Here is a 144,179-nt window from a genome sequence, read left to right as displayed (position 1 = left end):
TAAAATAACACCCCATAAATGAATACAAGACGATGGTGGTCAGGCATTGTGGTTTTCATCAGAGCTATGGAGGGGGTGGATGTATGGCACAGAAGGTGTTGAGTTTGTCTCTGCATAAAGCAATATTATCAACAGGACTGAAGGGACTGATCAGAAGTGTATAAAATCAAATATCATCCTCCATGGTCGATATCCAAGTTTTTATCATTTTGTTACAAAAAGCATATGGTTTGATTAGATCAGGGAAGTGTTATAGATGGTGATCTGTTATTGTTCAGCTAGATGCATGAACCTTTATTTTCATTCTGCTATTCCATGAATGTTGATTGTTCTAGAGAATTAATACCATGTATCCTTAATTTATACTCCCTCCCCCCTCCCAAACAGGGAAAGAAAATTATGATGATAATAAAAGAAGAAAAAAATTAAAATCAATGAATGAATATATATATTTTTCAATAAGTAACCTGCATTTTTCACACCATGCTAATTTCTATGCTATTTTATTTGTATATTCTGTATTGGTGTTAGTATGTGAAAAGCTGAAAAAGCTCAAATTCATCCTTAAAAATCTCAAAAGTGAGACTGTAGATTTTAAAAATATTTCAGCATACAACTTAGAAATATTTTATTGACTTCAAACAAAGTGAGGATGAATCAGAATCAATTTGAATATTCTTTATCCTTTAGATCAGGGTTCCGTTTCATAGATACTTGTTATAATTTCAAATACAGAATATATATAACAAATGTACCATCAGCCAATCATATTGAAGGATTTCGCTAGTTTTTAACGGTTTTTCCAAATTTGAAACGGGCCCCAGAATACATTCCTGGATCAGTAAAAGCCATCATTGAGTGTGAAATCAAGTAATGGTGAATGACTTTATAATCTATCACACCAAAAATTAGTGTTAAAATGGGAGGATGAACGGGTGGGAGAGAGAAAGGTAATGGAGTTATAAGATCTCGGAACAAGATAGACAGGTTATGGTTAGACAGAATAGCATTACCGACAAGTTCAATTGAATTTAGACGCTGCGATCAATACAGCGGTTTGCAAGCTTCACGATTCCCCAAGTTGCGATTACGACAGCCCGCGACCCCCTCGGGCGCGATATGGCTGCCGATCGTTTCGTTTGGCTTTTCACCGAGATGGATCGGTTGCGGAGGTCCTGGGACAAATTATCGGGGGCTAACTTAGCTGGCTTGACCTCGCTCAAGGGGGTGGGGATTCATGCACCCTGTCTGGCGGCCAGCCTCGTGTTAGCTTAGCTGTAGCTGCCCCACGAAAAAACATTTCCCCATCGTGTAAATGGCCGGGCGTTATTTTCTTTCCTTGAACAAGTCCTTTGGTTAACTTTTCATGAATTGCTCTCCTGGAAGAAAGAAGAGGTGGAATAGCTAACCCATGAAAGGGTGGCTTTGTCAATAATCGGATAGGGTCCAGTACGCCCGCCCGCCAGCCAGTCCGGCTGGACCACTTGCTGCCGGGAGGAGGGTGTAGACATTTTGTCCCGTGATTGTTCTTTATTTGTCAAGAACTTGTAGAAGCACCAAAAAAAACTAGCCCCTGTGCCTATTGTTTACCCTCTGAAATTTGAAACGTACTTTTATGAAAGGAAAAGGGCACCGAGTGGATGAATATTCCAAGAGTTGTTGGATTTATGATCTTTGAATGGAGCTGTTTATTCGGCGCACCAAGGTTATGATTCTGGAGGGATTTTATTAGAGCAAGATATAGCGATATGAAATGGCAGAGAGGGGCATTTGTAGTACTAAATTCTCATTTGATTGGCACTTGACTCGCACTTAAACAGGACTTCAATTTATGAAAAGGGCCATCGTGATCACAATGAATTAGTCATTTAGTATTTTGACCGGAATTATTGTTGCTCTTCAGATACACATTCATGGCAGAGCTCAAATTACTTTTGAATGAGAAGGCAATTGCTATTCATCAATAGAAACCATTTTCATGGAATTCTGACATAATCGAAGAAGCAAAACTACCCTTTGTTAAAAAAGAGAGGAGAAAGAAAGTATAAAAAGCCAATTAGCTCATTTTAAGCAAGCAGCAAAGCACTTTAATATACAAATTAATCTTTCATCAAATCTTTGTGAGCATATATATGCCATTCAATTAAATTGCCATAGAAAACAAGCCATAAAATGCAATTTATGTCCCTCGCAATTTCCCCAATAAAATGATTAAGAGCTAGAAAACAAGAACTTTCTATCATGCACTACTACATGTTTATACATAGTCCTTGATTGTAGCTTGTTTCCAGTTTCATTTTTATATCTAAATTTAGTCGTTTTAATTTTCCAATTAATGGTCAAATCTTTTTTCTAGAGTCCAATCGCTATTCTAAGTAGAATCTGCCTAATCATATCTTCTTTGAAAATACATTGGTCATTTCAAATAATTTCAAATTAAAAGAAGTAAATGGCAACAAAAAAACTCTACTAGCCTACATGCGAGGCTATAGGAAGCTTGGCTCGCTATCCATATAACCTTGTTGAAATCTGTTATCATATCCTTCTAAAGGATTATCAAGAATAAAAATCACTAAATACCGGGATTTGGGAATGATATAGAAGCAGAGACCTCAGAAAGTGCAATGTTACAGTCACAGACATAAAGATATCCACAATAATATTGATTATAAATGGCGTATATTCTCAGACTATCCGTAATTTCACTGAAATTTGTGTAATGATAATAATGAAATGATAGTAATGATAATCATTAAAAAAAATAGTATTATTAAAAGAAAAGATATTTTTACAAATGATTTTTTCCTTTAAAAAAGTAGGTTGTTCTTGGATTTTTGATCATGAATGAAAAGATAACTGAAGATCATTCGATATCATGAGTTATATGAAAATAGTTTAGCCTCTTTTTCTCTAATCATAAATTTATTCTTTATTTACATGGAATGTCACTAATGGTCAAGCAGACCCTTTAAAACATGACACAAAACACAATCTTTGGAATTATTACTGGGAGCAGCATTTGGTCATCATCAAACACCACAATGTTTGTATTCATTTGCATTTGCTCTATGTGGCACTGCACAGTAGTTTGGCTCGCTGTAGATTATCCAAATCAAGTTCCTGTGCTGAGACCAAGACCTTGTATCAGGCCAAGGCTTCTGCGTTTTATTGAGGGTCATTGCTTGGTCCTCTCAGGACTAAATGACAGATTTCAAGGGGAATAGGACCATTTCAATTCGGAGCGGAATTTGACATGATCAATAAAGAAGAAAATCATGACATTAAATACTTGGCTATTGAAGGCAGAAGGGTGCATTCTTACTCAACGTTTTGGACCAGAATAGTCATTTAAAAATAATCTTAGTTTAAAAATGTTGCACCCTTTCTCATTTAGTCCTATGTGTGTTAAGATTAAAGTATCTGACTGTAATAACATAAATCTGATAGGCCTAGTGTTTGATTTCACTATGAAATGTCTTGTCACTGATCAAATTGCTCTTGACCAATCAGCTACAAGTATTTCAGTAGCTTATAAATATGTAACCCATGTCAGTGAAAATTACTGAAATAGCATAATGAAATAGATAACTCAAGAACATTCTATTCCTATTTGAGAGAGTGAAGTGAACTAGCTGAATTGGATATGAATATGACTTCATTGTCTCTATAATTTGAAATTCACCCAGTGAAATATGATTTTTGTGCCTCATCATGGGGTAAAAAATGTGTGTAGAATTACTTATTACAATATAATGTGAATCAATACTCGGCCATTTTACTAGTCCTATTTAACTTGAAAGCGATAAAGTCTAGTTCCACCTGCGCAAAGTTTCACAGTCTTATGACAATAACTAGAACAAGTGGAACATTACGCTTCCAAGGGTGTTTTCTATGCTTGGTCAGCGAAGAGTTGATTTTGTTCAGAATTTCATTGACATTTTGTAAGGAGACCATTGTCGATGTCCAATCTTGCATCGCAGCAATCTCTCCATTGTTTAAGATTCAACTATTTGAAGGTGGCATTCAGCAAAAATGTCAAATTCTTACCCGAGAATAAAGAAAGAAATTGGAGAATAAATAGTGAAAATGTGAAAGCATATTGTGATACTATCTGGAATTTACAGTTTAGGTTGTCAGTGTAATGGGAATGATTTGAGGGTAACAAGCAGATGTTCAGGTTTAGAATTTGAACTTTCATGAATTGAAAAATGTATACTTTTTTCTATGTTTGCATTCTACACATCGTGTAGATACAATCATATAGAAACATATTCCAAGAAATTGATGATTTTAATTCCCTAAAGTAGTTTTTGAAATAACATATGAACCCATAGGCCATTAACCCCTGGAAAGTGGTGGTCAGTGTCCCAAACCTATAGGAACTGCCGATTGCAGTAGTCAGCGGGTTAACTTTTTAATCAAATAGTAGGGGTAATGTTAAAGCTTGGCAAAGTAAAAACTGCAATTCCTTATTATTATCACTGTTATGATTGTGTGTGTGAATGTTTTTGCTGAGACACAAGTAAACAAAATATTTACTCAAAAAGATAGCACCGTGTCTTGTAAGATATTTGGTTGTTGAACATGTAGGAATGTTTTAAAGGATATCCTTTTTAACCAGAAGTAATTCATGAAATCCAAGTCCTTTATTTCCTTCCTCGTTATCTCTTAAAACTTCCTTATCCTCTTCACATCATTTCCTCTCCAAGCAATAATTTTATTGATAATGCATCGCTTTCATCGACTTTCTGTTTGAATATTAATTACAGGAAGTTGTTTGCAGTCCTATTAGGGGAAAACATGAAGAAAACTCAAGGCAGACACTATTAGGGGAAAGTTTAGAAATTTGTAATTAATAATATTCATTTTCATGAATGTTGGCAAGATTTTTTGTTTATTTAAAATGAAATATTTGTCAACTCTCCAAAGTGAGCATAGAAGCTGTAATAATTCTCCCTTTGAATAAAACGAGCTTGAGAAGGTATAAACTTAAGATTCACTAATTACTTGGCATTTTTAATGATGAATAATTTGGCTTGAAACATGTATGATGCTTATAGGCATATTCACATCGCCACAAAGGAGAGGGTTTGAAAAGAAACATTTTTTTTACTTGCAAAATCTACAAATCTATGAGATCAGATGTATTTTTATAATCTCATAATACTTAGCCTACAAATCATCATGATTTTTACAGTATTTTTTGAAATTTATTTGCTATTGAGAAACCAAATTTTTTTTTTTTTCCTAAAAATATTAAACTGTACTGGAAATGTATGTAATGTCACAAGAAATTACTCCTTAGTGATCTCACTCCATTACTTAGGTATGTATCCATAGATTAATTCACTAATGTACTTTTCATAGCCACTAAAAAGCTTAACTTTAAATGCATTTATTGTTTCTGTCCAAAGATAGAAATCCCCATAGAGCTTCATGAAAACAATGAATAGATTTCATATCGCACAATGATGACACTAGTTAAAGACCTAACATTTAAAGGGGAATCCAGCCTTGGCCATAGAATGTTGTGTTGGGAAGGAGAAAAATAAATTAAACAGAATGGTGAAAGCTTGAAAGAAATCGGACAAGCAATAAGAAAGTTATAGCTGCGTTAAAATTAAGATCACTAATAGTATGTAGATTTCAAATTGGCAACTGGGTAAGTAAATTATGACAAGGGGCAAGGACAACTTTCCCATAGGCCATGTACTTTATTATCAGGGATTTGTGGTTTTCTCCTAAGTACCCATTCCCCTGGGGCAGTAATCTAAATATAACCCAGGTAGTATATTTTTTAATGTCCTCATGAATGAAAAATATAATTTGAAATAAAACTTTTGGGAAAAATGACATTTTAGCCATAATATGTATTAGAGTACGTGGAAGAGTAGTCCTTGCCTTACATCACTATGACATCCCATATGCGGCCAATTTGAAGTCTCCATGAGCATAGTGATTACCAATATTTACAACTTTTAAAAATTCATAACTTTCTTGTTGTTTGTCCAATATTGTTCAAACTTCCACCTATCAATTTGTCTGATTTTTCTTTTTCTTATAAAAACAAGTTTTTATTTGGGTTGGATTTCCCTTTAAAGGTAAAAGAAGGTAATTGCAGCAAACGGTTATTTCATGAGAAAGTCTTTGAAATCAAGGTTAATTACCACCATATTATCATAGATCTAGATAAGGTACATTGAAATCAACTCATCTTTGTGAAATCATGAAATCTTAGCTGAAAACCAATAATTCTGATGATCACTAACACAAAAAGGCGTATGTGGGAAAATGTATTAATATTGATTGGAAAAATACCAGACATTTTATGAAATTCTGTGCTTATTTTGCTCCTTTCCCAGCAATTACATATTTTTCCAGAGCCAATTGGCATATATTTACAAACACTTGGGTGGCCATTTTATTGGATTCTGTTCAAACTCATTTTGAGATCATTACCACAACTGGTATTTATCTTTAATTCTACATTTTTTGTGCAATTTCTATCATTCATTGCTCATAAAAGCGAGGTTCTTGACCCTGTTTTGAGGGGAAGCATCTACTTCCTCCCTGTGCATTCTGATGTGATCTGATGGTATACTACTCCTTTCTCAGAAATTTGGATTTTGGATCGTGATACTGAAACTTGCAGCATATTCAATCCCATTCAGTATAATTCATTCAGCCCCAGCTATGTTTATGTTATTGGAGACAAAATAAGGGTTTACTTTGTCGGGTAGGAAATATAATCCTTTTTTTACAAAAGAAAAATCCAAACATATTTACCCTCTGATAATTGCATTATTGGCAGAGGCTTTTTTCATGTGGACGGTATAGATTTTTAATATTGCTGTGAATTATATTTCGGCTACATGTTTGACTTTGTTTGCTTGACAAATTGAATGATGTAGAATTGAAGTATTCAGATGTGATCATGAATCAATTAGTAATTAAGTGGTGGACTATTAGTGTGATAAATGATGACATCTTCTGTTTGTAGACCAGTGTTCGACATGTAGCCCTTTTTCACAGAACCCATCCCTAGTCAATCTTCTCTGATAACTATACAAATCGTTGTTATCAAATCATGCATTTACACTTAAAATGTTCAAGTGAAATGACCCAGGATGACAGAATAATTCACAACAATACATGACTTCAGACTTCCTGTATGGTGCCACTATTTCTCTCATGGGCTTCGACCATTGCCTGAGATGAGGTCATGGCTCAATGTCATGATTGGCCCCCCTCAAAGTGCCAAACTAGCAGCCGATTTCCATGAAATTCTTGGAAATCGGTCTTAAAGGGAAAGTAGAGTTATGGTCTGGAGAACTGTGAAAGCGATTGAGTTGAAATGGTATGAATTTGTTGATTTTTTCCCATAATAACGTTTTTGTTTTTAATTGCCTCACACTTATGCACTTTATTCAAAATCAGACAACACAAACTTCAAATGACAAACTTGAATTTGAAAAAGGTAGGCATTCGTAAAAAGAGAAAAGACCATCCCCCTTTGTGCTATACCCCCATTATCAATGTGCTTGTGATTCCGAATGCCCAAGTTCCTATTGGAAACATGTCAAACAATCTTTCAGAAAGATTTTTAGAGATTGCCTTGTTCTTTTTGCCAAAGAATATTTATTTATTTACGATGACACAAAACTGAAACATTTGCACAAGTGGCAATTTGAGAGATTTGTATACATTTCATGTTGGATCAAATTCCAATTTATATTGATTAATAGTGTTGGACAAGGGTATATCGTGAAAATTAGTGAGATGATTATGGGTTAATTTTTAGTTTCAATCATCTTTTGTTATTAAGAGGGTTGCCATTGTAGTAAGAAATCTGATCATGAAGCCATTAGTTCTAGCTGTCAGAAGTGATTTCCTCTCCCTGTTTTGAGGTGTCTAGGCTACAGCTCGAAGTAGGCTTACTTTGGGAAATTAAGCCGGGCAAGGCACAATACATGTATTTCAATTATACCTCTTTCATTTCAGAAGCGATAATGGGTTTTTCTTTTTTCCCTTCATATTTTTGAGATCTGACTTACTTAATTTAGACCAATTTTGCTTCTTTTAGGTTTATTTGACCCAATGTGAGAATCAGATGAAGAACAGATGCATTCTTACAAAATAATTTGTATCAATTTTAACTACCTGCAAGTATGCTACAATTGACTGTTTATAAAGTGCATATTCATAGGCATGATTGGTTCATGAAAGGCCATATGATCAGCGCATTTTCTTGGAGGTTTTTGTGATAGGCTCTGATCAGTTGCTTTTGTCTTGACACTTTGTTCACTACAAAAGTGAAAACTTTCTTCAACAACATTCAAGCAAGCAAAGTAAGTACATATATCATCAATATCAGACAAAGTCCCTTGTTTGTCGCCTTCCCAAGAGGCATGGTGATTAGCGGAGGAAGCGATGTTTTTTCAAGAAGGTGATTCCCACCTCTCCTCCAAAAAAAAAATGCTGCTTGAGAATGTCCCACCTCAATACAACTTGAATGAAGGAATTAATGTAAACACACCAGTTGGACAAATAAAGCTGTTGTTGATTTTCACGAAAATCGTTTGGGCTTGGACCCTCTTAGAGGGCTTCTTGAAAAGCTTAATCAAGCAAGTGTAGAAATACAAAGGACCAGAATTTCTGAAGTAAGTCTTATTGTCTGCATCGTGCGCCCTATAAAGCACTCCCCTCTTCATCTCACTCACATGGACTATTATCCATTTTCGTTGAATGTCTCTCATTAAATGCCTTTTTGTTGAATGTCTCAATAGCCCCCTACTCAGGGACGTTAGTCAGGTGTGTGCGTATGCGCGACCGATCGGCGATCTTAAGTGGATCTGCCGTGGCAGGGAGAGGTCATTGGCGGTCAGCGGAACGCCGCTGTTTGATTCCCCGGCCGAGGTGATCCCGGGACCCCATGAATAACCATGGTTGGGAGCGTGTTGTCAGTTTGTGCAAGCCCGACTCCCCATTTGTCGGATTGTTTGTACGGCTGTTAGGAATTTGAATCTCTTATTTCTCTCTTTACCCTCCTCCGTCCCTCTCCCTCTCCTCTTTTTGCTGGTTGTGAAGCATTTGAGGATAAAAAAACTGAAGTTATTCTGATAGCATGAGGCACTGGCTTGGGATATTATCTGAATTTCATCTCTGTAAATCTATTTCGTATAGTCATCACCCCTCTTTTTCTGCTGTGTGGCATAAGAAGTAACGTTTAAATTATCATTACTTTCAGTTCTATAAAGTGAAGTATGGCATTAGCAATCAATGTCAATTTACCAATTAGGAATTAGCCAATTAAGAATCAATATCCTTAATTATAATGTTTGAAGTTCACCTCTATAACTCCATTTCATATCTATTTCATATCTGCCAAGTGGTTGTATTAAATAGGAATATATACCTATATTGGGGAAAAGAAATTTGTCATTTTAACCTGTGTGTTCCTATATATTTCTGTGAAATTTCAGGGAAATTTTTGAATTATTTATTCCTATTTCTTGGCTGTCAGGCTTTGACAGGTATGTATCTTTAACTAATCATAAATAATTCACTTTTCTGTTGTGTAATGATAATAATAAAAGCTGGATTTATAAAGTGCTTTTTCGTGAGGATACAAAGCGCTGCTATTATTACCCCGGCTTTAGCTCGAGCTACCGTCACCGGCGCTCAGTGCATTCAAGAAAATAATCCTGCCGGTAGCACAGAAAATAGTGTTTAAATTATTATTATTTTAAGTTATTCGGAGCTAAGTATGTAATTATCATTTATTTTCAATATACCAACGAAGTATTAAACAATTAAGAATTGTTATCCCATTTTTGGTGATAGTGGTGTAAGAATGACTGAAGACATTTCTTACTATTTTATTTTCCTACAATTCCCCCCATATCATCTTGTATTGCAAAGTCAAGACATGTTAAAATGATTCCTCCGGGGTTGTAAACTGCATGCTTTATAGAGGCCCTTCAAACAGGATCCAATTGAAATCAGTCTATTTGTTACACCAGATTATGTATAGGTCCTCTCTATAAATTTGCAAATCAAATTAAAGTATATTGCTCTGCATCCAATTTCTTGGTATTGATTTTGCATTTGATCATGTTCTCTCCACGCAATAACATCTCAATCTCAACCACTGAGCTTAAACTAGAACACAGAAGTGATATTGTCCTGTCAATTTTATTGTTATTTCAAATCTCAATGAATTCAATATTCCCAATCGATATCTGCAGTAAATTTTGGCAGCATCCTTGCTCCTGTCTCTCAGCGCGAACAAGCAAACAAAGATGCTCCTAAGATTTGTTGATACCTGTTGGACAAGGGTTTTGTTCTCCCCAATCAATAACTCACACAAAACCCCTAAGTTCAAAGTGGTCCCTACACTGTCAACAGGTTTGCAGGCATTGGAGCGTTTCTAAAGAAGAATAAAAATGAGTTTCCATTGTTTCTTCTTGACTCAAGGTGATTACTGAAGTCTATCCCTCACACCTGTGTGGTTTCCCAGCAGACACAATGGCGTGCTCTAAGATAGATTGTCCAATCCTTAAGGTCCAGAAGACCCAACAATGGACTTCTCATTAACATTGGCTTAATGCTTTGGTCTAGTCAGTAAGGTTGTGTAACTGAATTATAATCATGTACACTACTTAATACTTTTTGGTAGAAGTGCTTGAAGAACTAGTTGGATCTTCGGTATGATGCAGGAAATTTTAAATCGTTGGAGATTTTTTTTTTTTTTCAATCTTGTCATTTTTATGAGTACTGAAGTGTAGAATTTCAACATTTGTACCTACCATACTCTATGCAAGACTGAGAAATTCCATATCAGATATTTTGGCTGGAATTTACATTTTTTCTTTGTAAAATGCATCAATGTTTGTACTTCAAAGAATGCTTTCTTAGTATTTCCATGAATAGGGCTTGTATGTAAATTCTATAAAAATATTTTTCATAATGCGAAACTTTCTCTAACTAAATATAAACTAAGTGGTACATGTGACTTATACCATGAAGATATAATGTAGAAAAGTCTTGCAGTTTATATAGATAATGTTGTCTTAATGTATAATCTCATATTCCAAACCCTAAACCATGAATGTGAGACTTATTTTCTATCTTCTCTACTTGAAGTATTGCAACAATCTACATACATGTAGGTCTCTTATAACATGACTTTCATGTGCTTTTCTTTCTGAGCACATATTGGTCCTTTCCTAGATGCTTGGGACATGCCAAGAAATACTAGCAACATGTGTTATATCCTGGGATTGCCTGAGGTAGGCTTGGGAAGGAATAGATAGAAGTGTGCCAACATTTTGGTCAAAGAGGTCACGGTATAATTTCTATACCGGAGACTGATATTGGAACATACCATATCATTCAACATCCTTAAAGGAGAATGAAACCCTTGAAACCAGCTGAATCCATATCAAAGAGAAAAATCAAAGAAACATATTGTTGAAAGTTTGAGGAAGATTGAATTAATAATAAGAAAGTTATGAGCATTTGAATATTGAGATCACTAGTGCCATGTAGATCCTCTCATCGGCAATGCGACCAAGATCTGTGATATCACACACGTACAACTCCCTCATTACTTTAGTACTTATTCCACGTATATTCTCACTTTTATAGAGTCTATCACAAGGTGAGGTGTTCTCTTTATGAGATGACAAGTACAGAGGTTTCACAACATTATATCATTGATGAATCGTTTGTCATATGATTAGAATGAACAAAAAGAGATGTTTTGGGGTATATTTTCAGTGTCCAAATGGGAGAGTTGTACGTGTGTGACATCATAGATCTTGGTCGCATTGCCAATGGGAGGATCTCCATAGCATTAGTGATCTCGACATTCAAATGCTCATAACTCTTTTATTGCTAGTCCTATTTAACTCAAAGTTTTGTTGATCTTATTCTTTGATTTTTCTGCTTTCACAAAAGCTAACTTGCTCCAAGAGTTTCATTCTCCTTTAATCCTGAAATATGCAGCATGTGAGGGCTGTTCTGTTTCAGTCATTTGATTTCACCGTTTAACCCTTGATTTCCCTGTTCTTTCATCAAAACTTGTACCTTTTTCTAGTTGTGACACCCCACAGGTGGGAGGGTGAAAGTGTCTGCAGTTGTCTCTGCTACATTTGTTCTTCCTAATCTGTCCCAGGAGTAGCCTTCAAACCATTTTTCTTCAGACCATGTTTGATCCAGTAACAGCTTGCTGGCTGTCTCTGTGCGAGCCGTGGCCGGTGTATCTGCTGCGTGGTTGCCAGGGGTAACCAGATCTACTGGCGCTGGGAAAATCCCCTGACTCATGAAGAGGAACAAAGGCAACGTGCCTGAACCCTTCTTAACTTGTCATATCTTTTTAAACCAAATGATCGTCTTTTGGAGTTTGTTTAAGGGAAATGCTTTTGAGATTTGTTGAGAAAGCTGACAAACCAGTTCCTTTAAACCCCATTGTGGTTTGGTTACTAGAGCAATTATTGTCAATGTCAATTGCTCTTGATTGGGATCTGTGGAGAGACCTGTTTGTAGGGATCATGACTTTTCATACCATATCTACAATGTTCACTTTAGATCATGGCACCGTGCCATACCATATAGTTGCAAAAGATATCATTAATCACATGCATGAATACTTAATAATATCTTCAAATGGGATTATGAATAGATTTTGAAAAAACAAAACAAGGGGAGATAGTGGTAAAAGTGATGGATCACAGTAGAATGTGTTGTATGCATCATGCTGAAAGAGAAATCAAGTAGACGCTTAGAGCAAAATCAGAGGATACAGATTATACTTGTAAAGGAAACTCCAATAAGAAATATCACTTGTGTCCAGGCATGTTCCATTGGTGCAGAGTGGAACCCAGGCTCATGCCAAATAGAATGTAATCAATCGTCAAGTAAGATGTCACCAATCTCGCTCTCGCCCTGCCAAAACGGATCTCTTTTCCTGCCAGATGAACTTGCCAGCACAGTCTTATTGATTTTCCTTTAAGTCCACTCGGTAGAGCGAGCATTTCGACACCCACAAAATGCCGATAATGGTCAGATCATTGAGAGGCAAGGTGCCGCAAAGCTAGATTTGTGGTCAGTCCACTCAGGTAGTTTGCTCCACGTGCCGTGCCACAACAGGAGTTGTTAAGACATATACAGTCCGACCTCTCTTATCCGGCCTCCCCTTATCCGGATCTCTCTATTATCCGGACGCACACTTGCCGAGATTTTTTTTCAATTCAATTTTATTAGTACGTGAGGAAATGAGATTGCAATCTAAACTCAATCCTATACGCAAACTCACTTTGATTAAATATATTTTCCAGTGTAGTCTACCTAAAACAACATTATTTTTCATGAAAATATCTCACCCAAATCACCAAAAGAATTTAGGCAGGATAATTTTCCAGTAAATCGGGGTGCAGTGTAAACATTTCATCACGTTCTCTTGTTGTTTCCCCGGGAAAAACAACACATGTTCGCTAGCTAATGCTCGGCCTCAATACGGACAGCGCCATCTATCATGTTTGAGCCTACAGTCAGTATAACAATGGCTGACATTGCGAAGCTGCGATAGCGGCCGCGATGATCTAATTGTAAAACTTACTTTCATCGAGTCATTCATTCTCTCTCTTTCGAGGTATGCTCGATTTATACCTCAATCATTTTAGCAGGTAAATTATCCAACAGTTTTGGCCATCGTTCGATTTCATTTCCGTAAAAATTACCGCCTATAATTTGCACTGACACTGCAGTGAATACATGTCTGTACCGTACGCCCGGCCCACAACAATAGATAACGTGTAGCTACCGCCGCGTTGCGGGGATCGAGGCCGCAGCTTGCGTGTATTTAATATTGGGTCTCCCAGATCCGGATAAATCCCTTATCCGGATTGGTGCTGGTCCCAATGTGTCCGGATAAGAGAGGTCGGACTGTATAGAAGACCACATTGTTGGTATTTGAGGGATAGGTGGTGGAAGTGGGAGGGATTGTTTCTGCCTATATGCTTCTCTCTCCAGAGTGTGGCGTAGACACAGCAAGGACAGACACCCTGAAGAGATATCATCTCTGGTTGAGTCAGGTAGCAAACCTCAAGTTCAGTACAACTAGCTACCTATAGCCTAGGCCTACCAGTCGAATACCGGGAGATTGGTTCTTCTGGCACCAAACTCCAAAATACATATAATTCTACCATTCTAGGCATTGCTGATATTACAAAACAGTCATTAGTTTACCTGAAATATAGACATAATGACCATCAAATGCAGAAAATTGTTATTGGTAATAGAGCTGAAATGGTTCAAGTCCGAAGTTGTCATGGATAAGACCTTTTCCCTCTCGTCTGAGCCCGACGGAAGGTGTGAAACCAGTATACAGACATTCTTAATCATCAAGGAAGATGATCGCTTTGGTAGACGATGGAAGACAAATAGAAATTTGTCAGTGGTTCATTCAATTAGTCCCACACTATGCTTTTCAATGCTGTAAGTGCTACCAGTAGGCATGTATTATTCATGTGTCATCCAGCTACCACTGCTGGTGTAAGTTGCCAGGAAATCTAATAGATACATAGTACCTTAATCCCTCTGCACTTCTTAGGCAAGATTAGCCTAATCTCCTGTGGTATCTAATGGATTCTTTGGCAAGGATAAGGAGGCTTAGAGGATTAGCCTAGCGTGCCAATGAGGATTTTCAAGTTAAATTTGATATTTTTGTACTACTTCATATTGTATTTGAGAGCATTGAGCGAATTGTATATGATCCGGTTGGTTTGGGGTGGGATATTGAGAACTAGTGAAAGTCTGGTACTGTTTCAGCATGGTTTCAGTATCTTTGGTCAGAAGTGATGTATCATTGGCATTGGTTTCACATGTAGGCCTACCACAGCTTCATCAACAATGAACTTCAGAATGAACAGGATAGTTTTATATAGGAAGGAGCCATAGATTTTTTTTTAATGCATCAATTGGAAAACAGAATGCTTCTTAATTGTTCAGAAAATGTTTTTTTTTAAACATCATTCTTGATTAGAATGTTTTACCATACAGAAAAGATAATGTTAGTATCAGTGTATTGTGACAATACATTGATACTATTTATCTTTTCTGAAGTCAGAGAGATGGTAATAATTCATATGCTCTCATGTATCTCAAAGGACATGCAGGCTGAATCGTAGTATTACTAATGTTGTCATTCATATCTAGGAATTCACCTTATAAAGAAAATACATATTCCAGAAATTTGCATGATCAAACAGAACGGTTTGTGGTACATGCATTTTCTTTCATAATTTTGGAAATTTGAATCCTTATGCATAGGAATAATTGACATACTCAGTGATCAATAATGGGTTACTTTCTAGCTCAAAGAGAGGGGAGGGGGGATAGGATAAGAGAAGGGGAGGGGTTTGAAGAGGGGGTAAAATGAAGGAATCTGTACTCCCCATTAGCAGGTTGTTGCACTAGATGGCGAAGCACTAATCTCCTTGCCAAATATTTTCTCTGCTCGAAATAACCCTCATGTTGGCTCAATTTCTGTCAGCAATCGCAGATAAATATCACCCATTCAAAAAGATCAAGTTTGTAGAGCTTAATAGGGTGATAACAGACAAATCAGAACTTTTATTGTTGTTGTTACTTTGTTGTAATACTTTGTTTGAACTTGACAAGGAGTAGCAGTCCTCTATTCAACAATGATTAGAATCGCAGATGAGGGATAGATGTGAGTTATAACACGTATTCAGGAACTATTTCCACCCCTCTGCATATCCGCTTGAGATTGGTGTTGTATTATATAGAAGAAATGACCATCAAACATTTAAAATACTGGCTTGTGTCCAAATGACACTTTACTCAAGGAGTTACCTTGCTTTACCCATGTCATAATGTTTATCTCCGTTTCGGAATTTCCATGTTATGTTGTTTACCATGGAGACACATGTATATTTCTTGAACAGAAGCATGCATTCTTTCATGTGTAAAACCAATACAAATTGGAGGAAAGATTGTAAAGTAAACAGTGGTATATCTTGGATTGCTGCCAATATTATGAGGATGTTTAGATTTCTTTCAATCCGTTTCATTTCATCAAACTGCATATTGTGCAGTCCAAGGTGTTGCAAAACTATTGTACAGTTGCTGTGTTTATGAACTAAATGTTTCATCATCTCTCTCTCTCTCTCTTAATATCTTATCTTTGAAGCTCGTTTCCAAATTGTCTCATTAATCCTATATCTTCCAATTACTTTAGGTATTTCAAGTTTCATTACATTATGTTGTAATTTACTAGAGGTGTACTGTTATAACCTCCTTGGTATGTACTATATATAACCCCATAGTCTTACTACGCACCCATACACTACGGAGTACCTACCCTTACAGAGTGCAAAATTCTTTGAAAAGGGAAGTTTGCTTTAGAGTTTCAATCACAAATCCAAACACCAAGGTCCATCTCAAAATCAACAGAAGCCACAATAGTGGGCCCAAGTTTTAGAGCAGTCACCCTTCAACCTACTTCAAGAAATTAGTTTGTAGATTGATTGGTGAGATAAGATGGGGATGGGATATTGATGAGGAGTCTTACTTTGTTTGGACTTTGTTGGAAGGATAACATTGGGTGTAAACAATCCTTTTGATGCATTTTTTATGAATGGGGAACGGGTTGACTTAAACTGATAATCTTGTAGCCTATTTTAGGTGTATGGGTTTTCAGAATGAGACCTTATTGAAATCATTTGAGGCTTCACCCTGGCTTCACCTTACTCCCCCCCCCCCCCCTTTCCAATATCCCCACAATTTGCATCCATTCAAAATTTGCTGCTAAAAACAATTTTTTGCAAAACAGAAAGCATTCAAGATTTTCGGTTTAATTTCTGTAACTACTATTTACCAGCAATTAATCCTCTACATGCCTTCTACCTTAAGCGTGAATGAAAATTGCTGGATAATGCTCAAGGACCTATATGTCGCACGGAAGCAACAAAACATTGAATACATTACAAAAGCATTTAGTGAACAAGTAAAAATGCATTAGTCAGTGATACATTTTCTTTGTGATATGTATCTTTAGATAATGATAATGAACAGGTAAAAAATATATTAGTCAATGATATATTTCACTTAATGATATACTAGTATATATATATTTTAATGTTTTATAATAATTTGTTATTAATCTTTACAGGACCGAAACCCAAGGACCAGGAGTCCCGTCTGATGCCCCCTCCCATCATCAACACCGGCCACCCCCATCCATTTGGTGAGATCAACCCCCATCATCCAAACCACCATATTGGAAGACAGCAGTCCTTCCAGAACCAGAGCCGCATGCCTAGGTCTTACCCTCTTAGTCCAACTTCGGGATCATATGGTAGGTTACCAAGTTTCCTAACGTAATCTTTAAAAGAGATGTACATTGTAGTCAAGGTCGGCCTCAAGACCACATTTTTGCCAGCCTTGACCTTGGCTGCAGGACACGTCACATGTACAAAATGTATAGGAGGGGGTTTCCAACACTTCTATATATTGCAACACAAAATGGAGAAACCAATATCTTTATAAGGGCACAACTCATATGCAATGCCAATGAGAGGGACGTTGACACCAGTTGAAAGGGCACCCACGGCCATGACCCATGATAGTCTTGGATTAACTTAAGGGCGCGTCATGGTCTATTTGTTCTGAATTTCACCTTTCAAACAGAGGGTCGTGGCCTCGAATCCTAGCCATGGCGTGTTTTCCTTCAGCAAGAAATTTATCCACACTGTGCTGCACTCGACCCAGGTGAGGTGAACGGGTACCCGGCAGGATTATTTCCTTTAATGCACTGAGCGCCGGTGATGGTAACTCGAGCTAAAGCCGGGGTAATAAAAGCACCGCTTTTATCCTCAGGCAAAAAGCGCTTTATAAATCCAGCTATTATTATTATCACTGAACCCATGTCTTATGCAGATTTTGTAGAAGTGTGTACTAAATTTTGTGCCTAATATTGTATGCCGAGAAATTATTAATAATGATGAATGCAAGCATGTTCATAATTGAACCTTTTTCAAGTTTACACCGGCAAAGTTATATCCATTTAACACATAAAAACTGCATAAATCATGATTTCAGATTGGTCAATTCTGAGTAGAATCTAGAAGCTGTATAGGCTGGTGGCTCATCCCTACACTGTATAAACGCTTGGGTTTTAAAACTGACGCCATGCTATTGGCTTTCATAGAGGACCACACATGTTAAACTTACACCCTAGAGATTGAACATAGCACCAGTAGTAAAGAGTGTTAAAGTAACAACCGAAGGTGTTGTAATAACATGCATAGATGTTGAACTAAACACCAATACTTAACACTGGTGTAAAATGACGGGTGCTGTCCTCAATGTCAGCACCAAAGTTTTTGCTGTGTATATAAACTTATTCATTATATGCAATGGGTTAAGATATTCATCCATTCCGAGCTGGAGGCTTTTAACTGCTTTTAACCCTTGACTACTGAATTTTCACATTCTAATAGGTTCAGTGTGGAGTCCACCACGTCGCCAATGACTTGAAACTCTTTCCTATCATCGCACAGTCAAAATTCCCCTCGTCGATATCCTCACTTCGGTTTAGAATAGAACTGATTTATCAACTTATTTCATGAATAAAAAAATAATTCAGAACTAAATATTTTGGTCTTGGGGCAGTAGAATTATTTTTTATGATTATGATTGATTCCATGAACACAGTGGGAGAACACCCCTGAACAAATGCAGTGTTTTCAAAGAGAATTTATTTATTTTTCTAGATATTATTAAAAAACACAGGTAAAATGATAATACTGACAGCATTAATAATGTTAATTATTAGTCTTGTGATATTCTGTATGAACGGAAGTGGACACATGAACTGTAAAACGATCATCAATGTTGAAAACTGAAAGACATTAAAATTATCAATCTACCGTATTCATTAATTATCTCCATATGCAAATTGTGGATACTGGATGATCTACTTGATTAGGATTCATTATGTGTGTTTTATAGTAGGGTGTTAGAAAAGAGGTCTCTGGTTTGGGATTTAACAGAGGAATGGGGGAAAATGTGAACACCAACTGAAAGTGAGGGTATACCATGGGAGTGCTTAGCTTGGAGCACTTTTTAGGATGATGATGAAGAGGAGAGAGAGGATGAGAGAGAAAGAGATGAAAAGAGAGGAAGAGGGAGACAGAGGAAGAGATAGATGGAAAGAGAAGGAAAGAGAGAGGGAGAGAGAGAGAGGATATGGAAAGGGGGAAATGTTAGTGCACTAACATGAATCTGCACTCATGTACTGATTATGCAGAGGAAGGTCCCGGCAAAGATGAACGCACGGTCATTGACACTCGAGGGGGGAATGTACACGGATTGCGATGCTTTTGCTTCGATTTTTTTTGACAAAAAAAATCTTATTTTTGGCTGTTTTCTGGAGAAAGGAGAGGGGAAGGACCAGTGACCATGTCTTGAAGGATGGAAGTATGATTTGTTTTGTAATGGATCCTTTGTTTTTGTTTTGATATGATGATGAAGGAATATGTAATAAAGACTAGAGGGGTGCGAAGTAACGCTTGGATGCGCGGTTTGGGGACATTCGCGCTCAAGTTGCACTTACATAAAAAGTGCAGACAAAATTAAAGAAGTTGAAGTTGGAGATTGGTATGATGTTATGGAGAGGGATACATTAATGTGATTAGATAAGGGGAGAGATAAAGAGGATAGATAGCGAGGATACATGATGCTTACATTATACAGGGATGGTTTATGTGATGAAGGCAGCTTTAGAAGGGCAGTAAAAAAAGAATTGGAACTGGTGAGTCATTTTCGGAGCTCTTCATGATGTATTCCTTGAAAGTAGAAAATAATGTTAAAGTACTGGTAGTTTCATTAGTTATTTCCCCCAATGATCAAGAGAAGTACTTGAGGCTTCTGTTTTGAGATCAGTCAATTTCATTGCAAGTAAATAGGCCTTTTGCTTTGGGTTGCTTTATCCCAGTACACCTGGTGGTTTTCACCAAATATAAGAAAATACATTTGAGACACCATGGTCTTTTTAGTTGTGGTCTTTCTTAAAGGAAGACGCGAGAATATCACTCTGAAAACACAACAACAATGAGACGAAATATGATTAAGAATGGATTTCACATGGATGTAGATGGAGGAAGTATAGCGAGACATTGCGAAGCCATTGTTTCTCTTGTCTATTGCCGAAAGCAAAAATCAATTCGACTGTGGAACATAAGCGCTGAAGCCAGGCACAGTCCTGCCTTTGATTAGTCCCGGAGAATCTACTGTCTGTGGTCAGTAAATTTCATTTTGTTTTGATTTTTCCACACCACCATCCTTTCTTCGATCAATCGTTGGACTTTGAACCAATTACACAAGACAATGCTGCGCTGTTGTCTCCACGGTTTCCAATGACAATGTTTCCATTTCATCTGTTTTTCTTTTCCGGCTTTTTCTTTCCCGATCGAGCCGGTATTCGTTTCCTTTCCGCTCAAACATCCTATCGGCTGGGTGTTTTTCTTCGTCGGAACAGATGCAGAAATTGAGAAGAACATGAGAATCGGTCGAGGCAGTGGCGGTGGCTTTAATGCAACTAAATGTCAACGCTGTCTGCTACACGTGTGGAGGTGGTGCTGATATCGTTACAAAGCTGCGACCCACTTCTTTCCCAATTCCCTTCGGTAGTGCATATCCCCTGGATCCTTTAGTATTTAGTTTTAAGGGGTTTCACAGGAAAGAGACTTTGTTGAGATATTTCTGCTGATGCCAAACTAACACCCTTAATGTAAATATAATATCAAATACAAGTATTTTTAAATAATAAGCTGGGCTTTGATACTCAATTCCTGGAACTAGATTATTTTTAATGTTAATAGTACATATCTCTTTACCCTGAAATAGAATTTACTTTTAATGTAAAATTGCACTTTAATCACCCCATCCCCAGTTCCAGTAGTAGTGCATATCTTTTTTTCTGAAATATTTCCTCTTTGGAATCTAACTTCTAAAGTTATACAAAGAAAATAAAAGGAAAAATTAATTTTCTGACATTTAAGGATACTCGTTAATGGTTCTAGGGGATTTTAATTAATCCATTCCCTGTATAACCTAGTCAATATGAAGGAATGGAAAATTCAAGTGGTCAGTCAGTTAATACTAGAGGCACATGTACTGCTAGTTTTCAAAATAATTTATAGAGACATAATTTTCATGGGGTGGGTTAAGGGTTGAGGATGAGTTTAAACAGCTTTACAGAAATAACATCTTAGGAGATGACAAAACAAACTAGGTTACTCATCCCTGAAATGATCAAGGGAATATCATTTCTTAGCTATATTCCTTGGCCACGCCCATTATGAAACCTATTTTTGCACCTGATAATTTTGGCACCCTTCCTCATAAGAAAGCATGAAAAGTGGGTTAGGAGCTGTCAGGGAGAGTTAAGTCTTTCTGGTTCAAGATAAGGTTACATATGTCGGGTACGTAACCACACTATGACTGGTCACTAGGCGGAGGCAGAGGGGATCGTGAAGGCAGGAGTTCAGACCGTTTAATTGATTGGCAAATGTCCAGGAAATTCAACTAGTATTATGTGCTCGCTACTGTTTTTTAACTTGGCGTGTTTTCAGGATAGAGTATTTATAATAAGACTAAACAGGTTCATGTCCTTTCTGCTCTGCCCCTTTAAATTACTTTTTATTTTATTTTTTTTGTTAGTTGAATAATGTATGATAATGCATCTCTGAAGTCTTTAAGAAGATTGTGGTGGAGAAATATTCTGAATCTTATTTATCTTCATAGAAAGTCAGTCTGAGGGGATGCAATCATTTTCATGTGTGTTATCAAGTGACATTTCTGTGAGACATCCGTTGAAAGACGACACCTTCCTTTCCAATGTGAATTTGAGCCCTGATTAGCATCCTCCATGATAAACGACATGTCCAACTCAAGGATCCCATCGCATGGGGACTGAGAAAAAATATGGCCATGTCCACCCCCTCCATCGCATCTACATTTTCATGAGTCCCCTGCTTCTCCTTCTAATGGCCGAAGCTGTATCCCATGACGCTCTTGGCATAAATCACTCGAGGTGGCTGTGTACCCCCCCTCTCCCTCCATCCAGTCACCGTCATGAATCCCCCGGTTGTACAAAAGCCGCCCCTGTCCATTTAGGCATTGAGGACCGGGTTCACATGAGAGCCGTACATCTTCCAGTGAGTGCGAGGGCACCGGAGCGTACCGTCTCCGCAGGCCAATTTGCCGGGCGCTTGCCTACCCTTTGCCCCTACCCTCGGAGTGGCAACAAGCGGGTAATTTCTTGTTCTTTTGTTGGTCCGCGTGGCTCCCGTTCGTCGCGGCTGAAGAGGCAGAGAGGAGATTGGCCCCAAACCCTCTCGTTTTCCAGCGAGCACCCTCCGCTGTTTCTTTCGCCTCATTGCACAGTAACATACACCCCAGTATTACCCCTCCACCTTCCCTCGCACCCTCACCTTTCTCCCCATACAAAGCAACCGGAAATGGGCCTCTGTAGGTCCCTTCTTTCACACAAAATCTTCATAATTAATGAAGCTTCCAGGGACATTCTCATTGTAAGTGTTTGCCGTTTGGTGCGAGTAGAGGTCCTTTTTTTCTAATTCATAATTGTGATTATTTTTATTGATACCATTTCACTGCCAGACTCCTTTTCACCTCTCAGACATCTGGAGCACAATTTCTATCACTATTAGAGGGGGGAGGGGAGGGGGACAAATATAATTGCTCACATGGCAGGATGCATTTTACAATTATGGACAGGATATATTCATCATTCTTAGACCAGTGTAAAGAATGGCAGGTCGGAATGGTTATTGAATGAACTTTTTTTTTTTTACTTCTGATTAATAGACTCAATCACCTATTGTGTCATTATTGAAGTGCACTTTTTGTGTCATTTCCTGTTTATGGATTTTAAACCCTTTTTACCCACATAAAACTATTGTGCTCTGAATATCAAAATGTCTTGGAAACATGATAGATTGCCATTTTGAAAGACTGTTTTTGCTTCATTTTCAGATCAATAACATTACAATAAGCGGTCATATCCAACCCGTAGCCTATTTCCTTTGTTTTTGACTTGCAGACTTCCTCTCTTCCAAGATATCAATGAACATGTCGTGACAGAACTCCAAAATAGATTTGCCCATATAAATGCTTGTTTGGGGTACAAATCCAACATGAAAACATTTCAATATGCAAAGAAAACATATTAATCTGGGTCTTGTTCATCCTCTGCATCTTCCTGTTTGTTATTGCATTGGTTTATCATTTGCTTAGTCCAATGTTGAAGGTCTGGGCTTTGAAAATCAGCCATACTCACAGGAAAGGGAGTTAACATTATTTGTAGAAGAAATGATGATTTCAAGTCAATTCATTAGTATGATAATCATGATGATTATACGATGAGATATGACTGCAAGAGAGGATGCTGTCATTTCAATGGTAGAAGGGTGCTATATCAATATTTTAATACAGGGTAAATGTCCTTATGAATTTGAAAGTGATAATGTTGATTTTGAAGAAAAGAACCAGGGTCACGTTACATGAAGCATAGTGATTGAACGTGGGGGCTGATTCTATGATTGATTGCATTGCTTATTGTGTATGATCAATCATAAAAATCAACCCCACCGTCATTCACTAAGTTTCATGTAACCGGGTCCAGCTCAGCCTTCTTTCACTCTCAATTAAAACAAAATCATCGCCGGCTTCAGACTTCAAACGTATCTCCAGAAAGTGCATTCTATATATTTCCATGCAAAATCTTAACTGTTTCAAGCACTTTCTCATGTTATCTGATGATTGCACTTTTTTTAAAGTGCAAAATACTTTGATTTCATCTTTCTCTGATTCCTTCTCTCGATGCAAGTACATGCTTGGTATTATTATAGTACATTGACTCGACTCCTGCCTTTTTACTTTCTAGAAGCAAGCAGCAATTAAAGAACGTTCACCATGGAAAGGCAATGAAGCGTGGTGCTAAAGCCAGTGATATGCTCAGTTCAACTCCATATCATATAATCATCTGTTCAGAAGCACAAGGCCGTTAATTGTCGGATAGAGTATGATTTAATGCCTTTCTTGTTCTGAAAGATACGATATGATTAATGGCACTTCTTTCATTGATTATAAGCAACACTTTACATTAGTGTTCTATGTGTATGCCTTTGGTGTGTAGTTGACTTGTTGAGGAGGAACACATCATTTCACCATGTTATATCATTACAAGTCCCATGTACTTTTATCGGTAGCCTTGTTTAACCTCCCTGTAAGTTATCACATTTCATTAGCCTAATTATAAAGAAATGCCATTAAATTTAATGACAGTTTTATCTGTTTTGTTGACAATTCTTAGGAAGTATTAAAATGATTATGTAGCACAATGTAGATTTTCAACTTGTGGTTGATTAATTGTAAGTTTTGTTATTCATTTTGGTAAATTTACTTCGGAAATGCACTTGAATTCATGGGATGTCATAAAGGTGATATAAGCTGTATACATATTTTTAATTATTATGCAAAATGCATGATCTTTGAAGAGCATTTTAATTTAAGTGGGGTAATAATAACATGATACTTGATTTGTGAAGTAAGCCATGGATGTGTTTTATTTCATAATATTTTACTCATTATAGCATGTGACTTTCAATTGAATGAAGTAATGAGAGCTGATTGATGATATGAAGGGAGTAAAAAAAAAATTATACTTAATAGTGAGCTGGTAATTTTACCAGTCCTAGGCCTATGAGAGCCTCCATGTGTGTCAATAATCAATAATTCATATTGCCAAGTGTTTTTGTGGTTCATAATATTATGAAGATTGTGAACATGCAATTTCTACCTGTTTTTACTGTCAGATATAGTTGCTCTACAGATTTTTACTTAAATATCATTGTTAGTGTACATCAAGATTGACATTGCTAATTGTTTGTACAATACAGGCTATAATTGGTGGGCAAGGAAAGGATATTGTTTTCCATACCTCGCCAAACAAATTTTAACAAAAAAAATGTTTAGTTGCTTTATATTATTATAAGTTGCAAGAGTTACCCCAAATACAATCTGATTAATTAGTTAAACCTTTATGGTTTCTATAGATTAGATTTGGTAGGGTTTTTTGCTGTTGTATATTTTACCTCAATTGGCCTATAGGAAGTAAATGACTTCAATGTTTATTGTATCCCTGATCATTGGCAGTTTTGAATAAGCCATTTCTATTGGATTCTTGCCCACTTTTAATTGTTTCAGGTGTGTACTTTTTTTTACATTAAAATGTTTGGAAACCAAAACTGTAATTTCAACAAGCTCTGCATCGAAACAATATGGTTCCAGTATCTACCAGGTCACCAAAATATTTGACAAAATAAGTCGTTAATTCATATGAATTGCCTCAGAGATGACTAATTACTATTTTCAAAGGCGTGATTAACTCCTCTGCCATCTTTTATGATGTTGTTCAGTAAAGTGCGGGAGGACCTTTCGGTTGTTTCTTGGTCATCCTGCACGCAGCTTAGGTAGTATTGTTCATGTGAAGTGAACTTCAGTATAATCCCTTGAAATCCAGGGTCAAGGTTGTTGCTCATTGGTGGGCAAATGTCTATGTCTTGATCAGTGAGTATTGTTGAAGCTTGACAAGAAGATGCGGCCATCTCAGAGTTGTTCTGGTTTAAATTTATGCATAAGACTGATACATCGAGTCACCATTTGGGTATCCTAACCTAACAACTTGTGAATCGCAAGTGTGTGGACATGAGCCATGGAACATCCATGTTTATTTATTTTATTTTTTTAATTTAGTTAGTAGTAGTATCAAATTTGCACCTGCTTGTTTTGTTTTATGATGAAGGAGAATGGGATGGGGCATCGATAGTTCTGTTTAATCCTTTGACAAGCCTCATTCTATATGAAATCTTGATACGTTTGGGTTCGAGCCATGGTATGCTCGGATCAGCTATGCCTTTGAAGCCTGAAAGAATGCTGACTTGCTGCTTCCATAAAACCCTTGTTGGTCATGACCCCATGGATGGATGTGAATCTATGGAGTGTGAAACGATAGGTGATTAGAACAACCCTTGGATTTGTCACCTTGATAATGGTGTATTAAATGAGAGGTGTTCCTTCGGGAATGCTTGATGATTGTCTTTGACTACTGTAGGTCAAGATCAGGGGACGGTGACGATGACAGAAATGCTTTCACAAGAAGGGCTGCTGCCATCATAAAAGGGTTCTTTAACCTTCGACTCATACTACCATCCCTGGTTAATAGATTAACCTTGCATTGGAAGGCAACCTTGGCAGAGGGTGGGCTGGGAGAATGGCAAAAAGAATTGCTGGAAGTCAGACTCAATTGCTCGCCCATCATTGTGATAGCCCTTTGCTAATGAACCATTTGCGTCATTTCATTTGCAATAATGTGCCCGTTGACTGATGTTTTGTTAGACTGGATGAACCCTTTGGATCCGACCCGGTAGTTCTTGGGATTGATAGGCGAATGGGTGGCTGGCAGGATGATCAGGTGTACTGATTCGATTCTCACCAAGGGTGAATTAACAGAAGGATAGTATGGGTTTCTAGCCCATCCGCAGAAAACATTGAAGGGGAAGAGAGAGCAAGGGAAATAGACAAAGAGAGTACAAAACGGACAGAGCAAGACATGAATAGAGTTAGAGACAAACAAACATACAGAAAGAGACGGGACGGGATAGGAGAAAGGAAGGGAAGGGGTGGAGCCAGAGACAGAAGTAAAGATGAAGACGTAAAAAGAAATAGAGATTAACAGAGATAGACAAAGAAATACTGCCAAATCACATTAAAGAATCTGTTTTGTTGTTGGAGTATCAGTTCGTATTCTATGTAACTGATTATAGAGATGAATGTAAGAACAGAAAGACACTGTTGGTCGAAAGAAAAATATCTTTCTTTTTAATTGTTATCTTTGCAATCTCATCTTCATATCTCTGGTGTGATATGGTACTGAGGTGCTCAATTACTTGTGGCACGCAATCAGACAAAAATAACATCACCACCACAAACTCCTTCGAATATGCAGGTACATGGAAGCGCATGTGTGCATTGTTGTTTTAGTGCGTGTAAATGATATTATATAGAACTGAATTGTACAGCTGCTGGGCCTAACTTTTGTTTTGTTGCATGATTTATGGGCATTTTATGGTGAGCCTCTTCCAACCAATTACAAGTTTAGCTTCTCTCAATTATCCATCTCACCGTGCTGATGATATTAAAAATCCCTCTCTTTTATTTAAATTGTTAAGCTTTGATATTATTTGAATAGTGTTTTGTTGCTTCTCAGCATGCCACAAAACCACTTCCAAATTGATTCATTTCTTTTCAGGGTTGTGGCATTTGAAAGAGTTGTACGAAGAGCTCAATTACCTTCTTAAAAATTTGCCTATATTTAAAAGGGTTTTATGAAGAATATTGTTGATTTGTATGATGTATCTAAAAACTGTTATAGGAACATGAAAAAAAACACTGAAGTATAGCAGATTATCAATTTTAGCTTACAGACCCAGCCAAAAAATAAACATCAAGCAAATAAGCATATTAACATAGATTTTTGTGTGTGTGTTATTCCAGATGAACAATAAATATTGAATTATCTAGATAATCAGGATGGGATGATAACCGCTTCACATCTGGTCACTAAGTTTCATGAGTTGCCACATTATTTTTTTGCGGCTCAATAGCGAAACAAAATTAATTTGTAATCAGCTCTAATTGTTATTTATTATTATAATTATTATAAGTGTATGAGCCAAGTGAGCTTATTATATTTAAATTTGAGTAAACAGGTTTGCTCCATGTATGTGGTGGGTATAAGGACAGATTTATGTGTAGAGAATTGCATTACAACTTGTCTCAGAGTATACGAGTTTGTATCATGGTAGCTTCAAACCGGCGATATGTCAGGCATGCAAATCTAGTGATTATAATATTTGATGATATATCACCCTCAAAACCCCCCCCCCCCCTCCACAGGAGAGATGCTCGATTGTGTAGAGGATTTAGGGAGGGGTATTTAAGTGAAATAAAAGAGAGAGAAGCTCTATCTTCTCTTGGTATTGGGTATCAGTGTTCTTATTTTCTTTCTTTTCCCACAAGTGCTGTTTACCTGTCTCCCAACTAGACATCGGCTATCGGATATCTCCCCAACTTTAATGAGTGATTCAATCGAATGCATAATGGAAAGTAATTGGAACCCGCCGTCCACCATTACAAAAATGCTCCAGAAGTAAAGGGAAGAATAGAAAAGAAGAGGCTTGCATAATGTCTTCTTATGTGACTCAAGTTTCATCTCAGTCTTAGAGAGGGACCGTATAGGCCTTCAGAGTGCATTCCCACTTTCTCTTTACCTTTGAATAGTTGGTTCATACCAGGAGATATGCCTCCTGTTGTTTAGTTCTCTTGTTTCTCTTTCTGTGGTGTTGATGCGGTGTAACTCGACACGTTTCTAAACGTATCTTCTGGAGAGTACAAACATAGCTGCAGCCACAATATACCCTCCTTGAATGTTTTCAACGGCATTTCCCCCAATTTTCTGTTTGGAGTGCCTTTGCGTCTCAAATTTAGCATTTCGTACTAATTAGTTTGTTGTGAAGTCATGTCCAAACTTCCCGATAGTTGGACTTTAGATTTTAAAAAGCCTTTTTTGACATAGGCCTACGGCTCGTGTTGCATTTATAGATGTTCAGTTTGGATATTCCACATTTTAAAACACCCCTACAACACTATTAGAAATGAAATGTGAGGTTCAGATCTTGTTGATGGCATTAAGACATGCATTCTCTAATAGGTATTTCTAATTTGATTTGAGAAATTATATAGTTGATGACAAACATAATTTTTGTTGTCTTAGAGAAGTATCATACTTTATATAAATATATAGGGCCTGTAATTGTTGATTACTAGAGTTTGTTTTTAAATAATGGTCAACAAGTTTGCCAAAACTCCTCTCCTAGCTCCCAAATGAACAAAGAAATATAAGGTTATTGTGGTCAAACCACTAGTCTATATTAAGGCATACATTTTGTTCGTACATGAATTTATGATCTGATAATAAACATTTGAATTACCTTAATTGCAAATACAGACATTTTGACGACATACAAGCCTCGGTTTGTACGTGGCTGTTACTGTTAGTCCAGATTTTAATGTTATTGTGATTTATTCGGTGAAATAACAAACTAAAAATTGCTGTTGAAGAGGATCATTAATGGAAGTTAATGACTATTTGTTAAAACAACCTAGAACAAAATCACTGTATGGAAATGTTAAGATACCTTCATGCATTGCTTTTCTTAGATATCCATTGAGCTTTTTTCTTCTTCTACTTCAAAGATCCAATATTCTCTGATCGATCGTCCAGAGCAAAACCATGAAATTGCCAAAATATATCGCTCGTTTAAACAGACCAAATCATGATGGAATTAGGATGTTTGGGGAAATCTGTCGGTAAAATGAGAAAGGCATATGAGTGTGTGTACTAAACGGCTAATCAATATTACTTGAAGATTGTGGTGGGATTTCATTGATTTTAGCCGGTCAGTGACACACAATTAAAGAAATACATTTCTCTCTCTCACAGAGCGATTCTTTTACCGTCCCGACGAATAGGCAAGTCCAATTTCTTCACGGTATTATCCAGGCCTGGTATTAGCAAATAATTTCATTTTGTCTTCTTTTATTGCATCAGTTCTCTTTTTTTTTTTCTTTTTTTTTTACATTAGTCTCATATTTAGTCATGGAAAATCTTATATTGATTTCAGTGTTTTAAATGTGATGGATGTATTTCAAAATCAACAGTTTCTTATTTTTCTGATATTTACAAAGGTTTTTTTTTCCATATAAAGTTTACTTCTCAATCATAAAGTGATTTATTTGTTGCAAGGAAAATAAACTTTTGAATGGTAATCTTCATTTGCATCATGAATACCCATTAATGTCAATATTTAGAGGGAATAGGTTGTGATTTTGTGCAATGACTGAGTTGGTAACTTGGTAGTCTGCAGGCACAGACCCTGATTGAAACATTGATCAACAAGTGGGTCTTCACACAGAAGACTAGCACATATAAAACTTGGTGTTTCATTGATCAGGCCAGAGCAGAGGGCCTTCATTACACAAGTCATCGTAGGTTGTGCATCCAGGCCTTTATCTCGAGTGAGGGGTTTTGTACAGCAGACTGGTAACTTGGTATGACCATGGATGTAGACTAGGAGTGTGTCCATGGTTTGACCTTGTCCTGGCTGAGGACAAGTAGTGGGTGTCCCTTGGCTTGTGTTAATTGTGTGGGCCAACCAGACAGGATCTGTGACCCTGAAGGTTGGGGGAAGGGATGTGTCTGGTGGTTGGTCCCAAGGGAAGGGTCATTAAAGGTGATGGTATATATATATATATATAGGGGTGGTGTGTGGAGAGGTGACCGTCTGACCATGGACCTACTATGATCTGACCTACTTATTAGATTCTTGGGGCTGGATGAAGTAGGAAATTAAAGATGACACTTTGGTCTTACTTTCCCACCACAATTGTTTGTGAAGTCTTTTGTGGCAATTAAGGCTACTCACACCAAGTGGAACCTAAATGCTGTTAATGATAAATAGCTTCTTCACTCCTAAATGGATTCAATTAAAAGAATTGTATGTAACTGATAATAACTGATAAATGACTATGTTACATCAAGCTCTTTAATCAGGGAATTGTTAGCAAGAGCCCACTTTGCTCATGATCAAGAGCAGGGCCTACTGATAGTGATAACTGTATATTTACATTAATGAATCACTGATAAACCAATATGTCCACAGTCATTGACTTGAATCCTCTTTGCTGCAAGATTTGGTAATGTATTCACATTCCCTGTGTAAGCAAGTTTGAACTATTAAGAAATACAGTAGAATAAGAGTTATAAGCATATTAAGTGACTGCTGTTATGTGTTATTGGTGGTAGATGTTCTATGTTGATATTTTCTTCCAAAAGCGTTAAGAACATGAAACACTGTTCGACTTGTACAATTCAATTAAATGTTTGATGCAGATGACATGAGTAGCAATTCTAGCACCTTGGAAATTAAAATATATAGTTTTCTTTCTACCAGCATGTTGCCACTGCACTGGGATCTAAACGTTATAGTGCAGTGCACTGTTCCCACACAATGCACTTCCAGCTGGTAGCAGTTCTGTCACTCACGCACCTCATGAATAATTCATGAAGCCCCTCATTTACATGCTGATTGACAGTTGGGTCCTACCACTTCCACGTTTGTGGGTGGAAGCCGAGTTGACGGGACTTCCATGTGACTGAATATGGGGTAATAGGAAGTGTTTTTGTGCAGATTTTCTAATTGTATCATCAGCATCTACACTTCAAGGTCATCAGACAATCAATTTGGATATAGACAGTTATCTTGGAAAGAAGTCCCGTGACTTTTTTAAATGCCTTGTTTTTTTGCTCCTACCTGGTCTGCTTCCTTCCGCTCCCCTCCGGATGTGAGTGATAATGGAGCAATCCACGCATGACTGGCTGTCACATGCAGCAGTTGTCCTTAGACACACACAGGGTGACTATATACACACACACACACACACTGGGTTCTATTGTAATCGAATCCTAAGGATTTCGGTGTTTGAGTGAGTGTGTGAGAGGGCGATGAGGCAATCCGTAAGTTTTCCAAGAAACCATGCAGTCATGACACTGGTATGCTAGGGTCAATAGCACACAGGAAGGAAAATGGGTAGGATAATAGACTCTTGAGTCCTTTCCTTTTGAAAGGAGTGAAGACATTGTAGTGAGAGGGGTATTCAGGAAAACGCTTCCCTTTAACTCTGCAAAGGTTGATGGGTCATTGATTCCCTGAACTGAGGGTGACATGAATGTATCTGATTAGATCATCACTATGATCATCTAAACCCAATGACTCCTGGATTGTCCATTCCCATATGCCTTCAGAATACAGATATCGTTTAGATCCACACAGCCAAAGGGTTCAACATCCATTCATTCTTCAAGTTCAAAGAGAATATAATCAGAACCAAATCGATGCTACCATCATGCGTATTATAATAAAGCAATTACTACTAATATGATAGACCATTAGTAATATACTGACCTACATAAATTTACAAAGAAAATTCATCCCTGTTACAGAACTACATTTATTTCATTAAAAAAAAAAATCCTTTAACAATTGGAAATCAATTTACAAACACGAGTCCTCCAGAAATACACTCTCAAAGGAGTTTCCATTCTTTTTTTAATTCTGTGAAAAGTGATGATTTTTCAGTGGTGGTCAATATGAGGAGGATGCGGGTAATGAGGATATCATTTCCAGTTGACGTGCTCTTGTGAAAGTGACAGGAAACCATTTCGTCCACTCTTGTTTGGGAAATTCCAAATGAAGAAAAATTTTCACTTTCATAAGGATAAAAGATTTGACCTTTATAAAGTTAAAATCTCATTTAGTGACAGATTTTAACTTAATATTCAGAAATTCATAATATATTCCCTTTCAATTTCCCTATTTCCTTCATTTTTTGTATGTTGTGGAACTTTAAAAAAAATTATATTGGCATACAGATTTGGGGAGGGGCTTGCAGGTGCTTGCCCCCCCCCCCCCATACAAGGACGATTAATGTGATCATTCAGCTTTGAGTTAGACTGCATTATTGAACATAAGCACTGTATTACCTAAAATACACAAACCAATTAACAAAATAAATTCTTCGACATACATTAGAATTGATCCATATAACCTTGTTACACGGTAATACACAAACCAATTAACAAAATTAATTCTTCTACATATATTAAAATTGATCCATATAACCTTTGCTCGTGAAAGGATTAGGAAATATATTAATTTCATCTATATCCTTACCTAAACTCAATCACCCTCATGTATATCATAAATGATAACAGAGTGGAGGTTGTGTAGGCCTTTGTCTTCTCTCAACTAAATGTCTAAAACAGGAAGGCAATGGTTTTGAATGATTTTTGTTTTATTTCAACAAGGAACTTTAGGTTGGGGAAACCCCGTCACTGCACTGGTGTATAGTGTGACCTTTCCTCTTTTCTTTCACTCTTCGATGATTGCAAAATCAATAAAGGAAGCTTTAATTTCAAAGCAATCCAGGATAAGATTGGTACCATGCGCTGACGTCCCTGCCGTATTATGAAATATTTCCAAATGGTTGCATATTTCTGCTCAGAAGGTAGACTACGTCCTTGCCATGCTGTGCAAGAGTATAGAGGGTTGTGGAGTAATTACAAGTGTTTGGTATATTTGAGAAATCCATAATCCTTGTATGTAATTAATTTCTTTTGGTGATGAATGCAATATGTGGAGTTACAAGAAAATACATGCGTTTTCATGATGATTAATACATACAAGTATTTGTCCAATTGCATGTGAAACTCAACTTGATAAAAAGCACTTGATAAGTATAATGCAGGATTATTACCTTTCAATTGAACTGACGAACGCCTATGTTGTTTCCATTTGCTTACAAAGGGGACATTGTGTAGGAGATTGCGTAGCAACTCACACTGCAAGCTATGATTCATTTGCTTTGGCAGTAGGGAATATGGGCAGAGGAGAATAGGAGGGAGAGAAGGAATAAGAGAGAAAGGGAGAAAGACTGAAAGAGAAGGGTTGATAGAGAGTAGATAGAGAGAGGGGGTAGAAGGAGAGAATCACAGAGAGAGGAGGGAGGGGGATAGGAAGGGGGTAAGACAGAGTCTTGGAGGGGGAGGGGGTGGTAGAAAGAGAGAAACTCAGAGAGAAGGGATAGGAAGGAGGAACAGAGTTTCAGAGAGAAGGGGGATAGAAAGAGAACACAGAGAAGGGGAGAGAAAAAGAAAGCGAGAGAGAGAAAGACACAAAGAGGGAAAGAGTGACAGAGGGGGTACGCAGCGAAAGACAGAGGGGTGTGTAGAAAAGTAAAGACAAAGAGAGAGAGACAGGTAGAGACAGAGAAAAAGACAGAAAGAGAGAGAGAGGGTGACAGAGTCATGGAGAGAAGAAGAGAAGGGGGAGGATAAGAGTTGAACTTTTGGCTGACCTCTCTAATGACTCATGTTGGGTATGAGACATGGACCATGAAATATCAGCTGTTAACATGACTATGAGCTTCATCCCAACTATTAGTGTCATTAACATGACTCTCTGATACCTTGGGAAAATAGTTTCAGGTTCTGAAGTGCATTTCTAATGAGCATTTAATTACAATTAATTAGTATATTAATAGACATTTAAGTATGCTTTATTAATTGAAGGAGTGTTTGAAGCATGAGGGCCAAGATATATATTTGGTAGCTTAATGTGGCATTTATAACAAGTTTTGTTCAGTGAGATGCTGAAAAATGCTTAATAGACTTAAGTATGTTTTGATAGGCAATCATGCTTACTCTTTGCTAGTTCATATTGATCAGTGATATTAACCGACCTCCGTTTCTTGTCTTTTTATTTTTCTTACTACAGATAACATCCAGCACCAAGGCCAAGCTTCAAAGCCATGGTCCTACTACAACCCTTACCCAACAACAGTAGCGCAACCGTCAGATTCCTCAATACTAACACCCCAGATCAAGACTGAACCATCAGACCTTGCGTTGCTAGGTCAGCAGAACTCAACCCTCCAACAATACCCCAAGCCCGACAGCATCTACCCCACCTCGATAACCAGGGCCAGTGAGGTCCAGGATCCCCGGTTTGTTTACCCATCCGCTCCAGCCGTCAGCTCCACCTCCTACACACCTTCGTCCATGTCTGTGCTATCATCCGGAGGTGATTCACCCCGCACCATCTTGCCAATGACACCCAATCCGTTTCCTTTGTCCTCTCAAGATATCTTCTCCAGCTCCACCACAACGCCCGTCACGCTGACGTCGCCACCCTACCTGCCAAACTCGCCCCCGTATCACCTGTACCCCCACCTGTACATGTCATCGCCGTCGTCGCAAACCTACTACGACGGCTCCCACATACCCATGCTGCCGTCGGCGAGACCGGACGAGAAGCAGGAGATCAAACAGGACCACAGACCGCGGGACGTCGGAGGGGAAACCATCTCGCAAATTCCCCACCCGTCGGCTGAAATGTCGCTGACGGTGGCTCTGAACTACGGCAGCCATCCTCAAAGTCAGATCGAACTGAACACGGCCAGGACAATGGGACAGAGTATGGGTATGCAGAATAGCGGGGTCTCTCTGATGCAGCAGCATCGAAACAACAGTCCTGTAACTAACATATCACCCATGCAACAAGGTATGGGACAGATGAATATTAACACCACCGTCGGACACTTACCTACTGTAGATGATTCGAGAAAAGAGGACGTCTGGCGGCCATACTGAATCCTTGGTGGTCATGGATATATATTTTAGACTATGTGAAGGACTTTATCGAGTCTATTTAATAGACCGTTTAAATTAGCGTATTCCCAGCGACACTGCTACCTATGTATTGATGAACATGCAAAAGCGATGCAAAGTGGATCCGCGGTGATGTTCATAATTGATATGAAGTATAAGCCTGCGGTTTCCAGTCGTATCGTATGATATTATCTTTGACTGACTGGAACAACAACCACCCTCCTTAAAAGTTTTATATTCATTATTTCAATGCCATTCCATTCCATGTAGTCCCATGCACTCGTTTTTGTGTGTGTGAGTGAGCTGTAACATAATCGCTTCACATCATCATCATCATCATTCTCAGATAAAACAGAGGATATATAAGAGTGTACATAGTGATTTTTATGTACTATATAGTTAACAAGTGTGAGACAAGGGCATGGTTAATATTGCAAGATTCATGTAAGATAACAATTATCAGTCTGCAATGCAGTTTATTCAACCTCTTTTAAAAAGTATATTACATGTGTTCAATGATGCAGACGCTGTCGTTTTAGAGCTTTAATGATCACCCCCTTTGACATCGAATGGAAGGTTCCATCTAAAAGAAGAATACTCATTGTAAATTTTTGTCACAGATATTATGAATGAACCTCACCTTCGTGTAAATACAGATACAAAGTTTTCTTTTTGTCTTCAACTTGTAAAAAGAAATGATGAAATGTGTGTTTTTTATGATTGTCATATGTTACAGCAATGTTATCAAATACTTTGTGCAATGAGTGATGTTGAGATGGTTCTCAACTCTTCATAGAGTTGATAATGTATTTTTTTTTAAAGGAAATGGAACATATTTTGAATTTGTAAAAAATAATATGTGAATAAATCGATGATGAATCTCCTAAATATGATAAGTTTTATGCTAATCAGCATTGTTAGTAAATGAAATATGTCCCTGGATATTTGAAGTACATTTGGAGTTGCATGAAGTGAAAATAACAGGCTTTCCATCAAGAAAATAGTTGATGAGAACATTGAAATTTAGATAATTTATTTTGAAGCAGAAGGACATTAAATCACATGCTTGAACACATAACTAATGCCTTTATGGCTCTAAAGGAATAGAATGTTTAATTGATGGTTTGTGGGAGGGGCGCATCATTGATTTTGAGAGCATGGTTTGATTATTGCAGTATGTTTGAAGTTTCAACTCAAGTTTTATTTTTTGGTTATTTCCTTCCTTTTAATTGAGGGGATTTTTCAGGGTTTTCATCTCAAAAAAAGACTCTCTGCATGAGACAACTGAATGGTGGTTTTTAACTCAAAATGCGTGGCTATGTCAGATTGAATGGTGTTTAAAGAGATAAGTACTGGCATAAGGTTGTTGAAGTGTTCATCAGATATTCTGCAGTTTCTTGGTCTATAATCTGGGCAGACAATAAAAAAATCCATGATATTCATGTCAAGATATCTGTAGTACTGTTGATTAATTTTATATGCCAATATACAAATGTGACAAACATTTTCTTTTGAAATAGAAATTGGCCTTTTGCATTGTGTTAATGTCAGCCTTAAATATGTTAAAATGATAAGTAATGCCTTTTCAGTTTATTTCGTAATTCAGTATAGTTAACCAGTGACCGAGTTACAAACTCGCATGTTTGCTTTTGCCCTTTTTCATGTGGAAAAGTTGTTTCTTGTAAGTTCTTCATAATCTTTCATCTTGTGGTTATTTTCTGAAAATTTAGGTTGTAATTTGTAAAGAAGTTGCCCTTTCTGATCTGTAATATTGTTAAGTGCTTTGTAATTTGAAATAGCTTGTCTTATCTATACACATTATTTGTATTGCAACTAAGTGTGTAAAGTAAACTCTTTCATAGCCTAAGTGATTCAGTAAACAAAATCATCATGATGACTCAATATTCATTTATCAGAATCCATATAATAATGGGACATAAAATTCATCTTTTATTTATTCAAACATGAATTCCATCTTCAGTCTTTTGCAAGTATTTAAATATGTAATATATTCAAAACCATATTCTCTTCCATGAGGCAATATATATTTATTGGTAGCAAACATTAATTTATACGATGTATTAAACATGCCACCTTCGCCTTTTATGAAATATATATAGATTCATCTGATACTGGGTTTTTTATGATACCATCCCAACATTCCAAAAGTAAGGTTATCTTTTATCCCTATGTCTTAAGTGCCATTTTAGGATGGATAAATAATCCCCCTTAATACCTGTTCATGAAAGTATATCAGGATGTGGCATTAATAAGAAAAGAAAAAATAGATGTGTTTTTCTTAACGTAATTTAAAAGTCGTGTGTGGGTTGTAAAAACCTATACCCATTGGATATGTGATGATTTCCTTTTCTCTTTGTCTTTATTTATTGAAACTTTTCTTGAAAGGTTGTGCAACTTAATTATGCGGTCCACTGTGATGTTGTATTCCATGTTTGAATAATTGAGCTTTGTTTTGTTCATGTTTGTGATTTTTACAGGGAATAAAACAATCTGTTCACTTTAATTATTATTTTGCCCTTTTCGTCATTGTTAGTGTCCTGATTTTTTTTATGACTGAGTGAGAGTGCTACAAGTCATTTTTAATAACATTTTTGAAGAAAAAAATGAACAGATGATATTCTTATTTTTTGAATAATGAGATGGACGTCTAGATATCAAGATGTATGAATACTAGTAATTGATGACACCAGTCCTGTGGTCATAATGTGATTAGAGTGGGGATAATGATTACATTGATGATGGATGATGATGTGGTGATGATGATGATGATGTGGTGATGATGATGTGGTGATGATAATGATGATTGTGGTGGTGATGGTGGTGGTGGTGGTAGTGGTGGTGATGATGATTGTGGTGGTGGTGGTGATGATGATGATGATGATAAAATAGAAAAGTACTAAGCGCAAACGACGATGGAGGTGATGTTGATTATGATGATGATGATGATTGTGGTGGTGGTGATGAAGATGATTGTGATGATGATATTATTGTGGTGGTGGTGGTGATGATGATGATGTTTGTGATGATGATGATTGTGGTGGTGATGATTTTGATTTTGATGATGATTGTGTTGGTGGTGATGATTGTGATGATGATGATGATGACGATGAAGATGATGATGATAATGATGATTGTGTTGGTGGTGATGATGATGATGATGATGATGATAATGATGATTGCATTGGTGGTGGTGATGATAATGATGGTGGTGGTGGTGATGATGATAATGCATTTTGTTAGAAAGGTACTAAGCGCAAATGATGACGGTGATGGTGGTGATGATGATGGTGGTGGTGGTGATGATGAAGATGGTGGTGATAGTGATAATCATGATCACGATGGTAATGGTGATTCTGATGATAATGATGAAATAAAATAACATTTCTATAGCAGATAGGTACAAAGTGCAAATAATGATGATGTGTTAGTGCTGGTGGTGGTGATCATGGTGGCGGTGGTGTTTGTGGTGGTGATATTGATTGTAGTGATAGTGATGATGGTGGTGACGGTGATGATGATGGCGGTGTAGGTGACGATGATGATGATGACAATGACAATGGTGTTGGTGGTGACGGTGATGATAATGATGGTTGTGGTGATGATAATGAAGATGGTGGTGGTGGTTGGTTTGGTGATGATAGTGATGGTGGTGGTGGTGATGATGATAATGATGAAATAAAATAATAGCATTTTTATTGCACCTTTTGTTAGAAAGGTACAAAGCGCAAATGATGATGATGATGATGGTGGTGGTGGTTGTGGTGGTGGTGGTTTGGATGATGACGATGGTGGTGATGATGATGATGATGATGGTTGTGGTGGTGGTGGTGATGGTGGTGGTAATGGTGGTGGTGGTGGTGATGATGATAATATAATCATGATCATGATGGTGATTCTGGTGGCTGTAGTGATAATCATCATGATAAAATAAAATAGCATTTCTATAATGCATTTTGTTAGAAAGGTACTAAGCGCAAATGATGACGGTGATGGTGGTGATGATGATGATGGTGGTGGTGGTGGTGATGATGATGATGAAGATGGTGGTGATAGTGATAATCATGATCACGATGGTAATGGTGATTCTGATGATAATGATGAAATAAAATAACATTTCTATAGCAGATAGGTACAAAGCGCAAATAATGATGATGGTGTTAGTGCTGGTGGTGGTGATCATGGTGACAGTGGTGTTTGTGGTGGTGATATTGATTGTAGTGATAGTGATGATGGTGGTGACGGTGATGATGATGGCGGTGGAGGTGACGATGATGATGATGACAATGACAATGGTGTTGGTGGTGACGGTGATGATAATGATGGTTGTGGTGATGATAATGGTGATAAAAGTGCTGGTGACAGGAGTGGTGAAAATGGTGATGATGATTACAGTAGTGATGTTGGTGATGAAATTAACAATAATGATGGTGGTGATGAGTTTGATAATAGTTTAAATGCTGATTGACCTGATGGTTGCTATGGTAATGAAGATGATGCTCATTAATGGTGATAATATTTGAAATAACGTGTGATGATTATCGTTCACGAAAATAGGAATATATAAGTCAGAAAGTTTCTATTATCTCTAAAACAGATCTAGGAAAAAAAAAAGAAAAATCAAACCTCCCATCAAATCTAAAGAAGTTCTAGGTTTATTTCTAATTATAATAAAAGAACATCTGCTCCTTAAAATTGTTTGTAAGGTGACGCATGATTTACCAAACGACTTGGATCATGAATCCCCCAAAACAAGAGCGCAAATATTTCTCCTGAAAATTCAAGAAAGTGCATTTGTCATCATTTTCATCTAAACTATTTGCAATGGGGATGATGCACTCAAATGTGTGTTCAAGAATTATGAGTAACATTTATATATTTCGACTTAAGCTCATTCGGTTGAAAAGGAATGAGGAAGAAAGTGAAAATGGCAATAACATGTATACGTATTATATATTCAGAGAAAATCCGTCTATATATTTCGAGGAGCTTTCAAATATGTTTTAAATTTTATTTTAAGCAGATTCCTCCAACATGTCGAAGACGGAGGTGGCCTAGTCTGCAGGCACAGACCCTGAAACTTTGATCAAAAAGTGTGTCTCCACGCAAAGACTATAGCACATACAAAACTTGCTGTTACTATTCAGGTATACACAAGGCATGAGTAGGCTGCAAAAGCAGACCCTTAACTCGAGTGAAGGGTTTGCACAGCAGACTAGAAGTGGCCAGTGAAGACTTCATAGTCTCAGTGTAACAGGTGATGTAAAAAACAATGGAATAGTTTGGTCTCCTACAGACAATAATGTTGTAGGCCCGATTTGCAAGAGACTATAGGCCTACATAAATGCAGGAACTGCGTGCCTGTTCTGGCACAATCGATTACATATTGTTTTTTTTTTATTAACAGCGATTTATAAATGTTTAATAAATATTGATTGCGTATATGACTGCGGTTTGGAAGTTAGCATCGCATTTATGAGTAATAAGCATGAAAAATCAGTGCAGGATTGTTGGATTTTCAAATGCACAATGATCATGCACATAATTCTTCAGAAAACGCATTTTTTGGCACTTATATTGATACCATCGATTTGAAAATTCTTAATATACTCATTTTCAAATTTGGAATTATCAGATGAAATGAAAGACTGTATCATAAGACACAAGCATGACAAGTGAAAGAGGCTATCGAGATATCTGATTATACTGGTATTATGTATACGCAAGTTTGTGAAGACAAAATCGGGTCCTCTCAAAATAATTAATTTTTATACTCTTCTTTTGGGGCATTATCAAGCTACAATGGATTAAATAAATGATAATTTCTCGAAGTGCCTTTATTAAGAAAAAAGAAAATGAAGCATTATCAAGAGAATCTAACCTATCCCGTACTGTTACTCTTATGCACTAAGGAAACAATAAAGATTAATTTGAAACGCTAACTATATAGCTTCGATTGTCAGAATAACATTTCGACATAGTTCACATCATCTTTAATCCAGTTGAAGGTTTTTAATTTGGCCACTATAATCAAATACAAAATGTCAGTAAGGGTTTTTCCGGGGGGAGGGGTTCCCCTCAGATAAACCATGGATAAACGCGCGTTAACCTTACACATTATTTCATTTCACGACTTGAAGAGATTTATATTGATGTACTGATTTGAAGAAAAAAAAATGAAATCTCCATGATTTACTTTACATTTTAATTCCTATACACGTTAAATTAAAGAAAATAGATTGATGTGTGACTAGATAATGTTATTAACAACATTCAGTTTGTCACAGTACTCGAACATGCTTCTATCTTTTCGCCGAGTCTCATCGTGAATAGCTACCGGCATCTTGGGTAGATGTTAAAACAGTTTTTATTCATGTACAAAAGCATACGGTTTCTCCTGCATATATATCCATGTCGCGCGAATTTCCTCCGGCGTTTAAACATTTCAGCTTGTGTTTCCACCGTCATCGGTAACGATTGCAAAAAATGTAAATGATTTGATTATTGTCCCAATAAAATTCGATACACCTACTTTCGGAGACAAGGTAAACCAATATTCAAATGATTATGTCCGAAATTTGCAAACGCCGCGGGCTTTTCGATCCCCAGGTTACGTGTTTTGGCTCACACGATTTGACAGGTTTTCATCTCTTCTTTCCCGCGCTATTCTTCTGGGGCCACGTCCAAGGGAGAGGGGCTGCCGGTAGAGACCCGCAAACGCACTGAATACTTGATGATCGCGGTGTAATGTTACTCCCATATCCCCCGCCTGCTTTCTAACCGTCATCCTCGCCGGCGTGTTCGGCGGGATGATTGGCCGTGAAGTGGACGGGTCCCCGAGGTGTTGCACAGCTTATGAAAATACATGAAGTTGGGTAATGTTTGGCCGTTTTGTGTCCTTTTATTGAATGTTAGAGGTAGGGAAAAGGGGTCGAGACTAAGATGGAAGATTTTTTTTCCATCTACTTACAAGACGTTATTCTCATCATATTATATTCGACTCAATTGTTTTTTTTTCCTCTTTCAATTTTTCATATTTGCAATAATGATATTTTATATCAGCTCAGATAATTGTTGTGTATATAATGAATTTCTCTAAAGAAACCAGCGAACATTTTTGTTTAACTATTTATCATTAACTGACATTTTGTATGATTTGGAAATGGATACTGCTGCTTTCTATTAATGTTTGCGTTTGCAAAAAGTAATTTTGTGGTAGAAATCATATCGTCATAAAACCGTTGCTCGCAACATAAGCCAGTTTGTCTTTATACCTCATTTACAAATACTGAGCTTGACTTGAATCTTGTCTCGTGATAAAATATCCAAATTCCATTTAAGCAATTTAGGACCAGGACTATTGCTAAATTTATTCAAAGAATTTCTCTTAAACCTATAACATAATGTCGGCAACCATTATGATATCAGTTGACCTGGATTCAGATGTTGACTCGAGGATGACTTTTGTTTATTAATTTGAATATCTTAAAAACGCAGTATAATCATGACAATGAAACATTTAAATTGCCTGCTCCACAATCTGATCATAATTTTATAGGCCTACAATATCTTCTTCATGGTCTTAAGATAATTATTAGCAACTAACCTTTTGCATACACAATCATTATTAATAATAATAGTAGCTGTATTTAAAGCGCCTTTTGCCTGAGGACACAAAGCGCTGCTATTATTACCCCGGCTTTAGCTCGAGCTACCATCACCGGCGCTCAGTGCATGCAAGGAATTAATCCTGCCAGGGTCCGTTTCATAAAGCTGTTCGTAAGTTAAGAGCGACTTTAAGAACGACTGGTGATCCTTTCTTACGCGCTAAACCATCGCCAATGAACATTTTGGTATATACTCTTTACCACAAGAAATGATCACCAGTCGTTCTTAAAGTCGCTCTTAACTTAAGAACAGCTTTATGAAACACCCACCGGGTATCCATTCTCCTCACCTGGGTCGAGTGCAGCACAGTGCGGATAAATTTCTTGCTGAAGGAAAACACGCCATGGTTAGGATTCGAACCCACGACCCTCTGCATTGAAAGGCGAGAGACCACGACGCGCCCGCATTAAAGATCAGGGGCCGGTTTCACAAAGGACTTGCAACTGTTGTAACTTTGCAATCATGGCAACTATACATGGAATCCGTTATTATGATTGGCTGCTGAGCCCTGTTACCATGGTAGTTGCCATTGTGGCAAAGTTGCAACAGTTGCAAGTCCTTTATGAAACGGTCCCCAGTTCCGTTTGATAATAACCGTCTTTAAAGCCAAGAGAAATATTGCATGTTTGTTCAACCCGAGGCGATAAATTTGTCATTCTTCGATTTGAATAATATTGCAACACATCCATAGTCATAGAGTAGCGGGAAGGTAAAGTACCTGACTGTATGAATACATTTATTTCGAAATTCCACTTCTTGGGAAAACCTTGTCCACTTCTCGATTATGATGGAATAACAGGAGATGTGAGCATAGGAGGTTTAGGGGGTGGAGGAGTGGGGGGAGGGGGGGGGGGTAAGCGATGGAATAGTTTTCAAATGTGCATTACTTTATATTTCCATGCATCTTATACACTCTTTTACATTGTGCTAATTTTATCAATTTCATTTATTTGTTTACTTATTTATTTATTTATTTATTTATCTATTTATTTATTTATTCTTTTAATTTGATTTATTTGTTAGTTTGTTTGATTATTTATTTATACATTTATTCATCTATCTATCTATCTTGATATATATATTTATTTATATATATATTGATTTATTTTTTATTCATTTATTCATTCATTTATTAATTCAATTATTTATTTATTTAGTTGTTCATTAACTTAATGATTAATCAATTGATTAATGATTTATATTTATTAGTTTCTATTTACTTATTTACCTCTTGTTTCATTTATTCATTCAATTTCCACACGAAAATCACATCATTAATAATACATAATCCAGATTCAATATTTTAACATCGAGGAGGGGGGGGGGGTCATCAAACGCAATAAAGGTAAATCTCCCTTTGTAGATGTACCACAGAATCTCTCACTCACCCTCGGTCTCCCCCCCCCCCTTGTCTCCCGACTCTTCCTCTGCCCCCCTCTCTCTCTCCCTTTCTCTCTGTCTTCCCTCGTTCTTGTTTATTGCCATTGTTCTATATCTCTGTTTTGTTCCCCCCTGTGCATCCCTTATCCCACCTTTTAATCCCCATATTCATGCCTTCACAGACTCTATTGGTATCCCCATAATGCTCTGGTGTTAGCCATTTCTCTTGATTACTAAGTTTCCTTTGTTTTATATTAAAACTAAAGAAAATGAAAATCCCCATCTCTTCATAGGAAACTCAACCGGTTTACTTTCACTGATAACCATCTGTTATATCGAAAGTAAACGCCATTTTAACATAAATTAGTTGTGCAATAAGAGTAGAGGTTATTCTTGACAAAAAAAAAGCTGTCTGTCTCTCTCTCGCTCTTTATAGTCATATGTCTATATTTTAGATCCAATACTCTCCATGATTAACTAAATCCGTGAACACAAAAATCTTGTCAAATATACGTGAATTGATACTGTTTACTTTTCACATGTAGGCGTTTACAAAAGCGAAGTGACGGAGAATAATCACGGCCTTTATTATCGCAATGAAATGCATCGAATTCAAAATCAGTCACCGTGCATTCAGTGATAGTGCGCCCTCTATAAATGGAATCATGTCTTAAATCGACACAAAACAGACGGAACGGACGCAATGCGTCTTTAAACGGAACCAGAGTCTGGCAATCGAGGGTACGAGCCGGGGGAGGGGAGGAGGGGGGGGGGGGGGGGGGGCTAGATGTGACCCTTAGGACATCGACCGACTGTACCCCTTAACAAACAACACGAATAAGGAGACACTCGCGCCTGCAAGATCCCCAATTTTATGTCCCCATTTCCCATTTCGGTTTTACACTATAGTTTTTATTCGTTCAAAGGCATCCTTCTCAACTGATCCTTTTCGAGGCCGTGTCCCCGCAAGCGCTTAATTGATTTGTCAACTTACAATTTCCCTTTTTCAACCCCTCTCTCTATTCATCTCTCTCACTGAACCGGCAACTTTCTCGATCTTGATTAAGAACCGTGATCTTAAATCAAAGCTAATTCCCAATTCCTCATGAGCCTCGTAAAAGTGTTGGAGGTGTCTGATATCTCATTACTTCTTTAACCTTTGATAATTCTTTTCTCAGTGGCAGTTTGGGTCATTTTGGTTAGTCTAGGAGATCGGGTTTCATCAGAGACTAAAACACGGGAGGAAGGGAAACTCCAGATTGTCGAAAATTGAATGATCCGTTTTTTCCTGTCATAAAAATCAGCGTTAAAAATGAAATGCCGTTAAGATTAGTTTGCAAAATGATTATAGGTGGTACAAAGCCAATTTGTAATAGTTTCTGAAAACAATCATAATTAGCCTTACATTGGTCCCGTTAAAGATATCTATTGATTGGTATATTAGTGTTTGAAGTGTTGAATTTCTGATTGGTTAACTAACATTCAATAGAGGTTTGCAGTTAATTGTGAAATTCCCATTTTGGAAAAGGGTCGTTGCTCTGAACATAGCCCACTAATACAAAAAAGACTTGTGCACCTACCATGCTCCTCTTTTCATTTTCAGTTTTACTTGCACCATCCTTCTCTCCATCCCTCTTTCCTTTGCCTCTTTTTTCTCTCCTTATCAAAAATTTATACTTTAAATTTATCATTATTATTATTGTTATTATTTAGATCACTTTCTCTTATTTTTTTTGTAGTCGCTTATTCGCTTTATTTTGATTCTGTTTGTATTTTGCTCGTCTCCGTATTCATTATTGCATATAGCTTTGTTGATTAGTATTGAAACTAAGTTTAGGGACTTGCCTTTTATACAAGCATTGCTTTTCTTGGCAAGTTCAGTTAATTTATCTTCTATATTTGTTATGAAATGTCATTGAATTGTCTATATTGTTTGAATGTGTACTATTACTACGATTATATTTTGTTTACTTTGTTGAACGGAAATAAATAAATCTAAATCTAAATAAAAATATACATCCTACGTTGATCATAATTGCTTCATTATGCATATTATGTCAAACCCGTAAAACACGATGAGCGTCTTAATAAAAAACTATTAAATTAATTTGCTAACTGTAAGTGCCAATAATTTTTTTGTTTAAAGGTATTGTTTAACTTTGTGAGCAGCCGATTTAAAAAATTCTCAAACCAAGATGAAACATGCGTACAAGTGCATGTATTAGAACTAATAAACCCTGAAAACAACCATTATTGAGAATGAAAAACCCCGATTTTGTAAATAGGCGTCTTATAGACGCCTAAATAGTACACATAAGTGTATGGGATGAAATTAAGATGGTGTTTTTTGGTCACTTTATATTTCAATTTTTGAAGCACTAAATAATTATTTTCGAACGCAATTATTTCTGGGCTTCTTTTTTTTAACATATCACAGACACAGGTGACAAGTGTGACCTTCTAGCTCAGATTTTTTTAAAGTCAAACCGATGTTAACCAATCACTTTAATTTAAAGACTCGGTCCAAGAATGATAATGGTCTGCGTTGTATCATTGTCTATTTGTTTTCATTCGACTTGACATGTCGAACCGCCCTCTCATGTTCCATGCCCATAATGTATAATTTCCTTTTTTAAACTAGGGTTGATGAGGAGCGAAAATATTGTGATGTCAGGGACAATTATGAAAAAACGTAAATCATCGCTTTCACCTTGTTTTCGAATTTTAGTCGGTGTCAAGTTTCTCACTCTTCTCGGCACCCGAAACAGACCACATACTATCAGATCCATCGAAAAAATGAAGAAAAAATAAATAAAATGAACTTAAAGAAAAGAAAGCGAAAGTGACTTCATGATTTTAAAATGAGGAGCTATTTTCATTCATTTTTTGGGGAAGGACACAAAAGAGTAAAGCGACAGAGTGTAAATCAATATTTGTTGATATCAACAATGCATGTCTCATAGATTTGGTATGTAAAAATCGATTAAATTCAAATAAAACGATAATGTTGAAATATTCTGCATATTTTTTTTTTCTATAATTAAACAAGAATTGACCTTCAAACGTATACAAATGTATGAATTAAAAAAAAAACTAATTTACTTTCGGAAGCATAAATTATACGTGCGCGTTTTCAAAGCATATTTACAGACGGACATACCCATGAATTATTGTCCTCGCTCTTATTGAATTTATTAGTTGATGTGGTTTATAAGTTGAGTGGTTTATAAGTTGGCAACGCAGAATAATAAATATAAATTTATCATTGAACACAACCATCTTTTGTTTCACATTTTAAACAAACATTGACACGTAAGCATACAATACATGATAATGACACATTAATTGCATTGTCAAATATCTAAGAGAGAGAGAGAGAGAGAGACAAACCTCCAAAGCAAAGATATAAAATAGATTTTCGGGGACATCAGTAGACAGTGACGAAGTACCGACCCAATGAATTCGTCATCAGATAGCCAGTAAAATAAAAACAAATATAAGCCTACACATTTCGTTAATTTCCTCTAAACTCTTGAATTCTTAAATTCAACCATTTAATAACGGAGTCTCAATATAGAACCTTTGACAGGTTAAAATGTCCGAGGGCATTTGATATAAACAGGATGCTCTCTGGCCTGGTAATTTTAATTTGGATACATAAATAAGTAGTCAAAAGGAGGAAATTATCCACTATTACCATATCAAGTAATTCTCAACGAAAACAATAGAAAACAGACTATATAAATCCGATATGATGTAAATGTTATAAATATTGTAAGGGATCTTTAAAATGATGTGAGACCCCAACAAAAGAATCGTTTTAGGTGTAAAAAGCATTGCTAGGAATAGAAAATTACTGTATCGTAGTCTGCATTATTAAAAAAAGTTCCTTATGAATTATTTTGAATGGATAGAGATTTACAATTCTCAATCCTATATGAAACATTAAGAATTATTGGTAAGAATGGAATGGATAGACCTTTAAAGGTCAAGTGCACCCCAGGAAAATGCTGACTTGAATAAATAGATAAAAATCAAACTAGCATAGTGCTGAAAATTTAATCAAAATCGGATGTAAAATAAGAAAATTATGACATTTTAAAGTTTCGCTTATTTTTCACAAAACAGTGATATGCACAACTAGGTGACTCAGTCGATGATGCCCATCACTCACTATTTCTTTGTTTTTTATTGTTTGAATTATACAATATTTCATTTTTTTTAAGATTTGACAATAAGACCAACTTAACTGAACCATATAGTAATAAACAATACTAATTCAACATGTTCAGGGAGGAATTAATCGTTGTATCACTTGAAAATGAGGAGAAAATTAGAATATTTCATATAATAAAATACAAAAGAAATAGTGAGTGGATGACGTCATAGTCTCCTCATTTGCATACCAGCCAGGATGTGCATATAACTGTTTTGTGAAATTAAGCGAAACTTTAAAATGTCATAACTTTCTTATTTTACATCCGATTTTGATGAAATTTTCAGTGTTATGCTTGTTGGATTTTTCTCTTTTTATTCAAATCAACTTTTTGTTGGGGTGGACTTGTCCTTTAAAGAATGGAATTGATAGAGCTTTAAAGAACTGAATGGAGAGAGAGAGCTTTGAAGAATGGAATTGATGGAGCATTAAAGAATGGAATTGATAGAGCTACGAAGAACTGAATGGATAGAGCTTTAAAGAATAGGATGGATAGAGCTTTAAAGAATTGAATGGATACATCTTTAAAAAATGGAATGGATTGAGCTTTAAAGAATGGATAAAACTTTAAAGAATGGAATGGATTGAGCTTTAAAGAATGGATAGAACTTTAAAGAATGGAATGGAAAGAGCTTTAAAGAACAGGTGGGTGTTTCATAAAGCTGTTCGTAAGTTAAGAGCGACTTTAAGAACGACTGGTGAACCCTTCTTATACGCGCTAAACAATCGCCAATTCAATAATATTTACCACAAAAAAGGATCACCAGTCGTTCTTAAAGTCGCTCTTAACTTACAAACAGCTTTATAAAACATCCACCCGGATGGATAGAGATTTAAGGAATGGAATGGGTAGAGCTTTAAAGAATAAAATGGATTTAGTTTTAAAGAATTGATAACACTTTAAAGAATGAAATGGATAGAGTCTTTAAGAACTGAATGGATAGAACTTTCAAAAATGGAATTGATAGAGCTTTAAGAATGGAATTGATAGAGCTTTAAAGAATGGAAAGGATAGGGCTATAAAGAATGGATGGAGCCTTAAAGAATGGAATGGATAGAGTTTTAAAAAATGGACTAGACAGAGCTTTAGAGAATGGAATTGATAGAGTTTTGAGGAAAAGGATGGATAGAGCTTTCCTACTTCTTCTTTTTCAATTCTTTCTTTCCTTCCTTCCTTCATTCTTTCTTTCTTTATCTATTTCTTGTTTCCTTCTTTTTATTTTCATATTATTTTTTTAATCATTTCTTTATATACTTGCATTGTTTTCTTTTTATCCGTTATAAAATAGCATTATGGTGTTATACAATTATCTATCTTCTTGATTTGAATAAAAAGAAAAAAATCAAACAAGCATAACACCGAAAACTTCATCAAAATCGGATGTAAAATAAGAAAGTTATGACATGTTAAAGTTTCGCCTAATTTCACAAAACAGTTATATGCACATCCTGGTCGGTATGCAAATGAGGGGAGTGATGACATCACTCACTCACTATTTCTTTTGTATTTTATTACATGAAATAGGAATTATTAGAATTTTCTCCTCAATGTCCTGTGAAACAAAGTTTTATTCCCCCCTGAACATGTGGTATTACCATTGTTATAACATCTTATGTTTCAGTTAAGGAAACCGGGATTGATCATGTTTATCATGTTTAGTTCTATTCTTATTTGCATATATATATTAATGAGAACAGAACTAAACATGATCACTACGAGGAAAATGGTTTATCCAACATCCTACAATTTTTTGTTTGTTTCAATCGGATGTTTTTAATCCAGAGTCAAGTGAAGACTTTTATGGTCGGTGTCTAACATCCCGGTCTAACATATTTCCTGGGCTCCGACTTGCAAAGAGTTACGATTGATCCAATTAATCGTAACTCTATGGAAATCCATCAGTGCCATATTTATTTCTACAGGAAATTTGCCAAATGTTCTTTGTAAACAAAGAGAAACACACTGAATTTTCAAAAAAACAAAACAAATGAATGAAATTTTACTGTACATCATCGTTAGAAAATATTTTGAACAAACATGCATTGTAGATATTGATGTTGCTGGCCATCCATAGTTGTGGTTGATCGGATCAATCATAACTCTTTGTAAGACAGGGCCCTGCTGTGATATGTTGTCTATGAAAAAAAAAATCCCCTTTCAGAGAAGAGAAAATAAGTCTTAATAATGACAATATTTCATAACGACTAAATTTAGATGGTATTCATTAATAAACAACTATAATTTTAGTGTACTCCCACTCATGTTGACTAATAGGATTGAACCCCGAAATTTAAGAGGAAATGGCCACAGCAATCTACTGGATATTTAAACCCTTATTTTAAACCACAAGTGGAAATAAACAGCATAAACAGATATTTTATAATTATTTTCATACAAATTTAATTTTCCAAAAAGACAAACTACTTGAAATAACAGGAATCTGTCTTTTTAAAGGTGCTAAGAATATTTGGCACTGGCCTGTACATCTTCAGTGTCGGATCATTCTCCCCAAAGCATGTGAAAAAATAAAATGAACAAAGAATTGACATTTTTTTTATATATGTAATTGACATCTAAAGGCTTTAATCGGAGTGATGCTCGACCCCCTTGACAATGATGTTGAATGTCACGCTTCGAATATCATACTCAGAAAGTGTCACGGGGCTTCGTTTTTAAAACTTCCCTTTCGCGTCATTTTAGGGTTGATTTGAGAAGCGACCCCATCAAGACAAACTTTCAAAACGGGCGTTTGAACCGTTTGCATTGTTTTGTCTCCTCGGAAGTAAACTTGGCGGCTTGGTTGACGACGAAGCTGACTGGTTGTGACACCTTTGACGAGTCTATTTCACTGGAGCACATCGCCGTGACCTCGAACAATTACGGCTTGATTTATCGCTGAAGAATATGGAAATTAGTGATAATTATCCTCACGGCAGCGTAGCAGGGAAGGCGTGAAAGATAGTGGCATAAGGGAGGTGGAGACTCCCACTTCCCTTTGCTTGAATTAGGTTCTAATATGCAGAGTTGAAAAATGGTCATTACCATGTGAAATGTATTTAAACTTGGTGTTAAAGACCGCACTTTTAAAAGAGGCGGGATGAAGGAATGAAAGGGATTATTTTATAGAGAGAGAGAGGGGGGGGGGGCGTAAGAGGAGGGAAGACGGGAGAGGGAGAGAGAAAGAAAAAGAGGGGGAGTTCGGATGATGAGAGGAAGCCGTGGTGGAGAGAGGGTGGCGTACATGGGAGAGAATAGCTTTATAGTTTGAGAGCGTAAATATAAGAGAATGAAAATCAGATAAATTTAGAGAAAATTAGGGAGAGAAAACTGAAAGAGGGGAGATAGAGATAAAGAAGAGGATCGAGGAGAGGGAGATCTAGTTCGGAGGATGCGACCTTCAAACCATCTCCACGTCATGGCATGGAATATTCTCTTACCGTCATCCAAACTTTCCCTAAATCCTCGGGATAGATCCCTTCAGAAACCACAGCTCCACATGTGGTAAAATCGAGAGCTACCAAAATCTTGACAGTCCCAAACTTTGACGTGCGCAACTTTTTTTTGGTTTTCCCGCGTTTCTCTCTTGGTTTTCCCCTCTCCGAGTTTTGTCACCATTTTAGTTCTTCCTTTCGGTGTCAGTTTCACTCTGTCCATTCAAACATTGGTTTTAATCACTAGTCATCACCTGGTTTCACTTCTTCGATTGAGTTTGATTGGTGGGATTGATAGAGGGAGAGGAACAATAAAAGAAAGGATGGATTAGGTCGAATATTAAAACTGTGAAACCACAAAGTGACCGATGCTGTTGCAACTGACACGCTATAGTGGTGATCACGGTGATGATGATGACAATGAGTACGATGATGATGATGATGACGATAATATTGATAGTGATTGTAGGATGACAATGGTGACGGTGATTGCGATGATGATGATGGTAGTGAGTGTGGTGAGTTGTGATACAAGTGAAGATTATACTCCCTTGAAGATTATGCTGGCGATGATGATGACGATGATGACGATGATGATTAGGATGATGATGACGATGATTAGGATGATGATAAAGATGATGATTAGGATGATGATGATAATTAGGATGATGATTGTGATGTGTGATGATGATTAGGATGATGAAAATTAGGATGATGATAATGATTAGGATGATGATTGTGATGAGTGATGATGATTAGGATGGTGATGACAATTAGGATGATGCTGATGATTAGGATGATGCTGATGATGATTAGGATGATGACGATGATAATTAGGATGATGATGACGATGATAATTAGGATGATGATGACGATTAGGATGATGATTGTGATGATGGTTAGGATGATGATTGGGATGATGATGAAGATGGCATGGGTGTTGATGACGTTGATGACAATTAATCATGATTTTTTTTATGAAGATGATTAGGATGACGATGGCGATTGTAGTGTTAATGATGATTACGATTATTAGATGTGATAACGAGGATGATGAGGATGAATATGATCAGTGACAATGCAGATGATGCTGGCGATGATGTTGATAAAAATCTTAGCGACAAGGATAATGGTTGTGAATATGTTGTGACGATGATGAAAGTCGAACATGAATTAAAGAAATAGAGAGAACATTACATTTTATTACAAATAATATGGAAATAAAGGTTCAAAGGGAGGTGAATATGACAAACTATAATAGAGCCTAACTCAGCCTACTGCATTATTTTCAGATGGAACATCATCTTGCTCGTGCTTTTCTCCCGATTAAAAAAAGATTAGTCCAAACAATACCGTTCCTTTTATAGAATATTCTCAATCTTCCCTAGCAAAGGGCAAAATGAAACCCGAATGAAATAAAATACAAATTTCTTCTACAATGCACCAAATCTACTCTGGACAATGCTCAAGGTGCAATGAAAGAAAGAGGAAGAAAAAAATATATATACAGTAAGAAATAAAAGATAAGACTTTATATAAAATAGTTACAGGTATAACAAAGCAAAGGTAAGTTAAAATGAGAAAATATACTCTCTCCCCTCTCCCATTCACTCCCCATCTCTCTCCCCTACTCTCTTAACTCTGTGAACGCTGAATTATTATTATTTTTTTTTTTGGGGGGGGGGATAATAATGACAATTGTTTCCATGTTATTTTCTTTAATTCAAGATTTCCATATTGCAGCATTGATACTTATAATTATTACATAGATGTTATCCAAGAATTATTGCCTTTTATTAGCTTCTCCAATTTGAAGTAGGGGAGAAAACTAATCATTACGATTGTTGAATATAATTGTACGGATGTGCAAGATTGCAAAATCGACGCGTAAATGGTTAACCTCCCATCCATGTATCTATTTTTTTCTTAAAAGAAAATCCCAACTAACTTCTTAGTCCACCTCCTTAACTATTCACTGTCACTCTTTCAAAGAATTACAAATCCATCCATCCATCCACGCATTCATCCATCATTCCATCCATCATACCATTAATCCATCAATCCATCCACCCATTCATCCATCAATCCATCATTCCATCCTCCCATCATTCCATCCATCCACTAATCTATCCAACCATCAATCCATACATCAGTCCGTCTGTCCATCCATCCATCAGTCCGTCCATCCATCCATCCATCCAACCCTCCTCCATCCATCCATCCACCCCACCATCCATTTATTTCATTCAAATAAACAATATTTTCTCAATTTTCACAAAATTTTCAATGAAAATTATAGAGTAACCCTTCTGCTCCTTTGAAATATTGCACATTATATATAGCAACTGCAAGAAAAACAAGTTGTTTTGTAGGGTAGTTTTTTTATTCTCCAAAATCAATTATTTGTACAGAAACTGACAAAAAAAATCACATCACATTAATAACCCACAGACTTGCTACATATAATTATGTCAAAATCTGAATATGCAGTACAACCCATTATGAATGAATCTAAAATTTTCAAGTATATGAATATTTTCAAGAGTCATACATTTTTTTTTACAATTTAAGGAAACAAATATCACAAATAAAGTATGTAATCAGAAAAAAAAGAGATTATGAATTGGATAGTTATTAAGCCGAGTCCATTTTGGTATAGATAGTGTCGAAAAAGACATCAATGGCACTGATACTACATGAGCAATAGCGCCATCTATGATGAAGATGTGAAAACAAGAAACCTTAAATTCAAATCTTTATTAAAAAAAGGGTATATGGTGAAAGTCTGATAAAAATGACAAAGGAAATCTAACAAATATTTTAAAACTTATTTTGGAATAAATAACAAATTTAATGGCAATGAGATGTAAATGTATGGTAATTTTTAGCTAGACTAATCAAATAGAAAATATTAAATTAAACATTTTATTTTCATTATCCAAAATTATGAAGCAAAGAAAAAGATTGTATTCAGGTGATTTTTTATTTGTTTATTATTTATTTATTTATTTTCATTTTTTATTTTTTTGGGGGGGTTATCGCACACACTCGTTAGCATAACCTAAACATTGCCAATATCATATTTTCATGTATTTACTGATTAAAAAAATATTTGTTGCCTGTCAAACTGTCAGTATTTTTTAAAATATTTTTTTGCATCTAATGAAGGGGTACAAAATGTTCATTTTTTAATATCCTTTGAAGAGGAACTTTGCCAGAGAACTTCCCCTCTATGTAATATGTGTAATTTCTGGTGCCAATAAGCATCTTTGGTATGGGACAAGTTAAGCATTGTTCATAAGAATGAATAGTGTACAGTAGGCCTAAACTTTTCCTCATTTTATCTACTCAACAGCGTTCCAGCCATTTCAAAATAATTGCAAACAAGAATGAGCAAGTTTAACAAAATCATGTATGTTAGAAACAAAATTTAACCTAGTAATGGGTATAAAATTTCTTACACAAAAAACATGAAAGACTCAAAACAGATCAGGTGGCAAGTTATACAATATAAAATCTATAGCTTTTAAATTCTTTTTATCTACAACATTGCAAGAAAGAATTTTCTTGTTTTCAAATAACACTCATTCATCATTCAAAATGATAATTTCTGACATTTTTATATCTTAAATAGGGTAACCATACCACTTTTGTAGAAATTGCTTTGAAAATGAAAACCCTGGGTCTGTTCACAAAACTTGTAATAATAACAAATTTACAATAACAGTTAAAAGCTACTGAAATCCTTCAATCTTATTGGCTGATAATGAATTTGTTACAGAAATTTTGCATTTGTTATTATTTTATGAAACTGATGTATGAAGATGACATTAAATAAAGCAACTATCTTTTGAAAAACTATCGTTTTAAATTCTGGCGATAATCCTACAGATCTTACAGAATAACTTTATTAATGTTCATGCAAATAACATTTGCAGCAATCACAATCATAATTAATACAACTAAAATCAAAATGAATGAGAATTTGGCAAAGTATCTGAGTTATAATAATCTATCAAAAAATCTGAGAAATATAGGCCAGGGCGAACATCCGGGCATTTTTTAAAATCTTGAGCCCTAGCAACTGACCGGCCAAAATGCATAATGCACAAACATCGCATTCATACTTTGTGCCGAGCGTTGTGACAATTAAGTTTACCCATTTCGTTATCTGGAAACTTACAAATATTTCTGAAATTTTCAGTGCTGTTTCTGACATTATTTCAATATGTTTTGTGTTTCATATACTTTGTTTCAATCGTGCTAAGCGGATGTGACATCACTCCGCCTCTGCCTATACACTGCATAAACGAATAGTCACAAAAAAGTGAATGATGCTTTTAACACTGCTGGGGAGAACACAGTGTCACACAGTAGTGTGTCAATAATGGTGTGTTCACATAGAGGACTCTTTTAAGATATGGTTCATACTGGTAAGTGCTCACAGTGTGTTCACATGTGTGATTTACATGTACACTATTATCAACTCATTAACCATGTGAAGACAATTCCACACTGTAGACAACTCGGTAAATTGCCAATTCGTCTACTGCCAACTCGTCCACTCACCACATGGTCTACCTTCATTTAGTCTAATGCCATTCCGTCCATCAATATTTCGTCTAACAACCATTTGGTCCATTAACCATTAGGTCTTATGACTTTGTCTAATCAGCATTTCAACTCTGACCATTTCGTCTTATAACCAGTTTGTCTAATATCCACTTTAATTTTCATTCTATTTGCACAATTAACACTTAGTCCAATTAGACCAAATGGTATAAGGACTAAGTGGCTATTGGACCAACTGATCATTAGACGAAATGGTGAGTGGACGAATTGGCAATTAGACCATGTGGATAGTGGACGAACTGATGGTAGACCAAATGATAGTAGACGAGTTGGTAATTGGACAAATTGGAAATAAACCGACAACTCTACAGTGTGAGTGTGTTCACATCACTGATTACTGCTATTAAAAATGCTCAAATTCAACAGTGTGAAGGGGATTTCACATCGTGTTCCACACTGTGAACACACCATGCAACCATGAAAAAGCAGGAATTTATTAAAGTATTAAAAGGCATTGCAAGTCCAAACTCAACAGAAAGCTGAATTGAACTGTAAAAAATGAAAAAATTTGAAGTTCGACTAATACAAGAAAGCAATTGTCTTGACACAACACAGACTATGAAAATGAGGGTATAATTTTTTAATTCTTTTAATTCTTAATATTTTAATTTTGTATACAAAAGATTGTATATTTGATATTTAAACCAATAAAATATAACATAAAATACAAATGAAATAGTGTCCACCATCATCAGATGTCCCATTTGTACACAATTAATGCTCAGGACATAACTGTTTCGACACAACTTGCTTGTTTTTCATTGATTTTGATGAAATTTTCAGTGTAATGTTTGCTTGATTTTTCTCTACTTATTTAAATCAACCTGTGGCTAGGATGGACTTGACCTTAATAATTGCTCAGGACAAGAAGAAGGAAGTTTAACGTCCTCTACGAGGGAAATGAGGAAAATGCCTTACTAAAGGGCACCGGGATAGTTTTGAACCAAGTCACCTATAACCCAAAGAGCATGATGATATTGATTAGAGAAGCTGTATACTTCCTGAAAACCCTCCAAAGGATGTCTGATGTAGTCCATTCCTCTCCCATTCCAATCCCTTGTGTTTTTGTATAATAGCAATACAATCATATGTTTTCTGAAATGTTAATCTGTCAAATATTTAGGGGATGACCTTCAAAATGGTTGTTAGGCCTTGCATTCTTGTTTTGTATTTGTTGTCGTTGGCATTTCAATTCCAAACTCTGTTTCTTCTAACAAAAGAATGGAATAAAATGCAATTGACTTTTTAAATGTGACAAAAAGTATGATTGTTTTTTAATTCCCGAATTTACAAACTTGGATACTGTTTTTGCTTTTAGTTTTTTCCAGAGCAATGAAGTGAAGAGCAGCTACTGGACGGAACCAAAGGAATACAAGAGAATGACAAACTTCTTGATAGGAAACGGGCTGGAGATTCGGAAGGTGGTGACTGATAGACACAGGCAGCTGGTAAAGTATATCAGGGAATCACAGCCAGGGGTAATCCATGTCTTTGATGTGTGGCATGTTTTCAAAGGTAAGCAATGTATGGAATAATTTGGTACTGAATATACACTTTCAAATAAAGCAAAATTTCTTGATTGTTTTCAAAGATGTTGTTTTACGTCATGTCCTTATAATGCTGAAAAATTTTTTGGGTGAAAGGTAAGGCCTGTATCCCCATTTTATGGGGTTAAGATGTAAGTAGCATGATTATTGTTCATTTGAAAGTAATTTTTGTCCATGTAATAAATGAAATCTTCGAATGATCTTTGTATTCTCATTAGGTATTCTAAAGAAGGTCACAGCTCTGTCTATGCAGAGTGCGAGGTGGTGTTCTGCTGGGAGCAGAGTATCAAACCCGTATACTGGGTGGCTGCATCAACTGGGGCGGATGAGCCGGATTTCAGAGTGGCCAAGTGGATATCATGGATGAACCACATCAGAGATATTCATGAAGGCTACTCTGAGATAGTCCCTAGATGTCTCCATGAGCATCTAGGAGATGTAGAAAGAGGCAAACACTGGCTCATATCAGCTAAAATTAACCACTAATGATGCACTCAAGTTGCTAAGGATAATTGCCTTTGATACATGGAAGATATGGATGCATCTATCGAGTAGGAAATTGCTGTTGATTTTCCTTATCCCCTAAAGATTTTACTCAAGGTTTGATCTCGAGTGGATTACTAGTTTGGATCTCAAGGTTACAGAGATAGTGTTGAAGTTTACACTATTGAGTTGCTGAATAAAACATAATTTTGTGGAATTCAAGTAAATTGTGTCCAGGGTGTATTTCGTTGGAAAGCCTTGCGAATAATAACAGTTGCAAATAGAATAAAAAATTCCTTCGTATTAAGACTTACGATGGCAGCCACGATAATAATTGAAGAGCATGAAAGTTTTGCAGTAGAGTTTTTATAATAGAAGGTGTGACGTCATGTCTTCAGAACCAGTATCAAGACGCCCACCGACATCCAAGAGGATCTCCACATCGAAGGCCAGGAGTCTGGCAGGTGATGAGTGCATCAAAAATGATGTTAAAGGACAGAGTGAGCCAGCAATGAAAGCCAAAAGTGTGGCAAGTTCGCGATGTCCCACAGAAATGCCAGAATGGCGGAAGCATTCCAGGCTGAGCTGGCAGTGATGGATAAAGAGGACTGGCTCGAAGCCCTCAAGTATGAGCACTTAATGAAATTGCGAGAGGAGCAGTGAAAGTTGAAAGAACTTAAGCTGAAGCTGAGAAGAGTTTAAGATGATGGAGAGAGTAAATATGGTACACCAGCAGCTAACTGCATCAGAAGAGACTTCTATGTCGATGATGGGATAAGGTCAGATGTAGCATCTGAGAACTTCAACAAGAAGAAGGGTCCGACTGAGAAGGATCTAGGGATACAAGGTGTGCCGACAGTTGAAAGAGTACTCAGAGTTGTATGGTGTGTCAAGAATGACATCTTCAATTGCACTTGAGGAAAGACCGTTCACCAGACGCGGAGTGCTATCAACAGTCAGCTCATTCTACGATCCTTGTGGTTTCCTCAGCCCTGTCATGCTGAGAGGGAAGCAGATACTTCAAGAGCTTTGTCGGAGCAAGCTTGACTGGGACAGTCCAATGCCAGACAATCTTCGTCCAGCCTGGAAAAGATGGCTGCAGGAGGTTTTTCATTTGGAGAAGCTCCAGATAGCCAGATGTTACAAACCCCATGACTTTGGACAGGTCAAGGCGGCAGAGATTCACCACTTCTCAGATGCACTTAAGAACGGATATGGACAGTGTTCCGATATTTGCTTTGTGAACACTGAGGATAAGGCCCACTGTTGTTTTGTCCTCGGGAAGTCTTGAGTGACTCCACTGAAGCTAGTCAGCATTCCAAGGTTGGAGTTGACAGCAGCTACAGTTTCCGCAAAGATGAGCTCATTTCTGAAGCAGGAGCTAAATTATGACGACATCAAGGAGTTCTTCTGGATCGACAGCAAGGTTGTACTGGGTTACATGCAGAATGAGATTCCATGTCTACGTAGCAAACAGAATTCAACTAATATTGCTTTCTCTGTCAGTATATATACACTTTTACTTTCATTTTTCAAGGCACAAAGGCATTTGAGAAATTGGATGACATCATAATGAACAAATTGCACCTTAATAATGTGACGAAGCTGTCTGGGGAGAAGCCGACATCATCCCTGGAAGATTACCACAGCCTGGTCAATCTGTATTCTCCTAAGCTATAAAAGGCATACTCGTATGAAGGCATGACAAGGGAGGATCACCACTGGCAGCCACATCAAGAATAGAAGTTTATTGTGTATGAATCAAAGTTGATAAAGCTTAATATGAAGATCTGTTCCTCATGTCATTCAGCTACATCATTGTTCAAGAGCGAGGATGGGACAATGTTGATAGTCACAAGAGAGTGTGATAAGTGTTCACCAGCTACGAAGAGGGAGAGCCAGCCCTTCTATGGAAATCTGCCTGCAGGCAACATTCGGTTGCCAGCATCAATTCTGTTTGGTGGTGGAAGTAGCAGGGAAACCCTTCGGATTCTCAAACATTTCAGAGTAGCAGCCATATAATCAGAGCGAACATTCTATGACCACCAAAAGAAGGTCCTCTTCCCAGCTATCCAACATAAGTGGCAGCGACACCAAGACCGGTTCATTCAAGAACTTTTTATTAAGATGGATGACTATCCTGACCCTGTCCAATCGACTCCTAATCCCATGTACAATATGAATAGGATTCACCTACCTCCTCCGTTTAGCGGGGATAAAGAATTTCCAGTGGCAGCGCAAATATGAAGCCTGCATCAAAGCATAAATGGGTTTGAGTGGCGCCAAACTTGAGAGCGAGTGTGCCCGCCTTCTCCCTTCTGCCTTTCTGATGCTGCTTTTCATGTCCATGATGGACTTCAGCAGGACATCAAAGCTAATTATAAATTATTGTGCGATGCTCTTGTGAAGGCATTCCAAAGGACCAGAACATCATGTCTTTTCAGAGGGTTACCGCTGCAAGGCCGAGAAAGCCAGGTGAATCGCTTGAAGCGTACAAGTCTGATCTTTCCCATCTTGTGAGAATAGCCTTTCCTAAGTATAATGTGGCAAGGGAGGACGAGCTATTCTGTCGCTTTGCTGCTGGGGTGGAGCCTCATCTCCAGGCTAAGTGCCATGAGCATGGTGCAGCCGATGTCGATTTGGCTCTGCGCATTGCTCAACAGAGCGAACCATATTGTCCAACGTCCCCTCATCATCCTCCCCCTCATAACCGTGACCTGTCCCCTCGTCGCGTGTCTTTTGTAGACACTCGAGGTAGTAGCCATGGTGGTGGTTAGGGAAACAAAATACTTGCTGATAGTGTGGACTGACTTTCAGCTAACATTTCTTCTTCTCCGTCCAACAGGACAAAAGTTCATCATCAGATGAAGAAAGTTCACAGAGAAAGGCAAGGAAGAAAGGGTTTGTAAAATTTGTATTGTCCAATACATTAGTACTCAACCTTATAAATTTTACAATCCAAATTTCAAACAATCCCAAATCCATCCATAATTTATTGTTCGAAATAGACATATGTGTAATACAATGTTCATTACTTAATGGAAAATATCCTGCTTGTTGATTATTTTTTTTTGTTTTGTTTTTGTTTTCTAGGTTCCCCTCTTTATCTAAAAAAAACTTGAATGGAAAAGTATACTCTGGGATGCCTTATCCTACCCTTTACTGTAGAACGTTAATATGGCAATTGAATATTTTTTCACAAGTCATTATCAGCAATCGTAATTACAAGTTTTATTACCCTGCTATTTGAATTTCGACTCTTACAGGCGAGGTCGTAAGTCAGGAGAGCAGTTTGTCCCCAGGTGTAGTGTGTTGCCCCATGAAGATCGGAAGTACATTGTATTTGAGTCTAACCTCATGCATCTCTTCGAACGCTGCGGGAAATATTTGTCTGGCAATGTTATTACGACAAAGACTGTGACGGGGGCATTCTTGTGAGTTACCTCCGAGTGCGTCACCTTTTACAACGTATCCATGACTTCACAAGTCATTATCTGCAATCGTAATTACAAGTTTTATTACCCTGCTATTTGAATTTCGACTCTTACAGGCGAGGTCGTAAGTCAGGAGAGCAGTTTGTCCCCAGATGCAGTGTGTTGCCCCATGAAGATCGGAAGTACATTGTATTTGAGTCTAACCTCATGCAGCTCTTCGAACGCTGCGGGAAATATTTGTCTGGCAATGTTATTACGACAAAGACTGTGACGGGGGCATTCTTGTGAGTTACCTCCGAGTGCGTCACCTTTTGCAACGTATCCATGACTTCACAAGTCATTATCAGCAATCATGATTACAAGTTTTATTACCCTGCTATTTGAATTTCGACTCTTACAGGCGAGGTCGTAAGTCAGGAGAGCAGTTTGTCCCCAGATGCAGTGTGTTGCCCCATGAAGATCGGAAGTACATTGTATTTGAGTCTAACCTCATGCATCTCTTCGAACGCTGCGGGAAATATTTGTCTGGCAATGTTATTACGACAAAGACTGTGACGGGGGCATTCCTGTGAGTTACCTCCCGAGTGCGTCACCTTTTGCAACGTATCCATGACTTCACAAGTCATTATCTGCAATCGTGATTACAAGTTCTATTACCCTGCTATTTGAATTTCGACTCTCACAGGCGAGGTCATAAGTCAGGAGAGCAGTTTGTCCCCAGATGCAGTGTGTTGCCCCATGAAGATCGGAAGTACATTGTATTTGAGTCTAACCTCATGCAGCTCTTCGAACGCTGCGGGAAATATTTGTCTGGCAATGTTATTACGACAAAGACTGTGACGGGGGCATTCTTGTGAGTTACCTGCGAGTGCATCGCCTTTTACAACATATCCATGACTACCCTCATGTAGCGCGAGTGATGTTGCTGAAACCGAAGTTGATGGAACCTGACTTTTCATAGAAAACCTCACATATCTTTCGAAGAGGGGACATGGCTGGAGCTGCCAAATGCTTCTAGAAAGCTGCTATACAGGAAGACAGCAGCATCAAGGAAGGGATGTGGTGGAAAAGGCAATGTGGAACACGGCATAGGCGTTGCCATCGTTCCAAACGTGGGGTGGCATTGGTAATTTCTACGAAAACTGGGGAGGTCTTAGATTTTGAAGTTTTATCTACATGTAAGATATGTAAGGAGTGTGATATCAGGAAGGATTGGGATAGAAAAGGGGATGAATACAAGGAATGGTAGGAGGGTCATGAAGAATGCTTAGCTTATCATGAGGGAAGTAGTGGGCTGATGGGAGGTTGAAGCAGCATCTAGAATGTGGTGTAGGTCTGTAAAGAAACATAATCTTAGACATAGATATATGGTTAGTGATGGCGATAGTAAATCATACAATAATGGCAGCTTCAAAGAATGGTCTGGGGTGAGAGGCCCTCTCAGATGTTTGTACCATCCTCGGGCTGCCTCCTCCTGTGGCTGACCACAGTTTCTAGACACATTCAGCTCATCTCTCTGCAAAGTCTACAAAAGTGATATTTTCATATTCACGTATAAATGGCAATTATGAGTCGGCTTCCCTTGGAGGGATGCAGAGGCACTACTCTTGGACAGAAAATCGGTTCCCAAAGGAAGCACAGGCTTGTGACTTTAGTGAGGCAACGGAGAAGTACCTACAGAAAAAGAATCCAGAAAAGAGAAAGTGTGACTCAATAGTAATCAAGGTACCCTGGAAGATAATCAAACCATCTCTTAAACCTACAGCAGCTTGCATCGGGTTGGAACCAGTGTCACCCTTTGATGACTCAGACCAGGAAAGTCCAGCTGATAGTTTCATATTCAAATATGAATGCGAATATTGCAATTATGAGTCGGCTTTCCTTGGAGGGATGCAGAGGCACTACTCTCGGACAGAAAATCGGTCCCCAAAGGAAGCACAGGCTTGTGACTTTAGTGAGGCAACAGAGAAGTACCTACAGAAAAAGAATCCAGAAAAGAGAAAGTGTGACTCAATAGTAATCAAGGTACCCTTGAAGATAATCAAACCATCTCCTAAACCTACAGCAGCTTGCATCGAGTTGGAACCAGTATCACCCTTTGATGACTCAGACCAGGAAAGTCCAGCTGATATTTTCATATTCATTTTTTCATATTCAAATATAAATGCGAATATTGCAATTATGAGTCGGCTTTCCTTGGAGGGATGCAGAGGCACTACTCTCGGACAGAAAATCGGTCCCCAAAGGAAGCACAGGCTTGTGACTTTAGTGAGGCAACAGAGAAGTACCTACAGAAAAAGAATCCAGAAAAGAGAAAGTGTGACTCAATAGTAATCAAGGTACCCTTGAAGATAATCAAACCATCTCCTAAACCTACAGCAGCTTGCATCGGGTTGGAACCAGTGTCACCCTTTGATGACTCAGACCAGGAAAGTCCAGCTGATAGTTTCATATTCAAATATGAATGCGAATATTGCAATTATGAGTCGGCTTCCCTTGGAGGGATGCAGAGGCACTACTCTCGGACAGAAAATCGGTCCCCAAAGGAAGCACAGGCTTGTGACTTTAGTGAGGCACAGAGAAGTACCTACAGAAAAAGAATCCAGAAAAGAGAAAGTGTGACTCTATTGTAATCAAGGTACCCTGGAAGATAATCAAACCATCTCTTAAACCTACAGCAGCTTGCATCGAGTTGGAACCAGTGTCACCCTTTGATGACTCAGACCAGGAAACTCCAGCTGTACATTCTTCACCTGTCCCGATGCATTCCCCTGCTCCACTTTCCCCCGCTTCGTCCGTTCCCCCATGCCCTACTGTCCCCAAGACCCCTTCTCCAGCTCCCCAACAACTCACGTCACAGACCCCACCGAGGAACATCATATTACAAGATGAGGAAGATGTCCAGGAGGTGCTGATTCAGGTAACCAGACCGAAGACAAAGTCTGGCAACTTAAAGGTCAGATCTGTCACCGTTGTTACAGAAACTTTCTAACACGTAAATGGCGTAGAAAAGAGAGGAAATGTCCAGACCCATACTTCTCACTTTGACTATGATGATTAACTTATTTACATGTACAGGCTTGGAAATAGGCATCACCATTGTTCCAATCGTGAGGTGGCATTGGTAATTTCTATGGATACAGGGAAGGTCTTAGATTTTGAAGTTTTAACCAAGATATGTAAGGAGTATGAAGTCAGGAAGGATTGGGAAAGGAAAGGGGATGAATTAGATGAGTTAGACTCTTTAGGCCATAAGAGAGAAAAAGGATTTAGACTTTGGGAAGTAAATATATGTATATATTTTTTTTGAGGAAACAATGTTGACTGGACACGTGATAATTGGATCAACTGGTTATGGGTGAGACAAAAAATATTACAAACCATCACCCAATGGTTCGTGGACGATTGTTTGTAGATGACGTTTGAACCCATCAGGGTGGTTTGAATTTTCTGATGATATCTGGTCCGACAGAAGTATTGGAGATAATCGTTTCGCCATTGTGAAGTCTTTCAAGTACATATATATCAACATACAGTACTTGAATCAACCAAAAGTATGCATCACCATACTACACTACTCAAAAAAAGTTAAGGACCACTTTTTAATGTGTGTATACAATTTTCAAACCGGGTGTTGTATTTCTAGAAATACCCGAGTATGGCTGTCTTGAATCTCCTCAAACACCCTGTAACAATTTCACACATGGGTGGTTTCAGTTGTTGCATGATGTCTCTCGCATTATTGCATATCCTGAAAAGTGGGCCCATTGTGAAGTGGTACAAATGTGGATTCAAATGCATTTTCTGTCTTTAGTCTCTACAATCAACAAATTGCTGACAACAGCAATGCCAAGATACAGCTGTCCAGGATGCCATCAAACACAATGAAATCAATTTCACACATGCAGTTCTTTCATGTCTCTTGCATCATTGCAATGTGCCCGTACGAAAGTGGCTTCCAAAGCATTTTCTGTCTTTAGTCTCTACAATCAACAACTTGCTGACAATAGCAATGCCAAGATACAGCTGTCCAGAATGCCATCAAACACAATGACATCAATTTCACACATGCAGTTCTTTCATGATGTCTCTGGCATCATTGCAGTGGGCCATAAGACAAGTGTCTTCCAAAGCATTTTCCGTCTTTAGTCTGTACAATCAACAACTTGCCTACAACAGCAATGCCAAGACACCACCTAAGTGAAACAGATGTAGCCAGAGCCCTAGGGATGCTGGAAGCTGGCCTCAGTCAGCGAAGAGTAGCCAGAATGATGGGCGTGTCACACAGTGTCATTAGCAGAGCAAATCAAAGACACCGAGAGACAGGGCTATACTCCGAGAGACCCCGCAGTGGCCGACCAGTTTCGACAACCCCTAGAGATGATCGCTACTTGACGAATCTCAGCCTCCGCAACCGCTTTCACAGTGCACGCCGCCTCAACAATGACTTCGCTGCAGCAACTGGAGTGATTGTTTCCACTCAAACAATCCGTAACCGACTTCACAGAGCCAATATGCATGCCAGACGGCCAGCTCAGTGTGTCCCACTCACCCCTGCTCACAGAAGAATTCGTCTCAACTGGGCCCGGGAGCATGTCAGATGGACCAGACAGCAATGGCGTAGAGTTCTGTTCACAGATGAGAGCAGATTTTCCCTTGACCACAATGATGGACGTTCGAGAGTCTGGAGGCGACCAGGAGAGAGATTTGCAGACCCCTGTATTGCAGAACATGACCGTTATGGGGGAGGCAGCGTCATGGTGTGGGGAGGCATCACCTACGCCAACCGTACTCGTCTCTACGTGGTCCCAGGGGGAGCAATGACAGGAGTGAGGTACAGGGATGAGGTCCTTGAACCTATAGTGGTGCCATTTGCAGAAAATGTGGGACAAAACATCATTTTCATGGATGACAATGCCCGTGCCCACCGAGCTAGGGTGGTGACCGAGTTCCTTGAGGGCCAGGGGATTGAGCGTATGGAGTGGCCAGCGAGGTCCCCCGACTTAAACCCGATAGAGCACGTCTGGGACATGATGGGGAGGAGTCTCGAGCAGCTCGAAGCCCATCCACTTGGACTGCAGCAGCTGGGTGTGGCTCTGGAGGTTGCATGGGATGCACTGGACGTCAGAGACATCAATCGCCTCATCAGCTCCATGAGACAGCGCTGTGAAGCCGTTATTGCTGCAGGAGGTGGTCACACTCGTTACTGAACTGCCTGAAAGACACTCAGACATTCGTTTTTACCACTTCATGTCGGTAGCTGATACCCCTCGGGGCCCACTTTTCAGGATGTGCAGTGATGCGAGAGACATTGTGCAACAACTGAAACCACCCATGCGTGAAATTGATTACAGCGTGTTTAAGGACATTTAGGACAGTTGTACTGAGGTATTTCCAGAAATAAAACACCTTGTATAAAATCTTTATGTACGTTTTAAAAAGTGGTCCTTAACTTTTTTTGAGTAGTGTATAAACCACAACCTAACGGTTCGCGGATGATTGATGGAAGATGAGGTTTGAACCTGACAGTAGAGAATTGGAACCAACTAACGCAAGTAGTCAAAACCAGCAATGCCACAGTAAAAGCTTAATCAAATAATAATTTTAACAATGCTCATGTTCATCTTGTCTGATAGAGATTTCAATTGTCAAAATTCACACTGTCAAGAGGAAAGGATATATAAAGAGGAAGGGGTCAATGGGGATACCATATCATGTGGTTAAGAGGCAGAAAATGGGGGAGGAAACAGAAGAGCCAAGAAATGATCCAGTGTCCGTAAGGAAGCTCAATCAATCTTATCATAAATAATGTCAAGGGTAGGGGCATAATTCCCCGGGGGGTGGGGGTACTTATTTCTCACCTACCCCTGGGCTAGATAGGGTTTAATTCCTCTCTTTCTTTCTTCCATGCAGGCAGAATCCATTAAGGAGATGTTAGCACATGAAAGAGAACAACTTCAATTTCAGAGGGAAGACAGAGAGAGCAGGGAGAGAATGTGGAGAGAGGACAGAGAGAGACAGGACAGGCGCGATAGAGAGGAAAGAGAGAGGCGACTGTTGAGAGAACAAGAAGAGAAGCAGAGGGAGGATAAGACATGGAGCATGCTTTTCTCCGTAATGAGTCAAAGGATGGGTCCATCACAAGGCATGGGACCAGCTCAAGGCATGGGACCAGCTCAAGGCATGGGACCAGCACAAGGCATGGGACCAGCTCAAGGCATGGGTCCCAGCTCAAGGCATGGGTCCCAGCTCAAGGCATGGTACCAGCTCAAGGCATGGGTCCATCACAAGGCATGGGACCAGCTCAAGGCATGGGACCAGCTCAAGGCATGGGACCAGCACAAGGCATGGGACCAGCACAAGGCATGGGACCAGCTCAAGGCATGGGTCCCAGCTCAAGGCATGGTACCAGCTCAAGGCATGGGACCAGCTCAAGGCATGGGTCCATCACAAGGCATGGGTCCATCACAAGGCATGGTACCAGCTCAAGGCATGGGACCAGCTCAAGGTTTGGGACCAGTTCAAGGTTTGGGACCAGTTCAAGGTTTAGGACCAGAGCAGGGTGCGGAATGGGAGCCAACACCTTCAGTAGCAGAGAGATACACTTATCATAGTTTGTAACATGTGCCTGTTCATGATTGTATTTACATCTTTATAATTGTTTTACAGTTGTTGTGGTCTCCCAAAAATGTAAATATGTTCTTTTCAGTTTGTCAGGTTATCATTTTATTGTTTTAGGAACTTAGTTTATGTATGTAAGTTTTACGTTTTAGATGATATTTTGAGTCACAAAACTGGTAACTCCTTGAATAAAGTAAAACATAATTACTAATCTAGATTTGTCTGTAGATGTTGATTGAAACTTTCATGGAATAACTGTATGCGTATGTTATTATAAAAGTTTTTTTTTAAAGTACTTTTGTCATCTTGAAGTCATTTTTTTTTCTTCAAATATAATCACTCTTCTCTCTTTAGTTCCGGGGCAAGCAGATATCCTGGCGCCACTTCCTAAATGTGGTAGAATGGGACCGCATGACAGGCTCTGGACTCCACAAATCGTACAAGATATCAAACGATCATCTCCACCTTACTCCCACATCAAGAATGCGTGTGTCTCTAGCATCCCAGGTTAGTTTGCTAATATTCCAAAACAATACAAATATTATTTTGTCCTTCGTACTTAGTAATAATTTGTTTCTAAATAATTCTTCTCTAACATTGTTTTGTTAGCTTTCAATATGAAGAATGTTGAAATCTGAAGAGAATTACAGTGAGAGTTTTTTAATTGACTGCACCAAAATTTGAAGTGTTAAAAAAAGATGGCAGAGGGGGAAATCAGCTTATGATGATGGAGAGAGACAGAGAAATAGTAAGACCTTGAATTCATAAATTATTCTCCATGAATTAACCACATGTATCCTTTGGCCCCATTTTGTTTACAGGTTTTAAGCAGTACCATGGCAAATGCTCTCGAACTACAAGGACTTGAAGAAACTGAAAGCACTTGGTACTTTGTGAGGATGGTAGACACCTTCTTAGACTGTCTAAATGTCTCCAGTCTCTTTGTAGGGAGGAAGAAGAGAAACATTGTTTTGGAGGCGTACACATCTGTTGATGACTGGAGATTTGTGGTGAGGAGCTTATTGCTGATTTCCCTTCTCTCAATTGTAACACCCCTTCAAACCCATTTTGACATTTATAAGTTCTAAGTTGGGATGTTAATGAAATACTTTCATATATTTGTTAATCTTGCTTGAAAAGATCTGAAATTTATTTTTTGCAATAAATGAAAATAGGCTCATATTTTCTTGAATTAAATATGTTCGATAACAGTTTTTTATTATTATTTTATTGATGTACATCTTACTTTGAAAAGAAATACTTTGAATAATCCACATTTAATTTTTTAATAATTGATTAAATAAAATCAAAGTGGTCTGTTATTTGATATATGTTTTCAAACCTTTATATTATTTCAGTTTCTCAAGGAAGATTTCTTATCATTCTTGGATGAATGGGAGTCTGAAGGCAATGTAGTACCTGGTCTGAGTAGAGGTGACAGAGGCAAGCTCTGCCTCAGTAAGGCTACCTTGGATGGGCTAAGAATGACAGGTATTGAACACTATAGACAATATTAATTGTAATGATGTACATTATAAGCAGTGATCAAGGAGTTACCAGCACACTCCTTGAAGTGATGTGCTGTTTTTTTCTTACAATGTCATGCAGAAAAGCTACTTTTTTATGAAACCTGGAATGCATTTGATAGTGCTTATAGTAATTAGTATCTGTAAAAATTATGAACTATTGATCTTGTATTTAAAACATCACTTCTGTGACGTTAAGGGTGAAACGAAGGCTGAAGTATTGATATGAGTGGATTATTTGACAGTGTCATTCATGTTGAATCAATCTTTGATATATATATATATGTCTTTACTCATTTTCATGTTTGTATGAATGTTTGAAATAAATAAGAAAACAATTTCAGTCCTTGATACAGCATAGGGCTTACAATACAGCACAGGCAGGGTACTACTGGGGGGAGGGACGGGGGTAGTTCTAATCTTGATTTTTGAACAACCTAATGGAGGAGAATATCCCCCCTTCTGGGAATGATAAAGAAATGCTTAATTTTGCTCAACATCCTTAAGGAGGCCACCTTTCTAACCTCCTACTCCCTCCTCTACCCAATTTATTAAAAAAAAAGCTAACTTGCCTTGCATGTCTTACAGAAAATTTAGAAGCTCTGTTTATATTTGTTACGGATGCTTCTTTTTTGTCTTTTGATTAGTTAATTCCTTCACTGCACTGGGTCAGGAGCTGCTAAGAGAAGAAGGCGTTCAGTACCTGCTCAGCGAGAAATTTTCGCAAGATCCTCTTTTGAAACTGTGACATTGTGGTTTCATCGTCCTTACCATTTGTGCTGTAACTTTCTTATTTTTCTGGACTTCCTCAAGCTCTATACTTGTATCATTATCATGGCGATCGCGACCAACTTCAATTGCTTTGGAGATGAACTTCAAATTGTGCACCAAGTTGGGCCCCAGGGGCAGGACATACCTCTCCTAGATGAAAATTATTCGCCCATATCGAATGCTGGTGACGTGGCAGACCAGTTATTAAGTCAAGACACTCGGACGGAGATGGGGGGAACAAAACCATATGCCAACGTGTTTCCAACCGATACCCCTACCGGACGGCAGAAAACCACAAAAGCGTCAGAGAAAGAAAAATGAATCAGAGGATGTGCCACCAAACAAGCTAATCAAGAGGATTGAAAAATGGAGTCAAAACTTTCGGGGGAAATGTCTTCGCTGAAAAGTGATATTTAGCGAATGCAGAGCACGGTGAACAATCTTACTGAACTTATTGAGGGTCGGGAGGAGCAGCAGAGACTGTATATTGAGCACATCCAAGATAATTCAACCTTAGGTGTAAACCCACATAGCGGCACTAGTAGGAAAACAAAAGGAGAAGATACACAAAGCAACATCCAATCTAAATGAACTCTTAACGCATTTCTGAACACAAGCGCGATGTTCGGTTACAGCGAACCGACACATCCGCGGTGGCAGAACATGCTTGGGAGAAGCAACACCACCCAGATTGGGTGTACATTGCGTTGCCAAAGAGAGACAATGGTATACACGCAGGATTAAGGAGGCCATTAGTATACGTCTTTGTCCTAACAACTTCAACAGAGACAGCGGGATCGACATCCCCGATTTCTGGATGCGAACCATCCGACAGCACTCATTATCAAGAGTGTGTTACCCTTGTGTTCCTTTTGTTTCACTTTTGCCTAATCGATCTATGTTTTTGGTACATATTTTTGTTAGTTATTCCATGGCAATGACAAATATATTTCATACTTTCCATTTTAGAATGGATGGCTTGACTTACAATATCCGCAGATTTCATAGTCATGCTTAAGGTCATGTAATAGTGCCTTGGTTTAAAACTAAGTCAATGTGCTCGCATTCCTTGATTGGACAGTATTCCTTATAACCAAGTCTTTCCTATGAGAGGATTGTTTTTTGTGTGTGCGTATACTAGGCTTTAGTAGCAACTAAAACCACTGAAAAATTACTTTCCCATCTTTTTTTATTTCCAGATATTAAATATACCTACTTTAAATTCAAAATACTTTCTGTAAATGTCATGATAGGTACTGAGAAATGGCACTCCTCACTCACTCATTTGTTAAAGGCCAAATCCACCTAAATATATATTGGAATTGAAGAATTAGAAAAAATTCAAGCAAGTACAACACTGAAAATTTCATCAAATTTGGATGTGAAATAAGAAAGTTGTGCCATTCCCCAAGTGAAAAAGTAGTAAAACGATTGTGTTCTAACCTTCTTATTTCAGGGACGCCACATAGAATTGGTAAGAAACTTTGAGAATCATCTAGATCAAGTCACTTTGTACACACACAAAAAATGTTGTTTCAATGGCTGAAAATATGCATAAGAAGTCTGAATTTAGTGGCCTCCCTGCATTTTTACATCTGATTTTGACAAGTTTTTAAGTGTTTTAAATGTTTCTTCAATTTGTCTGTTGTTGGTCAGACATCTATAAGTAGGGTGGACTTGGTGTTAAACCTTATTTCAATTAAAAGCTTTCAAACGTGTCAAGTATCAGGGACAGTTTAGGTAGAATAGATATCACAAATGTTGTTACCATACAGACACTGCATAAGTGAAATGTACTGGTTCAGTTTCTGTACAGCAGCATCTGTCCTACACACTTCTTGCCGGCCATCTGAGCATATTCCTTGACTTCTTCTTCGTCTGCTGCTTGAGGGCGGTATTGCTTGTAGACCGGGTACGGCATGGCGATGTGTTTGTGGAGTACCAATACCTCTTCAAGGCTAACTGCCGCATCAGCTGGGATAAAATAGGAAATCAATGAAATTGTAACAATCATTACAAGTAGTAATTATATTCCTTAAAGTGTTAGCTAATCTGCTTTCACTGCTTAAAATGGCAACAATTTATTTTTTCAACCCCTTGTATTTTGAGAAAAAATTGATATAACATGAGTCAACATGGATAATAATGAGAATAATTTAGCAAATAATGCCAATCTGAATAATCAATAGAAATTTCATTGTTTCAATTGGATTGCAAATTCAGAGATTGCTAAGATTATGAAAAATTTAACAGCTTCCATTCAGAAGAGGCACAGCATACTGCACTCAAAATGACATGATTTTTTTCAGTCCATTTTCCTCTAATTACAATCATTGTGTGATTACCAAGAGAAAAACTGCAAAATTTTCAAAATGACTGAGTATCTGATTTAGCACCAAAGTACAGGCCACCAGTTGTACATAAGAACTTTATGTAAGAATCCTCCTCCCTACCCCATGGTTTACTTAGAGTAGAAACCAATCAGACATCGATCCGAAGGGTGGAGGAACAAAAAGGAAACCTGCCCCCCCCCCCTTGAGGACCTTTTTCTTTACTTGTGAAAAAAATCTACAGGAATAGGCTCCCTGTGAGTGGTGATCTTGTTTATTTAATATTTTCATAATTTACTTTGCTTGTCAATTTTCTTTTATAGTGTGCACCTCCCCCCCCCCCCCTCCTTGTGGTAAGTCCTGAATGTGTCCCTGCAATCAATGATCAGCTTACATTCATCTTCCGATGCAAAGCGCGAGTACTTGTTCACATCCAGCCTTGGTAAACAATCCTCTATGGGTTGAAAGATGTAAGCCTCGGGACATAGTAAATAAGAAGGGTAAAACTGACCCTGTAGATGAAAAAAAGACACATCACATTACAACGAGAATAATAGTACCTACATGTATTTTGGTATGACAATTAGGTGGACAAAACTCCCTCATTTGCCATTTTTAGATTTGGCGATGTAACGATCAGCAAAACGCTTAAGATGCTCAAGTGATATAGCCTTACATGAACCTCAACTCAATTTCCTATCACGAATAAAGCAAAATGACAATCCACCACATCTACATAGATTTGCTCCTTAAAACCTCATGGATTCCTATCTGCACACAGATGGAATGTATGCCTCCGCTGTGATAATAACTGATAAAGGTCTGCAAGTGTAGACTATACTACGTGATCACACAGGACCACTTCTACCAAGATGTTGCAGTAATGTTGCAAGCTAACCTAATAAACCTCTGTTGTAGATAGTGTTCTAAACCAATCTCTACTGGTGGGCGTTTCATAAAGCTGTTCGTAAGTTAAGAGCGACTTTAAGAACGACTGGTGATCCTTTCTTATGGCGAATGGTATATTCATTAGTGATGGTTTTGCGCGTAAGAAAGGATCACCAGTCGTTCTTAAAGTCGCTCTTAACTTACAAACAGCTTTATGAAACACCCACCAGGTGGACGTTTCATAAAGCTGTTCGTAAGTAAAGAGGGACTTTAAGAACGACTGGTGATCCTTTCCTGTGGTAAATTGTATACATCAAAATGATCACTGGCAATGGCTTAGCGCGTAAGAAAGGATCACCAGTCGTTCTTAAAGTCGCTCTTAACTTACGAACAGCTTTATGAAACACCCTCCAGGTCTGTTATTTGCGTCCAGGTAAATTCAATATCCGCCAATGCCAGATCAATAATACAATCCACCTCATTTGTTTTTCATATGACTTCTGTAACCTTTGACTATGCGACTTCATAATCTAACCATATCATCAATCACATTTATTACATGAGCCAAGTTTGAAAGTGATTGCTCAAATGGTTCTTCAGTTATCATGAGAAAGAGATATTTTCAGGTGTATAATGACCACTGTGACCATTGATCTAACAAGGTGCTTTGTCATTTCAACCACTGCTGTATAAGATATAGGGACAATATCTTCATTGTGACTTTAGCCATTGCTTAACTAGTAATATTAGATGCTTACATATTGATATTGATTTTATTTAACATATTTCACATAATTATGAACATAATACAAAAACAGTATCACATCTGAAGAAATAACATCGTATGAAAAATAAGACATGGCAGCATTCATCTAAATTAAATAATACAGCGATTTGAAATCAAAGACAATTCAAAATATAGTGAAATATGAGGGAACCTGCAAAAAAAACAATGCTTGTTAGGTCTGCAAGATCCCCCCCCCCCAAAAAAAAAGAAGTCTTAATTTGTAGGAGAGGACGATAAAATGAAACTAATACATAAAGAAATGCCAATGTACAACTGCAGAGTGTACATAAAAGAGAAGAAAATACATGTTTGTCACTATTTGCAACTATTACTCAGCCAGAGCGCATTAACAATATTTGTAAGTTTTCTTCGATTAATTTAGCGAACTTAAATTTACTTCTAAATTTTTTGCGTATTCTGTTAATAATTGTTTTTCTGCTTATCTGCACATTATAAATTTACAATTATTATTATAAGTTACGATATAACCTACACAGGAAAATTATAAGATTTAATCAATGTCAATTCTAATTTACGTTTGAAAACATTTAGAGAGATATATTTACATAGCGCATAATACTCAACAGAATCTCTATGCGCTTTACATAAAATAATTTAGTCTAATACCAGTATACTTAGAATAAAAAAACATAAATTCTAGATGGAAAATGAACAAACTAACATTGTCACATACCTTTCCTAATCCAGATAATCTAACATGAGCAAAATATGTTTTCATCGTTTTGAGGAAGTATAAGTAATGGCCCTCAGATGATTAGGCAATTTATTCCACAGTACAGGTGCTGCTGACTGAAAGGCACAATCCCCAAACGAACATGTTTTAGACGTTGGTAGTTAATAAATTCTAGTTAGAAGAGCGGAGATTTCTTTGTGGGACATATTCAGTAATCAGATCAGACGGATATAATTAGACTTACTAATGCTTTATGACATACTGCTAGAATCTTAAGCAGTAAAGTCATCTCCTTTTCATATTCATGATCAATTTCAAACTTTAAGTTGTTTAAGATGTCTTACCTTGTACCTCATTTTCCTACATGAATGCACATAGAAGCCCATATAGTAGTACTCTAATGATGGAGCAGTCACGTTCAGTAATCTTGTGAAAGCTAGTTCCCTGGAATGGAACGGTGAACAGAAAATTCATTTTTTTAAATAGTTGTCAATAGGTAAATTTATTATTATTATAACATAAAAATGATGAATAATTTAATTTGTAACAAATTTGATATTCAACAATATAAGTTCAGCTTAGATAGGGTAATAAAGGATCATCTCCAACAAGGGAGATATGTGTGCAATATAAACACCTTATATTAGTTTTATTATCATTACTATTATCACTATCATTACTATTATTATCATTACTTAATAATTAGAAATTAATTAGGAATTCATGAATAAATAAGCAAAGCTTCTTGTTTTATAATTTTTTTCCCTCATCAAGATGAATAATCAACAATCTAGAGGCAAAAACATGCTGGACATATTTTGGAAGTTCTCACATGGACACAACATGGGCAGACCATAAAACCAAACTGTGCAGTTTATGTCAAATTAAACGTCAGATTTCTTTTCTCAATGGAACATACTGCATCATTAACCGGTGTGTTGGCTCAGTTGGTAGAGCGTCCGTCTCACAACCAGGAGGTCGGGAGTTTAAACCCCGACCACATCAGACCAAAAGACGTTAAAAGATGGGAGTTGCTGCTGGCTTTCATTAATTAAAGGGATAGAGCCTCGTCGATCTGGCGCTGCACAGTGGCTGCCGGGCCCAGGATCAATTGGGCAAAGCAAATTTTTGGAGTATTACATTTCATGCCTATTTCGAACAATAAAATATGGATTATGGATTGAATTTGCATGCAAGCTGGCCAGGCATCAGTTTTCCTGAGATCATAAGTGGCAGTTACGTGAATACTTGAATTGCAGAAATGGAATGGGATTAAGAGGCAATCACAAATGAAATTCGAGAGGCTCTTGCACATATTCATTCATATTATTTTCAGGCCATTTTTATTTGCTTGAAAGAATCATTTTCCTGCATACCTTAGTGCTGAGAAGGTACCCAATGTGAGGTGTCTGTACTCAGGATCGTAGTAGAAGTAGACCGATGATACGCACGTCGGTAGTATATCAATGACACCGACGGCAATGATTTTACCATCAAGGACGTAATGTTGATGGAAGGATCCATAGCCGCATTCAGGACCGTCATCCGAGTACTGTTCAACAAGGGGTGAATCTACCAAGAAACGCTTGTACTGGAGATGGAGAAAGGGAGTAACAGAAAGAAAGAGAGAGAGAGAAATAATAATTCATTATAATAGTATCACACAGACAGGGGAATTTGGCCCACTTGTTCTAGTAAACTCGGCCACCTACCACAAATTGATTCGGTGAAAGTTGCACTGTGCTACTGTCATATCATGTAATTCATTACAAGTACAGTACAATAATATATTACTTTTTGTGTGTGATAATAGCACCAGGTGTTGTAACTATTCAAAGTTTGTGTTGGGCTGCTAAGCTTACAGAGTTGCATATTTCCTTGTTTTTATGGTAGTGCAGTAGAATATTTAAATAAAGTGTTGTAAACATAAAGTAATTCCAGATTTATATTTCTATTGATTAATTTTGCTAATTGTGAAATCATTTATTTATTAAAGAAAATGAATCTAAGCTAAAAACTGAAAATGTTAGTATTAGAATGTGTAGTAAGCTGGTATGCCCATAAATTCTGGCTGAAGATGTTTTTAAAAATTCAGAGCTCTAGTTTGGTTCTTTTCATGTTCATGAAAATATTGTATAAAACTGGATTATAAAGCGGGCTCTGTAGTAAGCTGTAATATGCTAGTACACATAGTGCAGTCAATGACAGATTTATTTTAAACATCCCAACATGCTTATATTTCATGACAAGTTACACTCATTAACAACAGAGGAATTTAACAATTTTTTTCAAAGGATATAAAATGTAATATTACATTGCATAATACAGCTCAATACCTGTGAGCAAATTAAAGTAACAGTCTAAATATCTTTACAAAGAAAATAAACATTGGCAATAAAAATTGATACTTTAAGATGTATCTCGCCATAGGAGACGTCCCAAACAGAAAAGTTTCTTTGTTCTAACCAGGAAGATGTCTCTCCGATATCTCAAAGACTTCTCTATGACGTTTTCAGACAAGGTGACAAGCACTTTGCCTGACAGGTACAAGGATGTTGCTGATTTGTCTCCAAGTACATGTAGATGCTGCAACGGCTCAAGACTTTTCCGAGCAGTCGCTGCAACTAAGAGAAGTCTCCAAGACGTTGGAGCAACGTCCGGGTGACTGTGTTAGCAAGTGCTTGTCACTTTGTTTGGAGACATCGCAGAGATTTTTCCTTGGTTAGACCAAAGAAAACTTTATGTTGGAGATGGTGAGCACCACGACTGTAGTCTCTGAGACGTCTCCTTTGGTAAGATAGGACCTTTAACTTGGAAAATGGAATAGCCCACTTACTTCAAAGAGAGCACACTCATCCAGGGGATCATTGTGCACAAAGGTCTGATATTTCTCATAAACCTTGTGGCTCTCCTTCTCTGTATTTATGTATTCTTGACTCGGTGGATTTGTGCGAATTAATTTGATCTAGAGGTTAAAGGTCAAATGTGATATATACACAAATAATGTACTGCTGATCAGTACACATGGACTGACATTTCTTGAAAAGGAGAGAGGGAGAGGGAGAAGAGAACGGGAAAATGGTGAAAGAAACTGGGAGAGAGAAAGGAACAGAAAGAGAGAACAAAAGAGAGGAAAGAGAAACGGAAAGGGGAGAGAAACAGGGAGGGGGAGGAGAGAAAATTGGAGAAGGCAAGAGAAAAGGGGTAGAGACGAAGAGAAATGAAAGACAGAGAAAAGAGGCAAGTGAAAATGGGAGTAGAAGGAAGAAAAAGGGAGGAAGGAAGAAAAGGGAGAGAAAGCAAGAGAGAGATAGGGGGCAACAGAGAGTGAAAGGTTACGGTAATTCTGATTGAAGAGAGAGCATGGAGGAAGGCTGGGGAGTATCACCTTTACCTAATGAGTGTACACCTCAATGAAAGATGTTAAAGACACAATTTTCCTTCTTTTTTTTTTAATAGGAGATACCTTACATTCACAGTAGATATGAATTACCTGTCTGAGATTGCACTTGGTCTCTGCATCATTGTGGATGCACATCTGATATTTTGTGTAGACCCGATGACTTTCTTCAAGTGTTCGCTTAAAATCATCCGACATTGGATTAGATCGAACCAGTTTGATCTAATCAAAACACAGAAAAGAAAGGGATTTACACTCCTGTGGCAACGTATCCTTCTTACAGAAATAATGAGTCTTCATTTTTGGGGGATTAATTTCATGAAAATTATAGTTCACTCCATACAGCCATTTCCTCCATGCTTTCTCTTCAATACACAGCACAAAAATAAAACAGGCAAATGAACAAAAACTGCATATCCTTCTATATAAAGTTACAATATAAATCTGTGCAATACAGATATTCTTTATAGCTATCCCCAAAATAACTAAATAAATTTTCACTGTGATTATTAATTTCCAGTAAGGACAGTCAGAAATTATTAGTGCCATTTATAAAAATAAATCTTATATATATTTTGGATGACTACATTAATTACATTGAAAAATTATTATGTAAAATGGTGATTGTAACTGGGAGTGCTTCTTCATATGAAAATATTTGAAAGTTCACAAAAAAAAAAATGAACAATGAATGTGTAACATCGCTACCTTCTTGATATGTACACCTGCTATTATATATTACTGTTTTCTGAAACTAAGCAACACCTCAAAATGAACAACTCTTTTTAATATTTTACCACAGATTCCTGTAATTGTGCCCACGATAATATTCACACTGTAGCAGGCAGGGGCAGATCCTTGTTTATCAAGGGGAAGGGGGGGGCAAAAAATTTCCAACTTAAAGCAACTTACTACATTTGCCCCCCCCCCCCCCCCCCCCCCCGCCAGATCATGCATCATTGATTACCTCTAACCGATGTTTAGGATCCTGACCAGGTATAGCATCTACTATCAACTCCTCCAGTGATTTTGGTAAATTCTCAGTCTTAGATGAATTACTTGGTCTAATGTTGGTTTCAGAACTCTCTGTATTAGCCTTCTGCTTCAGCCTCTCTTGGCGCTTTTCTAGCCGTAATAGTTTTGATTTCTTGCACGGTGGTTTGGTTGGGTCTGCACCTAAGCCTAAAATAAAATAGGTTTACGAAGAATTGAAATCAATAGAACTTTAAGTTATCTTTTTGTTACAGTAAAATGGAAACTAATTAATTTCATCACTTAGAATTCATGTCAAGAATTGAAGCACTTATGTACAAAAGTGTAAATAGCAGCAAAAATATCTTCAATCTGAAAAAAGATTGCAGAAGTGAGACAAGAAAAGAAGTGTTTTTGAGCAGGCAGTCTTTAGGGATAGTTTCAGGTAAAACATGTTTCAATGGGAAAATGGAAACAAAAATTGTGGTCTTGATGACAGGTGGTCCTATAATACTGGTGGTCCATGAAAAACGCCTGACTGTAGTACTAAATAGGATATTTTTTGAATATTCAAGAAAAGAAAATAATAAAGTAGGAAAAGGAATAGGAGGAAGGAAAAAAAATGTAGATAAGTGTTGGGGAAGAATCTCATCAATTTGAAACAACATGATGAAGGCTTTACCTGGTTTAGGTATCCTTTTCTGTTTCTCTATAGAGACAGTTGCCGGACTTTCGTCACTCGTCCTTGCTCTTTCTCCTTCTGTTCCTCCATGCTCCGATGGAACACTGACATCTAACTGACCTTTGACATCTGACTGACCTTTCGCTACTCTGGCCTCACCCTCTGACTCTTGAACTCCTCCTTGTATCTTTGATATATCCTCCATTGGCATCTGCGGAAGCTCCTGATGTGAAGGGGGCATTGGATGCACCCCTCCAGGGGCGTCTTCCCCGTCGTGCTGTACCCCTCCCTCCCCTCCTGGCAATTCTCCGGTGGTGAAGAATTTGGTCGCCCTTTTCAGTACTTTTTTCTGGGATTTCTTCAACTTCAACGATGGTGCATGGCATCTGATAGTGTACTGTGGGCAGCACATCTTATCCATAGTAGGCTTGTAGACATATTTACCACTCCTGTAAATTCAATGAAGTAAGATTTTAGTAGACTGTCCATATAGATTTCTATGGAGAAAGTAGCACTTCTAGTTGTCAAAAGTGAATGTACTTTAAGAATTGCAAGGCCACAGCTTTACAGAATGTATTAAAAAATTCCTGATATAGCAGCATTTAAATTCAACTAAAATTAATTCTTCTATAAATTTCTTTGTTGAATGGGCTACTTTTTTTCTTTTGATTCCACAGCACTGTTCTAATTTTAGTATCAAATTATTTCATTCTTACATGTTTTTTTTTTACTGGATCTTCTGTGCCTTTAATTACCATCATATGATGAAGAGATATTTGTCTTAATTTACCAAATAATAAATATACAAGTAACTAGTAATCTGTGGTCCTTATTCTGAAGTCCATTTTAACTTGGGCCATTGTCTAACTCTGGGCTGAAACAATGGGATGTGCAAAATTTTGTTAAATTGCGTGTTCCTCACGTTTTGTTTTTGTAATGAAAGTTGATATGATAGCAACTCTTGCTAGAATGTCAACTCCCAGTGAAAATTCAAATTCCTGATTGGCTCATCCAATGAAAGTTGATATTTTAGCGAGAGTTGGTATCATAGCAACTTTTTATAAAATGGAGCCCTGGTGAAGTCAGTTCACACTGGTCTTGAGTAAGAAATTCTTACCTTCTCCACCCTCGATCAATAAGATCCTGGTAGTCTTGACACGTTAGGTTGTGAGCCCACATTCCTATCAAATCAACAAAGACATATTCTACATGAATATTATTTACAATAAAATGCCTCCCAAGAGTGAAGAGGTCTTACTAAAAACCTGTTTATTTCAAGGTCAATCACCGAGTCTACTGAGAAATATAAAGATTATTTTTAATTAGGAAACCCATGGAATAGACTTCGTAATTATTCATTGAATGCACCTAGTGTCCACAGCTTCAAGCTTGCACTCTTGCAAACCTGGTTGCAACATACAACACACTTTGAAAGTCTTTGACTCATGGGTACATGTTTGCCTATTTGTAACAAAAAATAATCTGAGGGCAACTCTAACCAACAAAAATTTGATTTGAATAAAAAAATAAAATCAAACAGGCATGTAATGCGAAAAATTTCATCAAAATCAGATGAAAAATAAGTTATGACATTTTAAAATGTATATTTTTCAAAAATTATGTTAACAAAAGTCAAAACGATACATGTAGACTCTACCTAGCCAGGCGGCATCTAGAGAGTAAAATTCATTTACTAACGTAAGGTTACTCTCATACGAAGCCAGGCAGTCCTCCCCATTCATCTGAGTGTACCGCGTCGCGTAACGTTGGGGAAGTACAATAAGAAACAAGATGGCGGTGTAAACATCGGGCAAGTCTCTTCCGTCTTTTCACAATATTTTTAAATTTTTTTGATGAATTCTTGTTTTAAAAATAACGAGAGCGTAGAAATGTCGGAAATGAAGTTTTATCCCATTTACATGATTTAGAGCTAGATCTTTTAGAAGGAAAGTAGAAATCTCGGGGGCGAAAGTTTCAGGGTTTTTGCAGTACACACAGATGAATGGGGAGGACTGCCTGGCTTCGTATGAGAGTAACCTTACGTTAGTAAATGATTTTTACTCTCTAGAAGCCGCCTGGCTAACTCTACCTTGCCCAACAAATATAATTTCTGCATTTTCCCGGTAGAGTTCCAATTATTCATCAACTTGGCACAACAGGTAAAATACTTGTGGACTTAATTACTTAAGTTGCTAATCTTTAGGTGTTGTGCTTATTCAGGTACACAGAAATAGCCCCCCCCCCCCCCCACCACCTCCTGCATGAAATTGCCTCTAAATTGCTGTGTATCGAGCTCGGTACAAGACCTAATGCAGTTTCAAACAGGCCGACTTCGAGCAAAATGTTTGATGTCAAAGCAATTCTCTCAATCACATTTAAAGGTCAATATTCCCACCACTTTTCCACATATCGCGATTTGGAACGGCTATATTCTGGCTTCAATCTCGACCTCATTAACATTTTCAGACATCACTTCGCTTGTCTTTGCCATAATTTTGATATGAGCTGAAGTTGGTGACCAAAATTATGCGAACACACGATGAATAAACTTGTAAGCTGCCGCAGGCATACCTTTTGGTCGCTAATTTCAGTCCATATAAAAACTATGGCGAAGCCAAGCAAAGTAATATCTGAATGAGAATTTGACAATCATCGAGATTGAGCTGAAATACAGCCATTTCTGATTGCGATATTCAAACAAAGCAGTGGGATATTTTCTTTGACTTTCTGTTAACTCTGAAATGTGATTGAGCTGAGAGTTTGACTTGCCATAGCATTTGCAAACTATTTCTGGTGGGGAAAATTTGCTCGAAGTCAGCAAGTGCGAAACTGCATTTAGTGCAGAATGTCATGGCAAGTCTCTCAGTCATATTTCAAGGTCAATAAAGAAAATGCAGTATGCCTACCACTTTTCCAAATATCGCGATCGGCTGTATTTCGGCTTTGATACGTCATCATAGTTTCATACGATTACGAAATCTCAGTCAGACATCGCTTCACTTGGCAACTTGTCTTGGCTTTGCCATCATTTTGATAGACTGAAGTTAGCGACCAAATCATGTAAACATGCAGCAAACAAATTATCGCAGGCAAATCTTTTGGTCCCTAACTTCAGTCCATATAAACATTACGGCGAAGCGGTCTTCGAATGATTGATGACGTCGAGATCGAAGACGAAGGCAAATACAGCCGTTCCCGATGGCGATGGCCGATCAAGATATTCAGAAAAGTAGAGGGCATTGTTCCAATGTTACTTATTGACCTTGAAATGTGATTGAGGGACTTGCTATCATGGCTATGACATTTGTGAACAAGTTTCAGGTGGGGAAATTAGCTCAAAGACAAGTCGGCCGGTACGAAACTGCATGAGCCCCGCCCCGCGAGCTAGCTCGGCAAACTCCGCTCTCAAGTAGCGGCCGTTCGGCTATCTCGCCCGTGCCTCAACGCTGGTCGATCGGATTAGCTCGCTACACACTGGCATGGCACTGGCATTGCACTTCGTACCATGCGAAAAGTTGGAGTCGGGCGATCCGCAATATCCACATCGGTAGCCTTCATGTTCCGAAAGATATTCAACAATTGAGTGTTGCATCACAGCTTTAGAAAATGCCACTCCCTATATGGATGATAGATTCCTCGGGAAACAGTTATATAACTGGATTAAGCCACAGAACTGAACCGTACCATACACTTCTCTGCAATTAGTCTAGTGAAGTTCTACTAGTTCCGCATTAATTCTTTTAAACTAGCCAGCAGTTTTAGCTTGCAAACTATTGTTATGGTATCTCCAAAATTGTAAAGCTAGCTCAAAGAGATGTATAGATGTGTGCTCATTTTCCCTTGGAGGGGGAGGGCACTCCCCCCCCCCCCCAGGAAAAAAATAATTAGGTCATAGAATAAAATTAGAAAAGCAAAGTAAAAATAGTGATTATGGTATTATTTTCTGAATATATTTCATGTCAAAATCTACCACAAAATGTGGCTGCCAGAGAGCGAAGCGATGTGACCAAAAAGTTCAGAAGGTTAGGATTTTTGCTTCTGATTTGATTTGATTTTTAACCTATTCAAAATGAAAAGTTTTCATTTGAAAAAGGTCGAAAATTTACTTTTACCTCTGCTCCTCTCTCGAAATGTTTGGCTCTTGCTTGACTGCACATAAGACCCATATATAACCAGGCATGTATATAACCTATTCGTGTACATCATGTATAGTTCGCCTATACGGAATCATCTTCCTCCCAGGTATAAATTAGTTTGTTTATTTGACTTAATTTTATTCACATTTAAAAATGCTGAATATACATATAGTTTCCCACAATCATATCTGCTATCCAGCGAGGCCGTGACAAGAAAATATCTATACAGAAACTCATAAAAAGTAAAGCATTCAAATATAATAGCAAAACATATATGCCGAAACATAATAAAATTAAAAGTTAAGAAACGTGGGCAGAAAAAAATTATTGGAATATTAGCAAAGAATTTAAATCCTAGTAACATAAAAGGAATAAACCGTATGAGCATAAAATAAAAAAGTAAAACCGCTTATGATGTTTAATAATAAGGGAAAGAAAGAAGTGAAATGATGTTTTCAATAAAGGCCTGTCTCCGCCATTTAATCTTCGGTCCAATTTTAATAAGAGCGCAGGCATTTGGGGCCATTATGTCGGACACTGATTGGAAATTGAGGAGTAGTTTGATTTCAAATGGGACATGCTTATAGGGCTGTTGGCCTAACATAAAACGATCCACTTATTGAAAGGTGAAAGGGTAGGCCTAGTTTTTTTTTCATAGGGGACTCTTCACTTAGAAAACACAACGGCGCCATGTTATTTTGAGGGGGCGCGTGAGGTGGGAGAGTGATGGTGACTTTTTTTCCTTTGAATAATGCGAGACAGTATGATAGATTTTAATTGATCATTATGGTATAATGTTGCATTTCATTTATGCCGTTAAGTGCACATTTCCAATATTAAAGTGCAAAATTTCCTCGTTCAATTATTACAAGTTTCCTCGCATTACTAGTTTCGACCCTTCTTTGACCGGGGGGGGGGGGGTAGGGGGCACTTACATTGACGAGTGGATACCATGCGCGACCAAAAAAGAAAAGGAAAAAGGATGTCTTTTTCAAGATAGGGCACGTCACGTACGTAACGTAATAAGGGTGTCAAAAACACTAAAATAATGAAAAAAGGGTATCTATTTCGCTAGGAAAGCTACGTAATTAGGGTCAAATTTGCGAGGGTAAAAAAACTAAAATGTTATATAAAGGATGTACTTTTTGCCCCAACAGTCAATACTACGTGTTAAGAGTCCGATTTACGCGAGGTGTGGCCATATACTAAACCCAATGATGTAGGTAAAGGTAAAACCGACGTCCGTGACATAAACTGACACTTAAAATATCGCTGTACATGTTTAGGGGTTCAATTCGGGGAGCTCGCCAAGGGTATCGTTTTGTTTCCAATACGTGTTAAGGGTAGCTAGGTTTCACACGCCAATACTTGTTAAGGGGTGTATTTTCAGAATATGGAAAATACTTCGGGTGCTTTTCGGGACCCATGGTCGCGCATATCCACTCGTTAATGGAAGTGGCCCCCCCCCCCCCGGGCTTTGACCACGAGTTACATCAGTTTATGATGCATATTTGCCGGATCTTCGGTGATTATTCTGCCCTCTTTCTCCCCACTCTCGCTATTTCTTCCTTTCTTTCCCTCCCTCTCTCCCTCTACCCCTTTTCTCTCCGAATGAGTCACTTTCCCTCAGATAGAAAAACATCCATGGATGACATATACGCAGGGGCCGCAGGACTGTTTTGAAAGGGGGGAGCTGACAATGAAAAAAAAAGTCACAATCAGATGGTCATTCTTAAGTTTTTGTACACGGTTTGGGAAAAAATGGGGGGGGGGGGCTGAAGCCCACCAAGCTCCCCGGTTCCGCGGCCCCTGATATTATACGCAACAGGAGCTGCTGGGTTTACAAGTCGAAAAGGAAACAGATCGACACATTAACAATGTGTTCTTTTTAAAATGTCATCGGTAAATCATTTTCTTTGCATTAGGATGACATTCTATAGTGCACATGCGTTTTCTCAAAAAGATTTAAAAGAAATTGCTAATATGAAGTTTAAAAAATGTAGCTTTTAATGATCAGAGAAAAGTGACAATTTACAAATCATGCGTTACATAATCTTTGAGATGGATATGAAAATAATGACAAATCAATTGTAGTATCTATACGTGTACACGTATGCCAGGGTATTTCAAAAGAGAGGGCAGCGGGGGGGGGGGGGGGGGGCGGGACAAGACGAACTAAAGCCAGGGGACGTAACTTTTTCTCATAAATAATGAATTACGGGGACAATATAAAGTTACACCACCCAGATATCTTTTTATGTTTTTTTCTTCTATTTTATTTTCTGATTTTCTTCACTAATTAAATTGAATTTGTTTATATTTGTAAAGGACCCCCCCCCCGTCGTCACAAGCTATGGTTTGGGGACGGAAGGGGGGGGGGGGGGTCTACCGTTTCTAGATCAAGTTGAATGAATTAATTTAATTTGATTATATCAAACTTGGAAAATAGGAGGGGCAGTCGGCCCATCTTCACAGCATCGCCCGTGCACAACAGTTTTTAGTTTAGTGCTTGCACCAGGCCATCTGACACGGCCTGTGGAGCGTTTCATCAATGTTTTTTTGTCCGACAAGTTGTCAGATCTGACAACTTCACTTGATTTAGATTGGCTGAGGAGCACTGTTACTATGGTAACTGTCGGATAAAACGTCCGACAAGTCCTTTCATGAAAACGCTCCCCTGGTCTCACGCCTTCCGAGTTAATCCGAGAAAAAACGGCGTTGTCATGCACATAAAGATACACTTTTATCAGCACTGGGTTTTGTCCCAAGTATCTGCTATTGGAAATGGATGCAGAGGTTCGAGCCCTGGTCACGTCTTTCGGATGGTAACGTTAAAGGTCGGTCCCAGATGTAAAATCACAATGAACAGCTGAAAGGTTTTTGTAGAAAATTTGGTGAACCCGGACAGCAGATCTTCGTAAGATTCAGAGTTGACGAAAAATTGCAAATGACTGTCGATTGTCCAGTAGAGTCCAGAACGAAACTGTTGTTTTGATTCACAGATTTTCGACAAAGACTGCCTTGTCATGAAGGGCTTTTGACAATGAATTTTCCGTGTTGTAGAATTCGTCCCCTTCGCAAAAACCCTGATCATGCTGACTGATGCATATGTCTGTAAAAACTAAATTATATACACGCACTTGCGATCTTGAGCACCATGTTGACGAAGATATCGATGTACCGGTTGTATCTCATCTGTACCTGTCATTGATGGACATTGGCTATACAAACAATATATCGTCATGCCAATTCATTCATTTAATATACAAACTATGAACCCGTGACGATCAGATCAAAATCAATTTCTATCCAATTCTACTCAATTTTTACAGATAAATACTAAATATGAATAATTTAAACACGAAAGATTAGAAAACAAGATTAAGAAGAAAATAGTTTTTCGGTACGATATTTTTATCATGGAAGGTGTCATTTCCACGAAATGGTCGATTTCCAATGTTGGTCAACCTTCCCATCGCATAAACTATTCCTGTCTAAAAGAAAAGTAAGCTAAGCAGCAGATATGGATAAATGATTTTCATAAGCTGAGTGCTTCCTCGGATCTGTGCCTGCTCAAAGATTCTTTAATATGGTCGCCAAAACTCCTCTTTTCTCGAATCTGACATGAGTGGGAAGTGTCCCAGAACAGTTTGTTGGATTGGCGCTATGTTAGTGATGCCTTGAGGATGCTGTTGAATGATCTCGATTCCGATGCCATGTGCGTCTGTTGTTTTTGCATCATCAAGTTCATTCGGGTTTTGCGGATGTCCTCCGAAACTCAGAGACATCTCCGGAGCGGAATGAGGAAGGTGAATTGCAGTTTCCATGGAAATGCAATTAGCTGGTTCTTCGTCCTCCAGCTTCCGGTGTTCATCTGACATTGTTGATGGGAGCATGTTCAGAGAACCACCGCAATACTGAGATGAAGAGGATGACAGATAGAGGTGGGGGTAAATTGAATATGGTGATGAAGTCACCGGAACAGCATTGGAGCTGGGGAAGACATTCTGAGCAGGCTGAAACGGCAAGGGAAGTTGATTTGGTGCTATCGGCAAGATGCCCCGCTGTGGATCTTCTTCGGTTGTTACTCTTGAGATGGTGCTTGTAGGAGGGCTGAAGGGTACACCCTCAGGTTGCGTTGGGTAGATGAACTGTGGGTAGTTCTGCTGGATGAAGTTTATCTCCGATGGTTCTGACTTTATTTGCGGAAGATGAGTAGATGGGTTGTCAGTAGGATGTTGACCCGATGATAGATATGGACTTGTATAAATTCCAGGCTGGGAAGTATCTGAGGGAAAAAATGAAAGGGGTTTAGATATCATAATAGTTAGAACAATTAAAAATAATTGTGAAATCAGAATATAAGGTGTAAGCATTCGTGGGGAGGATCCACGAAGGGATATGGACAATAAAAAAATGCGAACACGCAACCGAAAACAAGAAATAAACCTATATAACTTGACTCGATTTTCGGTTGATATGGGCAGGTATAATGGTATCATCGCTTTCTCCTCTCACCCTCCAAATTTTCTCTTTAGTTTGACTGAGGGCGGCATACTTTGATGGCCGGGGCATACGACCTAATGAACGTGGCTTCATATTTTTCAATTGAATTATTTAATTAATTGATATACCGACAGTGGTTACATTACCCATTATGTTTATTGTCTTCCTTCTTCTTTTCTCCCTCATTAATGTGTCATCTTTTTTCTCCCCCCCCCCCTTCGTAATTACCTGGAAAAAAATACAGAGGTGGTCGGCATGTGTTCTCCTTTGGGACCGACCTACATTGAGTTAATATCCCCTTTCCTCATCCCTTTACTTATCTTTCTTTCAATTTGTAATTATATTTTGTAATTTATAAAAAATTGTTTCATTATAATATCTGGATCTTTCAATGATTGACCTTTTTTGATTTTATTGATTCTAGAAACATTTTTTATGTCTTTTCGTATATCGGTGACATATATGCATACACGATTTCGGATGTGTAGTAGAAAAAAGAAAGAGATAGAGAGTTATAGAGAGGGAGAGAGAGGGGGAGGGGGAGAGGAAACAGATGGACGACAAACCCAAACCAACATCGATGGTTCTTTCTGCCATACCACAAGTGTATTCATTATCCTGTCTAAAACCGAGAACATGTGGATAAACTCCAAAACTTCTTGGCTCCATCTAACTTCGGTATCAAGGGAAACTGTTTTTTTTTTGTTCTCACATAGTTCTATTTGCGACAATAATGATCGAGAAATGGTACCGAAGTCACTCGTCATACTTCCTCCGTATCTCGGACAGAATGGGTTCCGCCCTGTTAGCATATGGTTAGTGACGCAGTCGTGACTCTGACAGCATCTTGTCAAAGTTTGAAGACATTATATGCACTTTGCCTTAAGACACTCCATGAAAATTATCTAACTCCAAGTGACAAGTCTGATGGAATTATCAAACAAATGTGAGCATAGCGTAGATGACATTGCACATATTTTGAAAATAAGCCAACAACAGGTATCACACTTACACAGACAGCCTGGACAGGTGCCAAGCTATCTTCATTTGTTCTTCTGGGGACTCTCTTTAATGTATTTCGTAAGTTTAAACGGTTCATCGTTAAACCATAATATTGCTCAAAGACAAATTGGTCGCCTATTTATATGAATATTTTCGGTTACATGCTAATTTTCTTTATCAATGAATACAAACTGATTTTGAGTGATCTTTATCAAACAAATACGTTTAGACCTACATGTATATACAAGACCGAAACGTGATATTCTTGCTCCTGTGGTGTTCTTCCACCAGTATTTTGAATTCTACTCAAATTACTTTCATGCATGCCGGCCATATAATGAATCCCGTAGGTATGACATCAGAATATTACCAGTAGAAATCGAAGATAGAGGATAACATCCGGGCATCCATCCCTGGTTCATGAATGCCTGCTGTCTTCCGATCTGGTTGCCATGGTTGTGAGAGATAGCTACCCCACAAGAATGGGCGTGGCTTGCATCGATGAGGGAAGAGACGCATCGAGGTTCGTGGTCTGGCTTGGACTTGGGTCCTGGAATAAAACGGACAGATCAGACTCTTGTGTCAGATGTTTGGAGACTTCACGCTCTGACTTGGGCTCGGCTGGGGTGGCGTCAGGTTATTTCTTACAGGAAGGTGGGGGAGACGACATGAGGTGGTGACGTCATTCTTAATTCAATAACAGGGGCAACACAGGGTAACAGTAAACACAAACTCTATTTGATATTCTTCTTTCTTTTCTTTTTAGCCCTCTTTTTGCCCCCCCCCCCTTTTTGTGCTAATTCCTAGCTTTGCACCACTTGAAAAAAATAATACCGGTGGTCGCCCCTGTTCCTCTGTGATTTTTTTTGTTACACAATTTTGTATACTTCAATCAATATTCGTCATAACATTCATAATTATGGAAATAATAATAATTTTGTGTAATAAGTCTTTTTAATTATAACGAACAAAATTATAGTGTGCTATTAAGATCACTACAAGGGATAAGGATGCTACAATGAACCTATAGACGAGTTGTTATGTGAATCATTGAAGGATATGTTATTTTGAGATTTTTTCAAAGAAAATGTCATTCTGTCGATCCCTTTCAGTTAAAGAAGGTTTGAAGTCAAAAGGGCAGTCTGTTGGTAATTAGCCAATTCACCTGTAACATGATTTCAGCTGATAACATATGCAAAAAGGAAAAAAATATACCCCCAACAAACCCATCCGAAATCGGAGGCAATACTCTATCCACACCCAGATGGTACATGCATCAGGATTTAAAAAATAGATCAAACTGAAAGAGTATTACAATATCAGTCTCCAATACATCCCACGCAAATAATCTTTGCCAGACATTTTCACTCCATGATTTTCGTCTTTCATTGCCAATATTGATAAGTGTTGACATTTGCCTAGGTTACAAACACTTTTCGACTAAATGTTAGATCGAGGAGTGACGGGCAAGTTCATACACCAACTTGCCTGTTTTATAACGTATTATAGTATGGTTGCCATGGGAACTGTTAATTACCATGGAAACTTTTATTTTAATTGGGTGTAAAGTTATGGCAGTCACCATACTGACAAAGTTACCGTAACGGTAATTCTCTATTTGACGGATCACATTTGTTATTTTCTTCTTCTTCTTATTATTATTTCTTTATTTATTCATAATTTTGAGGGGGTGTGGGTAATTAAAATGCATTTAGTAAACAAGTCTGATATACATTTATTTATTTATCCGTTTTCTTTTAGGATGACCTGGATGGCTCTATTCGTAATCAATACAATGTTATCTTTGCCATCTTTGTAGCCCTATAATACGAATAAAAAACTAAAAACGTATGAAAAAGCAGGCCTAAATGAAAAAAAAACCATTAGGCACAGATCAAGATGACTTACGTTTAGGTCTTGGTCCATCGACAGTTACCTTAATAGCACTGTTACACGTAGCAATCTGAGGAGGGTTCGTGCACACGAATATTGACAGTGTGAAGCTTTTCCCTGCATGAAAAGCGAAAAGACAGAGAGTAAAAGTCAGTGGAGTACAGATTGGGGGCTTGGGGACACTTGCCCCCGCCCCGCCAAAAAAAAAACATTTGACGACCAAGAAAAAAAAAAGGAGAAAAGGAAAGAGAAAAGGGTGAAACATTACATTATTTGCTATCACAAAATATGATTTTTGTAATAAAAATGTCAAAGATTTTGCTCACTCGCTACGCTCTCTCATAACTTTATATAAATGTTTGGCTCATTACGCCACTGATAAAAAGTAAATAATTTATCCTTCAGGGTTTGTTTAATTCCTGGATGATATTCACTCTTTGTGAAATCAATTTCAGTATGAGTACCCAACACCCCCCCCCCCCCCACACACACAAAAAAAGTAAAGAATGACAGCTTTGGCATTCTGTATTAATGGATGGCTTTCACTATTGCGCTAACAGATTTTTAGTAAAAAATACGGTCTTGATGAATTATCATTAGTCAAACTACTAAACAGTTTTGATGACGAATCATGAAGGTGATTAATCATGGTGATGATTAGGCATATCGTTAATGCATTCCGATGTAAACATCGTGGAATATCGTGAGCATTGTTTGGCAAACAGGGGCAAATCCAGGATTGGCCGGGGATGGATGGGGGTTGGGGTAGGAGGTGGAGTGGAGAACAGGAAATTCTGCCAAGCAAAAAATAAAAAGAAGGCAAATGTCATCACCACAGAAGTAATTGCCACTAAAATTGACAGCCCCCCTCAAAAAAAAAGGAAAAAGAGAAAAGTGAAAAGTAATGTAGTAAAAAGGTAAAACAAAAAAATCAAATAGGGTAAAGAAAATAACGAAGAAAGAAGAGAATGGAGAGGAGACGTCTGGATGACTCAATCCTTTAATCAAGATAAAAGGGTGTGTAACCGTCGTACCCCCTCCCCCCCCCCCCCCCATTGAAGTATACCGGCACTGTCCCTGGCTATGGCGTGCAGCCCTAGACTGAAAGATACATTAGGTATGGCTATCTTGGTTGTTCAAAAGAAAACAAAAGGAAAAGAAGGACAAAATTCAGTATATAGTTATTGTATTGGAAGGCAGATATTACAGGGGCCAGAGGGGTTCTTAACCTTGGGAGTAAGATTAGAGGTTTCTTACCACCAAATTCTGTCCGGTATCATCATCTCATAATTTCAATCATGCAGACCCTATTTCTTTTATAACAAACGTTTCAAGAAGGGGAAATGTTGGTAGACCACACGAGCACTTGGTTTGCCACAAGAGGCAGAGTTTATAGTAAAGTAAAGATCATGCTGAACGAGCCAAGATTATAATCAACTTGTGTAGTTTGGACCTAATTGTCAACAGGAAAAAATAGATGAACCAGCGGCTGTGGTTTATTATTTTGAGGTACTTTTCCAGGGACTCAAACTGCCTGCTGAAATGCACTTGGCAATTTTATCTCTCTTTTCAGAAAAAAAGTATGTTTATAGACCCTGATTATTTGCCATTATGCCGCGTTTAATTGCTGTCACCTGTCGCGCTGCGCCCGTTCGAAAAATGGTCAAAATTCTTGAAGATTTTTAATGTGTTAATTTTGACTCCCGGGATTGACTCTTTGGGGTGCTGGAGAGATTGATTGAATAAAGCTGGTTTATATATATATTATCAAGAATAGTGGCATCACATTGGGGCGGCATCATAATGCAGGAGGTGGCAGACGATTATAGAGGTGACGTAATTTTCAAAAATTACAGGGCTAATAGAGTTCGACCAAGACCTCTCTATTTGCTACTCCTCTTTACTCTTTCTTTTTTCTCCTCTCCTTTTTTTTTTGTTGCTTTTTTTAAAAATACTGTTTTTATATCAAGCAGGAACGGGTCCGTGAGACTGTAGTTACAGCCGAGACAATTAAAACAGTCAAACTTCATCGACTGGGGGCGGCACCGGTCAAGTTGGGGTTGGGCACCCCATTGGCTTTTAATTTACTATTTAGAAATTAAGAACTAAGAAAACAGCTGATTGAGGGGAAGAAAATGGGATAATCAAGACAAGAAAAAAGAATACATGTTAATGATAAAAAATCCGGAAAAAAAAAAATATATATAAAAGAACAAGAACGAACAAGCAAACCGCGAGACAGTTGCTCTCTCCAAATAGCATTTCGAACGCGCGAATTGTACTTTGGGTTTGGTGTGTTTGTGTATCTAATTCGGTATCAGTTTTTATGATGAAGGGAGTTTCATTTGAATTTGAATTTGAATTTAGTGCGAGGGCCTAATTATGGACCATGCTAATTTTATACTCTTTCTTATCTACAATTCTTTTCCTTCATCTCGCTTTAAAACTTAAAAAAGGGGGTTAGTTCACACATCTGCCTATATTTGCAGTCAGAGGCGCTCATGGAAAATGTTCTAAAAAGTCCGAGCGAGCGAAGCAAGCGAGCAAAAAATGGTGCCTATTAAAAATGAAAATCTAATTTTGTAATAGATTTTGGCATAATGTTCAGATAATGACATTTTACCCTTTTCCCTCCTTTTCTTTCTATTTCTTCTTCCTTCTTCCTTTTTTTGCGGTAGAGATGGGGAGGGGGCACCCTTTCTCCATCTATAGGCCGGGCTATATGCCTACGCAAGGGCTTGCAGTGCTCGTTTACAGAACGACTTGTGTACACTCTCGTAATTGCTAGTCCTTTGGGAAAATTCAAGCCAGACTCCATCGAAATAAATACACTATCGGCACTATGTCTGAAAACATTTCATGTCTTCCTATCATAAATTAAAGAGTTAAAGAGCATCAATGTCGCCGAAAGGGAGCATTGTGTCAGGCTTTTGTGAAACAGACGTACTGCGACCAAGACTAACCATTGTATATATAACACAGGGGCGTCGATCCATTTTTCAGATTGGGGGGCAAAATCATGAATCAACGTTCCAAAGGCGCTCGATCACACAAAACAAACAAACCCACACACACACACACACATAGGCCTATATATATATATATATATATATATATGACTCATGAGAAAGAGACACAAATCTCACCAACAAATTAATGCGAGCGCGAAGCGCGAGCTGAATTTTTTTAGTATACTGTCCTAAAAACAGGAAAAAGGTACTTGTTTAGGACTGATTGGAGTATAACTCACTACACAGATAATGCAAGTGCCGAGAGCGAGCTTAAATTTCTTTATATTCTGAACTGAAAGCTTGATATATTTTAAGCATTTATGGTACCAATGATTAAGACAGGTATCTAAAAGAACAATAGATGCGAGCGCGAAGCGCGAGCTGAAAATTTTGATATTTCGATCTTTAAAAAATGACAGTTTAATGGACGTTTTTAATAAAAAAAAACCGAGATATATATCCAACAAAAGATTATTGCAAATCGAAGCGGGAGTTATTTTGAGGATTAGAACTGAAAACGGGACATTCTATCACCTATTTAATCATGAAAAGTATGGGTTTTTGCTCAAGAAATCATGCGAGCGCGAAGCGCGAGCTGAAAATTGTTACATTCCAATTGGAAAAAACGGACATTTTGAGCACACGATTTTAAATGAAGAACGAGTTGTGTATCTCAATCTCGCTTGCTGATTTATGTGTAACATTACAATCTTATCTTATTTTTTTGCACATGCGGAATAATGGGGGGGGGGGGGGCAAAACGATATGTTTGCCCCCAATATTTTCATTGGTGGGGCGATCGCCCCCCTGCCCCCCCCCAGGATCGACGCCTCTGAAACATGAAAGACATGAATCAACTAATTTTAATATGAACAGCAAAGTTAAAACAAGAATATGTTTTCTTTCAGAAATATATCTTTGACTGAAGAATATTTTGCCATATTTTGTTACTTACCCCGGCCTGATTTTCCAACAAAACGCAGGTCATTGAAATGGGCAACTTGATTTTTCATGACTGCTATGTTATTTTTCAGTTCAGCACAACAGTTTTCATCATTCCCCGCTCCAATGGTCACAATTGTTCCATCTTTCGTCTCTCCAAGGGAGAAAACTTTAAAGGCAACCGGCAAACTCTTATTACTCCGCCAGTGGGGTGGGAGGAGAGAGCAAATGAAGTTGGGACTCTCAGTCTTCATCAGCTCCCCTGGCTGGTCCGACAAGGCATCCATTATCAGAGACCGTTCGCCTCCTTTGAAAACGAACGAACCCTTCTTCAAGCCCGCATCAGTCATCTTGATTTATCCACGTCAGGACAGAATTAAGCCTAGCTACTTTTGATCCTCTCGATCGCGGTAGCTCGAGAACATCTACTATAGTTCAAGGAAGACGAGGTGATGATCTCTATAACGTCAGCGGCTAAAAGTGATCCTCTAATAAAATGATAGATCTATTTATTAGAAGTACGAAGTTACCGGAAGTGCGCGAATCCCTGACGACACCAACACAGATTCAAAGTCCCCCAAATCCCCACCTCAAAACAGAAGACACCGGGCGATGGCACGCCACGATATTGATATAAATAGTTATAGAGATTGCAATAATCAAGAAGGACTGGTGTACTGCGGGATGCACTTTGTATAAGCGGTTGAAACAGAACAACATACTAGTCAAACGAAAAACAATCGAAACACTTATCGACAGAAGTTTGGGTGAGATGTCACTTTTGGCATGTTGCGAGCTCTTTAAACGAAGTATCAATTTGTGGTCGTAACGCACCCCTGTCGAAAAAAGGGAATCCCGATTTGAACATGTTGTATTTAACCTCAATAGTACGAGCTGACATCGCGAGGGTGTAATCACACAACTGGCACTGTCACGGCAAAAATCTGCGTTTCATGGAAAAGTCACATCACATCCGGGTTACCTCTTATGTATCTAATTTCAGATAATACTTTTGACCCCTCAATTGCCAGAATGGAAAAAAAAAAACTCCATATGAATCAGTGGCGTAATGAAGAAAAAAAAGTTATGGCGCCTTAATTAATGGGCAAAATCTCTATAATGGCCGCGACCGAGCGATGCGAGCGAGCCCCCAAAATCAATATCTATAATATCAAAATTTTTGATAGATTTCGACATAATATTTAGAAAATACTATCAAATTTCTTTCTTTTTTTTGTCTTTCTTTCTTTCTTTCTGTCTGCCTGCCTTCCTTTCTTTCTTTCTTTCTTTCTTTCTTTCTTTCTTTCTTTCTTTCTTTCTTTCTTTCTTTCTTTCTTTCTTTCTTTCTTTCTTTCTTTCTTTCTTTCTTTCTTTCTTTCTTTCTTTCTTTCTTTCTTTCTTTCTTTCTTTCTTTCTTTCTTTCTTTCTTTCTTTCTTTCTTTCTTTCATTTCTCTCTCTATATCTCTCTCTTTTGCGGGGGGGGGGGGTCAATACCTCAAGTGCTCCCCCATCTCTACGCTATAGTGTCATTAAAAAATTGTTAAGAAGCATGTGCCAAGTACATTTTCAAACGAAAGAAAATTCCAAAATTTCCAAAATACAAATCCAGGCATCAAAATTGCTATTGACCACAAAATGATTGTCTGACATAACAGTAAATGTTATAAGGATTGTCCTTATGAAAGGGAATTAACTTTCAGACGATTTGACTTTTAGCCAAAGTGGAGGGATTTGACATTTCTAAGCTCATATGTGAGTGTGTCAGGTCATTTCTTGTCGGTCGACAGCACCTTGTTTGTGTAAATGGTGTGCTTGAATTCACCGTTTTCAGATCAGAATATCAAATATTTTCTGCTCGCGCTTCGTGCTCGCATTATTGATTTTCAGATAGTAAAATAAATGTTAGAATGTTAGAAAATATTCAGAATGCCCAGATTTTAGGTCTAAATCTAAACTCGCACACGCATTTTTTTTTCAGATACGCAGCTTGTGTTTTATTCAAAACGTGCTTGAATTATAAAGTTTCAGATCAGAATATAAAAATGTTTCTGCTCGCGCTTCGTGCTCACATTATTAATGTAGGAAGATAAAGCATCCTATAAACATGAACATTCTTTTCCTGATTTACAAAACATAAATACTAGTAGTGCCCCATTTTAGGTCGGAAATCTCAATCCTGTTCATATGATTAAAAAGAGTGCCTACTGCCTAGAATGTTTCCGTTTGCGCTTCGCGCCCGCATCAATTGTATAGTTATATTCCTATCCTGTTCATGATTACAAAAAAAGTGCTTAGAATGTCCAGTTTTTGGGTTGGAATGTCAAAAATCTTCAGCTTGTGCTTCGCGCTCGCATTATTTGATTGTGGCAATATTTATCGTCTTAATAATGGGTAACTGCAAACAGTGACAGTCCTTACAGGTCCATTTTCGATCAGGCTAGAACGTATCTATTAAAAATAACTGCTCGCGCTTGCAGTAATTATCATACGCATCTTGTTCAGTATTAGAGGATTCTAAAACCTACTTCTACTGTTCTGCTCTTTCCACAGCTGTGAACATTGCTGATTCAGCATCTACTGGATATTAAAGACAAACGGTACAAGAACCCAATATTTTCACAGCTTTTGTGTTCTTGGAGTTTCTGTTTTACGCGTTTTTGTTCCTGCTGCATGGTGTTCGTGTTTGCAGTTATTTGGACGTTACATTTTGCTTTATTTCTTCTACTGTTTGGAGTTAACTGTTTGGAGGAGCCTTTCAAAATGGACATTGCTTTTTGGACAGGAATTTCATCTTTGCCACTTACTCGTTTTTCATCACTTCTCGTCGTACCAAAGGCTTGGGGGGATTTAGAGGATTCTAAAACCTACTTATACTGTTCTGCTCTTTCCACAGCTGTGAACATTGCTGATTCAGCATCTACTGGATAAAGACAAACGGTACAAGAACCCATTTAAGGATCACAAACATTGCTCAAAATGATTTTCAGGACAAAATTTATTAAATTTCCCCCAAAATAGCTTGCGCTTCGCGCTCGATCGCACTATTTAATTCATATCTATATCTTTTTTAAAAATAAAGGGGGCTAGGAAGTGACTCTCATATATATGTGTGTGTGCGTGTGTGGGAGTTGTCCTTGCATGTGTGTGTATATAAAACAACAATGGAACACTCAATAGTGTCCCCCACCTTTGAGGAGATATTTCAGCCCATATCTGCACCCCCACTGAAAAAAAAATCGTTCCCAGGCCCTGAACCCGGGGGTGATCGCCTCCCTTCATAACACAGTAGTCTACAGAGAATGGTATAGAGTGAAAGCACTCACAAAATGCGACCAAAAAGCCTATATACTGACCACATATATAATATTTTTAAACAATAATGAAATTGAAATGATTAATTATTTCAAGAGTGGGCCAGGCCCGAATGGGTTATTTTGTCGAAAGATCAAAATGCTAAAAATAAGGTGACTCTGAACATGTTCGAAGTGAAGATATTTCACTTATGCGCAGTTTTGTCTAGATTTTGCTCCGATTTTCACGATTTTCATTTATATACCCACAAGGCTTTTTTTCTTAAAGCGTTTTCCTTGAAATTCTTGAATTTCGTGATCTACAATATTCACCCTTTTTCCTGTTGGCTATGTTCCGTTTTATTGGTCGCACAATAATGGCTCTGATCTATATTCTCTACATAGAGATGTATACATCTCTATGATTCTCTACGACACTAATTCCCCCATTGCATTGAGATCAGTGGCTAATGGTCGCTCGATTCAAAGAGTTTACTTCCATGCGGGCGTTTTATTCTAAACAAGATGAAGAAACGTGGGGTGAATAATCCTGGTAAAGGTCGTTCTTCCAAATCAAAACAGAAGAAAAGTGGGAGAAATGAAGGAAAAATGGCTCTTAAGAAATTGCAACTGGAAAGAAAAGAGATTAATCAACTTCAGGATCAATACAGTCAGGTGAGTTTTTACTTTTTACCTTGGTCCCAATCATTTGTTTTGTTGTATGCCCCGGCTGGGTGACGTGGTTTGGCAGACGATGCGCTCGGCCAATAATAGAGAAACTGTCCAATATGGGAGAGAACACGATCAATCAATGCAGTTTCAGTGACTGTCATTTTTTTCATTATGTCTGTACTGTTGTCATCTTTTTTATAAAAATTATTCTTTAAAAATAAGAGCTTGTAGTTCTAGTTGTACAAGAAGTATCAAAATTCAAATTGCATGCAAAATATTTCTGGCTTTTTTGCTGTTTTAAAGATTTTTTGGAGATTATTTAATGGCCGAAACTCGGCAGGCTCATATATTGATGACTGGGAAATTTTGTTTGACCAATAGATCTTATTGAAAATAGATTTACGCAAAGGATCATGGGATCGAAAAGGGAGCAATTTAGCGCTGCTATTGTCTGGATGCGTTCATGCGAACGCTAGCAGCCAACAATACACAGCGACAAATCGTCCATAGACTGTGTATAAGGGATAGATCGTCTCCGCACAGCGATTCGGAGACCGCTGATTGGTCAATCGCGTAGATCACGTCATGACTACGTGGTCGCCAAAATAATTCCTTCGGACTGCGTGCGAAAGTATCGATAGCGATGACGATATCCGGTACCGGTCACGTTGTGTACGCGGGAAATGGTCTTGGTTTGTGATCGGATCGCTCCGGTATCTATCGAAACTCTGCAATTTCATGCATATTCATGCGACGCTCCGAAACCCGGAAGCCAATTGACTTTGTGCAGGTTGCGATAGACTCTACAAATTCCAACGAACATGATGCCATATCGACGCTAATTCGTAAGATTTTGACGTAAAAGCAAGAAGTAATCGAAATTCGCTTACCTGTGCGGTATCGGTGAGAAAATAGATCCTCCGAAAATACCTTTCATAATTCATATAAAATATAGGAAAGTGAAATTCTAGGTCGATTTTGGTACGAGGTGATAGAGAATTGCACACTTGTTTTGGTGGAATACTGTGTGGGGAAATGGAAGGCTTGCACTGCGCATTCTTACTATATTTTCATTCATAAATTGGCTCTCGGCAGTGGCTGGATGACGTCATGTAATAAGCAAAATGTACACGCCCGCTAGCGTTGAATGCTCCGCTATCCGTTGTACACAATTTGTCGCTGTGCAATATAGTGTACGATTTCCATAGCGCATCAAAATGCAATCGACGTCCGCAGCCAACATTTTGCTTTCTTCAAGTAAATAGCTTGTCATATTTGTTCCAGAGCCTAACATCACTTATCTTCTTAATCATGGGTGGCAGAGATAGATGTGCTGTCTATATAAGCTGCAAGAATTACCACAGATTTCATGAAGACAAGTGCAATTTTATTTCATTTTTGTGCACTGTTTGTGCATAAGCTGAGCTGTGCTAAGTGCACTTGTATGCACTGACTGCGGGCAATCTCAGCCCAGGGACAGTGTAAGTCGGCGAGGTGGACGAAAGTCCCGGAATTCGAAGGAAAATAATTAAATTATGATCAATAAAACAAACTATTAACACAAAATTATTCATGTAGATCTTTGTGTTTTTCTTGAAATGAAATTAAAAATGAAAAGGTTATTTGTCTGCTGCTAAAGCTTCCCTTTTACATTCTTATTTTGCATTCTCCTCTTCCTCTGAGTCTTCTTTTTCTTCTAGTTTTAATTTTTTTTCTTCATCTTCCTTTCCTCTCCTTCCTACTCTACTTCTTTTTTTTCTTCTCCTTTTTTTGTGTCTGCTCCTTTGTCTTCATTTTCATTGCTGTCTCCTTCTTTCTCATCTTTCTAGATTAGCAGAAAAAGGCCCAATGGGTGTGTGTTGCATTACAAATTCAATTTATCTTATAATTAGTAATTAGTATAATTGAGAAAAAAAGTACTAGTAGTCGATTTGATTTCTAAAACTTCTGATTGCAGTAATCAATGGAAAATGCAAAAAAAATAATGAACTCGGGTTTCCTGGCTAATGCCTGTTGCTACCCAATCTCTATATGAATTTGGTAATTGAAACAGATCATGCCAGTTTACTTTACAAGAAGGCTACACTCCGTAGAGTCCAATATTTGTTGGATACAAGAGGCTGCTGGATTCAGCTCACACTCATGCTAATTTTGCACAATTCTGTTTATCCTCCATCCTCAGTCCAACTCTCCTGCTATATTCAAAATATTCTGTTTGATATTTTTTTCTTCTTGGGTTTAGATCAATCCCAAAGAAATAGAGACATTCTCTGACTTCCCACTGAGTAAAAGAACGCTGTCTGCTCTTGAAGAGGCTGGCTACAAGGTTCCTACTGAGATCCAGAAAGGGGCGATAGGTCTGGCCTTACAGGGCCACGATGTCCTTGGTGCAGCCAAGACCGGTTCTGGCAAGACTCTGGCATTCCTGATTCCAGTGAGTATCATTTCCTTTCAATATTTTGGGTTCAAAATTTAGGACAAATGTCCTGTATTTCATTGATGCCCACAATCAAAGTGTTGGTTATTATGGCAAAGTTGAAATAGTTAACAGAGCTGACAACAGTTATCTAGATGTAAAACCAAAACAAGGTTTTGCCATTGCCACATAAAAAAGAAGGAAATTTTGACCTGTTTATGTTGATCCGCATGTGAAAACGTACAAACTGAGATACTGTCGCCCTTTGAAGTCTAGGAGAAAAGAAAGTTCTTGCTAAAAGATAGTCTTGATGTGTATTGCGTATAAAGTTTCACAGAAGCACTTCCAATCTGTCTTGGCAAATATTTATTTGTGCTGAGTGGTGACATGGCATATGTTCTGGTAACAATTGATCTGGGCTTTATTTCATCTAAGATATGGGGTTAGGGTTGCAATGGGGTTTTATGATAGGTTTGAGATGGGGTATAGTATTAAACCCAGGGTTGAAGTTGGTTGTTCTATTTTCGTGTGGAATGTAGAGCAGAGCAACTGTCGCCAGAGCAAATGTCATGGACGCGTGCAGAGTAGTGTCCTGTAAAGAGCTATTCAAGTTTATACTTCCAGTTACAATTTCTTGTTGCATGGGATGTATTTTTATAGCACCTTGCTGCATATAAAGAAGTCATGCATATACAATGTACAGGGGAAGCTTGCTGTCAGATAGTCATGAGATTTTTTGTTAAATGCTGCATGCTTATACATGACATACTCCATTATGAATCTATGCAACTTTACATACAAAATGAGGAATTCCCAATTTCTTATAATATTTCTGCCATGTAAAACACACATTTCATACAAACAGCTCATTCTGCGTATATGAATAAGTCGATTATATTTTCTTCATTTCCAAGGGGGATCCACACTTAACAAGCTTTGCTTTTTAGTGGACCCCCCTCATTTCCATTTATGCCCAATGTTATACTGTTTTTTGTTTTACGAAGTAAGAATGCTTGTCTGTAAAATTGTATTTGATTTGTATTACTTTATATTACTTTGTATTATGTTTTGAAGGGAAATGGAATAAAGAATTGAATTGAATTGTATTATTTTCTACTTTTTATATTTTTCATCAATTGTCCATGCCATAATCATTGCTGTGATTCTAGGTGAATTCATAGCCTGATCAACATTTGAATTTGCTTTTTAGAATTGTCGTATTGTCATTATTTGAAACACAGATATTGGAGTGTCTCTACCGGAACTCCTGGTCTGTACCCGATGGTCTTGGGGCTCTTGTCATCTCACCTACGAGGGAGCTAGCTTATCAGACGTTTGAAGTACTGTGTAAAGTAGGATCAAAGCATGACTTCTCCGCTGGGCTCATCATCGGAGGAAAGGTATGCATTTGAGTGGGTTTGGGGGGTTTTTTGTGTGGGTTTAATGGGGTTTTTTTTAGTGGGGTTTTTTTTTTGGGGGGGTTTACAAAGATGTAAGTGTGATTTAGAATTGCACTTAAATTTCCAGCTTCGTACGGTTAGAAAGGCACCAACAGATTGGTCAAATCATGCTAAACATGAAGTGCTTCTTCTGCGTATTGATCAGTAAGATAAAGTGTGCGCATTTTTGTTTAAGCAAGACTCTAAGTCACACTTAACTCGTTGTGAAACACTCCCCAGTTGTGGTAATGATCTGAAAATGAGGTCAAACAGAATCCAAGGAAACGACCCCCCGAGTGTTGACATGTACATGTATGAATATAAAATATATCTCAAATGATTCTGGTAATAAATACTGAGAAATTGACCAATGAAGCCAGATGTCTGGACCCTGTCTTTCAAAGAGATATGATCCAATCAATATCAATTGTATGGAAATCCATCCATAGCATAATTTTTTCTACAGGAAATTTGCACAATCTCCTGAGTAAACAAAGAATCACACTGAACTTTTAAGAGAACGATGAATGCATGAATATACATCATATCTGGAAAATGTTTTGAACAACATGTATTTTGATATGTTTACATTGCTGGCCATCCATAGTTGTTGTTGATCATGGAGGTAGAAAGATCGCAACTCTTTGTAAGACGGGGCCCTGGTCCTTTTCCAAGCCATTAAACACTGTCCCACATATGCTTTTCTGTGTTGGTGATCTTTAGTGTGGTAATTTTTCACCTTAGTTTCCATGAGTTTACAGAGTAAGGTTAAGGTAAATAAACTGGATCTAGATCTATCTACTGTGATATGGTTCAAATGAAGCTTGATCTTAAAGACTTTGTCATGAAATCATTGATTGCTGCTACTACTTTCCTTTAGCATAAAAAAAGACAATTTTAAGATTATGGACACTGAACCAGCTGTGTTCTCTTTTTCAAACTGTTATACATCACACAGATTCCTGTTTTTAGTTCGGTGATTTTGTATTCTTGTTATGTAACCTCATTCAATTTAATAATCATAATATAGCATTTATGAGGCGCCGATTCATTTAGTTGCCTATCCAATGGTGCACTATATATTACCCCAGCTTAAGCTCCAGCTGCTAAAGGCGCTTGGTGCATTAAAGGAATTCATCCTGCTGGGTACCCATTCACCTCACCATCATTTGGTGAGATTTTTGTGACTTATTAAACAAACGATATTTTTGTTTTCTGTTCTATTTGATGTAGGACTTGAAGACCGAGATGGAGAGGATCCCAAAGACCAATATTGTTGTGTGTACTCCAGGGAGACTCCTACAACACATGGATGAAACGGCCTGCTTTGAGAGCCTAAATCTGAAGATGCTAGGTGAGAAAGGTGGAAAATGTGGTAAAGATGATGATGATGATGAGGGGGTGGAAGACCATGGATGGCTTTGATTATGATAATGATCATCATATGCTATTCTTTTGCATCACATTTTTCTCTTTTTTTGGCCAAGTATTGAAAGGGTACCTGATAAGATCTTCTTGCGATGGAGAAAGACAATTTTATTGTGAGCCTTATTGCCCTTTGCTCAAATTCTCCTGAGAATGGCAAATATCCTTGCATAGTGTACAAACCAGCCAAATCAGATGAAGTCAACTTCAGATGATTTTTATTATTAACTAGTAGTATTGCCATCAATAGTATTGACATTATTATCATTACTGTTATTGTTAGTAGTAGTAGTAGTAGTAGTAGCAGTAGTAGGAGGAGGAGTAGTAGTGGTAGTAGTAGTAGAAGTAGTAGTATTGTAGTAGAAGTAGTAGTAGTATTGTAGTAGAAGTAGTAGTAGTAGTAGAAGTAGTAGTAGACATAGTAGTAGACATAGTAGTAGTAGTAGTAGTAGTAGTAGAAGTATTAGTAGTAGTAGTAGTAGTAGTAGTAGTAGGAGTAGGAGTAGGAGGAGTAGTTGTAGTAGTAGTAGTAGTAGTATGTATGTAGTAGTAGTAGTAGGAGTAGGATGAGTAGTAGTAGTAGTACTAGTACATGTAGTAGTAGTAATGGTAGTAGTAGTAGTAGTAGTAGTAGTAGTAGAAGTAGTAGAAGTAGTAGAAGTAGTAGAAGTAGTAGTAGTAGTAGTAGTAGTAGTAGTAGTAGTAGTAGTAGTAGTAGTAGTAGTAGTAGTAGTAGTAGTAATGGTAGTAGTAGTAGTAGTAGTAGTAGTAGTAGAAGTAGTAGTAGTAGTGGTAGGAGTAGGAGTAGGAGTAGGAGTAGGAGTAGGAGTAGGAGTAGGAGTAGGAGGAGTAATAATGAATAATAATACATGAGATTTGTATAGCGCACTTTCCATCTTGATTACATGCTCAAGGCACTTCAGAGCAGAACAACAAAAACTATTTACATATAATACATGTCTGAACAATCAGTCTATGTCTATCAAAAAACGCTCTTATACAGGTATGTTTTCAGGTTGCCCTTGAAGGTGGTCACTGAAGTCTGGGTTTTCAAACTGTGTGGGAGAGAATTCCACAGGCTAGGCCCTGCATGGGCAAAGGCCCATTCCCCACATGATTTCTTAGCACCTGGAATTTGTAAGAGATTAGATGATGAGGATCGTAAATTTTTTAGGGTTGGTAATTATGCATCAAAGACCTATTGTAACTGGGAGAAGTTCCATTGACTATATGAAAAATCAAAAGAAGTATTTTAAAGACTATGCGTTCCTTCAGGGGCAACCAGTGAAGAGTTTTCAATATTGGGGTGATGTGGCTGCGCTTGCTAGATAGAGTTACAATCTGGCAGCTGCATTTTGCAACCTTTGCAATTTTTCCAAGTTGAGAATCTGGTAAGTTGTAAAGGAGGCTATTACCAAAATCGAATCGTGAAGAAATGAGTGAATGTACCAGTTTCTCTGTTGCTGAGTGAGTGAGATATTTTCTTATGAAGCCAATATTGCGCAATTGATAACGAACTGATCTGCAAATGTTTGTAATCTGGTTGGACATGGACATGTGAGAATAAAAAATAACTCCAAGCTTGCGACATGATTTTGACAAGGGGTTGTCATTGCCTGAGATAGAAATGGAATCTATGTTGAATTTGTTAAGTTGAAACTTTGAGCCAAAAACTAAAAACTCACATTTACTATGGTTCAAAATTAACGAGTTTGACTTCAACCAAGTGTCAATGTCCATTATGCATCTTTCAAGATTACACAGGGCTTGTGTGGCACTAGTTTGATTGGGTGAAAACGATACAAAAAATCTGAATATCATCTGCATATAAATGATAGTGAACAGAGTGACGTTTAAAAATATCTTGAAACCCTGTCAAATAAATGGAAAACAAAGTGGGCCCTCCAACAGAGCCCTGGGGGACGCCGCAGATCAGTGGCCTAGATGAAGAGGTAACACCATTTATGAGGACTGACTGTGAATGGAATGAGAGATAAGATTTCAGCCATTGTAGGGCCTTGCCCTGAACACCTAAACTAGTCAGAGTATTGATAAGTAGGGTGTGGTCTACAGTGTCAAACGCAGATCCACTCTCCATTTTCTGTAAGATAAAACTGAGGAGGAGGAGGACTGCTGTTAGTGTTGTTCATTATTTTATCATCATCATCATAAGCATTTATATTTATTCACTGAATGACAAATAAACATTCATAGAAATCTATGGACATGAAATAAGATCTTGTAAGAAAGTTACATGGATGTAAAGGGGAAAAACTTCATAAATAGAACCCAATGGCCCATCCAATCTGTTTGACTTCAACAGGGATGAAAGAATTTGGTGAGGAAAGAATCAGAATACAAATTAACTGTGATCCTATTTTCTTTTTTTTACTTTCAGTCCTTGATGAAGCAGATCGTATTCTTGACCTTGGTTTTCAGAAGACAATGGATGCCATCTTGGATCATCTTCCATGTGAACGACAGACCTTACTCTTCTCTGCAACCCAAACCAAGTAAGTCCTTACAATTTACATGACTGGAAGCTCCTCCACCTACTCATGGGTGCAACATATGTACAATATAGTAAATTACCTTTTTTTTACCAAGGAATTAAAGATATAACCTCTTTGATACAACATAATAATTCCATGTAGTTAATTGTTCTGGCAAGTTTGTCTTACTGTTATTCTTTGGCATTTAATCATGAGGAATAAGAAGGTTCGCAAAGAAGTGATGGGGGTTACGTTATTATGTTTTGCTGGTAATGGTATAAAACATCACCATATTGTTTAGATTTTCCTCAGGGAATGGTCTCTATTTTTTCAAACCTGCGAATGAGATTTAATGAGATTTTGCATTTGATACATGCTCAATGGAACTGAGTTTATCTATTTCTGTGCGAAACAATCTCTTCATGCTTTTAATCATAAAAGTGCACAGACACAAGTTTTCTAAGCACTGTTAAAAGCAACAACGAACAAACTTTATTCAAACACCAACAAAGCTCGCAGTTATATTTTAGTCATTTGTAAAGTCGTTCTTGAATTCACAAATAGCTAAATAGCTCTAGGAACAATATTCTGCTTTTGTCTAGCATTTAATACATTTAAACAACGTCAAGATTTTACAGATACTGTATATTTTACCCCAGTCATTGGATTCATCGTCGTTCCACATGTAAAATGCACCATCTCCACTCCCTAGGGAGCATTCTGGCACCCTCCTTGGACCTTCTTGATGCACAGGATATAATTATCCTTCTTGAATATATCGCATTTTGTTTTCAGATCGGTACGTGACCTGGCGAGACTCAGCCTTCTGGAACCCAAGTATGTTGCTGTCCATGAACACCATACTCACAGTACACCGGTTCAGTTAGATCAGGTATGGCAAGTTAAATAATAATGATAATATTCAGTTATTGCATAGTGCATAGTATGTTACAGTAACATCTCCAGGTGCATCAAGGGACTTGAATTTTATTACACTTGCTTTAGACCGGCAATCCTTTTACAGTGCATAAGCATTTGAAAGAATTAGTTTCTGCCAGGGGGCTTTTCATAAAGCTGTTCATATAAAGTTAAGAGTGATTTTAATACTGGTGATCCTTTCTTGTGGTAAATGATATTCACCATCAAATGTTCATTGGTGATTATTTAGCGCATAAGAAGGATTCACTAGTCGTTCTTAACTTAAGGTTGCTCTTAACTTACGAACAGTTTTATGAAACACCCACCAGGTACCCATTTACCTCACCTGGGATGAGTGCAGCACGGTGTGGGTCATTTTCTTGCTAAAGGAAATTAAAACATGGCTGGGATTCAGACCCAACCCATGACCCTGTGTTTCAAAGCCTTGAGACTAATCCACTAGGCCACAACATTCTGCAGTGTATAAACCCCAGGGAAGTAATTGAGAACAGGCCCATTTTTTTCTGGTGGTTTACAGATGTTTATCAGTATTGCTTGTTTTACCTTCTGTATCCTTACTGTATCCTTCCAGTAATTGTCACTCTTGCTTTACCAAGTGATATCACTGTGTTATCTTCAAATAGAACTGGGCCCCATCTTACAAAGCGTTATGATTGATCAATCAATCTCAACTGTATGGAAATCCATCCATACCATATTTTTTCTACAGGAAAATGATGAATGTATGAATATACATATCTAGAAAATATTTTGAACAAAGTTGCATTTTAGATGTTGATGTTGCTGGTCGTCCGTAGTTGTTGTTGATCAGATCAATCGCAACTCTTTATAAGTTGTGGTCCTGATTTCAGCTTATATTTTGACCATTATTTATTTTCCTTTTATATATATCAACTCTTCCTCCATAAATTAATTTTCTAAAATTAAGTTTAAGGAGAGGATGACACGAGATAAGTTCTTGCCGCTTATGAGATGCTCTCGATCTATTCTACTCTCCCTGACCCTCTTCCAAAGGAAATTTCATATTAGTGTGCTATGTATTCAGATGGTATTACTGTAAAGGGTTGTTTCTTAATTTTCTTGTAATTATCTTTGTTGCCATCACCTTTGATTTTGTCATCTCAGTTATTCTGTTTCCTTTCATTACAAATTCAGAGCTACATTGTATGTGAGTTGGAGCAGAAGCTAGATGTCTTGTATTCTTTCCTCAAAGCCCATTTAAAACAGAAGATCTTGGTCTTCATGTCCAGTTGCAAGCAGGTACTGTTTGAATACATCCTCCATCTTTTTTTTTTTTTTTTTGGGGGGGGGAGGGGGCGGGTATTTTGATGAATCTTTAGAATAAAGAATAATGACAAAATTTATCCTTATTACAGAGCTGCCAAGTAGTATGGCTTTTCTGCATTTAGTACTGAAAAATGAGAAGAATACTGATGGTTTCATGCAAAATACTGATTTCTTAAGTTCCAGCTGAAAAAAAAAGATTTCTTCACCAAAATACTGATTTTCAGCATTTGTAATTCTGCAATGTTCTTATTCAGAAGTTGGTAGCTCTGTTATAATGCCCCTGCTCAAAAGTGTGAATATGAAAAAAAAATGCTTGTATTTATTTGAAAAAGTAGGTATTTTATTTCTTGGCAAAACTAGAATTTTAATATCATACAAATTAAATGTTATGTGATATGTTCCTCTTATGAGTCACATCGAAAAAAGGAATTCAGACAGTTTATTTTGTTAACTTTATATGAAATGTACAAGTACATGTATATCAAGTCACATATTTACACTTGGCAACCTGCAGGTAAATCATGAAAAATCATATATTTGTAGGCATTACTACATGTTGCCCCCTCTTTTTTTTAGAATCACCAATTGATCATACATCATAATATAGCTAAATCTAAGACAATTTGTGATACGCCACCGGTTCACCATGCGGTCGGTCCTCAAAAGGACGCACTGTTAGGATGGGGGAAATGTAGGGAACCCTTTCAATTCCTACTCAGTCTCTTCTTTTTCCATTTCTCACCAACTTCATTCCGACATCCAAACAGTCCTTTCCAGGACTAACTTCTCGAAATGTATAAATGAGTTTATTTTATCCCTGTTGAAATGTCTCCTTTTTTTTTTTGCCCTAGGTCAAGTACGTATTTGAGGTCCTTGTTAAGTTGAACCCCGGTATTACGGTGATGGGGCTATATGGTTCCATGCATCAGCTACGGAGGGTAGCGGTGTACAATGAGTTCTGCGTCAGAGATTCAGCCGTACTCCTAGCCACTGACATTGCTGCTAGAGGATTAGGTAATGCCTTAGATAACAATCCAAAATGCAAGAGTTCCGTCGATTGGATTTTGCCTAAGCCTTAAAAACTGGTTTTACGTTTTGAACATTATGTCAAGGGAGCTTCTCATCAATATTCATGTCGGATAAGTTGTCAGATCTGACAACTATCCTTGATTTTGATTGGCCGAGTATCTAAGTATCCATGGTAACAGTCAGACGAAACAGGACGTGTTGAATAAAAACATCTGACGAAGCCTTTTCATGAGTGCTCCCCTGATAAGAGGATTACAGTAGTTTCTAAAAGTATGGGGGGAAAAATGAATGAATTAAAGAAATATGAAAATTTAAATGAATGAAAACACCAACAGATTCCTTCATGATTTAGTTGATTTAGTATCTGACAAAGAAACTTTCTTCTGACTGCTTATTATATTCATATATCCTTAGACTTTCCTGCAGTGAACTGGGTTGTCCAGCTAGACTGCCCGGAGGATTCCAGTACCTACATACATCGAGTGGGCCGGACGGCCAGGTACGAGAAGGATGGCGAGGCTCTCCTCGTTCTCCTTCCATCGGAAGAGGATGCTATGGTGGCTGAGATGGAGAAAAGGAAAATTCCCGTTGAGAAAATTGAGTGAGTGTCAGGTGAACTCTGGAATGGATTATCTTTGTGCATATATATATATATGTATACGTAGTTATTTTCTTACAACTCGTTGTTTGCCCAAGGCTTGCCAGATATACCAGCACATGAGTGTTCGCAAAGTGAATGCCTAGTAACAAGGCTTATTTGTAACAGGTACATGTATATTTAATAGAATAATGAGATAACTAGGTATTCAGAGAAGAATGGTAGAAAGAAATGAAATACATTATTTATACAACCAGTGTTTTTTGTGAAATCTGTATATTCGTGTTGTTCATATTTTGGGTTTACACAGCCTATCAAACACAATACCAAAAAGAGAACAGATAATACAGTGTGCTAATTCAAAAAAACATGACTTGATCTATACCTCTTATGTATAAGTATGCATTTAGTAATCAATAATCCTTTTTTTTAAACACAAGATAGAGCTTTCCGTGTGTGTTGTAATTCTAATATGTGTGCTTGTGTATGTGATTCAGATATGTTTATTTACATATGGGACCAACCTTTAACATCACCATCCTAAAGACCTGACCATCGCTGGAACCTTGAACCTCTGCTTTAATTTGTAAATTGGGTGTGTCGTGGTCTAGTGGTTATGACTCTTTCCTTTCAAACAGGGTCGTGGGTTCGAATCCTAGCCATGGTGTGCTTTTCTTTAGCAAGAAATTCATCCACACATGTGCTGCACTCGACCCAGTTGAGGTGAATGGGTACCCGGCAGGATTGATTCCTTGAATGCACGAGCGCTTAAAGGCAGCTCGAGCTAAAGCCAGGGTAATGATAATAACAATGCGCCTCGGAATAGATTGTTTCTGTATAGATGGTGCTATACAAATGCCTAATATTATTACTGGCGTACACTACAGTGACCATTCATTATCTTTAGATGATGCAATGTATGTGTCCTTTTTCATACAGAGTTAATCCAAACAAGAAGTTTGCTATAGAGAAGAAACTTCAGTCTTTCTGCGCACAGAGTGTAGACCTCAAGCAATCAGCTCAGAGGGCCTTCATCGCTTATCTCAAATCAGTCTACCTTATGAAGAACAAGGATATCTTTAATGTTCATGTACTTTCTCTTGACAACTTTGCAAGGTTAGTGATTAAAGTAGTTTTTACCACAACTTTAGGTAATTGAAAAAAAAATGGAGTCGATTAATTGGTTTTCTTGCTATGGACTATGATTAGCAAGATTAAGCAAATTTAGATTGAAAAGTTAAATGTTTATATCAATAGTGATTGAGAAGTTATTGAAGAAAATATTAAAAATGACAGAAAAATGTTCCTGTATGGATTGCTATTATTGTCAGTATTGAATCATTAATTAGATATGATTTTAAAACTTTGTAGTTTGAAAATGGTAGCTACTATTGTCCAGTTAAACATGAAAAAAAATCTTTCAGGAATTAATCCTAGCTTTTAAGTAATAGTTTTCTCTTTTTATTCCAGTTTTGATGAGTGAAGTAGTTTCTTTGTAAAGTTTAAAGTACATTTTTAGTTCAATATTACACCTTCACATCTCAATACCAATTGGAAAGCTCTCGACATTATCAAAACGTCACTGCCTTTCATCATTTCTCTTTTATATAATGACAGGTCTCTTGGTTTAGCAGTGGCTCCGAGGGTGAGATTCATCCAGAATGCGGAGAAGAGAAAACAGGAGCAGAGCAAGAAATCAAACAAAAACCAACAGAGGTTATTAGAAACCTCATCATCCAAAACCACTACAGAGTCAAACAGAACTTTACAGAAAGACTCACAAAAAGATGAAATTAGAAAAGATGAGAGGAGAAAAGGAAGGACTGAAGATGAAAGTAATGAATCGGAAGAAGAGGATGAGTCGGATGATGAGGAGGCCCCGGGAGCAGGAAGGGATGGAGAAGGAGGAGATGGTTTCCATGACGATGCTGATGAGGAGGAGGATGACTTGCTGGTTAAGAAAGACATCGATCCCAAACAGGTATAACATGGATTTATTTGATTTGATTTATGTATTTTCACATTCCAATTGTTTCTTGGTCCCGTATTTCAATTGTTTCTTGGTTCCGTAAAACCCAGCGCATACTACACGATCTACTGTGATCCAATTTTAAAGCAATTGTGTTAGATAAGACATCGATCCCCAACAGGTATAAAATGGATTTATTTGATTTGATTTATTTATTTTCACACTCCAATTGTTTCTTGGTCCCGTAAAACCCAGCGCATACTACACGATCTACTGTGATCCAATTTTAAAGCAATTGTGTTAGATATGAACTTCCATATATACAAAATTAACAATCAAAGTTCCGAATAGTAAAAGCAAATTCAAAATTCCAAATCATAACAATGTCATTGTCGGCTGCTACTAGAAGCCAATTTTGACTTTACCCCGACCACAGGGCTTGCAGCAAAGCAGAATTATGATTTTAGTATTTCTAGCATTATGTCAAACTTCTTAATTTTAATTCTTGAACCTTTCATATTGTATGCAAAATGCAAATTTTTCAGATATTGTGCCATAGTCAGATCGTGTAGTTGTTTGTATGCTGAAATTTTGTGATTGATTGTACATTATAGTTAAAGCAATCAGCCATAAAGGTTTGTTCTGCGTTCATTGCCAGAGTATGAAGGAGAAAGGTAACTACCAATGAGACAAGAAAACAGGGTAGGATAACAAATGTAATGACAGAAGAAAGTTAATTTTGCAGATCACTAGTATATATATGTTTTACAAGCTCTCTTCATGGGTTTTAGTGGTTTATACATTTACATCATTTATGCAGAAGTCAAGTTAATTGAGAATAAATGATTGATTTAGGTTCTCCTGAAATCCTGCATTGACATAGTGATGATGCATGAAAAGGGCGGGACTGTAGTCCATGAGCCGCAAGATTTTAAATGTTTATGACTGTAGAATTTGTAGCAAAATATCCCCCAGTCCAGTGAAGGAAATATGATTGGAGTATGGTTATTCTTAGAAGTGCACTTTATTGCTGATAATTGCTTCCATGAATATAACTATGTGAAAAAATGTGTAAATAACTTCAAATGATTTCTTTGGAGGTAGGATTGTGATATCTGCCATGTAAGAGTGAAATTATATTATCTGTGTGGAAGCGTTGTGGTGTAGCGGTTCTGACTCTTGCCTTGTAATCAGAGGGTCGTGTGTTTGAATCTCACCACGGCCTAGTATCTTTAGGCAAGGCGTCATTTCACACTTGGCCACTCTCCACTCAGGTGTTGAATGGGTACCTGGTAGGATGTGAAAGCCTACATAGTATACCTAGCATTTGAGTTTGAAACTCTTGTTGGAATGCTCCCCTGGAAGTGGAGAAAGTGCATGCATAGTGGGCAGGCATGCCAGGATCCGATGACCGGGGTAATAATAATTACAATGTAATATATATTACATATATATATATTCTATATTGCACTATATAGATGTTATTATTTTTATTATTATTACTATTATTGTTGCTGTTATTATTATAATTATTATTGTTATTATTATTATTATTATTAGCATTATTATAATTATTATTATTATTATCATTATTATTATTATTACTGTTATTGTTATCATTATTATTGGAATCATGAATTTCATAGTGTCTAAGATGAATGGTTTCTCTTTGAATATCCTCACAGATTTCTGCCGAAGATGCCAATGATGATGATCTTCTTGCTCCTGGTAGACGTTCTAAGAAATCTGAAAAACCTCTGACCAAGTATGCCCTGGCTAAAAAGATCAGGAAGAAGAACCTGCAAGTCAACACCAAGAAGGTCTTTGATGAAGAAGGAGAGGTGAGAAAAGTGGACAGCAGGGTCGCAGGAAAATGGGTGTATGAAAATAGGGAGGAGGAGGAGGGTTGAGGAAGGAGAGCAAGGAAAAGAGGGGCAGAAGCATCGCTAAGAGAGGTTGTAGAAGAATTGCCATTGAGTAAATAGGGAGTAGGAGGGAGGTTGAGGACACGAGGAGCAGACAAAGGCTTCAGTATTAAGAGGAGTCGCAGGAAAGTGTCAGGAAAAAGGGAATGAGGAGGGGGGTAGCAGGAGGAGAGCAATTCCACTAAAGGGAGACCTTTGAAGGACCTTTGAAAGACCAAAAAATTGGCAAGGCCTTACAGCAGTGTCCAAGATCCCTGAAATTTGTGGTCACTGTGGATTTGCTCCGAAAGACTGATTGATACTTTTTGGGCTTAGACTAGTCCTATAGAGATCTTTCATAATTCTTTCCTTGGAGTTTTTTCATAGTCTTTCAATGATCTTTCAATGATCTCTCATGAGTCTTTCAGTGATCTCTGCGAAAATCTTAAGAGACTGTCAAAAGATCATGGAAAGACTAGGAACTTTGAAAGTTCACCAAGAGACCACTGAAAGTAGACCATAGAAAGACCATTTTCATGAAAGACCGCTGAAAGACTGTTTTGAACTGTTTCAAAGAGTTTTGGAGATCATGTAGAACACGAAGACCACTGAAAGATCAATCAGGAATCGTGAAAGGCCTTGGAGATCTTTTAAAGTTCATTGAAAGACCTTTGTAAGATCAACCAAGTTTTGTGGTATTACAGCGGTCTTTAAGAGGTCTTGCTCTCTGTGGAATGAGAGGGTCGTAGGAAAATAGGAAGGACGACAACTATATAGGAAGGAGTCAGTTGGAAGAGAGGGGCAGACGAAAGGCATATTTTGGTAACTTTGCATTATGGTAACTACCAAGGTAGCAGGGCTTGCAGCCAACCCCCCCCCCCAAAAAAAAGTAAATGAATGAAATAATGAAGGTTTCCATTGTAGCTGCCATATGGCAAATTTATCACAATTATGAAACAATGTCCCTGATCTGATATAGATGGATTTATCAACTTTGACTGTATACTGTTGAGAATTTATCTGGTTAATTTGTTTTATGTTTCATTGACCCTGTTTATCAGGTTGAAGCTCAGTGGCCACCAGCTCAACCTAATGTAGCATCTCGTCTCCATGGTGATGATGAGGATGGAGGAGGCATTGACATCGAAAAGGCCAAGAAGTTTATGGAGGAAGAGGATAAACACGATAAGCAACTCTTCAAAGATCGGATCAAGCAAAAGCACTTGGTAATTACAAACTACATTTACTTACTATTAATACAATTTGATGTGAATTAATCCTGTGAGACAGTTATAATCTATAAAAAAAAAAACAAGCATTCTCTTTCATCCTTTGTTGAATTGCAGATAAATAGTGTGAGTTTTTTGTTATCGTTGCTATGGAAAGTGATTAAAATGAGGCAATATTGATAATTGCAATAACAATTATTGTAGGAAATCAAGATGTCTGTGTCAGTATTGAAATTTGAAGTGACCAAATGTCATTGTTTAGTTTACCTAAATAAATTTTTGTTTCTCAAACTCTTAGCCTCAGTAAAGATTTATCTCTTGTCTTGTAGAATTAATTCTGTCATAACATCCATTATACCAAATTCATTCTTTTATTCTATTCACAGGAAAGGAAGCTGAAGGAAAAGCAATTAAAGAAGTCAAACAGAAAAAAACAAGACAGTGGTGATGAGGTAAATATCTACTTGACCTTAGGTGAAAATACACATGATTGTGTTCTCAGGTTTCAGTGTAGTCCTTAGAACTCAGTATTTTGGATCAATTTATGTGATTTTTATGTTCTTTTGAATTATTATTTCTGGGTAATTGCTGTTTTATTTGAATGTGGTAGTAGATATCAACAAGCGTAATGATATCTCTTTTGAATATAAAAAGAAACAAAAATCATGATGAGATCAACTTAATCTTAAATTTCACACCATAGCTTGACTTTGAAAGTCGGTGCAACAAATTCATGGGGATGGTAAGGTCCTTGGATTTGGACTGATAATAGAAATTGATGAGCTTTATCATGTATCATGGCAACCATTTCATGAAGCTCGTCAGCTTTGAGAAGTTGTTCATCAGTCACCATAGTAATAGTCAGAGACCAGTGTTTCTCGGCCAATCAAACCAGGGTCAAGGATGTCAGTCAATGTCAAGGTGATAAATGTTGATGAACCCAATCCTGTTGTCCATTTCATAAAACTTGCCATAATAACAAAATGTATAATAACAAAATTTACAATAACAGTTAAAAGCTTCTTAAATCCTTCAATCTGATTCTGATACAGAAATTGTGCATTTCTTATTATAACAAGGCTGTATAAAACGGGTCCCAGGGCCCCATCTTACAAAGAGTTACAATTGATCCAATCAGTCATAACTCTATGGAAATCCATCAGTGGCATAATTTTTTCTACAAGAAATTTGCAAAATGTCCTTTGTAAACGAAGGCGAACACATAAAATTGTCAAGAAAACAATGATTTTATGTAATATACATCATATCTAGAAAATATTTTGACCAAACATGTTTTTTAGATTTGGGTGTTGCTGGCTTTCCATAGTTGAGGTTGATCAGTTCAATCACAACTCTTTGTAGGACATGGCCCTGATGAACATTGTCATACCGAGGTTGTTTTTTTTATCATCCAATAAATTTATCTCATAACAAGTTGTCGGATCTCACAACTTTCCTTTATTTCAATTGGCCGAGAAGCACTGTTTCTGTGGTCAAAGTTAAAATGGTACTTGTCCAGCGGCGTAACAGGGGTCGGTGGCCAGGGGGGGCAAGAGCCCAACATTTCCCGGTCATATCATGGTATGAACAGGTGTAATGGTGTAATGAGGCGACTATTTTGAGAAGGCCAGATATTGCGTATCGGGCAGAATTTATCTTTAAAAAAAAGTTGCGAGCGAGCGGAGCGAGCGAGCAAAAATTTTGACTTTTTAATACAAAAATCCAATTTTGTGATAGATTTTGACATGATATCCAGAGAATAATATATTTCACTCTTCTTTGTGGCAGTAGCGTGAAGAGTAAAAAAAAACCGAGGGGCGCAGTATAGCACATGAGCTAAAAAGCTGCTTTATATAAGTCCCGAGCGAGCGAAGCGAGCGAGAAAAAAAATCACCTTTTCATGATAATAATATTACTAATAATAATACTTCTCTTATATAGCGCATAATAAACTGAAAGTTTCTCTACGCGCTTTGCAATAAAGGAAACAAAATACACATACTGCAAACAAAGAAGAATCTAACTTTGAGCTATTTTTTTGTATTATATTCAGTAAATAAAATCAAATTCTACACTTTTCCTTTGCTTTTCTTTCCTCCTTTTTTTGTTCTTGTTTGTAGAACTTTTTGGGGCCATGGCCCAACCCTTCCATACGAAGTGCTGTGCGGTTGGGGTTCCGGGGCGGAGCCCCCGGAACTTCTTGATATCAAAGCCATTTAAACCTCGCGCTATTTTAATCAAATCGCGGGCATGTACAGGATATAGCTTTTACACAACACATTTATTCAACCCAGTTGCGTAATGAACCAAATATTTTGAGGGGCAAAACATAGTGATGTGGGAAAAATCTGTAAAACGTTGCCAGCGTGCAAAGCGAGCTGGAAAAAATTGCCTATTGAAATTACATTCTAATTATGTGATAGATTTTTCCATTATATTCAGCAAATAACACAATTCAATGTTTCCATTCATTTCATTATACGTTGTCTCCTATAATTTATTTTATTTCCTCCTGGGTGTGGAACCAAGACCCCCCCCCCCCCCCGCGCCTGTGCAGTGATTGAACGTGATTGTGAACGGGGGGCGTTATAGAGCCATTTGAAGGTTATAAATGAAGAGCCCCTACTGCGTGGGGTCTGGGGCAAAGCCCCGGTAGCTTATTTGCATAAAATTTAGCAAGCTTATATCACAGTGAGGTATGCAGTCCATCTTTCTTCCCGCTCTTTAATATCAATCATCGGCAGCCCGGTCGTGTTATTTTTTTTTCTTGTCCCTTTTCTTTGTTTTCCAAAAATTAGCTTTTGACTAATTACATTCTACCTTCGTTTCCCGCTATTGTTTGCCATTTTGTCATCTTTTAATTTATTTCCCACCGTACTATTGCATTACATAGGCCTATTTCGGAATGATTTGTTCTTTCTCAAATGTTCTTCTTTCGTATATTTTCCCGCTTTCCTTCCTTTTCTATTAAAAAAAGTTTTTTCTTCGTTTTCTTTTCATTTTTTTCCTTTCCCTTTCCTTTTCCCCTTTCCTTCCCCTTTCCTTTTCTTTCTCCCTCCTTTTTTTTCTTTTTCCCGCTTTTCTTTTATTTTCCCGGTGAAATCCGCCAGGGGGGGCAACTTGCCCCCCCTGCCCCCCCGCCTGTTACGCCACTGTACTTGTCGGATAAAACGACTGAGAAGTCCTTTCATGAAAAGCTTCCCAAGTGACCCACGACCTCCAACAATAGCTCATATTTTCATTTCTTTCAAGATACAGAGTTGGGGATTAGTCTTTTGGTGGCTGTTTTTTTTTTCAAATCATACTTAAGAACTTGGATTATCTGGAGGAAATGTTAAAGACTCTTATTTTAATTATCCACAAATTTTTCACAAATAGATAATATTGGTTTATTTGTGGATTAGCAACAGGATGAAGGTATCTGTCTGTAATTTTGAATTATTTTCATTTGGTTTAAGTCTGATTTTTTTCCAAATTATTTTCATTAGGATGAAGGTGTCAGTCTTGGTATCAGTCTGGATGATCATCAAGAGTTTGATCCGATGAGCCTCCCAGATCCTGATGTCTACTCCGCTTTTGTTTCTGATGATGATAGGGATGCTAATTCTGACAAAGATGAAGAAGAGATGGGTTCTCAGAAGCAATCACAAAAGTGAGTTCATATTTCTGAATTAACTTGTGAAGATGAAAATATTTTTTTTCTTTTCAGAGACTATGCAATTTGATCTAGGTTTTGACAGTATAAATCAGAAGATCTGGAAAGTCAATGGGGACAAAAATTCTTGAAAGTTGTGGTAATTGCAAGAAAAATTTGAGTAACAAAACTCTCAAAGCAATGGAACACCTTCATGTAGTCAAACTAATCACTGGTGTGAGCTTTGCATTGCCATCACTGCATTTCTGTTTACTTGACAATGACCCATTATCTGAAGTCCAATGTAACTTGGACCATGGACTCACTAAGTGCTGAAACTATGGTAAGCTGAAATTGTCAAAAAAAAAAGTGTTTTGTGTTTCTTGTTGAAGGGTTACTCAAGAATGGAGGAAATATAAAAGCAACTATTGTGAGCTATCAAGTTATTTTCATATCATTTAGGGAGAAAATTGTTTGGAATATAACTTTTGTGCACCAGGGGACAAAGATTTCATCTTTATATGTAAGGCCCCTTCGTGTCCTGTTCTTTCATTGCTAAAATTGTCAATTTTTCCTTCTCCTAGGAAATCGAAACCCTCATCAAGCCCAACCAAGAGGAAAACAGTCAAAGAGAAAAGCGAGAAGAAAAAGAAACGGAAGATGATGGATGTAGAGGAGGATGATGTTGCCATGGATACAGGATTATCGTTAGAGGATGATGAACAGTTAGCACTCCATATGCTCTCTGTTAATAGATTCTGAGATTAATTGGAGATATTGACTGTATTTTAATCATGATGACATATTTGAATCACAGGCGACAGTCATCTGATCATGATTTCGCTTTTATTGGAAGACTGACGGATGGCCTTCCATACATAGGGGTGATTTCATATCAGGGGATGTTGCAAAAAACTTTGATATTTATGATCAATTGCAAATATCAGTAGCAAATCTACAAGATCAGTTTAAACTTGAAGCACATCAATTTCTTTTTCCTGTTGTAAGAAGCTGTCAAGTATTAAAATCAAATGCAAATTAACGGTAAAAACTGTAACAAGCCTTGTGATTAATTTGGAGAAACATGTTTTGTAAATGATTGTAAGTTTTATGCAACACACCTCTAATCTGGAAAAAAAAACACAATAAGGTAGGCGTGTTTCATCAAGGTGTTCATAAAATATCAATGACTTTATGAATGACTTGAATGTGAAAAGCCAATTGGATGCTCGGTCATTTTCTAATCCACTCAGCGAAAATTTAAATATGCAGACTTTGATAAAAATTCTGAATTGCTATGTACATCATAAATGCAAAACACATTCTTTTATACAATCTTATAGCCATTCGTATGCCATGTATTTCATTATGAAAAGTTTTTGAAATGGCCCCCAGGTTTGACTGGAGTCAAAACTACATCATTTCACAAAAATGGGCAAGGCGTTGTTCACGTCATCTTTGTTTGATAACAGGAAAAACTGGAAAATATGCTTGATATTTCTCATTGTTGTCACATCATGTGACATTTCTGCATAAGAAATCTGAAGTGAATCTTTCCAATCTTTGGCTTTTCTATTTTTAACATGATTAATGGGAAGTGCATAAACAATATATGTTGAAATAAAATATTTATTTTATCCAGTGATTATTAAGATGTGCATTTCATTGTGTTGCCTGTCTCGGTTGTTTGCTATGTATGTGTGTTGAATGGGTAAATCATTAATTACAACTGGTTCACTGCCAACAGTCTAAGGACCAGAAAGCCAAGGCAACATGCATGATAATCATTCACAGAGTGAATTGTTCAAAATTTGTGTAAAGATTTATTCCTTAAAAAGTTATGGTTTCCTGGGCCATTATGCTGCATTTTTTATAATCTCACTCACTCACTTATTCACTCCCTCCCTCCCTCAAACACCCACCCACTCACTCACTTATTCACTCTCCCAGTCACTCCCTCACTCACCCAATCATTGACTATAACATACTTCTAAGGTACATGTACATACAGTTGAGGCCATAAGTTTACATACACCCATGGAATTCAGTGAAATTTGTTCGCTTGCTAAACATCCTAAAATTTATTATATCTTCAGAAATATAAATACTACCATGATGAATTTAGTATCAAATGAAAGTGTATTAAGCTCTTTCACATGATTGGATTGCCTTTGCGATTAAAGTATAGTTCAGGTGGAATTTTCTTTGAAGAAAAAAAGTAATATTCGTGCCAAATGTATTCTATTGTTAGTTATATTTTCAAACATCGTTTCATAGAAATGTATACCGGTATATGTCAAATCTAAGATTTATATTACATTTTCTATCCTGATATGTCACCATTGAACAAAAAAATGTAATCTGAAATGTTCGTGTTAAGAAGTAACTAGCACAAATATGAAATGTTTTGTCAAGTTTTTATTTTTAGTTTGTCTGAAATATGAAGATTTTTTGGGAAAAAATGACACCTAAATATTTTTCATCTCCTGATGACATAGCAATGTGATGAAGGGGCATGACATACTCATTTGTTTGACATCAAATTTGTCATGATAGCACAAATATTTTATAAGATACAGTAAATTTTATGTTTGACAAGTGTCAGCTTTTCTTTGAATTTTCTGGGTGTATGTAAACTTCTGGCCTCAACTACATCTTATTGGTTTGACTTGTACTAACTTGCACTCATGGAAAAGGATCCAATCATCCAAGCAAAAAAGTGAATGGTGTAAGTCTTTGGGAAATTCTACTTCTTATTGCTATGACAAGTAAAATAATATAAGAGAAATAGTAGTTTCCAAGATAACCAGCATTGGGATGTCATGGTTCCTAATTGTGGTGTATGTTATATGGCTGTAAATCTACAATTTCATGACTGCAGTTTCATAGAATGTTATTCTGATCGCTATCATTTAGTAAACCCTGTGTTAACTTAGACCACACTTTTCTGAAGTGTCAGATTTCAACCCATTCACCAAGTAAAAATAATTCTAATGCAGTGTTGAAAAAATTGTCAGAAAATAAAAATTGTCGTGAAATGAAAATTGGAAAATATGAAAAAGAATCAATTTCAATGAATTGATTGATACATGTTTGCTATGAATATGGAATAAGTATTATAACAAGTGGAATGCCTCTGGCCGTCTCACCTGCATCACGCGATTCAATATAGCAGCAGTGCTGATTTTGAAAACTACTATAACTCGCACAAGATGTTCAGTGATACTTGGTTACTCTTATTTCCACGTTTTATGAACTAGACCAATACACTTATAGAGATATGATGGCAATTCAACAAATACCCCCAACGTGGCCAAAGTTCTTTGACCTTACATGACCTTTGACCTTGATCATGTGACCTGAAACTCGCACAGGATGTTCAGTGATACTTGATTACTATTATGTCCAAGTTTTATGAACTAGACCAACACACTTTCAAATTTATGGCTGTAATTCAACAAATACCCCAATTTGGCCAAAGTTCATTGACCCTAAATGACCTTTGACCTTGATCATGTGACCTGAAACTTGCACAGGATGTTCAGTAATACTTGATTACTATTATGTCCAAGTTTCATGAATCAGATCCATAAACTTTCAAAGTTATAATGGTAATTCAACAGATACCCCCAATTCGGCCAAAGTTCATTGACCCTAAATGACCTTTGACCTTGGTCATGTGATGTGAAACTCATGCAGGATATTCAGTGATACTTGATTAACCTTATGTATAAGTTTCATGAACTAGGTCCATATATTTTCTAAGTTATGATGACATTTCAAAAACTTAACCTTAGGTTAAGATTTTGATGTTGATTCCCCCAACATGGTCTAAGTTCATTGACCCTAAATGACCTTTGACCTTGGTCATGTGACATGAAACTCAGGCAGGATGTTCAGTAATACTTGATTAACCTTATGGCCAAGTTTCATGAACTAGGTCCATATACTTTCTAAGTTATGCTGTCATTTCAAAAACTTAACCTCAGGTTAAGATTTGGTGTTGACGCCGCCGTCGCCGCCGCCGTCGCCGTCGGAAAAGCGGCGCCTATAGTCTCACTCTGCTATGCAGGTGAGACAAAAACTTGGGTTCCTGTAGAAGTGTGGTCTAAAATTCTAGTTTAGACTAGGGTTAGACCTAGAATTAATGAGAATACCTCTTTTGGCAATAACCACACATTAAAAAAAATACAAGAATTTGCATTAATAGAAAGAGGGACACCAAGATTTCATTTAGTTATTAATACACTGCATATTTAATTGAAACATAAGAAAAAAACACAATTTACAATGCATGACATACACATGTATGCAATGCTTGACAATACAAAGTGTCAATAAGTAGCAAATACAGCAGGGACTTGAGGTGCAGTAACACCAAATGTGATGATGTCATCGCTTGTGAATATTAATGACAACTAAACATAAATTCAACAAGTAACTTGAGTTCGTTTCCTGATTGCAGAAGAAGAGTGGGGGTGGATTCGTAACATTATCTTGAAAATCCAGAATTCTATTTCATATACAAAATTGCAAAGGTAAACTGCCGATTCGTCTATTGCCAACTCGTCACATGGTCTACCTTCATTTAGTCCAATGTCATTCCGTCCATCAAACAACCATTTGGTCCAATAATCACTTTGTCTTATCACCAGTTCGTCTTATGACCATTTCGTCTAATAACCAGTTGGTCTAATACCCATTTTCTTTTCATTCATTTCACCCAATTACCATCAAAGTAGACCAAATGGTTTATGGACTAAAAGGCTATTGGACCAACGAAAAGGTGAGTGGACGAAATGGCAATTAGACCATGTAGATAGTGGACGAATTGATGATAGACCAATGATAGTAGACAAATAGGTAATAAGACGAATTGGCGTTAGACCAATTGGAAATAAACCATTGCGAATCCTGCTGGAATCTTCCAACATATACACTATATCTTGCACGTGTGTGGTCATCATGTCTGGTCAGAACTCACAGGTCTATATTCACTTGGTATATTCGCAGATGGTCCAATTCTCGGATCATTTAATACCATCATGGCTAAATCCACTTGGTCTACTATCACTTTGGTCCAATTGCCAGTTGGTCTATCGTTAGTCTTAGGTACAGATGTTCGACTTCCCATTATGTCTACTTACGTTTTCACACCTGATGAAATGAATATATAGTCACGTAAACTGATTGGTGTCTGACCAAGTAGACAAAGTTGACAAAGTGGGAATAGCCTGACCAGAAATGAGACAATTAGACAAATCAGTAATTGGCCTAAGTGGCAATTTGACCAAATGGTTGGTAGACAAACTGGTTGTACAGAGATGAACTAGGATTACAGCGTGTTGGATGAGACCAAACACAAAGTAGGTGTGGACCAAGTGGCAATTTACTGCTCCATACAGTTGCTATTAAATAGGGATTATCTTCTTGAACCCCTAGTACTGTTCTGAATATACAAGGGACAAAGAAAATTCATCTGTACAATATAATTTGGGCAAGTTTTGCCCACACTAGGAAAATATAAAAAGTCACTCATGAATAGACAGGAAGCAAAAACATACAAATGTTTTGATTTTTTATTTTTTTTCAATTTTAGCTGTTCCAATCTGGGCCCCTCCTTACAAAGAGTTACGATTGATCCAATAAATCGCAACTATGGACGGCCAGCAACGTCAACATGTATTATTTATGGTTCAAAATATTTTCCAACTATGATGTATATTCATGCATGTTTTCTTGAAAATTTTCTTGAAAATTCAGTGTGCTTCTCTTTGTTTACAAAGGACATTGTGCAAATTTCCTATAGAAAAAGTTATGACATTGATGTATTTCCATAGAGTTACGATTGATTGGATCAATCGTAACGCTTTGTAAGACGGGGCCCTGAACTCATTACACGTTGAGAGGTGCATGTGAATTTAGCTTGAGGCATAAAGTTTAGAATGCAAGTAACAAACTGTCAGTTGCCTCACAGCATGTGTAGAATCATAAAATACATTTTAAGACAGTGTTTTAGTTAATCAGTTCCGACAACAAATCGCCCTATAAATTCCTGTATTTCATGGGATGTAGCACACTAATTGAAAGAAGGAAATGTGCTTTAAACCAATATCAAAGATTTTTTTAAAAATATGTTTGAATAATATTTAAAAGGATTGCTGTGAGAGATGAATAAACCATTTAATATTTAATTTCACCTGTCCTAGTAAAGCCCACCACACTATGGAACTGACTGCAAATGAATTTTGAAAAGAAAATTGCGATAAGATGTTTTATAAATATTCACGCGATAAATTTGTTCAACTTAATATACTGAATTACTGTATGAATTGGTATATCGAGATTGCACTTTACAATATAGCCTATCAAGTTCTAGACAACGGCAAAAAGGCAGCGAATCGCAGTGACGCCGATCATAGCTGGCCTGGGAATGGTATGCGATTTGGCTTGCTCGCTCTCTCTCTCTCTCTGGTTGACCATTCTGGTTCTTGTCCAAATACAATTGAATTAAAAAAATTAAATTCAGTTGCAGTCAATTGCACAGTGTGATGCAGGTTTAAAGTGCCTGGAATACAGGATACCTATAAAATCATTTTTTTCCCATGATAATGAAAGTTTAATAATGACAACTTGTTAGGTCAGACAAATATGATGGAATGCCTGACCTAGCAACTTAATCATAGTGGGAGGTATTTGACATCAGACAAGTTGTCAGGGGCCCGTTGCAGAAAGAGTTGCAATCAATCGCAACTCTGAAAATCATGCGTAACTTGATTTTCAACCAATCAACAGCCCGCATTTGGGACTTGCGATTGATTTTTTTTTGCTTGCGTTGAAACGCAACTCTTTCTGCAACGGGCCCCAGATCTGATAACTTCCCTTTGCTTGATTGGCTGAAAAGCTCCGATGTTGGATCATTATTTTGGCAACTTATCTGTGCCGACAACTTTCATGGAATGGTCTACTAGAAATAATATCTGTACTTGACTACTTGTCATAGGTGAACTAATCCTCGCTTTCAGTTGGATCCATTAAAAAATAACGAAGACCAATAAAGGGTCAAATTAAATCCTTCTGTTGACTGACAATGCATGAAAAATGCTTGTGATTCATTGTTTCAATGAAATACATATATACTAGTTCTTTCAGTCCTTTGTATTTGATTCAAATCTGCAACTTGTACGATACATCCACTTCTATTTAAAAAAAAAATGGCTACTCTCATGCGACGAAAGGAATAATATTGCTGATGCTGATTCAGTCCTCTTGCTATGACGATCCTTTCCCCGCTGCTGCCTGCCGCCGTTTCACATCCCAGTTAAAGACACGTGCCATGTCTAAATTTGTGGAGTTAAGGAAGACTATTCTGCACAGACAGGATTTCTTGGGATAAGAATATTCCTTCCTATGTGATCACCTACCAATTTTTTGTCAAACAGTCTGAAACTGTCTACATACAACCGAAAGGATGGCTGCACAATTTTAAATGAATGGCTTTTTTTCAATAATGTCAATATATACATGTATAACAACAAACTAATAATAATTTAGGGTATTACTATTGTGCACATATCCACCTTGCTGGGTGCTTTCTGCCTTTCCCCATTTACATTGTGGGCATGTCATGGTCTAGTGGTTCTGACTCTCACCTTTCAAACAGAGGGTCGAGGGTTCAAATCCTCACAATGGCGTGTTTTTCTTCAGCAAGAAATTTATCCACACTGTGCTGCACTCAACCCAGGTGAGATGAATGGGTACCTGGCAGGATTAATTCCTAGCATGTACCGAGCACCGGTGATGGTAGCTCGGGCTAAAGCCAGGGTAATAATAGCAAGCACTTTTTATCCTCAGGCAAACAGTGCTATATAAATCCAGCTATTATCATTATTATTACATCTGCTGTTCTAACAAAAAATAACAAGTGGAATGCCTCTGGCGGTCTCACCTGCATCACGCGATTCAATATAGCAGCAGTGCTGACTTTGAAACCTACTATAACTCGCACAAGACGTTCAGTGATACTTGGTTACTCTTATGTCCACGTTTTATAAACTAGACCAATACACTTACAGAGATATGATGGTAAATCAACAAATACCCCCAATTTGGCCAAAGTTCATTGACCTTATATGACCTTTGACCTTGATCATGTGACCTGAAACTTGCACAGGATGTGCAGTGATACTTGATTACTCTTATGTCCAAGTTTCATGAATCAGATCCATAAACTTTCAAAGTTATGATGGTAATTCAACAGATACCCCCAATTCGGCCAAAGTTCATTGACCCTAAATGACCTTTGACCTTGGTCATGTGACGTGAAACTCATGCAGGATATTCAGTGATACTTGATTACCCTTATGTCCAAGTTTCATGAACTAGGTCCATACATTTTCTAAGTTATGAGGACATTTCAAAAACTTAACCTTAGGTTAAGATTTTGATGTTGATTCCCCTAACATGGTCTAAGTTCATTGATCCTAAATGACCTTCGACCTTGGTTATGTGACATGAATCTCAGGCAGGATGTTCAGTAATACTTGATTAACCTTATGGCCAAGTTTCATGAGCTAGGTCCATATACTTTCTAAGTTATGCTGTCATTTCAAAAACTTAACCTTAGGTTAAGATTTGATGTTGACGCCGCCGCCGTCGGAAAAGCGGCGCCTAGTCTCACACTGCTATGCAGGTGAGACAAAAATTGTTGGCTAATCTTGAAAAGGCTCTGCTGTGGTAAAGGATACTGACTTCAGTGGTGGTGTACTGGTCCCTGAGGAAGTCCAGGTCCTTGTCAACCTGAGTCTGGCTCTCTGTTGCTGCTTTCAGGTTCTTGGAGAGGAGAGCCTCGGCATCGGACAGTTCGTACTCCAGCATCACATTAGCCTGAAGGAGAGAAGGAGGGGCATGCACACGTATGCAGATTATACCAATTTAGGTCTTTAGTACATTGCACTGTTAAGAGCGCCCCAAGAAAATCACTACAAGATCACCACATTACCTTGAGCACCAGCAACACCTGACACAGTACAATCCTCTCCAGGACAGCATATAAGTTGCTTTTGGGGAGACTAAGTTATGTAAAAAGTTCACTTATTCTTCTGTTAAGTGCTGTCCCCATTGCAAGAGACTACATTTGCAAAGACAAGTGTAGTCAAACTTGGGTCATTCTTGCTATTCATGGTTACAGGAAAAATTACAGAGAACATTTGATCAGAGTGGAAACCCCTTAGCAAAAATGTTACATCACTCATTTCTTTTCCCCGTCACATTGCAGAAACTCTCTAAGGCTTGCCAAGAAGCATTCGCCAATGGAGTAGAGACATTTTTTGCACTGCAGCAACAAGCAAAGATTTGGAGTCGAGGGTCTTTCCCTCTGATGTGATGCACAGCAAGATGTTGCTACAGGCGTTTCTACCAGGCCTCTCCACTCATCCTAAAGCTTCACTAGTTGGTTTGCAATCAAAATTGAAAAATAACATAAGCTCTTAAATGAATAAATTCATATTCCTCCTAGAGTATTTCACAATGAGTTAGATATAAATTAAATCTGTTTTATCATGCTTAAATGCCTATGCGTACTCGGTATTCAACACATAACCTCATTGATGACTACAAGGTATTGCGTGACTGCAACTGAACATGATATGACCAATGCACTGATGCATGTGTTATACACCGCATGCAAGTGGGAAATACAGTTTGCTTTTGAGTAAAAACTTAAATCTTTGAAAAAACACCCTATTGAACTACAAACTGATACTGGTGGTGAACCCTGACTTACCCCTAGCCACAGACAAACTTTCTTGGTAGGAAGAATAGTAGCCTTGGCATATACTTGGTCTGATAAAAGAAACTGTGTCTTTAACTCATCTTCAGAACCCTAGGAGGACAAAATGAAATGGAACAATTTCGTGGCAGCATAACTGAGATATGAAATATATTTACATCAATCAACTGCAGAATTATTACAGAATAATTTGTTACAAGTAACATAACATTTTAAAGAGAGCGTGTAACATTAAATAATGAAAATTCTTTAAATAAGTTAGATAAAAAAAACAATGAAAACAAGTTTGATGCTAAACACTGAATACATAACATCGATCATGCATGCTCTTCATCTTTCAAAAAGGATTTCTTTTAATACAAAGTAAAAAAAAAGTGCTATATAATGTATACATCATGTAATGTACAAGAGTTTCTTTTTTGTTTAAAAGAAATTTGTTTTATATGGTAATTGAAATTAATGAAGGTTATATTTACCTGTTTACTTTGTAAATGTTTGACAATGTCTAAAGTTGTTCTAATATCAGGAATCTGGCCCTTTAATCTGTGATCAGAGATAGTAAATGATTAAAATATCTTATTCAAGAAAAAGAAATTAAAAATTAATCATTCAATACCATATTCCTTGGAATTTAAGTATAGATTCACTCAAGATGGCTTCTTGAGCAACCAGAGAAGTTCTATTCTTTTAATCACTTTTATGCAACCAATCGAAAATAAAGAAATTTAAAGTGGGTGTCAGAAATCAGTCAATACTTTTGCATAAATACGTTTCTTTCTTTTTTCTCAATTATTATCGTGATTTCAGGTGGCTTCATACATCTACTTGTCATTCATAAATTTCATATATGCAGCCATTAAAAAAAAAGGTCAATGGACTCCTGAAATCTATGGTAATGAAAAATTCATCAACAAGCCAACAATTAAAATATGGGATTATTAATTATACCACTGTATGTACAGAAAATAAGAGACAAACGCACCTTCTCTTTTTCTGCAATAAATTCATTTCCATGAATTTATACTTCTGATGCTGTTCTTCTAATCTCTTCAACACAATCTCAGCAGACTCATTCTGGGGTTTCTGCATAAAACTGTCTACATCTTCCTGTAAATCAAATTGAAAATATGGAGGAAAACAATTCGTATTTTCTCAACGTCTTAATTTTTTATTTTCATCTTATCTTTATTTGTTTTCTAGGGTCTTATTCATTTTTTTGTACTTTCTCAAGTCTCAAACTCTATCTTTCTTCAGATTTTATTAGCATGCAGCAAAGAAATTACTAAATTTTAAAATCCGGAGACCTCTGCAATAGCTCAAGATCTATAAAATGTGGGATGAACAAAGTTTTCTAAGACCATTTTTAAAACCTTGCAGGCTTAATTGTCTTGAATAGTAATGAGCCAAAGATCAGGGCACAGCAACATTGTGCTGTGAAATAGTGGCAAGGGCAGATTGCCAGACAGACAACTGAAACTAAAGTGTTTTGTTTGTCTCGCTGAGCAAGTTATCAGCCCATTGACATAGAGTACCAAGGTGTGACGTCAGTTGCCACTTGCCATGGTGCAATGGCGGGCTGGTTCTAAACAGAGTCGCAGCAGATGGTCGTCTGTACACATCTTGGCTCATCTGAAAAATAGGGTGCAAGCGATCATTCTGATAGCAGCCATTTTCTCCTGTGTAAAAACACATGCTTTCATTCCGGGTTCATTTGTTTAGAACCAAGCCGCCATGACACCATGGCAACTGATGTCATGGCTTCGGTACTCTATTGTGCAACTGCTTTCCATGTCCACAAGATATAACTTTTAAAAAAGCCAAGCCCAAGAATAAGATTGTGCTGGTCACTGCCATCATCATCAGCACATTCTTCTTTCTTTCAATTCCCAAAGTTTGATTTTTAAAACATTTGCCGATTTTTAAAAACATGTTGTAAATGAGGAATGATTCTGATCTTATCATATTTTTTTCAAGTTCAGACAAATATTAAAATCTGTCGGCACAGGAAATGAGTTATCAGTTAGTTTTCCAATTCCAATTTCCAGGCCTGCACTCCTGCAGTAGGGATCCCAAAACGAAAATCTATTTTTTTTAATCTATGTTTAAAAGCATTGAAAAGTACCTCACCTGAATCAGCATACATGTATTCAAAAACCCCAAGTGAATGACTTTTAGTGTTCCAAAGAGATCTAAATATCTGTTAATCTGAGGCTAAAGTTGGTCCGAATTGTGACAGATTTGTGTACAAATTTAATTTTGAAATTTCGTCGACACATATTCACAGAGCTCGGCACTGAACGAGGGATTGTGGGCGTGTCCTTTCTCGCCTCGGCGTATTGTTACGTAAATACACAACTCGAACGAAAGTGCGTTCACCGTCCCAGTTAGTCTCGGATCCGAGCTTATCCAAATAAACAATGATTAAATAACAACAAAAAATAGAAAGAAGAGAAAAGAGAAAATAAATGGCTCAAATGCAGTCGTTTGGTGACGGATAGTATGCTGTGACCTCTTGCTGATATAAGGATTAGATATGACAAGTTTTATGCCATGATAACTAAAGCATGGGGGGCGGGGGCACTCTGACTTTCAAAATAATTAATTCTTTAAACATCTATATCTAGGCAAGGGAGGGTCCAGGATTTTCCAAAGGGGGGGGGGCACTATTAGCGGCGGCAGTCAAAAAATTTAGGGGGGCACCAAAATCTTTGACAAAAAAAGGTTATCAAAGGGGGGGGACCGAAAAAAAAATTAGCAAAAAAAGGGTAACAACGTCCCCCCATAGGCAGCGGGGGGGGGGGGGGGGGGGGTCGTGTCCCCCCTAAATTTGAGGTGGGGGGACAATCGCCCCCCCCCCTAATTTTTTTGTTGATAACCTTTTTTTTTGCTTGACAATTTTTTTTCCTGCGTGCCCCCTAAATTCCAGTGGACCCCCCCCCCCTAAAAATTTCAAGTGGTCTCCCCTAAAATTTGGGTTGATAAACTTTTTTTTTGGTGGGGGGCCTATGGAGGGCATATTTTCCCGATGCAAATTTGATAAGCATTACAAAATGTTTTTACAAAAAATTCAAAGTCATTTCGTCCCTAAAAATTTACAAGCAAAAAAATTGGGCCTATATATATATATATATATATCCTCACTTTCAAGGGGGCATGCTTGGGTAAAAAGGGCATGCTAATGTTACAAATTACAATTTTGGCTCTCGATAATTATGCCCCTTGGATCCACCAGTAATCTAAGGGGAATTTTTTGTTTTTAGTTTTGATATGGCTACCTTCTCGGAGGGCGTCCTCGCCGCGGTAGCTGGATAGTGCTGCAAAAGAGTAGGCCTTATACATCTTTTGCAGCATTAACTGACACTCCGAGACTTATAATTTAACCTTATACTTAAAAATGAATAATACAAAATAAAACATAACACTTGTTTTTAGAGAAAGTTGATGTCAAAATATATTCAGTCTGGGGCATGAAGACTTGGAACTCTGCCCCATATCATTGTACTTGCCTCGCTCGATTTGTATCATAATTTTTTTTTTATGTTTCCACAATAAAATATAGATCTAAGTACAATGGCCAGAAATAATAGTACGAATAAACTAGCAGAATTTGTATCATATCACCCATATTATTGAACGCCAATAAAGGCAGTCTCTAAAACTTGTTTGCTTTATCCCACTTTTCCACTAAGATCTATCCCTTTTGCGTGTCATATAAAAGCAATTTTGTGCGCAGATCTAGCGTAACGGTGGGACCACATGCAGTCATTAATAGGTCTCTTTAATTTTTTTTCAACATATGATGTCTCATGCTTTCTTTAAAATTAATAAATTAGAATCCTTGTATATGGCCCTGAGAAGTGGGGTGCTCGGGTTGTTACCCCCAAGATTTATTTTTTTTGGGCTGGTGGTGCGTTTTTTGTACACGTACGGCAGGGGGAGTGGAGCGAAGTTGGGGGAACAGAAAAGGGGCACTTTTTAGTGCTTTTAGAAGTGGGGCATTGAGCCCGCGCCTATCCCCTGGATCGCCGCCCCTGCACCAGAGGCAGCACCCCCTGGAAATCAGTTTAGTATGATATTCGACCAAAATCAACTTATCTTTAGAGAGATAATCTCTTTCTTTTGGCTTTTTTTTCAAAGCCAGCAACCCCTCTTTAAAAGATTTCTTTTCGGGCAATCCTCATGATTATCTCAAAAATTTGAACATTTTTTCTTCAAAGCATCTTTATAGTGACGGATGGTATAATCATATTACTAGCAGTGGCGGTATGGCCAACCCCCCCCCCCTCCCAGTTTTTTTTTTTCAAGTAGTTTAAAACAGGAAGAAGAATTACATAGATTTTTGTACCGAATTATTTTCATTAATGATTTTATTGGTAAAAATACAAAAAAAAAAAAAAAAAAAAAAAAAAATCAATTTTTCATGTTTAACCCCACTTTCAAAACTATTCCTCGGTTCCTGGAAGAATGGAGAGATGGATGGAAGGAGAGAAATAAATAGGATGAAGGGTGGATCCAGCTTTCGCCAAGGGGGGGGGGTTTCTTTCACCCATATTTTTCCCCAATCGGCCGCGCAAAGATGATTTATGTTTGTTTCTTTGAATAAAATGTCACTTCTTAGCTTTTGTCTTATAAATCAACATAAATATATAATATCATAACTCTTTTTTATATAATGCGAGCGCAAAGCGCGAGCTAATTTATCATTAAAAAATATGTGTTTTTTCCCCAAAGTTTGAAATTTCTGGGCAATGTTTATCATGAAAAAGATGTGTATGCAACTAAATAATTACTAAGAACGCGAAGCGCGAGCAGAATTGAAATAATAGGCACTTTTTGTAACTTAAACAGGATAGGTATATAACTTAGCAATTGATGCGAAGTGCGAGCACAAAATTGGAAGATTTAGACCTAAAAACAAGACATGTCTATTCATGTATTTTAAATCATGCATGGAAAGGATATCAAATTTCCGATCTTTGTTAAAGCGCGAGCATAAGATTTTTGTTTACGTTTTCAACTGATCAAAAAGGTACCTGTTAAGGACTGCTTATTTCACTTAGCCATGGGGAGACGTTACATATTTCAACAATAAAATCATGCAAGCGCGAGCCGATTTTTTTGGGGGGACACTTCTACATAAAGAATGGAAAATTTAAATCAATTGTAACCATGAACAGGATCGTCGCTATAAAACAATTAATGCGAGCGCGAAGAGCGAGCGGAAAAAAAAATCGAGATTTAGACCTAAAAATGGGACACTCTATTCATGTTTTATATATCATGAAAAGGATGAGATAAGAAAGAAGTAGTAGTGCATGGGCGTTATCGCCAATAGGGGGGGGGGTGCCAATTCGTCTACGGCAAACTCGTCCACTCACTACATGGTCTATTTTCATTAAGTCTAATGCCAATCTGTCCATCAACATTTCGTCTAACAGCCATTGGTCCATTAACCATTTGGTCCAATCATCACTTCTTCTAATAACCATCTCGTCTATGACCATTTAGTCACATAACCGGTTGGTCTAATAGCCATTTTATTTTCATAACATTTATAGTCCAATTAGATGAAATGGTATATGGACCAAATGGCTTTTGGGTCCACTGGTCATTAGACGAAATGGCATTATACTAAATGAAAAAAAGACTATGTGGTGAGTTGACGAACTGATGGACCAAACGATAGTAGACGAGTTGGCAATTAAACAAATTAGAAATAAACCGGGGAAGGGGCCGAAAAATATTTGCTCTGCTCAAAGTTAATAGGGGTAGTCCTAACAGTCACTTCTTTATTCTCATTAAACAGCATACACAAAACACAATATATAATAATCTTATAGCCCCTATAGTGCGAGTGAGAAGCGCGAGCTAAAATATCTTTGAAATTTCATGTTTTTTATCCTCAAAATTGAACATTCTGGGCAATGTTTGTGAACTTGAACAATATGCGTATTTTAATAAAATTTCTGCGAGCGCGAAGGAGGAGCAAAAAAAGAAAGAAAAGAGAGAAATATACATTCTGGTCTGATCGAAGAGGGGCTTGCTATAATGGCGGTTTACAGTTCAATCAAAATAATGCGAGCGCAAAGCGAGCTAAAAATGTTTGAAATTCTGACCATAAAAATGGACATTCCAAGCACTTTGTGTATGAACAGAACAGAATAGGGCCTAAGTAATATTTTAGGTACAAAGTGGTAGCACGAAGCGTGAGCGGATAAAAATTGAGATATATAGACCTAAAAAAGGAACACTATTTTATATTCATGTTTTCTAAATCGTGAAAAGGATGGGTACTTGGTTACACCTTTACTTGTATAATGCAAGCGCGAGAAGAAAATTTTTGATATTCTAATCTGAAGCGAGATAATTTAAGCATGCTGTTTTCAATACAGGATAAGCAGCCCGTCTCAATAAACATGCATGTTCTAGAATTTGCGCATTCTTAATACACTTTTTATCACGGAAATCAATAATGCGAGCGCGAAGCGCGAACTGAAAATATTGGATATTCCGATGTGAAAAGGTCAAATTAAGCACTGCACTGTGTAGGAAAATAATCGTGAAGTGGACATGGATTGCTCTTAAAAATGAGGCGAATGCAAAGCATGTCGAGCTGAAGTTATTCTGGACCGTAGGACCGGGACATTCTAAGGACATTTTTTCATCATTATGAATGACTGTCTTCCGATTCCTCTTCCCAAGCGCAAAAAGACATGTCGATCTTCCATTCTGAAAAAAGTGACAACTTAATTACGGTATTAGGAATTAATGAAATGTTATCAATATCTTATTTACTAATCTAATAAGCCTAATGAGAGCGCTAAATTTGTTAATTTTAAAGTGTTAACCTCGGAGATTATAAGCACTTTTGTCATTATGAATAGGATGCATTAATTAACGTACTTAACGAAATTAATGCGAACGGCAATTGCGAGCAAATTTTTAATTTAATAAACTTATTATTAACTAAAAAAATTGTAATGAAAAGGGGAATGTGAGTACTTTGATTTATATATATTAGGTATACATGACTCACCAATTCTAGCACGTGCGCGCAATATAGCTGATAAGATATGACAATCAGACCTTAAAAGTTATATTTTGAGAAATTTATGGAATAGGGCCTACACGAAGAGGAGGTACTCCACAAATCAAATAATGCTATAGGGCACAGCGTGAGCTAAAAATGTTGATACTCGGATCATAAAACAAATATTTTACAAAGCACTTTTTATTGATTCGTTATACCTCAGTCACATTTTTTCTACGGCGGCCGTACGGCGAGTCGAAAACAGTCGTTTTAACATTTTTTTTGTACCAGCTTAATATAGGTGGTTTGAATAAAAATGAATAAAACGGCTGCTTTCGACTCTCCGTACGGCCGCCGTAGAGCAAATGTGACCGAGGTATAAATAAAAAAGAATAATGAAATATCCTAGCTGACCGTACAGTATATGTTTTGTATTTTGACTGCAAAGCTTGAAATGTCAAGCTCATATATATCAGCCTATTGAGCAATATGTATAGCTCATCGAAAATGAGCAATGTGATGTTTTTTTTTTAATCATCAAAGTCTCCCCTCCCTAGTTTTATTCACTTTTCTCCCTCCCTTCCCCCCTCTTCCTTTTCCCCTCTCTTTTCCTTCTGTTTCTTCTTCCTTCTCCATTTTTTTGTCTTTAATCCGCCAACAGAGGGGGGGGGGGGGGTGACCGGCCCCTCTGGATCCTTCTATGGTAGCGATGGTGAAAGCATTTGAATTATTCACCTCACAGTGTTAAACTGGGAAAATAGGAAATGGCTAAATTTTGAAAATCATCAATGTGGAGCCCTATTCAAGTTTAGTTTAGTTTAATCTATATACACCTTCGACAGGGGCTGATCCAGGATTTTCCAAAGTGGGGCATTCAATACAAAAAATAAACAAGACCTAGTATACTAGAAATTTTGCTAGGAAAAAAATCATTCCATACACAAAATTCCTGGGAAAAGTTGAAAAATAAGTCCTCATCTGAGAATGAACGACAAAATCCACTAACAAATATTTGATATATTACGGGAGGGGACACCTTTATCTTTCTCCCCTTTCCTTATTTCTCATCCATTCCATAGGCAGATCCAGGTGCCGGACCCAATTATGGGCGGCGGCACCCCCTCTTACTGGCGGTGCGAAAATTAAAAAGAAAAGTTAGATCGTGCCGTTTTGTTAAAGAAAAAAAAATCGGCTTTTAACGGCGCCGATCGGGGAAAAAAATTGTTGTCCCCCCCCCCCCCATTGGAAGAAAATTGATCTACACCGGGTATTTGTCTGTCGTACCTCCCAGCATTGGCGGCGGAAGCCAAGGGGGGGGGGGGGTCTACCTGAAATTTTGTGATGGACACAGGTAAAAAATAATTTGACAAGCAAAAAAAAAAAAAAAGGTTATCAACCCCAATTTTAGGGGGGGGGGGCCGTCCCCCCCCACCGCAAATTTAGGGGGGACCTCCCCCCACTTCCGCCGCCTATGCCTCCCAGTAAATGAAACAACAAAATCAACAAATCACCGTTGCACTAGTACTAAAAATTTTGCGAGTCTTTATTTTTTAAATATTTTTGTTTATAATGGTATTCATTAATTATATAGTGGAGGTTCGCATCCCGAGAATGTGAAATGAAAAAAAAAATGCACAGAACAGGAAACACTAAATGTTCTTTTCAATTCCAAATTTACTCAGTCATTCAAATAAAAAAATAAGCATCATTTTTTGATACCTTAACTTGTTCATCACGAATACAATGAAGCCGACAATTATTTGCTTTGTTTTAATTGGATTAATCTTTATAATATTATTAATTCACTTCAAATAAAATTCATACATAAACAGGAAAATATCACAGAAAATAATGTAACAAATTAATTGCAGTTGTATAAAACATCATAGAAAATAACATGACAGATAAATTTTATGTCGATAGGCACACTGTTCATTCGATCATAAAACAATCGCGCTGTTTCACTCCTTGTACACGCACAACTATATCAGTATTGTTTCATCTTCATCTGTCCTCAATGGCAAGGACACCAGCATAATTCATTCACTTCAAATAAAATTCATACAGAAAAATATCAAAGAAAATAAAATAAAAAATCAACTTGCAGTTGCATAAAACATGATAGAAAAAACATGGCAGATGAATTTTATCTCGACAGGCACACTGTTTCATTCGATCATGAAACGATCGCGCTTTTCCACTCATTGGACACGCGCGACTATATCAGAATTGTTTCATCTGTCCTCAATGCGGCAAACACCAGAAGTGATGATAAGTGCACAAGTTGCAGTTGCACGTGCGCGGAGAATGAATTAAATTCGGCGGCTGAGTAAAGTCTAGCGAGAGAGACAAGTCACCAACGAACTTCACGATAGACCACGCCTACTTGCCGAGGTAACCAACGTTGATTGACGGCCCATTTAGTTTTTTGAGTAGTATGAAAAAGTACAGGCATGTATAAACATCATTTTAGTGTGAATTCATTCCAAAAACACATTTTTCTTCTAATATAGATGTTTCAAACATATTCCATGTGAAAAACATTATTTTTAAAACATTTATTGCTATATTTTTATCATGAAAAAAGGGTTTCTTACGCAACAGTCAGTATGATATGTGTGGGCACGAGATCTGCCGTTTAAGCCATAAAGTATATTTTTTATGATTTTATTGTGAGCCTACTCAAAGGATTTTTGTTTATTTTTTATGAATTTCCAGACCAAGTTCAACAGCGCCATCTCGAGCTTGCAACAACGCATGCGATCGCACGCATTTTTCTCCATAGCTAATACACGCGACGTTACTCTGTGGATTTCTCGTGGATTTAACCTCCAAACGTCACTTTCGATACCACATGAAGGTAAGACACTTCATCCCACATAAGTCAATTTTAATATAGAAAGCACAGGGAATAACATTTGTAACTAAGATGAACTAATTTGCTGAGCACATCGAACTTTTGCCTATCTTCCTCCACAGAAAGATTTCCGCGCAGCTGATTGGCTGACTCCGCTTGCGATCCGCTCCGCCGCACCCGAATCTGCGAAGTGTTCGAACACGAGAGTTCAGTGCAGTGGCTCCTCTCTCTACACCACACACAACACAAATAATTTGGTGTTCGCGCTCGCCCGCGTGGGAGATTGTTTTCCGTAAACAATCGGGAATATTCGGAGTTCGGAATTTCCGAAAGGGGATTTGTTCGCTATCTCGTATTATGTAACAGCGTGATTAGCACAAAGCCGCTGCGGTTGGCGATACTGGTTGCCCTCCGCTAAATATAGCTTTTGCATTAGCAGTTGTACCTGCGTTGAGAGAGAATTAATGGAGTAGTAGTATGTTGTGTATGTGTATGATCATGAGTCAATATTGAATCCGTGGTTATAACGAAAGCATTATTTATATATGTATTCAAAGCAGTTTTTCAAAGTTCTTTGGTGGAATGTTTTATTTTGTTTTTGTCTCAAAGTGTTTTTGAGAGTGAAGGGCCGGGTGCGGGGGTTCTCGTTAATTGCTTCAAATTCAAATGTGGATTTTAGCAATTAAGTTAACGTTTCCTCTACGTTATGTGTTTGTGTGCGACTGCTCCTTTTTTTGTAAATATAAAGGAAACATATTTATTTCTCTTTGTTTATTATTAGTCCTATTCAATTAGCGAGATCGAGAGTTCCACAAACCCTCAATTTTTTTGGGGGGGGAAGGGCCGGTGGGGGGGGGGGGGTTCAGGGACGAATAACAACAGATGAAGTGGGTCGGTGGGTTTGAAGTGATGCCGAAAAAATACCGATATCCCTTCTTATTTCATTTGTTGGGTGCAGTGTGTTCTTTATTGTTAATTTTGAACTGTTATATTCAGTTATTTTTTTTGTATTGATTTCAATATATGCCTACATCTTTTGAGGTAAAAGGTTGTAAGTAGGCCTAAATATTGGCCGAGCTATAATCCATTGTTTTTCTATGGAGCCCAATGCATGGCATCGCATCGGTTGTTATCGAATACATTTCAGTTCTGTGAATTCATTGACATGTTTTGTGATTTTCTAGCAGGTATTTGTTGGGGCTTAATGTTACTAAATCAATTTTGATTACTGTATATAATAGCATCATACTACTCCATTTTAATTATTGCAATGTTTCTGGGGGTACACCTTCGAATTACACTTAGATAAACTACGTATATTGCCCCCCCCCCCAAAAAAAAAAGTTCGCTTTTTTTTTAAGTGCACATCTAGTTACCAATAATGCATATAGCATTTCCATTTATTTGAAAACAGGGTAAAAGAGCATTGTAGATCAAATGCCTTGCTCACGGCCGGGGGATCGTACCCCGGACTTATTTCATATGCTCAATCCCTATTTCACACTCATACAAAGCCTATATTTTCTCAACTGAACATGCCATTTCAGGACTTGATATCATTTAATTCCCTCGTATTTATGTATAAATTTTATGCTAAAATATTGCCTCCCCTTTTTAATGACATTTTGTCCAAAACTACCATCCACTCTCATTATACTCGTCAATGCAATCAAATTCATCTACCCTAATAGTTCGATCAACTATATCTTTAAATTCATTTTAAAATTTGTTTCCTATAACCTCCCCTCGCCCTCTGATATAAAATCCAGTTCAACCACCTCCAGATTCAAGGGTTTTATCAGAAAATTATTAACCTGTGTAAAAAACCTGAACTGCCAATTATTTGATTTGATTTCTTTGAAAGTCCCCTCCTTTTTCGGCTGTTGCATCGGTGTACTTATTGTAATTATCATTATTTATTGTATATTTTCTGTGTACATTTAACTCGGTACGTGGCCCCTTTTTATAAGCCCTGCTTTCCCCAGGGTCACCAAACCATCATTCTCTCTTTTTTGTTGTTGTTGCTATATATGCTGTTTGTACTTGTATACAATTATCTATATTGGTATGTATATTTGTGCAATTGTTTGTACCTGCTGGCAATGGTTAAGTAAATAAATTGAATTCCATTGAAAACAAATATGATATGCGATGAAATAAAATCAACAAATATCTTCCAAAAATGATGTGTTTTTATGCTTGTTTATATTATCATTTAGTTTCAGGCATTGTCGTACAGGGTGAGGGAATAGGATTCATAGGGGCTCTATCAACTAAAAACTCAAACTACCAAAGACAAAGCATACATGTAAAAATGAAAAATGATGCGATACAATATGATATAATTCGTTGAATGATCATGTCATGATCTATCATAAAAAATTATATTTTAAATGTATTTTTTATATGGTTTATCACATACTGTGCGAATGTTGTGCCTGTGCCCCTCTAAATGTTTAGCTCATTAGATCACTGATTCCAGGGGCCAGATTTTGTAGACATGATTCATAAAGGACTCTCTTGGAAATAAAGAAAAATTTCCAAATAAATAGGGCTAAAGTAAAACGAAAAGGTTGAAGAGATTGCCAATATTCTTATGCAACATAGATGATGATGCCATGCCCCCTTTTTCATTTTCATATTTTCATGCATTTGTACCAGACAGTCTTACAGTATATATCGTTCTTGTTTTAGAACAAAACTTAAAGGAATATTAATGATTCCATACAATGAAATATTAAATAATAAACGGGGAGATGACATCATCATCTCGTTCATAATTAAACGGCAGTAGATACGTATATTACAAATGTTTATACGAAAATACTAACGTTAAATGTCCCCAGTTTGTTTTTATTTTCCGAGTTTGATGATTTTTAAGCATTAATTTTGTCCGACTTAAGTTTATCTGGTCAAAGCATTCCATTTTGATTTCAGCTTTCATTAATTAGTAAAAAGAAACATGAAGGATGTTTACCCTTAAAAAGAATGAGAGGAAATTGAGATGTATCAGTGGAAGTGTTTGATAGTGTGGATTCGTACCTCCAGATCCTAAACATTAAATCCAATACAGGAGCCGCGGATCCGGGGAAGGGGGCGGGGGGGGGGGGGCCTGTTGGGCTTCAGCCCCATACTTTTTCCAAAACTTTGCATGTACAAAAACTTAAAGATGACTTACCTGATTGAAATATTTGCATGGTTAGCTCCCCCCCCCCCCGAAAAACTGTTCCGCACCCCTGAGCTGACTTGTTGGTTGGAGGCTAAGGAATGAGATAACAATCTAGGAAGTTTTAAGTAAATAAATTTCGATCCCGCCTCCCGACCAGCCCTTAATTAATCCTTTCTTCTCCGGCTCATCAGCGATCAGCAGAGGAAGGGCTATAATGGAGCGCGCGTTCTGGTATATTAAAGCATAAAGCTATTAATAGCTCCATGATTAAGGTTTTACATCATGAGGATGTTGTTGGCCTGTGGTTTAAGAGAATGCAAGGAAGTCCCACCTCCTCCCTGGTTAAGCTTAAGGCAGCATTCATTCTGCATTATCCTCAAAGAAGACGAAATGACAAGTACCAATTTCATTAGAGGAAAATGAACTATGGCTGATTTGACAGATTTCGATTTCATTGTTTTGAAAGCATCCAGAGAAAACAAAAGAAAAGTATCTAGAAAAACAAGTGGAATGCCTCTGGCCGTCTCACCTGCATCACGCGATTCAAGATAGCAGCAGTGCTGATTTTGAAAACTACTAT

The 144,179-nt window shown here is 37.5% G+C and overlaps 6 protein-coding genes and 1 long non-coding RNA gene across 9 annotated transcripts; 4 read left to right on the top strand and 3 right to left on the bottom strand.

Moving 5' to 3' along the window:
- The first annotated feature begins 13,178 nt into the window (after positions 1-13,178).
- On the top strand, positions 13,179-17,278 carry LOC135153885 (uncharacterized). Its single transcript, XR_010293379.1, has 2 exons — positions 13,179-14,096; positions 17,198-17,278. It is a non-coding gene; the product is annotated as an uncharacterized LOC135153885 (long non-coding RNA).
- A 17,262-nt stretch (positions 17,279-34,540) lies between these two features.
- On the top strand, positions 34,541-37,982 carry LOC129259455 (uncharacterized; the record flags this gene model as incomplete). Its single annotated transcript, XM_064099013.1, has 1 exon — positions 34,541-37,982. A coding segment is annotated over one exon (900 nt), but the record flags the coding sequence as incomplete, so codon positions are not given.
- Positions 37,983-59,729: 21,747 nt separating this feature from the next.
- On the top strand, positions 59,730-60,125 carry LOC129259456 (uncharacterized). The gene has a single exon (XM_054897745.2). The coding sequence runs from the start codon at positions 59,730-59,732 to the stop codon at positions 60,123-60,125; it is 396 nt and encodes a 131-aa protein (XP_054753720.2).
- An 8,723-nt stretch (positions 60,126-68,848) lies between these two features.
- LOC129258938 (arginyl-tRNA--protein transferase 1-like) lies at positions 68,849-84,695 on the bottom strand. Of its 2 annotated transcripts, none has more exons than XM_064098492.1 (9): positions 84,444-84,695; positions 82,057-82,120; positions 80,940-81,388; positions 80,253-80,467; positions 79,379-79,507; positions 77,262-77,476; positions 76,230-76,329; positions 73,911-74,028; positions 68,849-73,160 (listed from the first exon to the last, which is right to left on the bottom strand). In XM_064098492.1, the coding sequence occupies exons 1-9, from the start codon at positions 84,529-84,531 to the stop codon at positions 72,988-72,990; spliced, it is 1,551 nt and encodes a 516-aa protein (XP_063954562.1). In that variant the 5' UTR covers positions 84,532-84,695; the 3' UTR covers positions 68,849-72,987. The 2 variants fall into 2 exon arrangements, with proteins under 2 accessions (XP_063954562.1, XP_063954563.1); XM_064098493.1 differs by lacking the exon at positions 79,379-79,507 and adding an exon at positions 78,722-78,850 and having other exon boundaries at positions 69,011-73,160; positions 84,444-84,693.
- Positions 84,696-87,059: 2,364 nt separating this feature from the next.
- Positions 87,060-97,382, bottom strand: LOC129259457 (runt-related transcription factor 1-like). The gene is made up of 4 exons (XM_064098953.1): positions 96,443-97,382; positions 92,492-92,593; positions 90,954-91,133; positions 87,060-89,363 (listed from the first exon to the last, which is right to left on the bottom strand). The coding sequence occupies exons 1-4, from the start codon at positions 96,777-96,779 to the stop codon at positions 88,660-88,662; spliced, it is 1,323 nt and encodes a 440-aa protein (XP_063955023.1). The 5' UTR covers positions 96,780-97,382; the 3' UTR covers positions 87,060-88,659.
- Positions 97,383-99,904: 2,522 nt separating this feature from the next.
- On the top strand, positions 99,905-122,398 carry LOC129259459 (probable ATP-dependent RNA helicase DDX10). The gene is made up of 16 exons (XM_054897747.2): positions 99,905-100,395; positions 102,635-102,826; positions 104,050-104,208; positions 105,481-105,601; positions 108,071-108,185; positions 108,960-109,056; positions 110,259-110,363; positions 111,242-111,404; positions 111,834-112,020; positions 112,957-113,133; positions 113,635-113,998; positions 115,672-115,827; positions 116,952-117,116; positions 117,506-117,571; positions 120,608-120,771; positions 121,338-122,398. Exons 1-16 carry the CDS (start codon positions 100,246-100,248, stop codon positions 121,513-121,515), a joined length of 2,559 nt encoding a protein of 852 aa, XP_054753722.2. The 5' UTR covers positions 99,905-100,245; the 3' UTR covers positions 121,516-122,398.
- Positions 122,399-124,980: 2,582 nt separating this feature from the next.
- Positions 124,981-131,944, bottom strand: LOC129258939 (prefoldin subunit 3-like). Of its 2 annotated transcripts, XR_010293378.1 has the most exons (6): positions 131,526-131,684; positions 131,020-131,086; positions 130,538-130,636; positions 129,501-129,639; positions 126,646-128,093; positions 124,981-126,362 (listed from the first exon to the last, which is right to left on the bottom strand). XR_010293378.1 is itself a non-coding variant. In XM_054897188.2 (5 exons), the coding sequence occupies exons 1-5, from the start codon at positions 131,630-131,632 to the stop codon at positions 128,026-128,028; spliced, it is 480 nt and encodes a 159-aa protein (XP_054753163.2). In that variant the 5' UTR covers positions 131,633-131,944; the 3' UTR covers positions 124,981-128,025. The 2 variants fall into 2 exon arrangements, 1 of the variants encoding a protein (XP_054753163.2); XM_054897188.2 differs by having other exon boundaries at positions 124,981-128,093; positions 131,526-131,944.
- Between the last annotated feature and the right edge of the window lie 12,235 nt (positions 131,945-144,179).

The sequence above is a fragment of the Lytechinus pictus genome, chromosome 4 (assembly GCF_037042905.1).
Source record: "Lytechinus pictus isolate F3 Inbred chromosome 4, Lp3.0, whole genome shotgun sequence".
NCBI lineage: Eukaryota > Metazoa > Echinodermata > Echinoidea > Temnopleuroida > Toxopneustidae > Lytechinus > Lytechinus pictus.
This window is presented reverse-complemented; position numbering and strand designations above follow the sequence as displayed.

Bases quoted from the DNA above. Each gene is read 5' to 3' on its own strand.
- LOC129259456 (XM_054897745.2), top strand. From the start codon at position 59,730: ATGACATCTTCAATTGCACTTGAGGAAAGACCGTTCACCAGACGCGGA.
- LOC129258938 (XM_064098492.1), bottom strand. From the start codon at position 84,531: ATGCAACACTCAATTGTTGAATATCTTTCGGAACATGAAGGCTACCGA. The intron at 77,477-79,378 runs GTAATTCATATC...CTCCATCTCCAG, and splicing joins CCAAGTGCAATCTCAGACAG to TACAAGCGTTTCTTGGTAGA. The intron at 76,330-77,261 runs GTATGCAGGAAA...GTTCCATTCCAG, and splicing joins GGTACCTTCTCAGCACTAAG to GGAACTAGCTTTCACAAGAT.
- LOC129259457 (XM_064098953.1), bottom strand. From the start codon at position 96,779: ATGACTGATGCGGGCTTGAAGAAGGGTTCGTTCGTTTTCAAAGGAGGC. The intron at 91,134-92,491 runs GTAAGTCATCTT...GTTTTATTCCAG, and splicing joins CGATGGACCAAGACCTAAAC to GACCCAAGTCCAAGCCAGAC. The intron at 89,364-90,953 runs GTAATATTCTGA...TTTTTCCCTCAG, and splicing joins TCTATCTTCGATTTCTACTG to ATACTTCCCAGCCTGGAATT.
- LOC129259459 (XM_054897747.2), top strand. From the start codon at position 100,246: ATGAAGAAACGTGGGGTGAATAATCCTGGTAAAGGTCGTTCTTCCAAA. The intron at 113,999-115,671 runs GTATAACATGGA...ATATCCTCACAG, and splicing joins AAGACATCGATCCCAAACAG to ATTTCTGCCGAAGATGCCAA. The intron at 115,828-116,951 runs GTGAGAAAAGTG...CCTGTTTATCAG, and splicing joins TCTTTGATGAAGAAGGAGAG to GTTGAAGCTCAGTGGCCACC.
- LOC129258939 (XM_054897188.2), bottom strand. From the start codon at position 131,632: ATGCAGAAACCCCAGAATGAGTCTGCTGAGATTGTGTTGAAGAGATTA. The intron at 131,087-131,525 runs GTGCGTTTGTCT...CTCTGATCACAG, and splicing joins TTATTGCAGAAAAAGAGAAG to ATTAAAGGGCCAGATTCCTG. The intron at 128,094-129,500 runs GTATCCTTTACC...CCACAAATTTAG, and splicing joins GTACACCACCACTGAAGTCA to ACATGGCACGTGTCTTTAAC.